General features: G+C 41.2%; 3 protein-coding genes and 1 long non-coding RNA gene across 4 annotated transcripts in view; all 4 read right to left on the reverse strand.

Annotated features, from left to right (window-relative positions):
- Positions 1-25,258: 25,258 nt before the first annotated feature.
- LOC133569832 (uncharacterized) lies at positions 25,259-65,043 on the reverse strand. The gene is made up of 3 exons (XR_009809930.1): positions 64,908-65,043; positions 50,407-50,597; positions 25,259-25,382 (listed from the first exon to the last, which is right to left on the reverse strand). It is a non-coding gene; the product is annotated as an uncharacterized LOC133569832 (long non-coding RNA).
- A 2,810-nt stretch (positions 65,044-67,853) lies between these two features.
- adgrg2a (adhesion G protein-coupled receptor G2a) lies at positions 67,854-96,034 on the reverse strand. Its single transcript, XM_061922450.1, has 20 exons — positions 95,974-96,034; positions 94,037-94,073; positions 93,933-93,967; positions 93,677-93,804; positions 91,663-91,780; positions 87,988-88,550; positions 85,279-85,388; positions 85,066-85,202; positions 80,352-80,508; positions 80,130-80,285; positions 78,545-78,667; positions 78,426-78,471; positions 78,238-78,341; positions 72,059-72,183; positions 71,721-71,989; positions 71,559-71,658; positions 68,652-68,938; positions 68,484-68,585; positions 68,303-68,419; positions 67,854-68,226 (listed from the first exon to the last, which is right to left on the reverse strand). Exons 1-20 carry the CDS (start codon positions 95,979-95,981, stop codon positions 68,138-68,140), a joined length of 2,811 nt encoding a protein of 936 aa, XP_061778434.1. The 5' UTR covers positions 95,982-96,034; the 3' UTR covers positions 67,854-68,137.
- Positions 96,035-97,758: 1,724 nt separating this feature from the next.
- On the reverse strand, positions 97,759-107,193 carry LOC133569907 (mucin-2). Its single transcript, XM_061922496.1, has 6 exons — positions 107,081-107,193; positions 106,539-106,600; positions 100,360-100,679; positions 100,015-100,273; positions 98,917-98,958; positions 97,759-98,831 (listed from the first exon to the last, which is right to left on the reverse strand). The coding sequence occupies exons 2-6, from the start codon at positions 106,594-106,596 to the stop codon at positions 97,759-97,761; spliced, it is 1,752 nt and encodes a 583-aa protein (XP_061778480.1). The 5' UTR covers positions 106,597-106,600; positions 107,081-107,193.
- Positions 107,194-134,740: 27,547 nt separating this feature from the next.
- The window catches only part of ptchd1 (patched domain containing 1), a 33,241-nt gene continuing 26,994 nt past the window's right edge, over positions 134,741-140,987 (reverse strand). The window contains exon 5 of the mRNA XM_061921542.1: positions 134,741-136,222. Within this exon, the coding sequence (XP_061777526.1) occupies positions 135,116-136,222 (1,107 nt within the window). The 3' untranslated portion in view covers positions 134,741-135,115. The remainder of the gene's footprint in view (positions 136,223-140,987) is intronic.

Below are 140,987 nucleotides of genomic sequence, written 5' to 3' on the forward strand. Positions count from 1 at the left end.
GTAAGGACACACAAATCTTGGCGTCAACTTCATGGAAACACCATCTAAGTGTAGGTCCCGTGAGGACAGCCATACTGCCCGAGCGGGGGAATAGTCCTGGGTAGGAATCCTGTGGTGGTCTGCCAACAAGCGGTTACCTTCAGCCGTCCGATACAAAGCTGCACGGGTTTCACACCAAACCCAATGCGACCGCCACAGGTGGATTGATGGAACGGACACATCTGCTTCCTGGGAAGGGAACAGAGGAGGTTGGAAACCATATGCAACCTTGAAAGGAGACATACCTGAGCCTGAGCTGACGGGGGTGTTGAGAGCGTACTCAATCCAGGGAAGACTAGAGGCCATTGAAGAAGGGTGTTGATGGCAGACGCAGTGTAGCACAGCCTCCAAGTCCTGGTTGACTTGCTCCGTCTGGCCAGTCTGAGCGATGCGCCGAGCACCTTGCAGACTCCGGAGACAAACTGCGGGCCTCTGTCTGACACCAAGTCCAAGGGTACACAGTGAATACGAAACACGTATCTGACTAACAGTTGGGCTGTCTCGAGGGATTTTTGGAAGTATTGGCAGAGCAATAACATCGGCAATCGTAGAAAACCTGTCCACAACTGTTAGGACCACTGTATTGCTCCGGTACGGATGAAGACATGAAGACCTTTGATGAAGTCAAGAGCAATATGAGACCATGGCTGAGGTGAGATGGGCAACAGTAGTAGCAGAAGACCAATGAGATTATTTTCTGTGGGCACGGAAGGCGCAAGCAGTGACAAACTTCCTGAAATCAGCAATCATAGCGGGCCACCAGAACCTTTAGACAATGACAAATTGGATGCGGCTGATTTCAGGCTGGCAAGCCACCTTGGGCTTGTCACCCCACTGCAACACCTCGGGAACAAATAGCTTGCCGGCAGAGAACCCCTTCTGTTCTTGTATACCCTCTGCAGAGTCCAACAACCTTCTCTCCACCTCGCACTTGGAGAACCCCAACGGACCCCAAGTATGATGTATTCTGAAGTAGAGTCATCAAAGAGAGGACTGTGGAATCTACAATGTGTTGGGCTTGACATTCCTGGACCCAGGTCTGTAAGACGTCAGGCGTAGAACGGGAACGCTGGTTTGGACAATTAGGACACTTGGAGATGTGATGGCGGGGATTGCTGTAGGAGAGGCGGAGCTTTTTATGCTGAAGATATCCTGATGAGAGACAAGGTCCCCAAAGCGGCATAGGAACCTCCTGCATCTTCAATGGTGGAGGCATCAGTGTAAAATTCCGACTGGCGTTGGAGGTAACATAACCAGGTGGCGTGCCCCTATCCTCTTCCAAATCGTAGAGTTGTTTCTTTATGCCAACAGCGAGTGCGATGACTTCATCCAAATTGTTGGGTGACTAATGGATCATGTGACTCTTAATGTCTTTATCAAGACCCCAAAAGAAAGCATCCAAGATTGCTGCAGCATTCCATGCAGTCACTTTCATCAGCCAAAATACGGAACTCAATGGCATAGTCCAAAACCCTATGACCCCTCTGGTGTAACCCGGGCAGGGTTATTTTTGCCGAAATATATTTTTCATGGCCTAAGAAAACTTGGTGTCTGAGGAGCAGAGGGTGGAACGGCGAGTCCACTCAGCTGAGGACCAAGGTGCTGCCTCTCCAGTAATATGCGATATAAGAAATGCAAATGGGCTCGTTCAAAGTGAAATGCTCCGGCTTGGAGTTCAAAATGTAATTCACATTTAGTTCAGGAGCCGGCTGCAACCGAGTCCTCGGCGATCCGCTCAGGCCTTGAGAACTCTGAGCAGAGGGCTGCAATGTTGACGTCATGAGTCACAGGAGGAATGAGGTTGGGTGAAATCTCGGCGATCAGCCTTGCATGTATGAAGGACAAGGCGCCATCTTGTAGTGAGGAAAGAAGACTGTGGAGTTTTGATCAGTTCTTGATGCTCGCTGCCTCCTCTAAACTGGAGTTGAAAGAGTCAATTCGTACTTCCTGCCTGGCCAGAAGTTTAACATGGGCATGAAGAGCTAGCTCTTTGGATAGGGTCAGTCTCTGGATGGTTCATTTTGCCTAGAATATTCTGTTCTGGCTGGCGGTAAGCCAGAAGTCAGACCCTAAAGCAGAGACAGTAGACAGGAGGAATAAAGAATAATTCATTTAATCAATAACAAAAAAACACGCAGGACAATCAGTGGTAAAAAGTACAACTGAAAGTTACCAGTAACAAAAGGCCAGAGGGAAGCTAACAAAGTAGCAAAGAAAACTAAATGCAAAAAAAAAAAAGCTAGACTTATTGGTAAAAGTAAAACAAGAAGTAAAATAGGCAGCAAACGCTCAAATGTGAAGGCAGCAGGGACTAGAAGACATCCACGATGCAGGGGAAGTCAAGGAGAATCCAATCCAATCCACTTTATTTATATAGCACATTTAAACAAAAATAAAGTTTCCAAAGTGCTGCACAGTCATGTCAAAAACAAAATTATGCTCCACCAATGACTGAATAAAAACAAAGAATAAATATAAAACCAATATAAAAAAAAACAATATAAAAACAAATATGATTAAAAACTATTTTAAAGGGTAAAATCAATTAAAACAGTAAAATAGAAATCAAAGTGTATAAAAAACACAGAGGACCACACAACTCACGTAGTGTTAAAAGCCAAAGAATAAAAGTGAGTCTTAAGACGAGACTTAAAACACTCCACTGTGGAAGCAGTTTGAACATGGAGCGGCAGAGTGTTCCAGAGCTTAGGGCCGACCACAGAGTAGGCCATGTCTCCCCTGGTCTTTAGTCTGGTCTTGGGCATTTCGAGCTGGAACTGGCTCTCGGACCTCAGAGCGCACGCAGGAATGTAAATTTGGATGAGGTCCGAGATATATTGAGGTGCCAGTCCATGTAAAGATTTAAAAACAAACAGTAATGTTTTAAAATCAATTCTAAAATGAACAGGGAGCCAGTGCAAACTCTGAAGAATTGGGGTTATATGCTGGCGTTTCCTGGCCCCTGTTAAAAGTCGTGCTGCCGCGTTCTGGACTAACTGCAACCGGGAGAGAGCTTTTTGGCTAATGCCAGCATAAAGTGCATTGCAGTAGTCCAGGCGACTTGAAATAAAAGCATGCACGACTTGTTCAAAAAGGTTAAAAGATAAAAACGGTTTAACCTTTACTAAAAGACGAAGGTGATAAAAACACGATTTTAAAACGGCATTGACTTGTTTGAGAATCATCTAGCATCTCTCAACCCGGAGCTTTAAAGGCCTACTGAAACCCACTACTACCCACCACGCAGTCTGATAGTTTATATATCAATGATGAAATATTAACATTGCAACACATGCCAATACGGCCTTTTTAGTTCACTAAATTGCAATTTTAAATTTCCCGGGAGTTTCTTCTTGAAAACGTCGCATAATGATGACGTGTACGCGTGACGTCAAGGACTGTTAGGAAATATGAGCGCTGCACACACACACAGCTAAAAGTTGTCTGCTTTAACCGCATAATTACACAGTATTTTGGAGATCTGTGTTACTGAATCTTTTGCAATTTGTTCAATTAATAATGGCGACGTCAACGTAGAAAGATGGAGTTGGGAAGCTTTAGCCTTTAGCCACACAAACACACGGTGATTCCTTGTTTAAAATTCCCAGAGGTGAAACTTTACTATGGATCACAGCGGTCAAGCGAACATGGATCCCGACAGAATATCAACCAGCAGGTTTCGTTTGGAAAATTGTGGTAAAAAGTCGCTTCTTACCGGAGATCAGCTGAGCTTGCGCCGTCCATAAAGCTGCCGTCGACTTCCCAGAGACACTGGCGTCAATACACCCGTGGACACACCCCTCCGACTATCAGGTACTGGTAATCTCACTAAAACACTAGCAACACAATAGAAAGATAAGGGATTTCCCAGAAATATCTTAGTAAATGTGTCTAAAAACATCTGAATCCGTCCCAATGCAATCGCGTTTTTTTTTGTTTTTTTTTCTAGTCCGTCGCTATCAATGTCCTCAAACACTAATCTTTCATCCTCGCTCAAAAAAATGGGGAAATTGTTGTTTTCTCGGTCCGAATAGCTCTTTTTGGTGGAGGCTCCCATTAAAAACAATGTGAGAATGTGAGGAGCCATCAACAGGTGACGTCATCTGCTACTTCCGGTAAAGGCAAGGCTTTTCTATTAGCGACCAAAAGTTGCAAAATTTATCGTGGATGTTCTCTACTAAATCCTTTCAGCAAAAATATGGCAATATCGCGAAATGATCAATCATGACACATAGAATGGACCTGCTATCCCCATTTAAATAAGAAAATCTAATTTCAGTAGGCCTTTAAGACCTGGCCTAGGTGAAATTGACCACAGGTGTGCCCAGGAACTCCACATAAGAGCAACTGCAAACAAAAGCCAGAACCAGCAACAGAGTGGCCACATGACACCAAGCACCCGGCGACCATAGGAGACCAGGTGTTGATTAAATAAAAACTTTTTTGGGACCATTTATTACCAACCCCGTTTCCATATGAGTTGGGAAATTGTGTGAGATGTAAACATAAACGGTATACAATTATTTGTAAATCATTTTCAACCCATATTCAGTTGAATATGCTACAAAGACAACATATTTGATGTTCAAACTGATAAACTTTTTTTTTTTGCAAATAATCATTAACTTTAGAATTTGATGCCAGTAATACGTGACAAAGAAGTTGGGAAAGGTGGCAATAAAAAATGATAAAGTTGAGGAATGCTCATCAGACACTTATTTGGAACATTCCACAGGTGGGTGCCATGATTGGGTATAAAAACAGCTTCCCAAAAAACGCTCAGTCTTTCACAAGAAAGGATGGGGCGACGTACACCCCTTTGTCCACAACTGCGTGAGCAAATAGTCAAACAGTTTAAGAACAACGTTTCCCAAAGTGGAATTGCAAGAAATTTAGGGATTTCAACATCTACGGTCCATAATACATATATATATATATTAGGGGTGTAACACTACGTGTATTTGTATTGAACCGTTTCGGTACGGGGGTTTCTTACTGTACCAAAAATGAACCGAACCGTGACCTCTAAACCGAGGTACGTACCGAACCGAAATTTTTGTGTACCGTTACACCCCTAATATATATATATACACACACACAGGTTTTGGAACAACATATGCTGCCATCTAAGCGCCGTCTTTTTCATGGACGACCCTGCTTATTTCAGCAAGACAATGCCAAGCCACATTCAGCACGTGTTACAACAGCGTGGCTTCGTAAAAAAAAGAGTGCGGGTACTTTCCTGGCCCGCCTGCAGTCCAGACCTTTCTCCCATCGAAAATGTGTGGCGCCTTATGAAGCGTAAAATACGACAGCGGAGACCCCGGACTGTTGAACGACTGAAGCTCTACATAAAACAAGAATGGGAAAGAATTCCACTTTCAAGGCTTCAACAATTAGTTTCCTCAGTTCCCAAACGTTTATTGAGTGTTGTTAAAAGAAAAAGTGATGTAACAGGGGTGAACATGCCCTTTCCCAACTACTTTGGCACGTGTTGCAGCCATGAAATTCTGAGTTAATTATTATTTGCAACAAAAAAAAAAAGTTTATGACTTTGAACATCAAATATCTTGTCTTTGTAGTGCATTCAATTTCCAAACTCATATGGAAACAGGGTCTGTAATTAAAGGAATATTAAAATGACGACCTAAAAGGCCTTTGTGCGTAAGGTGGCATTTGGATGCAATAACCCTCCACAACAGCAGGTGGCTATAGTCTAAATTTATTAATACAACACAGGAATACATGCAAAATCCATTTACATCCAGGCATGAATCTGTTCCACCACCCCGCCCAATCCCTGACAACAATATGCCGACTGTCATAATTAGCTTTTCTACTCAGCAACACAATTTTTATCGGCGCCATCAATATGCAAGCGAGACGGGGTTATTACCGCAGATCAGTCATCCGACTCATGACCACGACGTCGAGGCCTTATTGGAGATAAGCACCTTCACACTCGAGTCGCTAACGTGGAGGAAGCGCTTCAGGATGGATGGCCTGTCATCATAATAGCCCCCTCACTGGCCAATTCATTAGGTACACCTCATTTGCTAGCATATGGGACTAATGCATAAATGGGAACATGTTTAACACGGATATGCTTCTTCTTACTTCTGTCAAATTGTTTAATAAGGTAAGGACAATATTAGACACCGCTTTAGTATAGTTTGGACATTCTGCAGCCCGTCGAGACTTCTGTTTTAGGGTGCATTATGAATGCGTTATGCCGTCGTCATGGCAACAGTAATGACAGGGTGGTATGGAGGAGAAAGACTTCATTTGAACCACACTTTAGCTGCTGCAAAAATACGCTAAAAGTCCTATTCCTTTTTTTTTTTTTTAGAAGCTGTAGAATTATGAAAAAAATAAACACATGAAATATAGGCTTGTCAGGCTGACATTTCCTGTTCCAGATGGTCTTCTCCGTGACACTTTTTTAAAATATTATTCCCGCAAACGAGCAGCAGTGGAAAAAATAGAAAAAAACAAAAACTTGAGAGGAATCAAACCTTCCTGGTTTGATTGGCATTTTTGCAGCCTGTCATGCTTCCTGCAGCTCAACAGAAAGTGCACGGAGACATGTGTCCAGAAAGACAAACATGTCACTCTCATACAAATGCTACAAGCCCGACTTGTTTGTGTGTCAGGGGGGAGAAGTGGATCATGCACGTAGTAGGCGAGAGAAAAGCTTGTAGGCTTCCACTCTGGTGGCAAACAATGGCATCAAGCAGAATGCAATTAAAGCTAAACAATAAGGAGGGCAATAAATGTGCAATGTACTTTTCTTCCTTGGAGGTCTGCTCTGAGAAAGTGGTATTCTTAGTCAGTGCCACTTATGTATATACATATGTGTATATACTGTGCGTATATATATATATATATATATATATATATATATACACACACACACACATATATGTGTATATACTGTATGTAGATATATATATATATATATATATATATATATATATATATATATAGGGACGGCGTGGCGCAGTGGGAGAGTAGCCGTGCGCAACCCGAGGGTCCCTGGTTCAATCCCCACCTAGTACCAATCTCGTCATGTCCGTTGTGTCCTGAGCAAGACACTTCACCCTTGCTCCTGATGGGTGCTGGTTAGCGCCTTGCATAGCAGCTCCCTCCATCAGTGTGTGAATGTGTGTGTGAATGTGGAAGTAGTGTCAAAGCGCTTTGAGTACCTTGAAGGTAGAAAAGCGCTATACAAGTACAACCCATTTATCATTTATATATATATATATATATACAAACTTCGTTTCCATATGAGTTGGGAAATTGTGTTAGATGTAAATATAAACGGAATACAATGATTTGCAAATAATTTTCAACCCATATTCAGTTGAATATGCTACAAAGACAACATAATTGATGTTCAAACTGATAAAAAAAATGTTTTGGCAAATAATCATAACCTTAGAATTTGATGCCAGCAACACGTGACAAAGAAGTTGGGAAAGGTGGCAATAAATACTGATAAAAATTAAAAAAGTCTCATCAATTCCTAATGGGGAAGGGCGCTTTTAGCAACATGGCCGAATGTTGTTTTTTCTTTTGATACAATTATGGATTTATTTTAGGAATTAGGATAAGGGGTTACGGTTTGAAAGTGTCCTGACTACGACTTGGGCGTGGATTTTTTTCCCGAGGTGCAAAGCGAAAGTTGGAGCGGGCAAGGCATGAAGGTAAAGACATCTTTTATTTTAACACTATATTTACAAAAAAGGCAAACAAAAGGCGCGCACAATGGCGGAGAACAAACTTGACTAATGAAAACAAAAACTAGCACAAAGGCAGAAAAACATTTTTTTGCAAATAATCATAACTTTGGAATTTGATGCCAGCAACACGTGACAAAGAAGTTGGGAAAGGTGGCAATAAATACTGATAAAAATGAAAAAAGTCTCATCAAACACTTATTTGGAACATCGCACAGGTGTGCAGGCTAATTGGGAACAGGTGGGTGCCATGATTGGGTATAAAAGCACCTTCCATGAAATGCTAAGTAATTCACAAACAAGAATGGGACGAGGGTCACCGATTTGTAAGCAAATTGTCGAACAGTTTTAGAACAACATTTGTCAACGAGCTATTGCAAGGAATTTAGGGATTTCACCATCTACGGTCCGTAAAATTATCAGAAGGTTCAGAGAATCTGGAGAAATCACTGTACATAAGCGATGATATTACAGAATTGATCCCTCAGGCGGTACTGCATCAAAAACAGACATCAGTGTGTAAAGGATATCACCACATGGGCTCAGGAACACTTCATAAAACCACTGTCAGTAACTACAGTTGGTCGCTACATCTGTAAGTGCAAGTTAAAACTGTGTTATGCAAAGCAAAACCCATTTATCAACAACAGCAAGGAACGCCGCTGGCTTCGCTGGGCCCGAGCTCATCTAAGATGGACTGATGCAAAGTGTAAAAGTATTCTGTCGTCTGACAAGTCCACATTTGAAATTATATTTGGAAACTGTGGACATGGTGTCCTCTGGAACAAAGAGGAAAATAACCATCTGGATTTTAACAGGCGCAAAGTTCAAAAGCCAGTGATGGTATGGGGGTGTATTAGTGGCCAATTTTTTTTGATTGAATGATACTTTTATTAGTAGATTGCACAGTACAGTACATATTCCGTACAATTGACCACTAAATGGTAACACCCCAATAAGTTTTTTCAACTTGTTTAAGTCGGGGTCCACGTTAATCAATTCATGGTAACTTGGCATGGGTAACTTACAGGCCTACTGAAATGAGATTTTCTTATTTAAACGAGGATAGCAGGTCCATTCTATGTGTCATACTTGATCATTTTGCGATATTGCCATATTTTTGCTGAAAGGATTTAGTAGAGAACATCCACGATAAAGTTCGCAACTTTCGGTGGTAAGAGAAATGCCCTGCCTCTACCGGAAGTCGCAGACGATGACGTCACACGTGTGAGGGCTCCTCACATATTCACATTATTTTTAATGGGAGCCTCCAACAAAAAGTGCTATTCGGACCGAGAAAACGACAATTTCCCCATTAATTTGAGCGAGGATGAAAGATTTGTGTTTGAGGATATTGATAGCGACGGACTAGAAAAAAAAAAAAAAAAAAAGTTAAAAAAAAAAAACGCGATTGCATTGGGGCGGATTCCGATGTTTTAGAAACATTTACTAGGATAATTCTGGGAAATCCCTTATCTTTCTATCGTGTTGCTAGTGTTTTAGTGAGTTAAATAGTACCTGATAGTCGGAAGGGTGTCTCCACGGGTGTCTTGACGTGCAGTGTCTCAGGGGAGTCGACGGCATCAATGGACGGCACAAGCTAAGCTTTTCTCCGGTAAGAACGGACTTTTTAACCACAATTTTCTCACCGAAACCTGCCGGTTGACAAGTGGTAGGGATGCATGTTGGCTTGACTGCGCTCTGATCCATAGGAAAGTTTCACCTCCAGGAATTTTAAACAAGGAATCACCGTGTGTTTGTGTGGCTAAAGGCTAAAGCTTCCCAACAACATCTTTCTACTGGATTTTTTTTTTATGAGCGCTTTATGGGCGGGATAGTAAATCGCCATTCCTTGCATCGTTAGCCGCCTCGTGCTAGCAGTTTTTTACTATCTAGAACACACAGTTAAGAAAAAGTGTGTTTTTGTCAAACATAAGGAGTGTGTAATGATGAAAAGTTTTTAAACAGTAAAGGCTTCTTTTGAAAAGGAGAAATTGAGCTTCACCGACCCTCATTCAATCAATCAATCAATGTTTACTTATATAGCCCTAAATCACTAGTGTCTCAAAGGGCTGCACAAACCACCACGACATCCTCGGTAGGCCCACATAAGGGCAAGGAAAACTCACACCCAGTGGGACATCGGTGACAATAATGACCCAGTGGGACGTCGGTGACAATGATGACTATGAGAACCTTGGAGAGGAGGAAAGCAATGGATGTCGAGCGGGTCTAACATGATACTGTGAAAGTTCAATCCACAATGGATCCAACACAGTCGCGAGACTCCAGTCCAAAGCGGATCCAACACAGCAGCGAGAGTCCCGTTCACAGCGGAGCCAGCAGGAAACCATCCCAAGCGGAGGCGGATCAGCAGCGCAGAGATGTCCCCAGCCGATACACAGGCAAGCAGTACATGGCCACCGGATCGGACCGGACCCCCTCCACAAGGGAGAGTGGGACATAGAAGAAAAAGAAAAGAAACGGCAGATCAACTGGTCTAAAAAGGGAGTCTATTTAAAGGCTAGAGTAAACAAAAGGTATTGACATCATTGACATCCCACTGGGTTGGGAGTTTTTCCTTGCCCTTATGTGGGATCTGAACCGAGGATGTCATTGTGGCTTGTGCAACCCTTTGAGACACTTGTGATTTAGGGTTATATAAATAAACATTGATTGATTGATTGATTGATTGGGTAAACCGTATTTTTTTCTCAAAACTATTGCCACAAAGACTCTTTTCAGGTGTGAAGTGTTGACTAAAAGATGTGTTTTTTTTGAAAATACAGCATTCTAGAGTGCAGTATGTCTGGCAGCTTTCTTACACCCAATATTTATCAGTTTGCCATTGCAGAGTTTCAACTTCTCCCCGTGGAGGCTGTGATGAGACAAGTTTGTCGGCAACACAAAGAGCATGCGATTAAAAAATATGTATCCGACATTTTCTTTATGGCTCAACCTGACCTTCTGCACATTTCCACAATGTATTCTCTATCATAGCAGCCTTTTTTTTTTATGTTACATCTCCAAACCCGCGTTGGCGGCGCTGCTATCGCCTTACGTTGCGTTTTAACAGCTCGGTGGTTCCCGTGTAAGATAGCGATGAGGAATCACAGCCCGGGGTGTCATATTCTCTATAACAGTGATGGATGGTGCTTGCAACCAGGGGTTGAATTAACAGGGCTCAGATGGTGGTTACCAGGGCGACCCCGTTAGTGAGAATTCTAATGACAAGTAGTGAATATGCAAATGGTGAAAGACCGGAGAGTGCAGCGCTCTACAATTTCCCTTTAATTGAACACAATTACTGTATTTACGTCACAGTTAAGTCTTACACATTGGTTTCTTGCTCAAGGGCATATCCGAAAAATGAATTCATGGGGAACAAACATGAAGAGAAGCCAATATTCCTAATGGGGAAGGACGCTTTTAGCAACATGGCCGAATGTTGTAGTTTAAGTTCTTTCTTTTGATACAATTATGGATTCATTTCAGGAATTAGGATAAGGGGTTACGGTTTGGAAGTGGCATGACTACGACTTGGGCGTGGATTGTTTTCCCGAGGTGCAAAGCGAAAGTTGGAGCGGGCAAGGTGTGAAGGTAAAGACATCTTTTATTTTAACACTATTACTACAAAAAAGGCAAACAAAAGGCGCGCACAATGGCGGAGAACAAACTTGACTAATGAAAACAAAAACTAGCACAAAGGCAGAAAAAGGACAAAAAAAAAAAACCTCAATAACTGCGACGTAAATAAACCAAAAACTCACGTGGCATGGGCAGGAGGGAAACTATGGACAGTATGATTAACAGGCATGGCATGGCATGAAGGGAGTAGAGGTATCGAGAGTGATGGATGGTGATGTAGCCAGGACGAACAACAGAAACAGACCGGCTTAAATAGCAGTGACATGATCAGTGAAAACAGGTGCGAGACTCAACACGTTAAACTAATGGGTTGCTATGGTGACAAAAGTGCACAAAGACTCCAAAAACAAAACCGAACATGACTAAAACAAAACATGATCACACAGACATGACAGGAAGAGAATTCAAGTTAGGAATAGGAAAGAAAAAGGATAACGTTTATACAACAATTACAAACCCCAAAACCAGTGAAGTTGGCATCGTAAATAAAAACAGAATACAATGATTACATTGAATAAACTACAAAGACAAGATACTTAACGTTCAAACTGGAAAACTTTATTTTTTGCAAATATTAGCTCATTTGGAATTTGATGCCTGCAACATGTTTCAAAAAAGTTGGCACAAGTGGCAAAAAGTTGAGAAAGCTGAGGAATGCTCATCAAACACTTATTTGTAACCTTGCACAGGTGAACAGGCTAACTAGGAACAGGTGGGTGCCATGATTGGGTATAAAAGCAGCTTCCATGAAATGCTGAGTCATTCACAAACAAGAATGGGGCGAGGGTCACCACTTTGTGAACAAATGCGTGAGCAAATGGTCCGACAGTTTAACAACAATATTTCTCAACGAGCTATTGCAAGGAATTTAGGGATTTCACCATCTAAGGTCTGTAATATCATCAAAGGATTCAGAGAATCTGGGGAAATCACCGCACGTAACATTGACTGCCCGTGACCTTGGATCCCTCAGGCGGTACCGCATCAAAAACCGACATCGGCGTGTAAAGGATATCACCACATGGGCTCAGGAACACTTCAGAAGACCACTTGTCAGTAACTACAGTTCATCGCTACATCTGTAAGGGCAATTTAAAACTCAACTATGCAAAGCGAAAGCTATTTGTCAACAACACCCAGAAACCCGAGCTTATCTAAAATGGACTGATGCAAAGTGTAAAAGTGTTGTGTGGCCTGACAAGTCCACATTTCAAATTGTTTTTGGAAACTGTGGGCGTTGTGGCCTCCGGAACAAAAGTGCAAAAATTACATTTGAATGATGTCACTACGGCTTGTTTATGTGCAAAAAAAAAGTACTAAGTAAATTGGTAGTGTTGAGGACCGGTATCGATTCCCAGGTAAATAAAAAATTGTAAAGGTATCCATCCCCTACTCCTTTAGCTATGCTAGTGTTGCGAACGTGAGTCTCCTCTTGCCACACTCCTTAAAGTGGACCTATAATGCAAAACCAACTTTTTTTACCATTGATACCTGTCGTGGTGTATTTGGGATCTGCATAAGTCCTAAACAGTTGAAATAAAACCATGGATGGATGGCGAAGATATTTATAAAAAAAATCTTGCCTTCCTTCATACTTCTGCCAAACGAGCAGTTTAGAATTTAGTTTGATGTTTTTCCAAAGTGTGACATCAGTGGATTATACAGATCCGGGAGAGATTTACCCAAAGTGATTTGCGCGTGTCCGCCATTGTAGTCCGATGACGTAGTCAATAAATTCCTCCTTTTTTCCAATTTTCTTAAAAGGGAACTGCACTTTTTTGCAATAATGCCAGCCCGTTTCTTTGTGAGAATTATGAGACATATTTCACCTTAATGGGAATATATGGACATCCCAGCAGTGGGCATTCTAATGAGAGCAGACATCGTACAGTTAGTGATGTTTTATTATGTGTCTGCAGTAAATAATATTCAGTGATGAAGGAAAAAAAGCAAATGTTGTGATACATTTTTTTTAATTAAATGTATGCTAACAATTATTTAAAAACAATGAAATATTAAATGTTATTACAATTGTGCCCGTTTTCTACATTACATATATACTTACATAATTTATATAAAACCTTAACGGAGGTGTTTGGATGTTTTTTTAAGAATTGTATAGGCGGAATTGTGCTGCTCACATAGGCAGAAAGCAGACATTTGTGTAATATTGAGAATGCAAAACAATAATAATAACATCCATTGGCACCCATCCCATCCCATCCATTGGCATGTCTCTCATAATGATTGTGAACAATAGGCAAAACTCCAAAACAAGCACAGTGTTAGGAACCCCAAGATGCAGGAACCAGGAGAGCGAAGAGGACATAAGATGAGTTTTAATCTCATACAACAGAAAATGAAGCAGCCTTGCATACAAACGTTCCAAAGATAGAATGATCTTCGAGCACTGAGGAGTGCTCGAGGGAAAGATAGATAGACGTATGCTGATTGGCCGCAGGTGTGGACCAGGTGCCAATCAACGGCAGGTGAGTGAACAAAGACAGTGCTCAGCGGAACAAGCAGGAAGTGGAAACCAAAATAAGAGCACTGACAAGAAGTTAATACAAAAACAAGGAAACAAACAGAAATGAAGTGACCGATCGTCACACGCAGGCAGACTGGCTCGTACATGCACATGCATTTCGAATACAAAGTTACGAACTTACATCGGTCAGTAGACTTGCTATGGAAGCGCTAAAAACTGTAAACAAAGATGGCGGGGAGAATAGCAGTCAAAGTGGTGGCACGTGAATAGGACCATCCTAAAGAGACAGTCAGAAAAAAAAAAATCGGTGGAACAAAAAATATATAATGTGACCCCTTTAATGTAATGTTGTATATGTTGTAGGGCTTGGCGATATATCGATATACTCAATATATTGCGGGTTTGTCTCTGTGAAGTGAAGAGAAATGAATTATATTTATATAGCGCTTTTCTCTAGTGACTCAAAGCCCTTGACATAGTGAAACCCAACATCCCATCCATCCATCCATTTCCTACCGCTTATTCCCTTTCGGGGTCGCGGGGAGCGCTGGCGCCTATCTCAGCTACAATCGGGCAGAAGGCGGTGTACACCCTGGACAAGTCGCCACCTCATCGCAGGGCCAACACAGATAGACAGACAACATTCACACTCACATTCACACACTAGGGCCAATTTAGTGTAGCCAATCAACTTATCCCCAGGTGCATGTCTTTGGAAGTGGGAGGAAGCCGGAGTACCCGGAGGGAACCCACGCATTCACGGGGAGAACATGCAAACTCCACACAGAAAGATCCCGAGCCTGGATTTGAACCCAGGACTGCAGGACCTTCGTATTGTGAGGCAGACGCACTAACCCCTCTGCCACCGTGAAGCCCGAAACCCAACATCTAAGTTACAATTAAACCAGTGTGGGTGGCACTGGGAGCAGGTGGGTAAAGTGTCTTGCCCAAGGACATAACGGCAGTGACTAGGATGGCAGAAGAGAGAAACATGTTTGCTTGACAGCTCAGTTCCATATTAAAGCTTCACAACAAACAAAGAAACACCGGCTGTGTTTTGGTTGCTAAAGGCAGTTGCAATCCACCGCTTTCCACCAACAGCAATCTTCTTTAAAGTCTCCATTATTAATTGAACAAATTGCAAAAGATTCAGCAACACATATGTCCAAAATACTGTGTAATTATGCGATGAAAAGAGACAAATTTTAGCCTTTAGTGGTGCTGGGCTAATATTTCCCCTCCAACCAATTACCTCACAAGCATGCGTCAACATAAGCGATGTCATTCCGCGACGTTTTCAACAGGATAACTCGCGGGAAATTTAAAATTGCAATTTAGTCAACTAAAAAGGCCGTATTTGCATGTGTTGCAATGTTAATATTTCATCATTGATATATAAACTATCAGACTGCGTGGTGGGTAGTAGTGGGTTTCAGTAGGCCTTCAAACAAGACCTTTAAAGATTGGAGCAAATGACGAGCAAAATTAACAAAAGAGTTTGATTCTTCCGACCCGCTGCAGGAACCCAAGCGATGAAAATTACTCTATTGAGCAACGGAGGGAAATCACATGTAAGGAATTATTCTCTCTGAAAATCGACATTGTGTGTGTGCATGTGCGTGCGTGGGTGTGTGCGTGAAGCTTCTCCACAAGCCCACGTGGGGATTTCTGGTGACCCACTTGGCAACTCATCTCATCTCTTCCAAATGTAGAAATCATGCTCGGGGAAACATTTACAGCAGGACACAAACAATTGTAATAATCCACACATCTTGTTTTATAGCTGGAAAACGTTCTGCTATTCACTTCTTCTGTACAGTGAATGTCATTTCACTTTGCTTCAACCATAATTGACAGCATCCGCGCAAAGTCTGTCCTACTTCTACTTTTCCCACAAAGCTACTTATGTAAAGAGCACTTTGTAGCACAAATGGCCTTTTTTTTTTTATATATATCCAAAACCCGCCTCCCTGTTGCTATTTCGCCAACCAAAAAGACTCTTTTGTGTCCTGCTGGAAAAGGGGACCAGCACAAAAAACCAGCAGGGGGGGATCTGGCAGGCAAAAGAACATGATCAAATAGACTATATTCAGGGGAAATGGATGGCTTCGAACAAAAACATCCATTCGTCACTGTGGTGGGATTACGCCATCATCATCATCATCAACAAGCCACTTCTAATTAGTCCTTGCGTCTAATTAGTCCGCTCTCCTCGCAAAATGAGTCCACCCGGGCTTTGGTTGTCGTCTTTCATCAATAATCACCAAGAAAACACATCTGGATGCCAATTAAAGGCTGTGGAAGGCTATTATTGTGGGAACAAACCAAGGACGCTGCAATTTGCGTATTTGCATTCATCTATTTACCAACTACACGTCGTTAATCAGCACCTTTATCGCGGGATGATTGACCCGAGAATTTGTCTTAAGGGGACAAAATGGAAAACACTTATTTACTGTCAGAAATTGTCTTTCAATAAGACTTCGTGTAGGTTTTGCATGAAGCTTAAAGGCCAAGATGGCGGCGCCTGGACGGGCTGCGCTCTTGAGGAGCTCCTGCTAAAGATGGAACATTTGGCAGAAATACCGGACAATTCCACAAACTTTATGGCTGGCTCACATCGTGGTCACTCCGTGATCACGTACGACCGCCTGACACTTCTGGATGTGGACATATCGGGCCGTTTTGGACTGATAGACGCGGGCGTGCTAAACATGCTAACTAGCATGGGAATACATCGGCGGCTACATCCAGCGGCCTGTGAAGCAGGGGAGTCTAGTAGCAGCGGGGGCCGTCTACGGAGCAGACGCCAGCGGTGTGATCGGAAACGCGGATGCCGAGCGGGGCTAAAAACAAAGCAGAAGGCTAATCCCCACAGAACACCACTTTCCTCCATCCCGAAGACGGATTTAGATGGAAAATGCGAGACTACTGGTCTGGGTAAGGAGTCTGTTAAATTAGAACAAGTTTTTTCTGCTTTGAGTGTTTCAGAGTTGGACATGTGTTTTACTGAGGTGGCTAACTATGATGCGTGCAGTTTATCAAAGCAACAAACAAACAATCGGAAAATCCCCGTTACTGAGGAGGTTAACTATGATGCGTGCAGTTTATCAAAGCAACAAACAAACAATCGGAAAATCCCCGTTACTGAGGTGGCTAACCATGATGCGTGCAGTTTATCAAAGCAACAATCAAACAATCGGAAAATTCCTGTCGTATCAATTCCTAGATATGGTCGTAACTATACTAAATGCACTGGGCATAATAAACACAACATTATTAATATTGCTACTACGGATAATTTGATCAAAAACTCCCTAAAACAGCCCACTACCTATAATATAGGTTTTTTAAACATAAGATCATTGTCTCCTAAAACGTGGTTAGTTAATGATATTATCAGAGACAACAATCTTAACGTCATCGGTCTCAGCGAAACCTGGCTTAAACCAAACGACTTTTTTGCGCTAAATGAGGCATGTCCTCCTAACTTTACACATGCGCATATTGCCCGTCCGCTCAAAAGGGGAGGGGGGGTCGCACTAATATACAACGAAAACTTTAACCTTAGTCCTAACATAAATAATAAATATAAATCGTTTGAGGTGCTTACTATGAGGTCTGTCACACCGCTGCCTCTACACCTGGCTGTTATCTACCGCCCCCCAGGGCCCTATTCGGACTTTATTAATGAATTCTCAGAGTTCGTTGCTGATCTAGTGACACACGCCGATAATATAATCATAATGGGGGACTTTAATATCCATATGAATACCCCATCGGACCCACCGTGCGTAGCGCTCCAGACTGTAATTGATAGCTGTGGTCTCACACAAATAATAAATGAACCCACGCATCGCAACGGTAATACGATAGACCTAGTGCTTGTCAGGGGCATCACCGTTTCAAAAGTTACGATACTCCCGTATACTAAAGTATTGTCCGATCATTACCTTATAAAATTCGAGGTTCAGACGCATGTTCGTCAAACTAATAATAATAATAACTGCTATAGCAGCCGCAACATTAATACAGCCACAACGACAACTCTTGCTGACCTACTGCCCTCGGTAATGGCACCATTCCCAAAGTATGTGGGCTCTATTGATAACCTCACTAACAACTTTAACGACGCCCTGCGCGAAACCATTGATAACATAGCACCGCTAAAGTTAAAAAAGGCTCCAAAAAAGAGCACCCCGTGGTTTACAGAAGAAACTAGAGCTCAGAAATTATTATGTAGAAAGCTGGAACGCAAATGGCGCACGACTAAACTTGAGGTGCACCATCAAGCATGGAGTGATGGTTTAATAACTTATAAACGCATGCTTACCTTAGCTAAAGCTAAATATTACTCAAATCTCATCCACCGTAATAAAAACGATTCTAAATTTTTGTTTAGTACGGTAGCATCGCTAACCCAACAAGGGACTCCTTCCAGTAGCTCAACCCACTCAGCTGATGACTTTATGCAATTCTTTAGTAAGAAAATTGAAGTCATTAGAAAGGAGATTAAAGACAATGCGTCCCAGCTACAACGGGGTTCTATTAACACTGATACGATGGTATATACGGCGGATACTGCCCTCCAAAATAGTTTCTCTCGTTTTGAGGAAATAACATTAGAGGAATTGTTACAACGTGTAAATGGAATAAAACAGACAACATGTTTACTTGACCCTCTTCCTGGGAAACTGATCAAGGAGCTCTTTGTATTATTAGGTCCATCAGTGCTAAATATTATAAACTTATCACTCTCCTCGGGCAGTGTTCCCCTAGCATTCAAAAAAGCGGTTATTCATCCTCTTCTTAAAAGACCTAACCTCGATCCTGACCTCATGGTAAATTACCGACCGGTGTCTCACCTTCCCTTTATTTAAAAAATCCTTGAAAAAATTGTTGCGGAGCAGTTAAATGAACACTTAGCGTCTAACAATCTATGTGAAACCTTTCAATCCGGTTTCAGGGCAAATCACTCCACGGAGACAGCCCTCGCAAAAATGACTAATGATCTATTGCTAACGATGGATTCTGATGCGTCATCTATGTTGCTGCTCCTCGATCTTAGCGCTGCTTTCGATACCGTCGATCATAATATTTTATTAGAGCGTATCAAAACACGAATTGGTATGTCAGACTTAGCCCTGTCTTGGTTTAACTCTTATCTTACTGATAGGATGCAGTGTGTCTCCCATAACAATGTGACCTCGGACTACGTTAAGGTAACGTGTGGAGTTCCCCAGGGTTCGGTCCTGGGCCCTGCACTCTTCAGCATCTACATGCTGCCGCTAGGTGACATCATACGCAAATACGGTATTAGCTTTCACTGTTATGCTGATGACACCCAACTCTACATGCCCCTAAAGCTGACCAACACGCCGGATTGTAGTCAGCTGGAGGCGTGTCTTAATGAAATTAAACAATGGATGTCCGCTAACTTTTTGCAACTCAACGCCAAAAAACGGAAATGCTGATTATCGGTCCTGCTAGACACCGAACTCTATTTAATAATACAACTCTAACATTTGACAACCAAACAATTAAACAAGGCGACACGGTAAAGAATTTGGGTATTATCTTCGACCCAACTCTCTCCTTTGAGGCACACATTAAAAGCGTTACTAAAACGGCCTTCTTTCATCTCCGTAACATCGCTAAAATTCGCTCCATTCTGTCCACTAAAGACGCTGAGATCATTATCCATGCGTTTGTTACGTCTCGCCTCGACTACTGTAACGTATTATTTTCGGGTCTCCCCATGTCTAGCATTAAAAGATTACAGTTGGTACAAAATGCGGCTGCTAGACTTTTGACAAGAACAAGAAAGTTTGATCACATTACGCCTGTACTGGCTCACCTGCACTGGCTTCCTGTGCACTTAAGATGTGACTTTAAGGTTTTACTACTTACGTATAAAATACTACACGGTCTAGCTCCATCTTATCTTGCCGATTGTATTGTACCATATGTCCCGGCAAGAAATCTGCGTTCAAAGGACTCCGGCTTATTAGTGATTCCCAAAGCCCAAAAAAAGTCTGCGGGCTATAGAGCATTTTCCGTTCGGGCTCCAGTACTCTGGAATACCCTCCCGGTAACAGTTCGCGATGCCACCTCAGTAGAAGCATTTAAGTCTCACCTTAAAACTCATTTGTATACTCTAGCCTTTAAATAGACTCCCTTTTTAGACCAGTTGATCTGCCGTTTCTTTTCTTTTTCTTCTATGTCCCACTCTCCCGTGTGGAGGGGGTCCGGTCCGATCCGGTGGCCATGTACTGCTCGCCTGTGTATCGGCTGGGGACATCTCTGCGCTGCTGGTCCGCCTACGCTTGGGATGGTTTCCTGCTGGCTCCGCTGTGAACGGGACTCTCGCTGCTGTGTCTTAGATCCTCTTTGGACTGGACTATCGCGACTGTGTTGTATCCATTGTGGATTGAACTTTCACAGTATCCTGTTAGATCCGCTCGACATCCATTGCTTTCCTCCTCTCTAAGGTTCTCATAGTCATCATTGTCACCGACGTCCCACTGGGTCATTATTGTCACCAATGTCCCACTGGGTGTGAGTTTTCCTTGCCCTTATGTGGGCCTACCGAGGATGTCGTGGTGGTTTGTGCAGCCCTTTGAGACACTAGTGATTTAGGGCTATATAAGTAAACATTGATTGATTGATTGATATTATTATTATAATTATTATCCTACATCAGGGGTCACCAACCAGATGAGTCGAATGCTGGCCTGTTCTAAAAATAGCCAAAATAGCAGCACTTAACAGTGAGCTGCCTCTATTTTTAAAAATGTATTTATTTACTAGCAAGCTGGTCTCGCTTTGTTCGACATTTTTAATTCTAAGAGAGACAAAACTCAAATAGAATTTGAAAATCCAAGAAAATATTTCAAAGACTTGGCCTTCACTTGTTTAAATAAATTCATTTATTTTTTTACTTTGCTTCTTATAACTTTCAGAAAGACAATTTTTGAGAAAAAAATACAACCTCAAAAATGATTTTAGGATTTTTAAACACATATACCTTTTTACCTTTTAAATTCCTTCCACTTGTTTCCTGACAATTTAAATCAATGTTCAAGTAAATTTATTTTTTTATTGTAAAGAATAATAAATACATTTTAATTTACTTCTTCATTTTAGCTTCTGTTTTTTTGACGAAGAATATTTGTGAAATATTTCTTCTAACTTTTGATGATTAAAATTCAAAAAAAATATTCTGGCAAATCCAGATAATCTGTAGAATCAAATTTAAATCTTATTTCAAAGTATTTTTGATTTCTTTAAAAAAAAAATTCTGGAAAATCTAGAAGAAAAAATGATTTGTCTTTGTTAGTAATAAAGCTTGGTCCAATTTGTTATATATTCTAACAAAGTGCAGATTGATTTTAACCTATTTAAAACAAAACAAAAATATATATTTTTGGTGAGAAATCATTAAGATGATCAGTGTTCCCATAAAGACAAATATCATTAATTAATAATAATAACAGAGTTAAAGGTAAATTGAGCAAATTGGCTATTTCTGGCAATTTATTTACGTGTGTATCAAACTGGTAGCCATTAGCATTAATCAGTACCCAAAAAGTATAGCTCTTGGTGTCAAAAAGGTTGATGACCCCTGTCCTACATTATGTTATGGTTAACTGAGGAAGGTGACGACAACAGACACTAAAGTGAATTTAGCTCTATAAATTTATTATATATAGTAACCATATATATAATAATCAAACAATATCAATATAAACTAAGGTAATTGAGTGTAAAATTGGTCCAAGAGTGTGTGTAAGACTATGTGTAGTATTTAACTGGAGGGTTTTACTGTAAATGTTGGTGAGAGGGAAAGAACACGGAAGTCCGTGGGGGAGGCAGATGATCCGGGGCGAGCGAGAGGCGTCAAGAAGAACGTGTCCAAGCGGGTGATCAAGATCCAAGTGGGCAATCCGGGAAGCAGTTGAACGACGACGAGTAATGACGCACACACAGTAACGTCAAACACGGGAACGGAGGTTGTACGTGACAGAAGACTATACTCTGGCGAGCGATGGCAGGTTGTCCAGGCTTAAGAAGGCAGCTCCTTCATTACATGCAGGTGTGCTGTTTGCCGGTGAATGATTACAGCTGGTGGATGCTGCAGGGCGGAGACGCGCACGGCGCATCCCTGGATGTGCGCGCCCGCGGGCGTGTCCTGAGGTGCGCTCACTGGAGCGCACGGACGGATGAGCGCTGTTGGCAGGGGTCTGAGCCGTAACACATTAAAAAACAAAACATAGAAAGCGCGACCCCTTAAAGGGACAAGCGGTAGAAAATGCATGGATGGATAAAAAGGAGGAATAGGGTCACATTGAAAACGAAATATAAACAAAGGTTTTGGGGGAATTATATGTGAATGTTGTCTGTCTATCTGTGTTGGCCTTGTGATAAGGAGGCGACTTGTCCAGGGTTTACCCCGCCTTCCGCCCGATTGTAGCTGAGATAGGCCGCAGCGCCCCCCCGCAACCCCGAAGGGAATAAGCGGTAGAAAATGGATGGATAATCAACTATTGGCTTCACAAGTTACAGTAACTAGCCGCGCAAGTTAACTACTATACATCAATAGACAGATAGCTATGCTAACCAGCTCAACAAGCTGGATGGATGGATGGATGGATGGATGGATGGATGGATGGATAGGTAGGTAGGTAGATAGATAGATAGATAGATAGATAGATAGATAGATAGATAGATAGATAGATAGATAGATAGATAGATAGATAGATAGATAGATAGATAGATAGATAGATAGATAGATAGATAGATAGATAGATAGATAGATAGATAGATAGATAGATAATTACAAGCCCTGTTTCCATATAAGTTGGGAAATTTTGTTAGATGTAAATATGAATGGAATACAATGATTTGCAAATCATTTTCAACCCATGTTCAGTTGAATATGCAACAAAAACAACATATTTGATGTTCTAACTAATAAACTTTTTTTTTTTTTGCAAAAAATCATTAACTTTGGAATTCGATGCCAGCAGCACATGACAAAGAAGTTGGGAAAGGTGGCAATAAATATTGTTAAAGTTGAGGAATGCTCACCAAATCGCTCCACGTAAGCGGCATGGCCGAAAACCAACATTGAATGACCGTGACCTTCGATCCCTCAGACGGCACTGTATCAAAAACCGACATCAGTCTCCAAAGGATATCACCACATGGGCTCAGGAACACTTCAGAAAACCACTGTCACTCAATACAATTTGTCGCTACATCTGTAAGTGCAAGTTAAAGCTCTACTAAGCAAAGCGAAAGCCCTTTATCAACAACATCCAGAAACGTCGCCGGCTTCTCTGGGCCCGAGATCTTCTAAGATGGACTGATGCAAAGTGGAAAAGTGTTCTGTGGTCTAACGAGTCCACATTTCGAATTGTTTTTAGAAATATTCGACATTGTGTCATCCGGACCAAAGGGGAAGAGAACCATCCAGACTGTTATTGATGCAAAGTTCAAAAGCCAGCATCTGTGATGGTATGGTACAATTTCACAACACTTATGGAAACGGGGTTTGTAAATAGATAGCAGTGATGAGCAGTAACAAGCTACATGTAGCTACGATATGTGGCTTAACTATATTTTCCAGTAGCTTGGCGGTGGCTTAGCTACTTTTTTAACGAGTTTAAAATATTTTCCAGTAGCTTAGCCACTTTTAGATCTACGTAGCTAGGTAGCTTCCATCAAAGCTACAAGCTACAAAGAGAGAACATGGACTACGAATCCAGGCCAAAGAAGAATACAAAGAAAATCCAATGACCTGGATGAATGAGAACATCCATACATATGGAGAAAATGTTGGTGTTCATATGATAAGTCACAATTGGCTATGGTTAGGGCGAATCATTACGGACTGGTCAAACAGAGGCAAGATAAGGCGGGTCATCAAAACTAGTAAGCAAAATCAAAACAGTCATTCACTCATGTCACATGACGACGAGGGATTCAGAGATAGAAGGACGCTTCAAGCTGAGCACATAAAAAAAAAAAAAAGAAACATACTTGAAAATGTCAGAGGGATTCTCTCCTGCAGATTATATTTTTCCTTGCGTCTGCCTCACAATACGAAGGTCCTGCAGTCTTGGGTTCAATCCCAGGCTCAGGATCTTTCTATGTGGAGTTTGCATGTTCTCCCCGTGAATGCGTGGGTTCCCTCCGGGTACTCCGGCTTCCTCCCACTTCCAAAAACATGCACCTGGGGATAGGTTGATTGGCAACACAAAATTGGCCCTAGTGTGTGAATGTGAGTGTGAATGTTGTCTGTTTATCTGTGTTGGCCCTGCGATGAGGTGGCGACTTGTCCAGGGTGTACCCCGCCTTACGCCCGATTGTAGCTGAGATAGGCGCCAGCCCGTGACCCCAAAAAGGAATAAGCGGTAGAAAATGGATGGATGATGATAATGTGCAGGAAACCCACAATAATGCGTGTTCTTAGCCATATTTAGAAAAATGTATGCGTTTTGGGCCAAAGATAGTTTTAGGGTGTCCTCAGCTAAATGAAAGATAGTTAATAGTAATGGACCCTTATTGGGTCCTTTTGAACATTCTCAGTTACATTAACATTGATATGGGGCAGGGCGATATATCGAATATACTCGATATATCGCGGGTTTGTCTCTGTGCGATATAGAAAATGACTATATCGTGATATTCCGAGTATACGTTCTCACGCAGTTGCTTTTAGCTGCGGGCAATACAGTACAGGCTCTGGTTGCAGAAAGAGTCCATATTTTCCCATATTTTTTTTATATTCAGGCAAAGCAAGCTCAAAAATAGCTTTTGGACAAAGTGGCCATCTTGATTTACGACCTCATAATTGGAATGCTCACATCTCGGCTCTGACGTCCTTCCCAGTTCCGACTTTCAACTTCCAAGGTAAATTTTGTTAACTATCTTTACAAGCTAACTAGCCACATACAGTAAACTAACCACCACTGAACGTTAGACAGAGTGTTTGCTACCTAGCTTCACAAGCAAATTAGCCACGCAAGCTTTCTAAAGCAAATCAATAGACAGACAGTTTTGCTAACTAGCTTCATTACCCAATTAGCTGCCTATGCTATCTAGCTATGCCGGATAGAGCTCAAGTTGGCAAAAAATGTTTTCCAAAAGATAAAAAAATCATGATTCATAGCCTGACTACCTCCTTATTTATTGTCCTTGTCAAGGAAAAATCTTTGATGCTTTGCATTTGAAGCGGGTGTGCTGAATAAAATGCACAACGGGAAACTGGGAGTTGGGGAGATTAAAAAACAGCCTACTCAAAGATGAGACGTGCAAGCGTGCGGGCTAATATTTATTCGTACCTCCCAGCTCATTCATTGTCACGCTGCGGGCCTCGTCAAATTATTCCCATTACGTCCTGAACTTTTGACGCCGAAGATTGACGTCCGTCTCTGCCTGTCACAGATCCAAAGATGCTGAACCTGCAGGGAAATGACATCAGTGTCATCTGGTTTGATTTTTTACTAATTAAAGTTGTGCTTCAACCAGGCAGCAAAGTACAAACCCCAAAACCAGTGAAGTTGGCAAAATGTAAAAATCGTAAATAAAAACATAATACAATGACTTGCAAATCCTTTTCAACCTATATTCATTTGAATAGACTGCAAATACAAGATATTTGACGTTAGAAACTGGAAACATTAGCTCATTTGGAATTAGATGCCTGTAACATGTTTCAAAAAAGCTAACAGAAGTGGCATAAAAGTTTAGGAAAGCCCATCAAACGCACATTTTGGAACATCCCACAGGTGAACAAGTTAATTGGGAACAGGTGGGTGCCATGAAATGCTCAGTCGTTCACAAACAAGGATGGGGCGAGGGTCACCACTTTGTGAACAAATGCGTGAGCAAATTGTCCAACAGTTTAAGAACAACATTTCTCAACGAGCAATTGCAAGAAATTTAGGGATTTTACCATCTAAGTGAATGCACGTAACATTGAAAGCCCGTGACCTTGAATCCCTCAGGCGGTACTGCATCAAAAACAGACAGTGTGTAAAGGATATCACCACATGGGCTCAGGAACACTTCAGAAAACCACAGTCAGTAACTACAGGTTTGCCGTTACATCTGTAAATTCAAGTTAAGACTACTGTGCAAAGCAAAAGCCATTTATCAACAACACCCAGAAATGTTACCGGCTTCACTTACAGCTTCCACTTTGCATCAGTCTATCTAAAATGAACTGATGCAAAGTGGAAAAGTGTCCTGTGGTCTGACAAGTCCACAAAGAGGAAAAGAACCATCCGGATTGTTATAGGTGCAAAATTGAAAAGCCAGCATCTGTGATAGTATGGGGGTGTATTAGTGCCCAAGGCATGGGTAACTTACACATCTGTGAAGGCACCATTTATGCTGAAAGGTACATAGAGCTTTTGGAGCAACATACGTTGCCATCCAAGCAACGTTATCATGGACGCCCCTGCTTATTTCCGCAAGACAATATCATAGTAAAAAAGTGTGGGGACTAGATAGGCCTCCCTGTAGTCCAGACCTGTCTCCCATTGAAAATGTGTGGCGCATTATGAAGCCTAAAATACCACCGGACTGTTGAACAAATTAAGCTGTACATCAAGCAAGAATGGGAAAAAATTCCACCTGAAAAGCTTCAAAAATTGGTCTCCTCAGTTCCAAAAACGTTTGCTGAGTGTTGTTAAAAGGAAAGGCCATGTAACACAGTGGTAAAAATGCCCCTATGCCAACTTTTTTGCAATGTGTTGCTGCCATTAAATTCTAAGATAATGATTACTTTTAAGTTTCTCAGTTCAAATATTAAATATCTTGTTTTTACAGTCTATTCAATAAGTTAAAAATGATTTGCAAATCATTGTATTCTGTTTTTATTCACAAATTACATAACGTGCCCACTTCACTGGTTTTAGGTTCTGTAGAACAACATAAAACTTGTGATTATTGTTTCGTGGTCACATCCCCAGCTTGAAATCAGTAAGTTCATGCAGAAGGCCAAAAAGAGTGTCATATATTTTAAAGTAATTGTATCACAGTGGTATATTAAATATAAAAAACCCTTGGAATAAAGCAAAAAGCTGCTGCAAGGTAGCTGCCATTGAAGTGCAAATATCGCAACATCCGGCAGGTCAAAGACTGAAGCGGAGATATTTTTAATAACATCTTTTTATCCAACTTTTATGCACCTCGCTCTTTGCATCTCCTCAGGAAGCAGCTGCAGCAGCTGTGAGTAATTGTTGCTACTTCTGAAGGCATTTTGAAGCTATATTAAGAGCAGCGTTGTCGGGTCTGGAAAGTACAGACGGAGGCTTTCAAGAAGATGTGCGTAACACGGCTCAAACTCCTCGAAACCAAATTTGTCGGAAAAATTCAAACTACACTGTAAAAAAAGGATCATTAAAACATTGGCAAGCAACTGTAAAATAGCAACAGTAAAACACCATAAATAGTAACAAATGCGGAAGATTCCTTCAAACCAAGAAACAGTAGATAACCTAAATGACTTTAGTTATATTACATAGAAAATGTCATGTCTTGGTGATCATGTTTAGTTTGGCTAGGTTCTGTTTGGTTTTTGCATTCTGTCGGTTCCTGTTTTGTCACTCCCTGTTTTGTTTCCATGACAACCCATTAGTTTTCACCTGTCCTCATGTCACGCACCTGATTTACTTGGACTCATGCACCTGTTGTCAATAACCACATCATTATTTAAGCCTGCAGTTGCCAGGCAGTCAGCCTGGCGACATCACTCTCTACACACCCTTGTTATTCATGCTGATGATCCATGCTGCTCTTTTCATGCTCGTTTCTTGTCACGGTAAGTGTTTTAGTTTTTTGTCCATAGTTCTGCCTTTGTGCTAGTGTTTGTTTTCATAGCCAAGTTCTGTACCTCCGCTGTGACCGCCTTTTGTTTATACCTTTTGTTTTTGTAGTGCTTTTGAGTTAATGTTAAAAGATGTCATTACCTTCACATCGTTTCCGACCCAGTCGCTTTGCACCACGGGAAAAAAAACAAGACACTAAACTCCTCGTCCTGACAGAAAACACATGACTTTACTGCGAAAATGTAAAAAAATTAAAAAAAATAATACTACAATGCATTTGCACATACTGTAATATCACACGCATGCAAATAACACGTTTGTCATTATTCTGTCTGAATTAAGGATGCTGCAGATTGTACATTTTAATTTAAAGCATATTTTAATTGTTTTAGTGGTCCAAAAGAGACATGCGGTAGAAAAATGGATGGATGGATGGTGTTAAAAAAATAGCCTAGTTAACATTTGGCTGACAACATCCATCCATCCATTTTCTGCCCCTTCTTCCGTTTAGGGTCACGGGGGGCACTGGTGCCTATCTCAGCTACAATCGGGCAGAAGGCGGGGTACACCCTGGACAAGTCGCCACCTCATCGCAGGGCCAACACAGATAGACAGACAACATTCACACACTAGGGCCCATTTAGTGTTGCCAATCAACCTATCCCCAGGTGCATGTCTTTGGAGGTGGGAAGAAGCCGGAGTACCCGGAGGGAACCCACGCATTCACGGGGAGAACATGCAAACTCCACACAGAAAGATCCCGAGCCCGGGATTGAACCCAGGACTACTCAGGACCTTCGTATTGTGAGGCAGACGCACTAACCCCTCCACCGTGACGCATGGCTAACAACATATTTTCTTGTCTTTTTGTGACAAGGCGAATGTTGTCCATCTACCGCCTGAATGAAGCTAGGATAGGCTCAAGCAACACCCGCGACCCTGCATGGGACAAGCAGTAAAAAATGGATGGACGGATGGGTTTGAGACATTGAGGGGTAATGTCTATGTGCTTCATTGCAAACTGCACCGGAATGAACCAAGCTCTGTGTTCAAGTGTGCTGGAACTGGTGGCAAGCAGCTATTTAAGAGTTACGGAGCATTTAAGGCTCATTTTTAATAGCTCTCTTGGAGGAACATGTTGCGAGTTGTCCAGTGAAAGGTTGTACACATTTTAAAATCATGTACTGTTCACATGTGTTGGAAACGCAAGCATTTTGCAGATATTGGTTACAGGTTAGCACGGTGGTACTGTTGTTAGCATTTGTACCTCATAGTGAGAAAGTCTTGGGTTCGGTTCCCGGGCTAAGGGTCTTTGTGTGTGGAGTTTGCATGTTCTCCCCGTGATTGCGTGGGTCCTCTCCAGCTTCCATCCATCCATTTTCTACCGCTTATTCCCTTTCGGGGTCGCGGGGGGCACTGGCGCCTATCTCAGCTACAATCGGGCAGAAGGCGGGGTACACCCTGGACAAGTCGCCACCTCATCGTAGGGCCAACACAGATAGACAGACAACATTCACACTCACATTCACACACTAGGGCCAATTTAGTGTTGCCAATCAACCTATCCCCAGGTGCATGTCTTTGGAGGTGGGAGGAAGCCGGAGTACCCGGAGGGAACCCACGCATTCACGGGGAGAACATGCAAACTCCACACAGAAAGATCCCGAGCCTGGTTCCTTGACATACACCCTGATTGGCAAAAATAAACATTCCCTAATTTGTTTTACGGTGAAATCCTGGCAACCACAACTGCCGGTATTATGCCGTAAAGCAGGGGTCTCAAACTCACTTTACCTTGGGGCCACTGGATGCAGAGTCTAAGTGAGGCTGGGCCGCAAGAAAAGATTTCCTAAAACAATTTTTGCATACTCCTCAGCATGTCTAGTTGTATAATGACGTTTCAAATTGTATCCCTTGTGCACCGCAACTTTCTCTGTGCAAATAAGACACGTCGGGGTGCCGCTGTGCGCAACATAGAGAAATATTGCATCTCCCACTTTTCCTGGAATTGTCTTTGCTCATCACTAACCTTTCTCTTCATTCCAGGCTATGAAAAAGACATGTTTGGGGTTGTGGAATATATCAATCAATCAATTTGTATTTATATAGCCCTAAATCACACATTTCTCAAAGGACTGTACAAACCATTACGACTACGACATTCTCGGAAGAACCCACATAAGGGCAAGGAAAACTCACACCCAGTGGGCAAGGAGAATTCACACCCAGTGGGACGCCAGTGACAATGATGACTATGAGAACCTTGGAGAGGACCTCAAATGTGGGCAACCCCCCCCTCTAGGGGACCGAAAGCAATGGATGTCGAGCGGGTCTAACATGATACTGTGAAAGTTCAATCCAACACAACCGCGAGAGTTCAGTTCAAAGCGGATCCAAGACAGCAGCGAGAGTCCCGTCCACAGGAGACCATCCCAAGCGGAGGCGGATCAGCATCGTAGAGATGTCCCCAACCGATACACAGACGAGCGGTCCATCCTGTGTCTCGAAGAGTGGTAAATCCTGGGTCCCGACTCTGGACAGCCAGTACTTCATCCATGGTCATCGGACCGGACCCCCTCCACATGGGAGGGGGGGACAGAGGAGAAAAAGAAAAGAAGCGGCAGATCAACTGGTCTAATTAAGGAGGTCTATTTAAAGGCTAGAGTATACAAATGAGTTTTAAGGTGAGACTTAAATGCTTCTACTGAGGTAGCATCTCAAACTGTTACCGGGAGGGCATTCCAGAGTACTGGAGCCCGAACGGAAAACGCTCTATAGCCCGCAGACTTTTTTGGGCTTTAGGAATCACTAAAAAGCCGTAGTCTTTTGAACGCAGATTTCTTGCCGGGACATATGGTACAATACAATCGGCAAGATGGGCTGGAGCTAGACCGTGTAGTATTTTATACGTAAGTAGTAAAACCTTAAAGTCACATCTTAAGTGTTATTTCCGCAATGTGTCGTTACGCTCTTCCTCCCTACAGCAACATGGCGGTCGGCGGATAATAGCCCGGAAAGTACCGGGATAGCGAGGGCAAAAAAGTGACGGCTTCCGTAGTGTTATCCGGCGTCATATAGAAATATATGTAGGGTTCATCAAGTGAGGCAACGCAAATTTAACAATAAAAAAAACATTAACAATTTGAATTGGTCCAGTTTATCGGGGACAGTTATTACTGACGGACAGGTGTCGCAGTGTGACTGCAGCAGGGCACGTAAGAAAACCCTTATCTCCATGGCAACGTCTCTGTCGCTTTCACTCACTTGCCGCTTTTCCACCAATGCAGGGGTAGGCAACCCAGAACGTTGAAAGAGCCATTTTGGACCCAAATAACACAACGCTGTCAAGCGCCATTCATATAAAACATTAAACTTTCATATTAAGGTGGGGGCCGCAAAATAACCGCCGCGTGTCTGAGACCCCTGCCATAAAGGCCAAAAAAAATGTTCCTAAACACGTTAACGATACGTCAGTTTTTCATAGTAATTTATCCTAAGCCAAAACAGCTATCACTGTAAAATCAAGGCATTTAACACCCTCATACTGTAATGTTCCATACATCCTGATTGTATTTCTTACAGTGAATTCCTGGCAACCACAGCTGCCAGTATTTGACCGTAAAGGCTATAGTTTTTTTGTAAACAGGTTGACAATATGTCAGTTTTTTATGGTAATTTTTCACAGCTCTCACTGTAAAATTAAGGGATTCAACACCAACATAAAGTAATGTCTTATACATCATGATTGTATGTTTACATTGCACAAGCACTTAAATGGGCAAAAGTCCCACTCAAGAAACCATCAAACATATTTAAAGTTATAAAATTGCCATGACCAAGTTCTCTTATAGCTTGATGCTGTTAGCCGCTCTGAAGGCTATTGTCCCTAAATTGCACATGAAGACAAAATCGGCAAAAATGGTTGTTTATGATTTAGACTCTGACCTTATTTTAGCTGTTTTTTGGTCATAGATGTGTTTAATGTTAGTCCGTTGATTGTTGTCACACTGAAATGATTTCAACCAGAAACAATGACACTTTCCCTATTAACGCGCCACATATAAGTGAAGTGAGTGTGAAGTAAATTATATTTATATAGAGCTTTTTCTCTAGTGACTCAAAGCGCTTTACATAGTGACACCCAATATCTAAGTTACATTTAAACCAGTGTGTGTGGCACTGGGAGCAGGTGGGTAAAGTGTCTTGCCCACAGACACAACGGCAGTGACTAGGATGGCAGAAGCGGGGATCGAACCTGGAACCCTCAAGTTGCTGACACGGCCACTCTACCAACCGAGCTATACTGAGCTATGTAGAAACTTCCCGTGAAGACACAGTCATGTGAATTTTTCAACATGAATTTTGGATAAACCTATTAACCCGGTGGTAAAAAAATATATATAAATGACTGCCATTTGATGGAGGAAAGAAGGGCAGCAGCCTGGAACAAGAGATAGACTTTAAGGTAAAGCACAAAAAAACTAACCCCAAAAATTCTTATATGCTTGTGACCAAAAACCAGCAAGGAACCTGAACCCGCCGAGAAAATGATTGACAGCCGGAGCTACAGTTGAAGCTCACAGTCGGAGGAGCTCTCGCAGGTTTTCTTTGGAGCCTTTTTGTGCAGAATAACACAATAACGACGGCCTGAAGGGAAAAAAAATGTGACCCACTTTGAAGAAGTGGCCATGGCCCGCCATCCATTAGGCATCAAACCATGAGCACATTTTATTGGATAATCATGGATTCTGGATTGTATTCCAGCTGCAGGGAAGTGGTTTCCCTTTTTATCCTAAGCTAGAAATCTATCCATCCATCCATCCATTTTCTACCGCTTATTCCCTTTTGGGGTCGCGAGGGGCGCTGGCGCCTATCTCAGCTACAATCGGGCGGAAGGCGGGGTACACCCTGGACAAGTCGCCACCTCATCACAGGGCCAACACAGATAGACAGACAACATTCACACTCACATTCACACACTAGGGCCAATTTAGTGTTGCCAATCAACCTATCCCCAGGTGCATGTCTTTGGAAGTGGGAGGAAGCCGGAGTACCCGGAGGGAACCCACGCATTCACGGGGAGAACATGCAAACTCCACACAGAAAGATCCCGAGCCTGGATTTGAACCCAGGACTGCAGGACCTTCGTATTGTGAGGCAGACGAACTAACCCCTCTGCCACCGTGAAGCCCGCTAGAAATCTAACTACTGCTATTATTATTATTGTTTTTTTTATCATGTGTCTGATAACAACAAATACTCAATATATTGCTCACAACGGGTGCCCCTGATGGTATGTGAGGATTGATGTGATGTCTTGAACTACATTTAATCCAATTTTCTTTAAAAATACTGTTGATAAAATAAATTTAAACAAACATATTTCTTTTATTTAGTTCATTGTATTCAAAAACCCCATTAAAGCAATGCTAGCAAAGTGTTTTAGAGCCATATTAATGTTTCATGTGGCGTGCGTTAGTCAGCAGGCTACTTTCTGGTTAATGGATGCTTAAAAGACACAAAAAGACAAAACAAAGTAAATTCCTCTATCCTATTCTCTATTTCTCTAAGGCCCGAGCGACAAAATGCTGCAAAGGCCCTTTTAACATGCTTTGTTTATTATTATTCTCCCACTTTGATCGCTTTGTAACCAGCACGAAAACTCACCAATGTTTGCAAATGTGTCAAGTTTGGCAAAATGTTCATATTTTTGGGGTCCCAAACATGAAATTTCAAAATTAATTACCTGGCGCCCCTTTGAAAATTACAAATCCCGTTTCCATATGAGTTGGGAAATTGTGTTGACATCAATCTCTAAAGGATATCACCACATGGGCTCAGGAACACTTCAGAAAACCACTGTTACTAAATACAGTCCGTCTCAGGTACTTTCCTGGCTCACCTGCAGTCCAGACCTGTCTCCCATCGAAAATGTGTGGCGCATTATGAAACGTAATATACGACAGTGGAGACCCCGGACTGTTTAACGACTGATGCTCTACATAAAACAAGAATGGGAAATTATTCCACTTTCAAAGCTTCAACAATTAGTTTCCTCAGTTCCCAAATGTTTATTGAGTGTTGTTAAAATAAAGGTGATAAAACATAGTAGTGAACATGCCCTTTCCCAACTACTTTGGCACGTGTGGCCGCCATGAAATTCTAAGTCAATTATTATTTGCAAAAGAAAAAATACAGTTTATGAGTTTGAACATCAAATATCTTGTCTTTGTAGTGTATTCAATTTAATATGGGTTAAAAAGGATTTGCAAATAATTTTGTATTTACCTTTCAGCATTAATGGTGCCTTCACAGATGTGTAAGTTACCCATGCCTTGGGCACCAATGCACCCCCATACCATCACAGATGCTGGCTTTTCAACTTTGGGTCGATAACAGTCTGGATGAGTTCGCTTTCCCTTTGGTCAGATGACACGATGTCGAATAATTCCAAAAACAATTTGAAAAGTGGAGTCGTCAGACCACAGAACACTTTTCCACTTTGCATCAGTCCATCTTAGATGATCTCGGGCCCAGAGATGCCGGCGGCGTTTCTGGATGTTGTTGATAAATGGTTCGCTTTGCATAGTAGAGCTTTAACTTGCACTTACAGAAGTAGCGACGCAATGTATTTAGTGACTGTGGTTTTCTGAAGTGTTCCTGAGCCCATGTGGTGATATCCTTTAGAGATTGATGTCGGTTTTTAATACAGTGCCGTCTGAGGGATCGAAGGTCACGGTCATTCAATGTTGGTTTCCGGCCATGCCGCTTACGTGGCGTGATTTCTCCAGATTCTCTAAACCTTTTGATGATATTATGGACCGTAGATGTTGACATCCCTAAATTTCTTGCAATTGCACTTTGAGAAACGTTAATCTTAAACTGTTTGACTATTTGCTCACGCAGTTGTTGACAAAGACGGATTTAGATGGAAAATGCGAGACTACTGGTCTGGGTAAGGAGTCAGTTAAATTAGAACAAGTTTTTTCTGCTTTGAGTGTTTCAGAGTTGGACATGTGTTTTACTGAGGTGGCTAACTATGATGCGTGCAGTTTATCAAAGCAACAAACAAACAATCGGAAAATTCCCGTTACTGAGGTGGCTAACCATGATGCGTGCAGTTTATCAAAGCAACAAACAAACAATCGGAATATCCCCGTCACTGAGGAGGCTAACCATGATGCGTGCAGTTTATCAAAGCAACAATCAAACAATCGGAAAATTCCTGTCGTATCAATTCCTAGATATGGTCGTAACTATACTAAATGCACTGGGCATAATAAACACAACATTATTAATATTGCTACTACGGATAATTTGATCAAAAATTCCCTGAAACAGCCCACTACCTATAATATAGGTTTTTTAAACATAAGATCATTGTCTCCCAAAACGTTGTTAGTTAATGATATTATCAGAGACAACAATCTTAACGTCATCGGTCTCAGCGAAACCTGGCTTAAACCAAACGACTTTTTTGCGCTAAATGAGGCATGTCCTCCTAACTTTACACATGCGCATATTGCCCGTCCGCTCAAAAGGGGTGGGGGGGTCGCACTAATATACAACGAAAACTTTAACCTTAGTCCTAACATAAATAATAAATATAAATCGTTTGAGGTGCTTACTATGAGGTCTGTCACACCGCTGCCTCTACACCTGGCTGTTATCTACCGCCCCCCAGGGCCCTATTCTGACTTTATTAATGAATTCTCAGAGTTCGTTGCTGATCTAGTGACACACGCCGATAATATAATCATAATGGGGGACTTTAATATCCATATGAATACCCCATCGGACCCACCGTGCGTAGCGCTCCAGACTGTAATTGATAGCTGTGGTCTCACACAAATAATAAATGAACCCACGCATCGCAACGGTAATACGATAGACCTAGTGCTTGTCAGGGGCATCACCGTTTCAAAAGTTACGATACTCCCGTGTACTAAAGTATTGTCCGATCATTACCTTATAAAATTCGAGGTTCAGACGCATGTTCGTCAAACTAATAATAATAATGATACCTGCTATAGCAGCCGCAACATTAATACAGCCACAACGACAACTCTTGCTGACCTACTGCCCTCGGTAATGGCACCATTCCCAAAGTATGTGGGCTCTATTGATAACCTCACTAACAACTTTAACGACGCCCTGCGCGAAACCATTGATAACATAGCACCGCTAAAGTTAAAAAAGGCTCCAAAAAAGCGCACCCCGTGGTTTACAGAAGAAACTAGAGCTCAGAAATTATTATGTAGAAAGCTGGAACGCAAATGGCGCACGACTAAACTTGAGGTGCACCATCAAGCATGGAGTGATGGTTTAATAACTTATAAACGCATGCTTACCTTAGCTAAAGCTAAATATTACTCAAATCTCATCCACCGTAATAAAAACGATCCTAAATTTTTGTTTAGTACGGTAGCATCGCTAACCCAACAAGGGATTCCTTCCAGTAGCTCAACCCATTCAGCTGATGACTTTATGCAATTCTTTAGTAAGAAAATTGAAGTCATTAGAAAGGAGATTATAGACAATGCGTCCCAGCTACAACGGGGTTCTATTAACACTGACACGATTGTATATACGGCGGATACTGCCCTCCAAAATAGTTTCTCTCGTTTTGAGGAAATAACATTAGAGGAATTGTTACAACGTGTAAATGGAATAAAACAGACAACATGTTTACTTGACCCTCTTCCTGGGAAACTGATCAAGGAGCTCTTTGAATTATTAGGTCCATCAGTGCTAAATATTATAAACTTATCACTCTCCTCGGGCAGTGTTCCCCTAGCATTCAAAAAAGCGGTTATTCATCCTCTTCTTAAAAGACCTAACCTCGATCCTGACCTCATGGTAAATTACCGACCGGTGTCTCACCTTCCCTTTATTTCAAAAACCCTTGAAAAAATTGTTGCGGAGCAGTTAAATGAACACTTAGCGTCTAACAATCTATGTGAAACCTTTCAATCCGGTTTCAGGGCAAATCACTCCACGGAGACAGCCCTCGCAAAAATGACTAATGATCTATTGCTAACGATGGATTCTGATGCCTCATCTATGTTGCTGCTCCTCGATCTTAGCGCTGCTTTCGATACCGTCGATCATAATATTTTATTAGAACGTATCAAAACACGAATTGGTATGTCAGACTTAGCCCTGTCTTGGTTTAACTCTTATTTTACTGATAGGATGCAGTGTGTCTCCCATAACAATGTGACCTTGGACTACGTTAAGGTAACGTGTGGAGTTCCCCAGGGTTCGGTCCTTGGCCCTGCACTCTTCAGCATCTACAGGCTGCCGCTAGGTGACATCATACGCAAATACGGTATTAGCTTTCACTGTTATGCTGATGACACCCAACTCTACATGCCCCTAAAGCTGACCAACACGCCGGATTGTAGTCAGCTGGAGGCGTGTCTTAATGAAATTAAACAATGGATGTCCGCTAACTTTTTGCAACTCAACGCCAAAAAAACGGAAATGCTGATTATCGGTCCTGCTAGACACCGAACTCTAATTAATAATACAACTCTAACATTTGACAACCAAACAATTAAACAAGGCGACACGGTAAAGAATCTGGGTATTATCTTCGACCCAACTCTCTCCTTTGAGGCACACATTAAAAGCGTTACTAAAACGGCCTTCTTTCATCTCCGTAACATCGCTAAAATTCGCTCCATTCTGTCCACTAAAGACGCTGAGATCATTATCCATGCGTTTGTTACGTCTCGCCTCGACTACTGTAACGTATTATTTTCGGGTCTCCCCATGTCTAGCATTAAAAGATTACAGTTGGTACAAAATGCGGCTGCTAGACTTTTGACAAGAACAAGAAAGTTTGATCACATTACGCCTGTACTGGCTCACCTGCACTGGCTTCCTGTGCACTTAAGATGTGACTTTAAGGTTTTACTACTTACGTATAAAATACTACACGGTCTGGCTCCATCTTATCTTGCCGATTGTATTGTACCATATGTCCCGGCAAGAAATCTGCGTTCAAAGGACTCCGGCTTATTAGTGATTCCCAAAGCCCAAAAAAAGTCTGCGGGCTATAGAGCATTTTCCGTTCGGGCTCCAGTACTCTGGAATACCCTCCCGGTAACAGTTCGCGATGCCACCTCAGTAGAAGCATTTAAGTCTCACCTTAAAACTCATTTGTATACTCTAGCCTTTAAATAGACTCCCTTTTTAGACCAGTTGATCTGCCGTTTCTTTTCTTTTTCTTCTATGTCCCACTCTCCCGTGTGGAGGGGGTCCGGTCCGATCCGGTGGCCATGTACTGCTCGCCTGTGTATCGGCTGGGGACATCTCTGCGCTGCTGGTCCGCCTACGCTTGGGATGGTTTCCTGCTGGCTCCGCTGTGAACGGGACTCTCGCTGCTGTGTTGTATCCATTGTGGATTGAACTTTCACAGTATCCTGTTAGATCCGCTCGCCATCCATTGCTTTCCTCCTCTCTAAGGTTCTCATAATCATCATTGTCACCGACGTCCCACTGGGTCATTATTGTCACCAATGTCCCACTGGGTGTGAGTTTTCCTTGCCCTTATGTGGGCCTACCGAGGATGTCGTGGTGGTTTGTGCAGCCCTTTGAGACACTAGTGATTTAGGGCTATATAAGTAAACATTGATTGATTGATTGAAAGGGGTGTACCTCGCCCCATCCTTTCTTGTGAAAGACTGAGCATTTTTTGGGAAGCTGTTTTTATACCCAATCATGGCACCCAACTGTTCCCAATTAGCCTGCACACCTGTGGGATGTTCCAAATAAGTGTTTTATGAGCATTTCTCAACTTTATCAGTATTTATTGCCACCTTTCCCCACTTTTTTGTCAAAGTGCTGCTGGCATCAAATTCTAAAGTTAATGATTATTTGCAACAACAACAAAAATGCTTATCAGTTTAAACATCAAATATGTTGTCTTTGTAGCATATTCAACTGAATATGGGTTGAAAATGATTTGCAAATCATTGTATTCCGTTTATATTTACATCTAACACAATTTCCCAACTCATATGGAAACGGGGTTTGTAGTTTAGTCGCGAGTAAAATCTATTCAGAGCAAACCGGCAGCATTTGTGTTTCGTTTTGCGTGTGTTAGCTAGCAGGCTACTTCCTGGTTAATGGAAGCTAAGGCGAGTTGTTGTATTCATAATACTGCGAGCAAAGAAGATAGCAAAGAAACCAAAACAAGCAATTAGAGTACACTTGTAAGCAGAGCAACCTTACAAAAAAATTAATGTGTCTCTTCTGGCAACATTTATAGCATTTAATCATTCTCTTCCCATTAAAAAAAGGCTTAAATATGAAACTGCACACACATAATGTGATTTTAAACTTTCCAAAGTGATATTATCTAATGCTAAGGCGGAGAAATCCTCATTTTATCGCTTCCTTGAGTAATTTCACAGCTCTTAGAGTCAAATTACCAAATCTCAGTTTAATCTGCAAGACACAAGCAGTATGTGACTCACCACTAAAAAAAAACCATGATCCAATCTCCCCGCAGGGCTTTTATTTAAAACAAAAATCAAAGAAAAAAGCCACTGGAACCAAAAATAATCGTTGTTGTAGAGATGGAACAAGCCGAGTATCAATTGGTTGCCTTATTTAGTATTTACAACTCTGTAGAATTTGCACCTGGCTCGCTGACAATAAGATATCTATACACTTAGGTAAAACGGAATCCATCCTATTTGGGTCCCACATAAACCTTAGGAAAGTCAGTGACTTCACTATTAAAGTGGGTGACTTTGTTATCACCAGGAAAGATGAATGAAACCTCGGTTCCATTCTAGAGGCTAATCTTTCCTGTGATGAAATGGCAACCAAGGTAATCAAAAAGGTCAACCAACGAACGAGATTTCTCTACAGCAGGGGTGTCAAACTGAAATACAGAGTGGGCCAAAATTTTAAACGGAACAAAGCCGCGGGCCAAGGTTGAACAAATTAACCTTTTAATAGGGACCAAAACAAGTTTTGCATTAAATATTGAACAAGCAAGGCTTATATAACTTTAGTGACATGCAAAATCCAGTTTCAAATAATAATAATAAGAATAAATAAAAGAATATCAATGGCATATCAAATAAAATTTTAATATAAATGTGAAGTCTTTTTTTCTACTTGCAATCTTCTGAGGTAAATATCACATTTTTTCCACAGGCTAATAATACATTTGAAAATAAAATAACAATAATGAATGAACCAAACATTCAAGCCTTGAAGTAGCAAGAGAAAATGCATGAATAAAACGTTAATTATTGGTCAGTTTGCTGGAAGTTTCCCGGAAGAGTTAGTGCTGCAAGGGTTTCTGGGTATTTGTTCTGTTGTGTTTCAGTGCGGATGTTCAACCGAAATTTGTTTGTCATTCTTGTTTGGTGGGGGTTCACAGTGTGGTGCATATTTGTAACAGTGCTAAAGTTGTTTATACAGCCACCCTCAGTGTCCCCTGTATGGCTGTTGACCAAGTATGCCTTGCATTCACTTATGTGTGTGTGTGTGTGTGTGTGTGTGTGTGTGTGTGTGTGTGTGTGTGTGTGTGTGTGTGTGTGTGTGAGTGTGTGTGTGTAAAAGCCACAAATATTATGTGACACGCTGTTAGTATGGAGGAAAAGCGGACGTGACGACAGGTTGTAGAGAACGCTAAAGGCAGTGCCTTAAATGTACGCCCCCAACATAGTTGTCCAGGTGGAAATCGGTAGAAATTCGGGAGAATGGTTGCCCCGGGAGATTTTCGAGAGGAGCACTGAACTTCGGGAGTCTACTAGGAAAATTAGGAGGGTTGGCAAGTATGAGTATTAGCGGTGAATGCAGTGTTACAGCGGCACCGACGCTGTATAACACCGGCGGGCCAGCTCTAAGGCTAAATTGATATTGCCTCAAGGGCCAAATTAAATTAAGTGGCGGGCCAGATCTGGCCCACGGGCCAGACTTTGACACCCATGCTCTACAGAATCTCCTCTCTGGTCAACAAAAGCACTGTGAAGATTCTAGCGGCCACTCTCATTCAACCCTTTTTCGATTACGCTTGCACCTCCTGGTACCCCGGCACCTCCAAAACCCTCAAGTCTAGACCCCAAACATCCCAGAACAAGATAGTCAGTTTACTTCTAGACCTCCACCCCAGATCACACCTCACTCCAACCCATTTCTCCAAAGTGGGCTGGCTCAAAGTGGAGGACAGAGTAAAATAACCTTGACTATAAAATCTGCCACACCTCCCTAATACCGAAGTACATGTCAAACTACTTCCTTAAAGTAAATGACCCCCATAACCACAACACCAGGGGGAGCTCCACAAACCACGTTAAACCCAGATTCCGATCTGACAAAGGTCTTAACTCATTCTTCTTCTATGCCACATCAATATGGAATGCACTCACAACAGGTGTAAAAGTAAGTGCATCTCTATATTCCTTCAAAACCGCTCTAAAACAACACCTCCAGGCAACTTCAACACTTTACTAATACCCTCCTCCATTCACATCCCATCTCCGCGGATTGTAAATAATCAAATGTATATACTTGTTATTATGCTTTCTGATCTCTCTATGTCCACTACTTGCTGTACATATCCTACAAAGTCAGACCTACACTGTTTCAATGTCCATTTCTCAGATGATGCAATTGTTGATGACTGAAGTGCTGATATCAACCAAACCTAACCCCCCTCCACATCCCTCCCCCGATTGTAAATAATGTAAATAATTCAATGGATATATTCTGATGATTAACTTGTGTGATGACTGTATTATGCTGATAGTATTTGTACCATGAATTGATTAACGTGGACTTAAACAAGTTGAAAAACTTATTCGGGTGTTACCATTTAGTGGTCAATTGTACGGAATATGTACTGTACCGGTCCGTTGTGGTGAAGAAGGAGCTGAGCCGGAAGGCAAAGCTCTCAATTTACCGGTCGATCTACGTTCCCATCCTCACCTATGGTCATGAGCTTTGGGTCATGACCGAAAGGATAAGATCACGGGTACAAGCGGCTGAAATGAGTTTCCTCCGCCGTGTGGCGGGGCTCTCCCTTAGAGATAGGGTGAGAAGCTCTGCCATCCGGGAGGAACTCAAAGTAAAGCCGCTGCTCCTTCACATCGAGAGGAGCCAGATGAGGTGGTTCGGGCATCTGGTCAGGATGCCACCCGAACGCCTCCCTAGGGAGGTGTTTAGGGCACGTCCAACCGGTAGGAGGCCACGGGGAAGACCCAGGACACGTTGGGAAGACTATGTCTCCCGGCTGGCCTGGGAACGCCTCGGGATCCCCCGGGAAGAGCTAAACGAAGTGGCTGGGGAGAGGGAAGTCTGGGTTTCCCTGCTTAGGCTGTTGCCCCCGCGACCCGACCTCGGATAAGCGGAAGATGATGGATGGATGGATGTACTGTACTGTGCAATCTACTACTAAAAGTTTCAATCAATCAATCAATCAATCAATGCACACCACAGGAAATGCTATTATTATTTTGTCTGTCAATGCCAAAACTTGTATTTTATTTAATACTATTCAAAATGAAGGTATCATAGTTTGTAATAACGCATTTTCATTGGATATTTGGGCTTCTTTGTTTGCATGTTCTGCGATGAGGTGGCGACTTGTCCAGGGTGTACGCCGCCTTCTGCCCGATTGTAGCTGAGATAGGCACAGCGCCCCCCGTGACCCCAAAGTGAATAAGCGGCAGAAAATGGATGGATGGATGGATGTTTGCATGTTAACTCGCAGGTTACTTCCTAGTTTGTGGACGCAAAAATAATGCTAACATTAGCTCTCTGAAACAGGGTGATTAGTTTAGAACAGGGGTCACCAACCTTTTTAAAAGCAAGAGCTACTTCTTGGGTACTGATGGGCTACCAGTTTGATACACACTTAAATAAATTGCCAGAAATAGCCAAATTGCTCAATTTACCTTTAGCTCTATGTTATTATTAATAATTAATGATATTTATCTTTGTGGAAACACAAATCATCTTAATGATTTCTCACAACAAATATATATTTTTGATGACATGTACTTTGTTGGAATATATAACAAATTGGACCAAGCTATATTTCTAACAAAGACAAATCATGATTTCTTCTTGATTTTCCAGAACAAAAATCTTAAAAGAAATTCAAGACTTTGAAATAAGATTTAAATTTGACTCTACAGATTTTCTAGATTTGCCAGAATATTTTTTTTGAAATTTTAATCATAATAAATCTGAAGAAATATTTCACAAATATTATTTGCAGAAAAAACAGAAGCTAAAATGAAGAATTAAATTAATATGTATTTATTATTCTTTACAATAAAAATAAAAAATACTTAAACATTGATTTAAATTGTCAGGAAAGAAGAGGAAGGGATTTACCATTAAATGATTAACGTGGACCCCGACTTAAACAAATTGAAAAACTTATTTGGGTGTTATCATTTAGTGGTCAATTGTACGGAATATGTACTGTACTGTGCAATCTACTAATAAAAGTATCAATCAATCAATCAAAGGTAAGGTATGTGTGATTAAAAATCCTAAAATCATTTTAAGGTTGTATTTTTTTTCTCTAAAATTGTATTTATGAAAGTTATAGGAAGCAAAGTAAAAAAAAAATGAATTTATTTAAACAAGTGAAAACCAAGTATTTTAAATATTTTCTTGGATTTTCCAATTCTATTCAAGTTTTGTCTCTCTTAGAATTAAAAATGTCGAGCAAAGCGAGACCAGCTTGCTAGTAAATAAATACAATTTAAAAAAAAAGAGGCAGCTCACTGGTAAGTGCTGCTGTTTGAGCTATTTTTAGAACAAGCCAGAGGGCTACTCATCTGGTCCTTACGGGCTACCTGGTCCCCGCGGGCACCGCGTTGGTGACCCCTGGTTTAGAAGAAAGTAAACATACGATCAAAGCAACTCCTGCCGTCCTTACACACAACTAGAATAGCAACAACTCAAAAGCAATGTCAATAGTAACGCATTGACACAGCAAACAGCGTTATATTTGTAATTATTTTTTTCGTACTTTAGCTCACAAAGTACCTCCTGGTTTGTGGAATGTACAAGGACTCAATCATTAGCATTTTGGAGAAGGGCTTGTAGTTCCATTGTGCAACTTAAACATTTACAAATTCCTAAATTCCTCTCCCCACATGAACTGTAGTGTAAACGCGTATGTATTGTCCTGCTAGCTAACAAACATCAGAGCGATTCCTTTTTCATTCTAACACCTAGCTATCCATCCATCCATCCATTTTCTACCGCTTATTCCCTTTTGGGGTTGCGGGGGGCGCTGGCGCCTATGAGGTGACGAATTGTCCAGGGTGTACACCGCCTTCCGCCCGATTGTAGCTGAGAACACATAGCTAGTCAATTTAAATATATTTAGCAATGCAATTGAATACATTTTTATACAACTTCTCTTTCCTTAAATAAATTCTTTTGTAAGGTGAACAAATTCAAAAGTAATGCTAGCTATTTTTTTTTACATCTTTTTTTAAATTAGTAGACATACATCTTGATTCATGCAGCCAAAAATAACAATTCCAATTCTGGACTTAAGAAAGTGATTTCTGCGCAAATGTCACAAAGTATCCCGCTTACATTACGCCAAACAGCACAGAGACAAGCCTCAAAACTTCTGGAACAAAGTAATTTGGAGTGATGGCTTTCTTATGGCGACTCGACCATGCAGCCCATTTTTCTTCAAGTGCATCTTGAAACAGCCACACCACAGTTTTTCAGAGAGTCCTGTTTTTCAGCTGAAGTTATTTGTGGATTTTTCTTTGGATCTTGAACAATTTTCTTGTCAGTTGTGGCTTGAATCTTTGCTGGTCTACCAGAATCCCTCATGTTCCACTTCTTAATCAGCGTTTGAACCCTGCTGATTGGCATTCTCAATTCCTTGAATATCTTGTTAAACCCCTTTCCTGTTTTATGCAGTTCAATTACCTTTTCTCGCAGATCCTTTGACAATTCTTTGGCCTTCCTCATGACTCAGAATCCAGAAACATCCGTGCAGAACTGGATCAAAGATGCAATGGTCTGTCAGAAGCCCAGAAACTTACTGACCTTTTATACACACACATTAACTACAAACAAACATGTCACAGGTGAGGATTGGAACCTTGATTAGCCATTCAAACCTGTTGGTGTCAACTTTTGTGCATGTTATCAGATCAAAGTCACTGGGGTATGTAAACTTTTGATCAGGGTCATTTGGGTACTTTCTTTTGTCATTTTTATTTAAAAAGAGTAAACACAGTTGTTTGCCAATAAATAGCTTCACACAACCATTAAGCATGAGTGGAAGAAATGTTTTTGTGTTATCATTCATATTCTCTGAAGAATGGCCAAGAAATCACAAATTCTCCCAGGGTATGTAGACTTATGAGCACAAATGTATTTATCATTTGTACGCGTACCGTATTTCCTTGAATTGCCGCCGGGCATATAGTATGCGCCTGCCTTGAATTACTGCCGGGTCAAACTCGCTTTGCAGAATAATTAGCGCATGCTTAGTATTACCGCCGGGTCAAACTCGTGACGTCACGAGTGACACTTCCCCTGTCACGATTTCAAAACGGAGGAGGCTGATTTCGATACTGGTAATTTGAAATTGCATAAAGGGAAGAAGATTAAGAGCTATTCAGTAGGATTTAAGGTCCAAGCTATTTAATAAAAAAGAACAGTAAGCAGCTATGTTTTATTAATGGAGCGTGGAGCCAACAGTCTAACAGACAGGCAGGGCATGCTGGAGCCCGGCCCAAGATGGCGGCGAAGAGACGGCGAGCGAGCGGAGAGGAGGAGCGGAAAAGGGGCTTGGACTGAGGTTTTATTGAAAAATAAACAAAGTCAAACTGCTCTATCCATGTCCTTCCTAGGTGGTCCTGGGAACCCGCAATACGACGGCTTGAGACCGTCACAATACCGTAGCTGCATCTGTCAAATATGAGTCATTAAATGACTCCAGCCCCCTGGTGGTAGAGGACGCTAGTGATCCTTCTTGCGACTACTCGGCTGCAGAAGAAGTGACAATGAGTCACGCGATATGTGCTGGGACGGATATGACGGACCTTCTGATAGCAGTTTTCTAAACTGGACTTTCAATCGAAGCAGGAGGTAATAAAGGCAGATCTCCATCGAGACAGAGAGACTTTTAAAACTGAAGAAAGATAAGGAAGACTTCTATAAACAAGTTATCGATGATTTTGATCAGAAGGAGCTGACATGGACTATATTTATAAGTGAAGGTAAGACCATGACAAAGTTTTTTTTTAATTAAATGTGCTTTTCATGATGGTAGCCTTACATCACACTCAAATTTGTACTGCATGCCTTTGGTAAGTGCCGGGGTGAGAAGAGGTTTTAAAATAATTAGCGCATGCTTACTTTTACCGCATGCCTTTGGTAAGCGCTGGAGTGAGAAGAGGTTTTAAATTAATTAGCGCCCTGGTGGCAATTCAAGGAAATACGGTAGTTATAGTTTACTAATTAGCTTGCAAAGAAAAATATTCCCTCTCAGGATAACTCATAGGGGTATCAGCATGTTCATTAAAATTCTCCATTTGAATTAGTATGTTGTGCTTATCAATACATCGATTCTCATACTCACAAAGTAATTAAGTGAACCGGGGGGATGATGAACCCGCTGATGACCCGCCACCATGATGGCACTTTGTCATCTGAGCCTTCACACAATACAATCCATACCAGAATTACAGGGTGCTTAAACGGGCCTGAAGTGGGAGCCATTAAGCAGTTATTGAACATTTTCATGTCTTCTGCAGATTAGACATGTCTGTCTTCAGGGCGCAGGCTAACGATCACATTTTGACGCGGAACGTTCCTTTGCTGATGAGTTTGAAGATGAAGATGAACGGAAGCCATTGTTGTTTGAAGTTGTTCATGACAAACGACAGGAAGCGGGATGTTAAAGACGAGCTATTTTTAGCGTTTTGATAGGGATGCGACATTCTTGAAATCTATTTTTAGCTTCTTTTTTTTTAGGACGTACTCCAGTTTTTTTCGTTAGTTTCCTGTCACTTGAATCAGTGGCGCCCTCTGTGGTGAACACGTTGAATTGTTGGAGCAAAATGAACACGACCCATCCATCCATCCATTTCTACCGCTTAAAATACAAAGGTTAGACACAAGTAGATGTTGTAATATTTAAAAATGAATAGGAACTGTAGTTGAAGATGGATCGGGAAGAGCGCATTGAAATATGTATGTTTGACCTAAGGAAAGGTTATGAATAATAGATTGGACTTCTATAGATTGGTCTCTGGTTGTCAAACATGAAGGTTCCTTCTGATTTTCATAAGATGACCATAAACATGTCCTCCAAAGTGTCCTCATTTAATTACATGTATTTGAACATTTAAAAAAATTATATTAAATTTGAAAATAAGTACAAAAATTTAAACAATAAAACACAAACATTTTAAATTAAATAATATATATTTTAGATATATTTAATTTGATTTATTAATGTATTCATGTAAGGAGATTTAGGTGTTTTAAAAAAAAAAAAAAAAAGGTTATTTCCCATGAATAAAAAAAAAACTTCAAACCTATAAAGACAAAAACAAGTTGAATTAATATTATATTAAAATATGTCAAATAAACAAAATTAGTGGGAAAAACATCATTCACAGTATTTTTAAAACATATACTGTTAGGTGTGTTAAGTATAAATGTCATTTACGCATAAATATGTAGTCAAAGAGTTTAAAAATGAATGATAATGAATGAAAACATATTGAAAATTAAAATGTAATGTTATTTACTTGGGGGCTTCACGGTGGCAGAAGGGTTGGTGCGTCTACCTCACAGTACGAAGTTCCTGCAGTCCTGGGTTCAAATCCAGGCTTGGGATCTTTCTGTGTGGAGTTTGCATGTTCTCCCCGTGAATGCGTGGGTTCCCTCCGGGTACTCCGGCTTCCTCCCACTTCCAAAGACATGCACCTGGGGATAGGTTGATTGGCAACACTAAATTGGCCCTAGTGTGTGAATGTGGGTGTGAATGTTGTCTTTCTATCTGTGTTGGCCCTGCGATGGGGTGGCGACTTGTCCAGGGTGTACCCCGCCTTCCGCCCGATTGTAGCTGAGATAGGCGCCAGCGCCCCCCGCAACCCCAAAAGGGAATAAGCGGTAGGAAATGGATGGATGGATGTTATTTAGTTGGCTTTATGTTTTCAACAAAAGAATGTATCATAACAATAATGAAACATAATCAGAGTAATGTAATATAATTTAGAAAATATATCTTGTTTTTAGAGAGTTAAAAAGTAATGTAATTAATGAAAAAAAAGGAAAAAAGTACCTATTGACCTGTATTTCTATTTTAACATGTCATAACTATAATGAAACCTAACCAGAGTCATTTAACAAGATTTCAAAATATATTTAGCTTTAAAATAGTTAAAAATAAATGTACTGAATGAAAAAAAAACTAAAAATGAAAACATTTATTTGTAGTTGTATTTTAAATATAAATACGTGTTATAACTATAATGTCGCTTAATCAGAGTAGTATAAAATAAGAAACCAAAAAATACATTTTGCTTTAAATTGTTTCATAAGAAAGCAGACTAAACCCAATAAATACTATTATAAGAAATAAGACAAACTAAAATAGAAAACAAATATTGCCTCTTATTACCTTAAACATAATTGGGTGTAAGAATTAAATTGCAGATGTGAAGAAGTAAAAAATACATTTATTTTTAAACATGTTCAGTAGAAAAACAACCCAGTGATAATCCAAATAAACAAACACTGTAAAATACAAAATGGAAATGAAGGTTATTTTCTTACATTATATAACATGTTAAAATATTCAAAATCTACTTTAAATCCATTAAATCAAACCTATTCACAACTACTCTTAGGGATACTGAATGATGTAAACAAATATATAATTGAACTAATGAATAAACAAAACAAACAATAAATAATATATGAATTAATTTATAATAACCAATGTTTCAAATTTTTAAATTCAGTCATTCCCGTCTAAATGCAATAATTACACATATGTATCCCCTGTTCTCTTCGAGAGATGCTGGGGTGTTAAAAAAAAATAAAACATTTCAACACTTGACTGCAGTCACATACTCGCCATCAATCTTCCACCTGACAGCATTTTTTTCCCCTCATTTGCATGTCATTACACTCAAGTGCAATTGAGAGCGGTTACATTTACCAGTGCGGCGGAAGCCAACTCTTAATTGATGAAATTGTACACTACAGTTTTGCAGCAACAAAATGGACGTGCCATGTTTTTGGGATTCACGCAAGAAGAGACAGACGTCGATGTATAGATCATCTGCTTCGGTCGGAGACATCTGATCTATTCTTGCAAAGTTAGAGCGCCATGCTGAAACGTTAAATCTTCTTTGGCTGCTAAAAGGCTTTACAAGGACGTTCGCTATTGAGCAGCAGCGGACAGTAATGGATGGACTCGCCGCGCTAACACGGCGCTCGTTCCGTCTCGCTGACTTCGGCCTTGAAGGGCTTGGGAGCCATGTCCACTCAGGACGTTGCTTTAATGAGGCTCCCTGGGACCACTGGACCCCCGTTTGGCCTGACGCCAAAGCTAAGCTAATGTTGTTGTTTGGCGGCAAAACTACCTTCATCGCTCTCTCGCTCGCTGTAATCCCCACCAAATTATTTTACTATTCCCATTTGGTTTTAATGGTTTTAAAGGCCTACTGAAATGAGATTTTCTTATTTAAACGGGGATAGCAGGTCCATTCTATGTGTCATACTTGATCATTTCGCGATATTGCCATATTTTTGCTGAAAGGATTTAGTAGAGAACATCGACGATAAAGTTCGCAACTTTAGGTCGCTAATAAAAAAAAGCTTTGCCTGTACCGGAAGTAGCAGACGATGTGCCCGTGACGTCACGGGTTGTGGAGCTCCTCACGTCCTCACATTGTTTAAAATCATAGAAAGCAGCAGCTAGAGCTATTCGGACCAAGAAAGCGACAATTTCCCCATTAATTTGAGCGAGGATGAAAGATTTGTGGATGAGGAAATTTAGAGTGAAGGCCTAGAAAAAAAAAAAAAAAGGGGACGGCAATGGGAGCGATTCAGATGTCATTAGACACATTTACTAGGATAATTCTGGAAAATCCCTTATCTGCTTATTGTGTTATTAGTGCCTTAGTGGGATTATAAAGTCATACCTGAAAGTCGGAGGGCTGCGGTGACCGCCAGTGTCTCTGAGGGAAGCCATTGGAGGAGCCGAGAAAGTCACAGCTGCCTTTTTGACAGCTGCTGCAGGAGGACGCAAACTCCGCTCAAGTCTCCGGTAAGAGCCGACTTAATACCACAATTTTCTCATCCAAAAATGTGGTAGAGAAACGTGTTCGCTTGACCGCTCGGTTCTATATTAAAGCTTCACAACAAACAAAGAAACACCGGCTGTGTTTTGGTTGCTAAAAGCAGCTGCAATCCACCGCTTTCTACCAACAGCATTCTTCTTTAAAGTCTCCATCATTAATTAAACAAATTGCAAAAGATTCAGCAACACAGATGTCCAAAATAGTGATAGCGATTCAGATGTTTTTAGACACATTTACTAGGATAATTCTGGGAAATCCCTTATCTGCCTATTGTGTTGCCAGTGTTTTAGTGAGTTAAATAGTACCTTAAAGTTGGAGGGGTGTGGCCACGGGTGTGTTGACGCCAGAGTCTCTGAGAGAAGTCACTGCAGGAGGACGTTGGCTCCGCTGATCTCCGGTAAGAGGCGACTTATTTCCACAATTTTCTCACCGAAAACAGCCGGTTGACATGTACTCAGGATCCATGTTCGCTTGACCGCTCTGATCCATAGTAAAGCTGGAATTTCAAACAAGGAAACACCGTGTGTTTGTGTGGCTAAAGGCTAAAAGCTTCCCACCTCCATCTTTCTACATTGACTTCTCCATTATTAATTGAACAAATTGGAAAAGATTCAGCAACACAGATAACCAAAATACTGTGTAATTGCACGATGAAAAGAGACGACTTTTAGCCGTAAGTGGTGTTGCGCTAATATGTCCCCTCCAACCAATAACGTCACAAACACGCGTCATCATTCCGTGACGTTTTCCACAGGAAACTCCGCGGGAAATTTAAAATTGTAATTAAGTGAACTAAAAAGGCCGTATTGGCATGTGTTGCAATGGTAATATTTCATCATTGTTATATAAACTATCAGACTGCGTGGTCGGTAGTAGTGGGTTTCAGTAGGCCTTTAAAGCTTTTTACCCGCCAAAGCTAACGCTAACTAAAAATGCTACGCCCCAGCAATGTCAAATGTGGCAGACCCAAAAGATTTTCATACATTTTCAGTCCTACTGACGCTAAACTTGGCGTGCAAGCAGCAAACGAACATTTAGGTGGTAAATTTTTAGGTGCAGATTGTCGTTGCTGTTAAAAAAAAAAGTGTATTCAGGTCAAAGTTCGCCTGTTAGGTAAAAAATTAACTTGCAACAAACCACATTGAGTCGTACGTCAAATTAAAGTCCTTCGTATGGGCTTTCTAGATCTGTTGTTATTTGGGGAATATATCAAATCAAATCAACTTTATTTATAAAGCACATTTAAAATTTACCATGGACAGGTTAAAAGATAATACGAGGACCGAGCAAACAACACAACAGAAACAGAACATGATAAAAAATAAATAAATAAAACATAAAAACAGGTTCACAACAGGTGTATAATGGGGTGCCATTGCAGGATGGATATCACTTTGTGTTAAAAGCCAACGAATAAAAGTATGTTTTTAAGAGAGATTTAAAAACAGGAAGAGAGGAGGCTTGTCTAACACTAAGAGGTAGGTCGTTCCAGAGCTTGGGAGCATCAGCAGCGAAAGCTCTGTCACCTCTAAGCTTCAGCCTTGTGTCAGGGACCGTCAGTAGCATATATATATATATATATATATATATATTACAAAACTAGACATATTTTTGGTGAAAACAGGATACGGCAGTGCCTAAACTAGTTCTGGGACGCAGCCCTTAACTCAAAACACTTGTACCTCAAATCGACATCACCCACTGAGATGAATTGAAATCACTTTAGCATCATTTTAACATGTAACGTGCCTTTTAAACGGAAAATAGCATATAAAAACGATACAATAGATCAGACCTGGGCAAATTAACGCCTCAGGGCCACATGCGGCCCGTTGAGCTTTTCAATCTGGCCCGCCGGACATTCCCAAATAATTATTTTAGATCTTTAAGATGTAAACTGTGGCTGCCATTATGATGTGCAGTCATGTTTTCTAATGACCGTAAGTCTTCAACAACACAAAGTATTTCAGTGGTTGGAATCTGCGTTTATGTATGATAAACCATCCATCCATCCATTTTCTACCGCTTATTCCCTTTCGGGGTCGCTGGCGCCTATCTCAGCTACAATCGGGCGGAAGGCGGGGTACACCCTGGACAAGTCGCCACCTCATCGCAGGGCCAACATAGATAGACAGACTACATTCACACTCACACACTAGGGCCAATTTAGTGTTGCCAATCAACCTATCCCCAGGTGCATGTCTTTGGAAGTGGGAGGAAGCCGGAGTACCCGGAGGGAACCCACGCATTCACCGGGAGAACATGCAAACTCCACACAGAAAGATCCCGAGCCTGGATTTGAACCCAGGACTGCAGGACCTTCGTATTGTGAGGCAGACGCACTAACCCCTCTGCCACCGTGAAGCCCTATGATAAACCAGTTACTATGAAAATCGAGCTAGTTACTATGGTAATGTAAGTAGTTACTTTTGTAATCTATGTCACAGCAGCTCAGACGAGGCGGGAAGCGTTTCCACAGACGCGGAAGGAGATTTTCACAACAAAGTTCTAAAACCTAGTGATGTATAGAATAGAATAGAATAGTACTTAATTCGGCATATATCAGATGTATCAGACTGTAGGTGTGTTTATTTTGTACCCTTCGCGTTCATATTTCACTGTTTGTTGCATTTTTTGTGGCGTTTCACTTAATTGTAAAATATGTCGATCAAAAGGGAGTGTGACATTCATGTTTTGTCAATATTTAGTGTTTTATCGTTCATAGACAAATTTCAAATTCCATAAAGTTTTTTAAGGCGGCTTGTCCTAACGTTTTTAGCATTCAATCAGACATTATTGTGAGGTTTTATATAAGTGTTCATAAAAATAGATATACCGGCCCCCGGACACATTTTTTTCTCTAAATGTGGCCCTCGAGTCAAAATAATTGCCCAGGCCTGCAATAGATGAATGTACTGTACAATAGTTTTTTAAGATAATGTAAAAATACTGTACATCATTAGACATCTGTGGTATTTCCTTCAAGCTAACATGCCTTTTCAACAGAAAAACAAACTTTTAGATATTAAATATTGGAAAAAAAACAACACAACATAGAGTACTACAAACCATTACAGTAGTTTTTTGAAGTAAAGTAACAATTATATGCAGCATTTAGCGAAGGGAGTGGATTTCTAAAGTATCTTATTTTCCCATCTTTTACCCGCTACTTTTCCCCTACCCTTTGAACACGGCGGATTTTCAAACGGCGCGGCCAATTAATGGATTTTTCTTCGCTAACGGACATAATGTTTTGTATTCAACAAATATTTTTCATAGACCCCGGACGGACACAATGAAAAGGTGTGATATTGTTTGTGCCGTGGCGCCAACCTTAGGACGAGTTTGCTCACTGCAGGTGCTGCGGGTCGGAAAAGTACTTCCTGCTTCGTTCCTTGAACCAGAGATATTCGTACATGTTTCTGTTCAAAATGATCCTTCGTTTATCACTCCAAGCAACGTCTGCAAGTTTTACAATATAACTAAAACAATTCATACTTACTAAACGGTACCACGTTTGATGTCTGTAGGAGTGTTTTTATGCATATTTGTACATGCTACCGTAATTTAGTCAAGCTAGCGTCGTTAGCATTAGCGTAAACGCTAACACATTTACAAGTGTCTGTGTCAGTATTGTTAACTTACAACGCCATTCTTTTTTGTATTGTTTCAGTTTCTTAAACTCACTATAACGTCACCTTGAAGTTACTGAGTCTGTTAAGCTGATTGGAGAGATAGATTCCGCAGCTGGTGGGTCCATGATGATGACTTCTGTCGTTATATATGCCGTGTGACAGGCTCTGTTTGGAAACAATAAAGTATGTAAATAAACATTTATCTTTCGTACCAGTATATATCTGCGACTTATAGTCTGGTGCGGCTAATACATATAAAATATTTATCTCTTATAAAATTTGGTGGGTGTGGCTTAAATACCAGTGTGCTCTATAGTCAAACACATACCGTATTTCCTTGAATTGCCGCCGGGTATATAGTATGCGCCTGCCTAAAATTACTGCCGGGTCAAACTCGTTTCGCAAAATAATTAGTGCATGCTTAGCATTACCGCCGGCTCAGGATTAACGCCGGGTCAAACTCGTTTCGCAAAATATTGTATTTATTCAAGCATGTCGACAATTTCCGCCGGGTCAAACTCGTCACGTCACGAGTGACACTTCACCTGTCATCATTTTCAAAATGGAGGAGGCTGATTTCAATAATTTGAAATCGGATAAAGGGAAAAAGATTAAGAGCTATTCAGTAGGATTTAAGGTCCAAGCTATTGAATATGCTAAAAAGAACAGTAAGCAGCTATGTTTTATTAGTATACCGTAGCTGCGTGTGTCAAATATGAGTCATTAAATGACTCCTGCCTCCTGGTGGTAGAGGGCGCTAGTGATCCTTCTTGCGACCACTCGGCTGCAGAAGAAATGGCAACAAGCAGCAAGAGTGAGCAGCGTTTATTTATTCTTCTCGCTTGCACTTTTAACATAGAGGATTACATATCTAAAAAAAAACTGTTTTCTAAACTGGACTTTCAATCGAGGCAGGAGGTGATAAAGGAAGATCTCCATCAAGACAGAGAGACTTTTAAAACTGAAGAAAGATAAGGAAGACTTCTATAAACAAGTTATCGATGCCAATGATCGGAATGAGGTGCGCATGGACTTCATTTATAAGTGAAGGTAGGAACATAATAAGGTTTTTTTTTTTTATTAAATGTGCTTTTCTTGATGGTATCCTTACATCACACTCAAATTTATAAGCGCTGGCCTAAATTTACCGCATGCCTTTGGTAAGCGCCAGAGTGGGAAGAGGTTTTAAAATAATTAGCGCATGCTTGCCTTTACCGCATGCCTTTGGTAAACGCCGGAGTGAGAAGAGGTTTTAAATTAATTAGCGCCCCGGCGGCAATTCAACGAAATACGCTAAGCAGCGGGTTCTTCATATTTTCATAGATAAACGTCCACCGTTTGGATATTCTTTAAACATTCTCGGCTGCCGTTATCAATTTGTTCTGCTTCAGTCCAATGCAGACTCGCCGTGATTCACCAAATTAGCTACACGCTCTGTCCTGTTTTTGATGATTTCTTTCTTTAAATCAACAACTATTATCCATTTTTTCTTCTCATCACTGTTCTTCACGCTCACTTTCTTCCTTCCTATGGCTTGAAAAACAAAGTCCTATTTATTTCTAGCTAGAAGCTAATTCTAGCGAGTAAGACCAGATGTTTTGGTCGGAGCGTACGGGGTTCACTTTGACTTTTCCTACGCTAACTAATTGTCACTGTAATGCAGGGATGTCAAACTTGTTTTCCTTGAGGGGAACATGGCAGTTATGGCTACCATATGAGGGCCACTTGTAACAGCAAATAATGTACGAATTTGCCTCTGGATTTCATTATTAATCAGCAACCCCCGCCCCGATGTGACCCCGAAAGGGACAAGCGGTAGAAAATTGATGGATTTTAAATATATATGTATATATATATATATATATATATATATATATATATATATATATATATATATATATATATATATATATATATATATTTAAGTAGACTGTTGATTAAACAGTAAAAGCTTAACATTGACAAAATGTTACTGTAAAATATAGTACTTTGGCTTTTTTTTTTTTTTTTTACAACATTTTACAGTAAATGGAAAAACAGTACCACTGTTTGTTTTTGTTTTTTTAGGTGGGTAGGGGGTTACGGGTAAAGCTGGCAGCTTAGTTGTGTTAAATTAAAAAAAAAATGTCAACATTATATTGTTAATGGAAAAACAAGGTAAGTTCTTTTTTTATTCTGGCAACTTAGCTGCCAGTTTTACTACCGTAAAAACAAACCATTTACAGTAATACACAGTTAAAAACAACAACCGGAGATTTTACAGTCAAAAACTGGCAGCTCAGTCAACAGAATTTTGACGCAAAAAAACAATACTAGTTTTTTTTTTCCAATTCACAGTATTATGCTGTAAAGAACAACGTAAAATGTATTATCATTTTTATTAATTTGATGGGTAGTTTGCTGTAAAGTTAAGTAGAAAAAAACATGTTTATAAAGTATGATACTATACTGTAATAATTGTTGCAATATTGGATACTATTAAAGTTTAAATGATATGCAATTTCAAGCAGTACATATATTTTTTTTCGGTCAAAATTAAAAACAAAATCAATTAAAGCTGCAAGCAGCGTTGGACAGGACCTAAGCCCGGATAAATGGTAGAAGGTGGATGGATGGATTATTACACAGAGAAAAAGTTGTATACACATGTGTTATACATCAGTCTCATAGTAATAACAGTTGTAAAGTGGCTTGGGCATTTTATAAGGACGACTTTTCAGACTGTAATGCATTGGGAATGTAATGCAGTTGTTGTATTGAAGTGGGAATAGCAAACTGTTGATTTTAGTTGGGGGCGGTCAGTGTATGAAATATAGGTCTCAGTGAGACCTATATTGAGGTTTTTGTTTCATTCCTACAGGGAGTTAGAAGCAGTTTTGTCTGAGCAGGAAGCCGCCATTTTGTGCCAGCAGTACACACAACAGCACCAGCGTACCGGTTCTTTGTGAGATCATAAAATCCAAACCAGGGTAGTAATTAAAACTCTTTCATCAACTTTTAATCAGAAGGGTTCAATCTCTCTTCTGTGTTTATTTGAAGTCGAAACGACATACGGCCTCAGAGGAGATAATGTTTGAAAAAAAGCGACATTGAGGGGGGTGTCAGTGGATGAAATATAGGTCTAACTGAGACCTACATAGTGGTTTTTGTTTCATGTTTCTCTGACATTCATACTGGAAGTTACAGACAGTTGTGTCTGTGTTTTCTTCCTAGGGGCACTCGAGCGCAATTTTGAGTTTTGGGGTTTGGTTTTTTGATTAGATCGCAAATTTCGCCAGTCCTGATGTGTGTGTCAAATTTGGTAAGTTTTGAAGCATGTTAAGGAGGTCATAATACAGCTCAAAGAGGCGGCGGTATAATAATAATAATAAAGAATAATAATAAAACCTTAGAAATTCAATAGGGTCCTCTGTCCCAAAGGGACATCGGCCCCTAATTACATTTAGTGAGAAAATATGAAGTACTTTATTGACACATATCATTTCCAGGTGTTTGCAGGCCAAATAGAATGATGTCGCGGGACAGATATGATTTGAGTTTGACACCTGTGCTCTAATGCAGTGGTCCCCAACCTTTTTGTATCCGCAGACCGGTCAACGCTTAATAATTTGTCCCGCGGCCCGGGGGTTCCTTTGTTTTTTTTTTTGTTTTTTTTTTTCTTTCTTCTTTGTCATGAAAAAGGGACATTTTGTCATGAAAAAGGGAGGTTTTTGTGGTTGGTGCACTAATTGTAAGTGTATATTGTGTTTTTTATGTTGATTTAATAAAAAAATAAAAAAATATATATATATATATTTTTTTTTTTCTTCTTTGTCATGAAAAAGGGACATTTTGTCATGAAAAAGGGAGGTTTTTGTGGTTGGTGCACTAATTGTAAGTGTATATTGTGTTTTTTATGTTGATTAAAAAAAACAACTATGTATATATATATATATATATATATATATATATATATATATATATATATATATATATATATATATATAATTTTATTATTATTATTTTTTTATAAAAAAAAAATTTCTGCGGCCCGGTACCAATCGGGCCCTGTGGTTGGGGACCACTGCTCTAATGTAAAGCATAATAATTGGAGAAGTAGCTCCCTCAAAAGGACGGGAGTAGAACATGTGGGGATTTATGTAGTTGGGCTTCCAGTGTTGTGGTGTTGAAGTACATGTAGAATTTTTAACATTCCGTGTACCTAATCTTGTGACCCTCAGCTACATTATACTGTATATACAGATATATTCTATATATTTTTCATAACACGGTCACGACTGCCTAGTTTCTTTTGTTATATTCTTATTTTACTGTTATATTTTTATTCCCATTGTTGCTTTTTATGTTTATTGTAATATTTTTCTATTTTGTTTCCATTAATACCCCCATTATTTACTTTTTACTTTTTTAATTGATCTCAACTCTGTACACTGCTGCTGTCTATCTGTCTATCTATCTATCTATCTAACTTCTTGGAAAACAACAAAAAAACACGAGTATCTTTGTCATTCTCTCGTGTTTTTTCCCCCTGCCAAACGTAAGTTGGTTCCACATTTCAGGCAGCATCCCTAAGCGCGACCCCGGTGCCGTGCAATGCTCCCACGCGGCTAAAGAGAAAGCAACGCGCTTCGCGGTCAAGTCTGCAGACTATTCATGCGCCTCGAGCGTGTTGTGATCCAGTTGGGTGGCGTTTAACAAGACTCTGTGTGTGTGCTGTTTCCACAGCCTCACATGGCATTGGCAGGCACTATTGATGCCTTTTTAATTTGTGCATTTCAATCGTGGCTTTATCTGCCTGACTCCACACATGCTCAGAAAAACAACCAAAAAAAGGCAAAAAACATTTTTGCTGGAAGAGTACTAAGCGAATCTGTTGGAGCACACAAGCTTTGGCTTCTCTTGCATTTATTTACGACATTTCTAAAAGGTAAACATGGTAGGCGATAGGCTACTAGCAGCTACACAACAGCTAAGCATACAATGGCACACAAGTTAAAAATTCGTAATAATAGTTGAACCAATATTGTCTAAAACAGCACATTTGTCAATAGAAACAAGTATCATATCATTACTTAAATCAGGGATGTCCAAACTTTTTCCACTGAGGGCCACACGCAGAAAAATTTAAACATGCGAGGCCATTTTGATATTTTCCATTTTTTAAAAACAATACAATGTTTATTGTAACCCTCAGGGCTTCACTCAAGTTGGGTTAATATTAAAGGTTCAAGGGACCCGAAAGGGTCTCAATTATTAAAGTGTAAAAAAATAAGTCATGCTGTTTGATAATATTTTGTTTGCCTTTCAACGCTTGAATATCTATAGATTAACTTCAGATCTATTTCTTGTCATAAAGGTTTAATGATTTTTATGTTTTATGCCCTTTTCATCCAAAACCTCTTTAATTGGAAAAACACAAATCATGCAATGTTTCGCCCCAAAAAATGGTTACAGTGCAACATGTGATGTGAAGTAATTGGAGCCGTGAATAAAATAAATAATTATAATAAATCATAACATTTTATAAAAGTGCTAAACGTAAGTCATATATCAATATCTATTATTTTTACTTTCAACGCTTAACTACAAACCCCGTTTCCATATGAGTTGGGGAATCGTGTTAGATGTAAATATAAACGGAATACATCCATCCATCCATTTTCTACAGCTTATTCCCTTCTGGGGTCGCGGGGGGCGCTGGCGCCTATCTCAGCTACAATCGGGCAGAAGGCGGTGTACACCCTGGACAAGACGCCACCTCATCGCAGGGCCAACACAGATAGACAGACAACATTCACACTTACATTCACACACTAGGGCCAATTTAGTGTTGCCAATCAACCTATCCCCAGGTGCATGTCTTTGGAGGTGGGAGGAAGCCGGAGTACCCGGAGGGAAAACAATGATTTGCAAATCCTTTTCAACCCATATTCAATTCAATGCACTACAAAGACAAGGTATTTGATGTTCAAACTCATAAACTTTATTTTTTTTGCAAATAATAATTAACTTAGAATTTCATGGCTGCAACACGTGCCAAAGTAGTTAGGAAAGGGCATGTTCACCACTGTTACATCACTTTTTCTTTTAAACACACTCAAATGTTTGGGAACTGACGAAACTAATTGTTGAAGCTTTGAAAGTGGAATTCTTTCCAGTTCTTGCTTGATGTACAGCTTAAGTTGTTCAACAGTCCGGGGTCTTGTTGTCGTATTTTACGCTTCATAATGCGCCACACATTTTCCATGGGAGACATGTCTGGACTGCAGGCGGGCCAGGAAAGTACCCGCACTCTTTTACCACAAAGCCACGCTGTTGTAGCACGTGGCTTGGCATTGTTTTGCTGAAATAAGCAGGGGCGTCCATGATAAAGTTGCTTGGATGACAACATATGTTGCTCCAAAACCTGTATGGACCATTCAGCATTAATGGTGCCATCACAGATGTGTAAGTTACCGATGCCCTGGGCACTAATACACCCCCATACCATCACAGATGCTGGCTTTTGAACTTTGCGCCTATAACAATCTAGATGGTTATTTTCCTCTTTGTTCCGAGGACACCACGTCCACAGTTTCCAAATATAATTTGAAATGTGGACTCGTCAGACCACAGAACACTTTTCCACTACGCATCAGTCCATCTTAGATGAGCTTGGGCCCAGAGAAGCCGGCGGCGTTCCTGGGTGTTGTTGATAAATGGCTTTCGCTTTGCATAGTACAGTTTTAACTTGCACTTACAGATGTAACGACCAACTGTAATTACTGACAGTGCTTTTATAAAGTGTTCCTGAGCCCATGTGGTTATATCCTTTACACACTGATGTCGGTTTTTGATGCAGTACCGCCTGAGGGATCAAAGATCCGTAATATCATCGCTTACATGCAGTGATTGCTCCAGATTTTCTGAACCTTATGATGATTTTACGGACCGTAGATGGTAAAATCCCTAAATTCCTTGCAATAGCTTATTGAGAAATGTTGTTCTAAAACTGTTCGACAATTTGCTTACAAAGTGGTGACCCTCACCCCATCCTTGTTTGTGAATTACTTAGCATTTCATGGAAGCTGCTTTTATACCCAATCATGGCACCCACCTGTTCCCAATTAGCCTGCACACCTGTGGGATGTTCCAAATAAGTGTTTGATGAGCATTCCTTGTCTTTATCAGTATTTATTGCCACCTTTCCCAACTTCTTTGTCACGTGTTGCTGGCATCAAATTCTAAAGTTAATGATTATTTGCAAACCAAAAAATGTTTATCAGTTTGAACATCAAATATGTTGTCTTTGTAGCATATTCAACTGTATATGGGTTGAAAATGATTTGCAAATCATTGTATTCCGTTTATATTTACATCTAACACAATTTCCCAACTCAAATGAAAACGGGGTTTGTAGATTAACTTCAGATCTATATGTCGATTATAACTTTTTATTAGTTTTGGAGCAATAACAGTTTTAAAATAAAAACTGCTTGCATGGCAGCTTTGTCTAAGTGTCACTACTGCATACGTTTTCCTGTTGGAAATTACACCTATTTACTCTTTTATTCCACTTTTTATTGTTTAGTTTATTGTAATAATATTTATAAAATTTGTAGCGGGCCGTTAAAAAATTAGCTGCGGGCCACAAATGGCCCCCCGGCTGCATTTTTGGATACCTTTTACTTAAACATACAGTCTCCAAGGCATATTAAAAAGTATCCAGTAACAAACGTGTCCGCATCCTCCAACTTACTGCATCATGAGCTTAACTTTATGAATTATAAAATACAATTACCACTCCACTTTTATTTAAATAGGTTAGTGTTTTTAATACCAACCATTGTCCTTTTTTCAATTGAGCAAACTTTTTTTTAACATTCCACAAAAAGAAATAATAAAAGTCCGTACTATGATTTGTCCTGATATCATATCGGGTTGGACAATACTCAAGGCTCTATTGTCGGTATCGTATCGGAAGTGAAAATCTTGTTAAGCACCCCTAGTTAATAGCGCTGATGTATGAGATTTACGCAGATGTTTCAGTAGCAACATTTTGCAGCCATTTTGTGTATATATATATATATATATATATATATATATATTAGGGCTGGGCGATATGGCTTTTTTTAAATATCTCCATATTTTTAGGCCTTATCGCGATACACGATATATATCTCGATATTTTGCCTTAGCCTTTAATGAACACTTGATACATATAATCACAGCAGTATGATGATTCTATGTGTCTACATTAAAACATTCTTCTTCATACTGCATTAATATATGCTCATTTTAAACTTTCATGCAGAGAGGGAACTCACAACTAAGTCAAATTACCAAAACGGTATTTATTAAACAGTTATTAAGCAGTGGCACAAACATTCATGTCATTTCCAAACAGAAAGTGCAAGATTTTCAGAGACATTTTAAAACAAGCTATGAGTGCACTTTTGTGCATGATGTCACTAAGATGACATTGCAAAACAACACTAAATTAAAGTGCCCTTTTTGTACGAAACGCCACTACAATAGCCCAAAAGGGACAAGCAGTAGAAAATGTATGGATGGATGGATTATTATGGCGTTATTGTGCATTATTTTGTTGGATTGATTAAAATATTTCTTATTTTTTTAAATTACAAATATCGTGTTACTTGATGAAAGATACCTTAGCGTGTTAGTATGCTAACTTTATTTTTCTTTTTTTTTAGCTAATTTTATCGGTCTACACCAAGGGTGTCAAACTAATTTTAGATGGGGGGGCCACATGGGGAAAAATCTACTGCCAAGTGGGCTGGACTGGTAAAGTCATGGCACGATAACTAAAAAATAAAGACAACTTCAGATTGTTTTCTTTGTTTAAAAATAGAATAAGCACATTCTGATATTGCACAAATCATAATGTTGTTGGGGTTTTTTTAAACACATGTTGCGGTTAATAGTATTCGATCTTTTTTTTGTCGTTATTCATAAATTATGTGATGTTTACCAGTCAACTCATTGGAGTAAATTTTCAATCTATCAAGATAACAAACGTATATCAAATTGAAATAACAGTATTTTATTTATGTAGTTTGATCATTTTCCTTGATACCTTTATTTTCACAATTACCTGTTGCTGTTAATTGTATATACTTTATTTGTCATTATTTATATTTTCTGAATAGATTATGTGATAATTAGGGCTGCGAATCTGTCCCACGATTTGATTCAATATCGATTCTTGGGGGTCGCGATTTGATTTTATATCGATTTTTTCGATTCAACGTGATTCTCGATTAAAAAACGATATTTTTCCGTTTCAAAACGATTCTGTATTCATTCAATACATAGGATTTCAACAGGATCTACCTCAGTCTGCTGACATGCTAGCAGAGTAGTAGATTTAAAGAAAAAAAAAGCTTTTATAATTGTAAAGGACAATGTTTTATTAACTGATTGCAATAATGTAAATTTGTTTTAACTATCAAACGGACCAAAAATATGACTTATTTTATCTTTGTGAAAACATTGGACACAGTGTGTTGTCAAGCTTATAAGATTCCACAAAAATGTCTAATGATAATGCCAATGAGGAATTTTTAATCACTGCTATGCTGAAATTATAACTAAAATTGATACTGTTGTTGATAATATTCATTTTTGTTTCACTACTTTTGGTTTGTTCTGTGTCGTGTTTGTGTCTCCTCTCAATTGCTCTGTTTATTGCAGTTCTGAGTGTTGCTGGGTCAGGTTCGGTTTTGGAATTGGATTGCATTGTTATGGTATTACTGCTTATTGGTTTATTGGATTGATAAAAAAAAAAAATAATAATAATAAAAAAATTTAAAAAAAAGAGAATCAATTCTGAATCGCAAAACGTGAGAATCGCGATTCGTATTCGAATCGATTTTTTCCCACACCCCTAGTGATAATGTTCATGAGTCAACTCATTGGTGTTAATTTTCAATATATCAAGATCAAAAAAACATATCAAAATCAAATTACAGGATGTTATTTATGTAGTTTGATCATTTTTACTCGACTGATGTACTAACATCATTTGGTTGATTTTGTACAAAAGTAGCATCATCTACAGCTGTGGTGTCAAACTCAAGTACAGAGTGGGCCAAAATTTAAAACTGAACAAAGCTGCGGGCCGAGGTTGAACAAATTAACCCTTTAATAGGGACCCAAACAAGTTTTGCATTGAATATTGACCAAGCAAGACTTATATAACTTTCTAGTGACATGCAAAATCCAGTTTCAAATAATAATAATAAAAAAATATCAATGGCATATCAAATAAAATAAAAACACAAATTTAATACCTTTTTTCGGCGGCGGGTTCGAGTTGGGGCGGGGTTTGGTGGTAGCGGGGGTGTATATTGTAGCGCCCCGGAAGAGTTAGTGATGCAAGGGATTCTGGGTATTTGTCCGGTTGTGTTACGGTGCGGATGTTCTCCCGAAACAAGTTTCGCATTCTTGTTTGCTGTGGGTTCACAGTGTGGCGCATATTTGTAACAGTGTTAACCTTGTTTATACGGCCACCCTCAGTGTGACCTGTATGGTTGTTGACTAGGTATGCGTGGCATACACTTGTGTGTGTGTATGAGCCGCATATATTATGTGAGCGGGCCGGCACACTGTTTTTATGGAAGAAAAGCGGACGTGGCGACATGTTGAGAACGCCAAAAGCAGCGCTTTTACGGCCCGCCCCCAATATTATTGTCCAGGTGGAAATCGAGAGGGGCACTGAACTTCGGGAGTCTCCCGAGAAAATTGGGAAGGTTTACAAGTATGAGTATTAGCGGTGAATGCGGTGTTACAGCGGCGGGCCAACTCTAATGTTTAATTTGATATTGCCTCAAGGGCCAAATGAAATTACACGGCGGGCCAAATTTGGCCCGCGGGCCAGAGTTTGACACCCATGATCTACAGAGATACAAAGAATTGCTATTGCGACATCTAGTGGTCACATATAAAACAGCAGTTTCTTTCATTCAAAAATTTCAGGTATATTTTTTTTACTTAGTAAACTCATCCCGTGGGCCGGATAAAACCTGTTTGCGGACCTGATCCGGCCCTCGGGCCGTACGTTTGACACCCCTGGTCTACAACCAAGTCATATTTTGCTACTTTATGCATGATCCATGCCCACATAAAAAAAAAAAATAATAATAGGGAACAAAAATAAATAATCATACCTTAATGGCCTCATAAACTCCAATGGAATAAAGTTTACTTTCAATCCGAGACTCCATTTACATCTTCCACATCACACACGTGTTGTCTCATGCCGCTTCCCTAATTCCGTCACATAATAATTGTCCCCCGCCCAACAACGTGACCAAACCGGAACAAAAAAATATGTTCCCTTTTCAATTTACATGGGTTTGTAACAAAAAATAAAGTTAACATAAACAAGCATGAATTAACCCAAATAAATAAATGTTTAATCACAGTATGTGTACAATATGAACTTATATTGTATTTATTTATTTTCACCAATTATGAACGTCGGGGACTTAATTCAACAAGTTATCAACGTTGTGTTGATGCTTGTGCCTGCTGGGCGGGATCATTATAATAATAATAATTGGATTTTCCCACGTTGCGTGGGTCTTCCCGCTGACTCGGTGAATCCCTTCAATCAATTTAGCGTCTGATTGAGCACTTTGCGTCATCGATCCGATCGCGGAGGCTTCAATTTGTTTTCTTCATTGCTGCTGCGGAGACAGCAACATCCGATAATAAGACTCTTGTTGGCGCTTGGGAGCTCTGTGCCGACAGCAGGACCCTCCAGAGGGCCGCTGAGGAGCCCACGAAGGCGAAAGGGACAAAAGGGCCGTGGCTTACAAGTCAAGTTCGCCACATGATTTATGGGTGTTGTTATTGTTGCCATGACGACCACCGCTCTCTTGATTAAACTTTTTTTATTCTTATTTCTCCAGCCTTCAGAAAAGCACGCCGACTATTAGCTTTCTCCCAAGGCCATAAAGGTCCTTTCAGTTTGACCCGGATTAAATGCTGATGGCCGCCATAAGGACGCAATTATAATTCAGGCCTTTATTGAACTTTAGCGGGGAATTATGGCGGGAAAACCTTCTCCGATAAATCAAATGTATATTAACCTTTTTTTTTTAATGCGCGGCTGTCTTTTGAGGCTGCGTTGCTGCAGTAATCTTCACTTCTAAATGAAATAAATAAATACTGATGAGAGATTAATTTCTGATGGAATAATGGCTTCAAAATGTCGGGATAGAACGAGGTCTTACACTGACATCTAGTGGAGAATGTCGGAACTGCAAACGAAAACATAACTCGTCCACATGTGAAAAATAGTATATAAATAGTATTTTCTGTCTTATTATTAAAGTTAAATACATCAAATAACTAAGAAATGTTTATCAAAATCATAAAAGACAATAAATTACATTTTAACGTTCAACCCAAGCAAAAAACAAATGACAAAAATAGGAAAATAATTAAATATAAATATACTTTTTAAAAAAGAAAATACTTTGAAATAAACAATTGGCCTAGAATTAAAATACTAAAAAAATACGTAAAACAGCTTTAAATAAAGATGATTAAAAAAATATTTAGAAAATAAAACTATGTTAAAAGTAGCAAGTATATTCTAAAAAAAAATAAAAATTACAAGATAATGCGGGGTTTTTTTGGTCAAATGAATTATTAAAAAACAAATATAAAAAATATTCAAATATAACAACGAAATAAGTAATTAAAACGATTTCAAAATAAATTACATTTTAACGTTCAACCCAAACCCAAGCAAAAAACAATAGACGAAAATAGGAAAATAATTCAATATTTAAATATACTTTTTAAAAAAGAAAATACTTTGAAATAAACAATTGGCCTAAAACTAAAATACTAATAAAAAATACCAATTATGTTTTTCCCAAAAATACTTCAAACTAGAAAATCTAGAAAATAAAAGTATATTAAAGTAGCAGGTATATTAAAAAATAATATTTAAATTACAAGATAATGCGGGGTTTTTTGGTCAAATGAATTATTAAAAAACAAATTTAGAAATAGTTAAAATATAAAAACAAAATAAAGTAATTAAAACGATTTCAAAATAAATTACACGATACAATAATGTAAAATTCAAAAACGTAATTACAAATCAAATAATTTAGGGGGGAAAAAATTATTTAAAAAATGCATTTGGTCTTTAATTAATGAACAGTTTAAGAAATTTAAATGACAAAAACAAATTCAGAAATAACTAAAATTTTTTTTACAAAAAGTGAGTAACTAAAACGACTTCAAAATGAAAAAAATGAACAAAAAAAAACAAATTAATCTAACTAAAAATAACAAAGTTTTTTTTTTATAAATTAACAATAAAAAATAAAAAATTAAAAGATAAAACAAAAGAAAATAATATTTTAAAACAAAATACAAGTCATTAGCAATCAAACGCAATTAAAAATAACGTTATCTTTTAAAATAAAACAAAATGAGCAGTAAAAAACATCTACCAATTCTAAAACACAACAGACACTGAATAAAAACCCACCCATCCTTCCATTTCTACCACTTATCCCATATCCATCCATCCATCATCTTCCGCTTATCCGAGGTCGGGTCGCGGGGGCAACAGCCTAAGCAGGGAAACCCAGACTTCCCTCTCCCCAGCCACTTCGTCTAGCTCTTCCCGGGGGATCCCGAGGCGTTCCCAGGCCAGCCGGGAGACATAGTCTTCCCAACGTGTCCTGGGTCTTCCCCGTGGCCTCCTACCGGTTGGACGTGCCCTAAACACCTCCCTAGGGAGACGTTCGGGTGGCATCCTGACCAGATGCCCGAACCACCTCATCTGGCTCCTCTCGATGTGGAGGAGCAGCGGCTTTACTTTGAGTTCCTCCCAGATGACAGAGCTTCTCACCCTATCTGTAAGGGAGAGCCCGGCCACACGGCGGAGGAAACTCATTTCGGCCGCTTGTACTCGTGATCTTATCCTTTCGGTCATGACCCAAAGCTCATGACCATAGGTGAGGATGGGAACGTAGATCGACCGGTAAATTGAGAGCTTTGCCTTCCGGCTCAGCTCCTTCTTCACCACAACGGATCGGTACAACGTCCGCATTACTGAAGACGCCGCACCGATCCGCCTGTCGATCTCACGATCCACTCTTCCCTCACTCGTGAACAAGACTCCTAGGTACTTGAACTCCTCCACTTGGGGCAGGGTCTCATATATTTATTCCAAACATTTTTTTTAGATACGTTGTACTCTTGTGTTGCAGAAAAAACTGTTCTTTATAAACCAAGTAAAACAAACCACGTGGTTTTCAAAATAGAAAAGCTCCCCTGTAAAAATACTGAGATCCAAATGTATTATAGAAACACAACATCGTTAGTAGCAAAGCAGCAATAACAGTCATGAAAGGTGGGCGTGGCCTTAAAGCGACGCCGTCTGTCTGTGAAGCTCATTGAGGATGACGTCACTGCTGGAACCATCGGACAGGCCGCTGTCCACAAACACAGAACCTGTGAGGACGACAAGGAGCGTTCCAAGTCCAAAATATTGACTTTGTGGATACGATAAAAAAAAAAACAATCCTACTGCTGCTGGTGATGTTGCTGGCGACAGACGAGCTTCGTGAGGAAAGCTGGCGAGGGGCCAACGCAGATGAGGTCGTCGCCGAAAAGTTTCTGTTCCGCGTGGCCGTCCGACTCCATTCTGCGCCACACCACACTTCCAATTTTTCTGCTGTATACTTTCTGAACCTGATGCGTGAAATTACCTGAATTTTTGGCCAATCGCAGGCGGCCACAGCACAGGTAGGTTCTCCATTGCCTCCGCACGTTCTCCTTGCAGGCGCAATGGAACACGAAGACCAAGAAGCCTGCCAAAAAATTCAAAGTATGTTGATGAAGTCGCCAAACTCGCAGAGGTGTGTTTGTGGCGCCACCTTGCAGGGAGTTGGAGATGGTGAAGAGGTAAACAAAGGGCAGGTGGAGCGGCCCCCAGGCCAACAGCGCGAACCCCCAAGCCAGGCCCAGCAGAACCACCAGGCCGACCACGCTGCGCAGGTCGGTGACCAGGCCTCTGTGAGGGGACTGGTTGTGCGGGTTCTGTCTCTTGATGCGGGACAGCTGGACCATGACCACGGCGAAGACCAGCAGGCACGATGTGAAGATGAGCAGGAAGTAGGTCACCACGCCCACGTAGAAGGCCGTGTCGCTGCGCAGCCAACAGCTGGAGACACACAAACATCAACATCTCATTTTTCAAATACAAAACCCAAAACCAGTGAAATTGGCACGTTGTGTAAATGGTAAATAAAACAGAATACAATTATTTGCAAATCCTCTTCTACCTATATTGAACTGCAAAGGCAAGATATTTAACGTTCGAACTTGAAAACATTGTTATTTTTTGCGTCTTCTCCTCGTCATCTTTTTTGTAGCGGTGTAGCGTGCAAGGATGGAAGTGGAAGAAGTGTCAAAAGATGGAGCTAACTGTTACAATGACATTCTGACTTTACTTAAATCAATGGACTTCCACAATATCTGCTATCAATCACCAGCATAGTGGGCTTTAAGAATAGACTAAAAGGAGAAGTATTGCGTAAAGAGATTATTCTAGATTGTACCTAAAGTCATGACTGTTTTTATTGACTATTGAGTATTTTATTGATTATGGGATAAGCAGCAGAAAATGGATGGATTATACTTTTTCGTCACTTATTGTTTGTCTCTGGTACACTGTGTATATTTTAGGCCATTGGTTCTTTGTTTTATTTTTGCAAAAATGTATACAGTATATCTATTTTTATATTGCTATTTTTATCTTTGGTATGAACATTATTATGTAACAAAAGTTATTAGTATTTTTTGGTTCTCTGTTGTTGCTATTTTTGTATTATGACAATTTATTATTGGATCATGTTGTACTGCATTTTAATCTTTTGTTTTGTGGTTGTGTGATGTTTTTTGCCTGGACCCCAGGAAGAATAGTCTCCACTGCGGTGTAGACTAATGGGGATCCTTAATAAACTAAGATAAAATAACAGAGCATCTCCTCATCCGGAAACAACAACAACAACGTTCCCCGTGAAAAATGTCCGATAACGTCTAATAACAAAAGTTCCTTGGGTGAATAATGTAAACTCACTACACCGGTATGTTTTAGCTCTTTTATGGCGAGTTTACTGACAGATATATGCAAGAACTTTACACAACTTTATATTAGAAATGGCAACAGTGGAGGATGAATGTCATAGAGAAAAAGAAGAAGCTTATCGACTAGGGTGTCGGAATCGACCACAAAGGCGGAGGCGCGCAATTTTTCAGGATTTATGCAGATCCCAAATACAGATCAGCACGTACCAGAATGTAAGAAAAGTTGATTTTACATAATATTGCGAAACAAAACGCCAGATAATATGTCTTACCTCATACACACACCAAAATAATACTCCAGTGTTAAAGCACAGCACAATCCATCATAGGTTACCAAAGTTGTACTAAAACATTTTGATAGCTTTTTGAGCGCCGTGTGTAATGTTCTCATCATCGGCGGTCACTCGAGCGAGTATGACGATCCTCCTGGTAGGGGTGTATCCCTTAATGGAGGATGCCTGTGCGTGACTTAGTTTAACGTGGGGAGACTGGTGCACAGACGGTCACCACACGATCCTTGACAGAATCGGGTCAGGGTCCAGTGGCATGAGGTCCAAGACGACTGGGGACCCTTTTCTGCTGCAGCCTTCTTCCGCCATCGCACCTGTTGTGGTAGTTCTTAAATCTACCATCTTCCGCCTAACATCATGTGGTTTATTTTGTGCATATATATATATTCATTTTATTATATATATATATATAATAAATTAACACTGAAATTCAAGTATTTCTTTTGTTTATATATCCATATCCATATCCATATCTATCTATCTATCTATATATATTTATATATATATATATAGATATATATATAGATAGATAGATAGATAGATAGATAGATGGATAGATAGATGGATAGATATAGATATATAAATAAAACAAATACTTGAATTTCAGTGTTCATTTATTTACACATTTACACACGCATAACACTCATCTACTCATTGTTGAGTTGAGGGTTGAATATTCCATCTTTGTTTTTCTAACCATATGCATGTACACTAGATGGCAGTATTGTCCTCTTTAAGAGTGTCACAACACATTGCTGTTTGGCAGACGAAATGCTTTAAGTAGATAAATTCCGACTTCTGATGTTGTGGGTTGTTTTACCGCGCTGGGAAGACGATAATGAAATTGCCTAACAATAAACCCACATAAGAAACCAAGAACTTGCCCTCGATCATTCCACAGTTATGACGTCATTGGGCAGACACGCTCTTTGTACACGTCACTGAGGTCCGCATTGAGCTGGAGGAGGCGTGGCCTCCAGCTTCGCCTGAATTTCGGGAGATTTTCGGGAGAAAATTTGTCCCGGGAGGTTTTCGGGAGAGGCGCTGAATTTCGGGAGTCTCCCGTAAAATCCGGGAGGGTTGGCAAGTATGCACGTATCTCTTATGTTTGACTGCCATCTACTGGTCAGACTTATCATTACACTAGGTACCAAATAAAGTTGCTTCGAGGTCGGTAAGCACAACCAAAATTACTCCGTACATTTTGCGGATTTTTAGGCACCCTGTCGAGTTTTGAGGGGAAAAAAGTGCGCCTTATAGTCCGAAATACGGTACACACAAAACGGCCTCGAGACTAGATTTTGGGCAACACACTTCCAATATTCTATTGTGAGATATATTTCAAATGGTTCCAAGTAATATTATATCGGATTTTTAAGAGGATACACAAGAAATGTTACTTACAAGTCATCTGAGGTGCCGTCTGTGTACCTTCCATACGTCACCAGACCATAGTTGTCTTTGTCCACCGAGATCACCACCGTCACCACGACAACCGGAGCGCCTGAACACATCAGGTTGTTACTTTTTGGTCCGAAGAGGAAACACGTTAAGTAGTGCGCATACCCCAGCCTACGAGGGAGAACTTGAGCATGTATCGGCTGAGGTAGGGCGTGAACACCTGAACGATACTCAGGTACATGTGCAGCGCCTCCAGCCCCGCCCAGGTGAAGGAGGTGAGCAGGAAGTAGTGCAGGAAGAAGGCGGTGCTGATGCAAAGGCCGCCGGCCGGGTAGAGCGCCAGCCAGCCGTCCAGCAGGTAGACCAGGTTGAGGAAGAGGAGGGAGAAGCAGAGCTGGACCAGAATCTTGGCTGGAATGTCTCGCAACAATTTCCTGCAGAGGAACGTCGGCGTTGGAATAGAAGCGGGAATGAATAACGGGGTGTTTATGAAAGTGTCTCACTCGAACGAAAGGTAAGTCAACAAGGTGGCGGCGAGAAAAACAGCTGAAAGTCCGCAGCCAATATACGTGATGAAGGTGAGAATTTGTGCCTGCCGGGGATCGCTTACGCCCTCTCTGGAGAGATCCTGGGTCAGGACAAAAAGATGGTAACGTTCACTGATAATTGAAGAAAACAATATCAGAAAATATATATTAATGCTAAAAATCCAGATCTTAATAAATGCCATAACCTTATTTAATTTAGATGGATTTGTTTTAACTTACACACTCCAAACCACAGGGGGAGATATATATTGCCAAAAAGTTGCAAATCCATACCTTGACAAAGCCTAACCAAATAAAATGTTACTTTACTTTACAGTAAATAAATTTGTTTCAATTTAATTAAATTAATAACATTTCACGTTCTGAGCTGCCACCTTATCGTGGTAGAGGAGTTTGCGTGTCCCAGTGATCCTAGGAGCTATGTTGTCCGGGGGCTTTATGCCCCCTGGTAGGGTCTCCCAAGGCAAACCGGTTCTAGGTGAGGGATCAGACAAAGAGCAGCTCGAAGACCTCTATGAAGAAGACAAAACATGGACCCAGATTTCCCTCGCCCGGACGCGGGTCACCGGGGCCCCCCTCTGGAGTCAGGCCCGGAAGTGGGGCACGATGGCGAGCGCCTGGTGGCCGGGCCTGTTCCCATGGGGCCCGGCCGGGCACAGCCCGAAGAGGCAACGTGGGTCACCCCTCGAATGGGCTCACCGCCCATAGCAGGGGCCATAGAGGTCGGGTGCAATGTGAGCTGGGCGGAAGCCGAAGGCAGGGCACTTGGCGGTCCGATCCTTGGCTACAGAAGCTAGCTCTTGGGACGTGGAACGTCACCTCACTGGGGGGGAAAAAAGAGCCTGAGCTAGTGCGCGAAGTGGAGAAGTTCCGGCTGGATATAGTCGGACTCACTTCGACGCACAGCAAGGGCTCTGGAACCACTTCTCTCGAGAGGGATTGGACCCTCTTCCACTCTGGCTTTGCCGGCAGTGAGAGGCGACGGGCTGGGGTGGCAATTCTGGTTTCCCCCTGGCTTAAGCCTGCACGTTGGAGTTCAACCCAGTGGACGAAAGGGTAGCCTCCCTCCGCCTTCGGGTGGGGGCACGGGTCCTGACTGTTGTTTGTGCTTACGCACCAAACAGCAGTTCAGAGTACCCACCCTTTTTGGGTACACTCGAGGGACTACTGGAAAGTGCTCCCCCGGGTGATTCCCTTGTCCTACTGGGGGACTTCAACGCTCATGTTGGCAACAACAGTGAAACCTGGAGAGGCGTGATTGGGAAGAATGGCCGCCCGGATCTGAACCCGAGTGGTGTTTTGTTATTGGACTTTTGTGCTCGTCACGGATTGTCCATAACAAACACCATGTTCAAACATAAGGGTGTCCATATGTGCACTTGGCACCAGGACACCCTAGGCCACAGTTCCATGATCGACTTTGTAGTTGTGTCATCGGATTTGCGGCCTTATGTTTTGGACACTCGGGTGAAGAGAGGGGCGGCGCTTTCTACCGATCACCACCTGGTGGTGAGTTGGCTGCGATGGTGGGGGAGGATGCCGGACCAACCTGGCAGGCCCAAACGCATTGTGAGGGTCTGCTGGGAACGTCTGGCAGAGTCTCCTGTCAGAGAAAGTTTCAATTCCCACCTCCGGAAGAAGTTTGAACATGTCACGAGGGAGGTGCTGGACTTTGAGTCCGAGTGGAGCATGTTCCGCACCTCTATTGTCGAGGCGGCTGATCGGAGCTGTGGCCGCAAGGTAGTTGGTGCCTGTCGGGGCGGCAATCCTAAAACTCCTTGGTGGACACCAGCGGTGAGGGATGCAGTCAAGCTGAAGAAGGAGTCCTATTGGGTCTTTTTGGCTCATAGGACTCCGGAGGCAGTGGACAGGTACCGACAGGCCAAGCGGTGTGCGGCTTCAGTGGTCGCTGAGGCAAATACTCGGACATGGGAGGAGTTCGGGGAAGCCATGGAAAACGACTTCCGGACGGCTTCAAAGCGATTCTGGATCACCGTCCACCGCCTCAGGAAGGGGAAGCAGTGGGCCATCAACACCGTGTATGGTGCGGATGGTGTTCTGCTGACCTCAACTGCGGATGTTGTGGATCGGTGGAAGGAATACTTCGAAGACCTCCTCAATCCCACCAACACGTCTTCCTATGAGGAAGCAGTGCCTGGGGAATCTGTGGTGGACTCTCCTATTTCTGGGGCTGAGGTCGCTGAGGTAGTAAAAAAGCTCCTCGGTGGCAAGGCCCCGGGGGTGGACGAGACCCGCCCGGAGTTCCTTAAGGCTCTGGATGCCGTGGGGCTGTCTTGGTTGACAAGAGTCTGCAGCATCGCATGGACATTGGGGGCGGTACCTCTGGATTGGCAGACCGGGGTGGTGGTTCCTCTCTTTAAGAAGGGGGGCCGGAGGGTGTGTTCCAACTATCGTGGGATCACACTCCTCAGCCTTCCCGGTAAGGTTTATTCAGGTGTACTGGAGAGGAGGCTACGCCGGATAGTCAGACCTCGGATTCAGGAGGAACATTGTGGTTTTCGTCCTGGTCGTGGAACTGTGGACCAGCTTTATACTCTCGGCAGGGTTCTTGAGGGTGCATGGGAGTTTGCCCAACCAGTCTACATGTGCTTTGTGGACTTGGAGAAGGCATTCGACCGTGTCCCTCGGGAAGTCCTGTGGGGAGTGCTCAGAGTATGGGGTATCGTACTGTCTTATTGTGGCGGTCTGCTCCCTGTACGATCAGTGCCGGAGCTTGGTCCGCATTGCCGGCAGTAAGTCGAACCCATTTCCAGTGAGGGTTGGACTCCGCCAAGGCTGTCCTTTGTCACCGATTCTGTTCATAACTTTTATGGACAGAATTTCTAGGCGCAGTCAAGGCGTTGAGGGGTTCCGGTTTGGTGACCGCAGGAATAGGTCTCTGCTTTTTGCAGATGACGTGGTCCTGATGGCTTCATCTGACCGGGATCTTCAGCTCTCACTGGATCGGTTTGCAGCCGAGTGTGAAGCGACCGGAATGAGAATCAGCACCTCCAAGTCCGAGCCCATGGTTCTCGCCCGGAAAAGGGTGGAATGCCATCTCCGGGTTGGGGAGGAGACCCTTCCCCAAGAGGAGGAGTTCAAGTACCTAGGAGTCTTGTTCACGAGTGAGGGAAGAGTGGATCGTGAGATCGACAGGCGGATCGGTGCAGCTTCTTCAGTAATGCGGACGTTGTACCGATCCGTTGTGGTGAAGAAGGAGCTGAGCCGGAAGGCAAAGCTCTCAATTTACCGGTCGATCTACGTTCCCATCCTCACCTATGGTCATGAGCTTTGGGTCATGACCGAAAGGATAAGATCATGGGTACAAGCGGCCGAAATGAGTTTCCTCCGCCGTGTGGCGGGGCTCTCTCTTAGAGATAGGGTGAGAAGCTCTGCCATCCGGGAGGAACTCAAAGTAAAGCCGCTGCTCCTCCACATCGAGAGGAGCCAGATAATACAAGTTCCCCCGTGCGACCGCCCTGCACACGAGTTTCCCTGTGAGCCCGCCCCCGCGGGCTCACCTTCAACAGCTTGTGTCTGGGCCGCCCCGAGTGACTTGCCCTGGCCACCCGGTTCCAGATAGAGCCAAGGGAATTGGATACCGTCAGGATGCCACCCGAACGCCTCCCTAGGCGTTCGGGTGGCATCCTGACGGTATCCAATTCCCTTGGCTCTATCTGGAACCGGGTGGCCAGGGCAAGTCACTCGGGGCGGCCCAGACACATACAAGTTCCCCCGTGCGACCGCCCTGCACACGAGTTTCCCTGTGAGCCCGCCCCCGCGGGCTCACCTTCAACAGCTTGTGTCTGGGCCGCCCCGAGTGACTTGCCCTGGCCACCCGGTTCCAGATAGAGCCAAGGGAATTGGATACCGTCAGGATGCCACCCGAACGCCTCCCTAGGGAGGTGTTTAGGGCACGTCCAACCGGTAGGAGGCCACGGGGAAGACCCAGGACACATTGGGAAGACTATGTCTCCCGGCTGGCCTGGGAACGCCTCGGGATCCCCCGGGAAGAGCTAGACGAAGTGGCTGGAGAAAGGGAAGTCTGGGTTTCCCTGCTTAGGCTGTTGCCCCCGCGACCCGACCTCGGATAAGCGGAAGAAGATGGATGGAATAACATTTCACACGATTTACTTTAAATTAATTACATTTGATCTCCATGAAATTACTTGTATTTAATTTACTTTAAAAAGTAAATCAATTACATTTAATTTACTTTGAATTTACTTAAAGTATATTAATTATAATAATACATTGTTAAAGTAAATTAATTCAAATACATCTACTTCACTTTAATAAATGTACTAATTTAATTTACTTTAGAGTAAATTAATTCAATTTCATTTACTTTACATTATTAAGTATATTAATTAAATTTATTTTTGAACTACAGTACTACATGTTCAAATTCACTTAAAAATGAATGTATTTTGAAGTAAAATTATTTAATTTAATTTAATTTACTTTAAATTGACTTTACTTTGAGGTAAGTATATTCAATTTAATGTTCCTTACTTTAAAATAAATTAATTTACTTTGATTTAAAGTACATTATCTTAACTTAATCTACTTGAATTTAATATCCTTGAATTTAAAATATATTACTTTAACTTAATTTGATTTACTTAAGTTCACTTCACATTAAAGTTATTTGTATTTACTTTATCTTAAATTACTTTACATATAATATACTTTAAACTAAATTAATTAAATCAAATGTATTTTAATTTAAATACATTTATTTTAATTGTGTTTACTTTAAAGTTACTTAAAGTATATTAATATATATATATACATATGTATATATATATATATATGTATATATGTAATTTATTTTACTTTACAGTACTCTATGTTCAAATTAACTTTAAAATTAATTCACTTTAAGGTAAATTAATTGAATTAAATTTACTTTAAATTTACTTTACTTTAGGTGGATTAATAAAATTGTCTTTAAAGTAAATTTATTTGATTTAATTTAATTTAACTTTAATACAAATTTAATTTGCTTGAATTCAAAATATATTACTTTAACTTAATTTGATTTACTTTGGTTCACTTTACATTAAAATGATTTATATTTACTTTATTTTAAATTACTTTACATATAATATACTTTAAACTAAATTAATTAAATCAAATTTATTTTAAATACATTTATTTTAATTGTGTTTACTTTAAAGTTACTTAAAGTATATACATGTATATATATATATATATAGTATATTTATACATATATATGTAATTTATTTAACTTTACAGTACTCTATGTTCAAATTAACTTTAAAATTAATTTACTTTAAGCTAAAGTCATTAAAAAAATTTACTTTAAATGTATTTTATTTTAGGTAGAATAATAAAATTGTCTTTAAAGTAAATGTATTTGATTTAATTTAATTTAACTTTACTTTAAATTTACTTGACTTTAAGGTAAGTTAGACAACATACACACCCTAGGGCCAATTTAGTGTTAATTTACAGTACATTAGTACATTACTTTAACTTAATTTACTTGAATTTAATTTACTTGAATTTACTATCCTTGAATTTAAAATACATTACTTCCTCACCTCCCAGCAGGTGGAACAAGGGGATGGGTCAAATGCAGAGGGTAATTTCACCACACCTAGTGTGTGTGTGTGTGTGTGTGTGTGTGTGTGTGTGTGTGTGTGTGTGTGTGTGTGTGTGTGTGACTATCAGTGGTACTTTTACTTTACCTTAACTGAATTGAATTTAACAGTAATTGCGGTAGAAAATGGAATGATGAATGGCACTTTACATTAAAGTTATGTTTTTATTTACTTTATTTAAAAACACTTTACATTCAATATTCTTTAAACTAAATTAATCAAATGTAATTTTAATTTAATTCAAAGTAAATTAATTACATTACATTTATTTTAATTTAATTTACTTTAAAGTAAATTAATTAAATTCACGTCACGTCTACTCAATTCAACTATAATACATATTTAATACAATTTCCATTGCATTATTCATTCCTATTGGGTCCACACCACTACTCAAATTGTATGCAGGAAAAAAACCTGTAACTTCATAATTACTCTGCCAGCCATTTTAACCATGTAAATATGACATTATTTTGACTTAATGATGATATAAGATTGGCTGACCAGCAGCACGGCGAAGGAGGTGAGATGGTTGCATGTGCAGGTTGTCCCCCAGGAAGTGGAGTTCACCACAAAGCAGCCTGCCGAGCTCCAACCTCCTGCACCGCCTACATTTTAAAAATATACCATATATATCAATATTAACCCCTTAAAACCACCTTAAATGTACAACATGTGGGTGTTTACTGTACCGTTCCCGGTGAAGTCCCAAAACGCACAAGTTACCTCATAGTTGGCCTGACACCAGCAAAAGAGGAAAAGAGAATGTCGAGTTTCGGTGTCAGGATAAAAGACTTTGATGCACGCTTACGTGGACAGGATGAAGGTTCTGGATGGTGAAGCTCACGTTTTCAGTCAGGTTGCTTACGGACAAATTGGCGACACTGGACGCCAGAACCGGGCTGACCACAGTCTGTTTGTTCAACGTGTTGTCCTGTAACAAACCAAGTCTGTTAGCCTAGTCCGGGGGTTAGCCTAGTCCGGGGGTCAGCAACCCTCTTGAAAAAGGATTGAAAATGGAAAAAGATGGGGGGAAAATAAAAACAAACGCAACAGTGTGTTTACATGTAAAATCTTCATCTCCTTCTTTGTCTCAATTTTGAACACCAAACGTTTTATGCTGTGCGTGAATACACATATGTGAGCTTTGTTGATGTTACTGACTTGTGTGGAGTCCTAATCAGCATACTTGCCAACCCTCCCGATTTTCCCGGGAGACTCCCGAAATTCAGTGCCCCTCCCGAAAATCTCCCGGGGCAACCATTCTCCCGAATTTCCCCCGATTTCCACCCGGACATTATTGGGGGTGTGCCTTAAAGGCACTGTCTTTAGCGTCCTCTACAACCTGTTGTGACGTCCGCTTTTCCTCCATCCAAACAGCGTGCCGGCCCAGTCACATAGTGTATGCGGCTTACATATACACATTTGTGTATGCGAGGCATACTTATTCAACAGCCATACAGCTTACACTGAGGGTGGCCGTATAAACAACTTTTAAAACTGTTACAAATATGCGCCACACTGTGAACCCACACCAAACAAAAATGGCAAACACATTTCGGGAGAACATCCAAACTGTAACACAACATAAACACAACAGAACAAATACCCAGAACCCCTTGCAGCACTAACTCTTCCGGGATGCTACAATACCAAACCCTGCCTCCCCCCAACTCCCGAATTCCGAGGTCTCAAGGTTGGCAAGTATGCTAATCAGGCATATTTGGTCAGTGCATGACTGCAAGCGAATTGATGCCAACATGCTATTTAGACTAGCTGTAAGTACATATTGCATCATTATTCCTTGTTTGTAGCTATATTTGAGCTCATTTAATTTCCTTTAATTTTATCCTCTTTGTATATAATTTAGTTTTGCGTGTCTCATGACACATCATCTGTATGTAATATTGGATGCATTTCTGATAGTTGTTTGTGCGCCATGTTGTTCCAGACCACAGCAAACATTACCTAGCTTGCGAAAGGTTGTAATAAATGCATTAAAAGTTTCCTTTAACTTGGAGACACACATCTATACATTTAGCCATTGAAAGCCAGTCATTTCCTTGAGTTATCTCACTTTCTGAGTAGCATCTGCTTTACTAATAGTTTCTAATGTTGTAAGAAAGTGTAGAATAAATATTAAATTTCACCATTTCTGTCAATGAAGATTTGCTTCAGCCTGTGACACAGTCATTTTGATAGTAGGCTTTAATAGCTAATATGGACACTTACATCATGTGTTGCCTTCATAAAAGACTTATATACTGCCTTTCAGTTTTTGAGGTTCCAGACAGATTTGTTTTTTGTATTTTTGGTCCAATATGGATCTTTCAACGTTTTGGGTTGCCGACCCCTGTCCTAGTCTGGGATTTTAGATCTACATTCGGATGAAGCACCTGGAACAAGATGGGTTTGGTGTAGAAGGTGAACTGGACCCTCTGGACCTGCATTTTCTCAGCAGAATTCAAGGCCCCAGCGAGGGAAGACGGTAAGTACACGGACCCCAAGATGGAGTCCCTTCTCCTGGATTTAGACCTGCTGGTAACGCTGAGCTGCAAACACCAAAGGATGAACGCACAGGAAGTGGTTTTGGTGGTTGTGTTTGGTGTCTGAATTACCTCAACATCCTTAGTGTTGTAGATGTGGACAAACATTTCTGGAAAGTTGCTGCCGTCCACTTTCTGCACCGCCAGAACAAGTGAACCAGAGGAGAGGACCACGGACACGTCGCTTACGACCAGCTTCAGACCCAAGTCCTCCACTAGGCGAATGATCCTGCAGAGAACACATGGAGGAATCCATACCAGATAACGGGGACATGTGAAATTCACAAAAATGTGGCCAATTCCGTCTTTCTTTGGGGAATCTGAATTTGGATTTGTTCCTCGCGTCCAAAAAAGTCATATTGTAATGTTTGACCAGGCGTTTTTCTTATCATTAACTAATACAGTCCGTCCTAACCATTGTTGGGCCACCAAAAAATATATTGTTTTGTCCTGAAGTCAAGTGTTAATATTCTATACTAGAGGTAGGCGGATAGGCAATTATATCATCCGCAACTGCATCATCAAAGTCGTCATCCACCCGCCCTCCACCCGAACCAACATTTTATCAGAACCGCAATCGCCCGCCCGTTGAAATACATCAGAGATTGGCCACCTTTACTACTCAAAGAGCTATTAAAACCCGTTTCACAGAGTAAAGGAGACTTTGGGAGCCGCTAACGTCCTCGCGGATATCCAATAGTGTTCATCCTGATGACAAGAATAAGGGCGTGCTGTGAAGCCATTGCCTTTGACACCTTCAACAACATGTGCGAACCGATTGTTAGTCCATCAGCATGCTGTATGCAGCTTCCTCAATCACACGTACAAGATTGAAAGGCATACTGGGTGATACAGAGTACACTGATGGTTGTGGTATAAACAATTTTAACACTCTTAGTAATGTGCGCCACACTGTGAAGCCACACCAAACAAGAATGACAAACACATTTCGGGAGAACATCCTCACAGTAACACAACATAAACACAACACAACAAATACCCAGGAATCCTTTGCATCCGGGGTTTGCTGCTAGCGGGGTGTATAAAATAGTCAGGATTTGTCATGGATGCAAAGGATTCTGGGTATTTGCTGTGTTGCGTTTATGTTGTGTTACTGTGAGGATGTTCTCCCGAAATGTGTTTGTCATTCTTGTTTGGCGTGGCTTCACAGCGTGGCGCATATTACTAAGAGTGTTAAAATTGTTTATATCACAACCATTAATGTACTCTGTGTCCCCCAGTATGCCTTGCAGTCGTGTGCGTGTGTCTGCAGAAGCCACACACAACATGTTGCTGGACTGACAAGCAGATCATACATGCTGTAGAAGGCGACAATGCCAATGGTTTCATAGCACGCCCTAATACTTATGACTGGGTGACTGCCGGCAGTCATTCTAGAGAATGTTTGCGTCTTCTTCACTTTGTGACACGGGTCATAAATGGCTCTTTGAATGGTAAAGGATACCTATCCCAGAACCATGTATATCAAATATTTCCGAATGGTTCAACCGCCACCCGCCCGAATCTAATTAAAATCTATTTTTTCGTCATGTCAACCGCCCGACCCGCGGTTTATCCGCGGACTCCGCGGATGAGACCGCAAACAGCGCATCTCTAGTCTATACATAATTATTTGATAATATTTTATTATTAGTGACTGCAATGCTTTAATTTGGAGCTAAAGTTGTTTATATTTAGTGTATGCTGTATCGTAAAGAGCAGTCAGATAATGTCATTTCCGCTAAGTTACTTCTTGTCGGTTGACTTCCGGTATTCGTTCGAAAGCAAGTCATACATGTTACGGTCTTCTGTAGTAATTTCTGTTGCCATCCTACACAAAGCGGCGAAGAAGCAATGCCGTAAGTTGTCTTTAATAAGTTAACAACATGTCAGACACGTTAAAAAAGTGTAATAGTGCCGATATGTTGAATATAATTGTGGAATTGGATACAATGTGTTGAAGTCATTCAGGCAGACGGGAGTCTCCCTCTGCTGGACATTTTTGGACATCACCGTTACATTTTATATGTCATCTAGGACCAGGGGTCGGCAACCCGCGGCTTTGGAGCCGCATGCAGCTCTTTAGCGCCGCCCTAGTGGCTCTCTGGAGCTTTTTCAAAAATATATGAAAAATGGAAATGATGAGGGGAAAAAAACATATTTTTTGTTTTATTTTCGTTTCTGTAGGAGGACAAACATGACACAAACCTCCCTAATTGCTATAAAGCACACTGTTTGTATTAAACATGCTTCACTGATTCGAGTATTTGGCGAGCGCCGTTTTGGCCTACTAATTTTGGCGGTTCTTGAACTCACCGTAGTTTGTTTACATGTATGACTTTCTCCGACTTTCCAAGACTTGTTATATGCCACTTATTTTTCTGTCTCATTTTGTCCACCAAACTTTTAACGTTGTGCTTGAATGCACACAGGTGAGTTTTGTTGATATTATTGACTTATGTGGAGTGCTGATCAGACATATTTGGTCACTGCATGATTGTAAGCTAATCGATGCTAACATGCTATTTAGGCTAGCTATATGTACATATTGCATTACTATGCCTCTTTTGTAGTTATATTTGAGCTCATTTAGTTTCCTTTAAGTCCTCTTAATTCAATTTATATCTCATGACACTATCTGTATGTAATATGGCTTTTAATTTTTTGCGGCTCCAGACAGATTTGTTTTTGTATTTTTGGTCCAATACAGCTCTTTCAACATTTTGGGTCTTGGACAAATATGTACAGAGGCAATAAGTGTGTTTGTGTCTCTTTGTTCTTTTCAGTTTATCACCATATTGTGTATGAAGTAAAAGGTCAAGCTTACAACGACGCTCTCTTCATTGACTCCGGTTTGGCTTGGTGTTGAGTTGAGTGTTGAGTCTTAAGAGAACACTAAAAATATGTTTCTCTGTGGTCCGTAAATACTTGCCAACCTTAAGACCTCCGAATTCGGGAGATGGGGTGTTGGGGGCTTGGTTGGTGGGGTGTAGTTGGGAGGGCGAGATTTGGGGGGGCGGGCAGTATACCCCTTCCCATTGGAGCTGTCTTGGATGAAATTAAATTATTTTTTTCCAATCATTTTGGAACTTGCAAGCGTATTTCTCCTTCTTACTCTTCGTTGCCATGTCTCTTCTTTGTTCTTCTGCTTCGTCTCCTTCTTGTTGTGTGTGCAGTTGTGCACTGAGCTCCAAAAGCCGTAGATGTTATTGTAGCATCCCGGAAGAGTTAGTGCTGCAAGGGATTCGGGGTATTGTAGGTGTGGATGTTCTCCCGGAATGTGTTTGTCATTCTTGTTCGGTGTGGGTTCACAGTGTGGCGCATATTTGTAACGGTGTTAAAGTTGTTTATATGGCCACCCTCAGTGTGACCTGCATGGCTGTTGACCAAGTATGCATTGCTTTAACCCGTGTGTGTGTTTGTGTGTCCATGTGTGTGTGTGTGTGTGAGTGATTGAAATTACCGTTATCATTAAACCAGTTAAAAAAATCATACAACGTGTCAGCATTTCTTGACATCTTCGAGTAAAGACTATAGTTAAACACGTCCAACGCTACATTACTACGTGACTGGGCCGGCACGTTGTTCATATGGAGGTAAAGCGGACGCCTGGACAGCATGCGGCTGTTAAGGGGTAAAGGTTTCAGGCGAGAGAGGACGCTCCCAACAATATCCACCCGGACAGCAATATTCAACGGACCAACGGAACTACATATGTGCAGCCCTTTGAGACACTAGTGATTTAGGGCTATATAAGTAAACATTGATTGATTGATATATATATATATATATATATATATATATATATATATATATATATATATATATATATATATATATACATATATATATACATACATATACATATATATACACACATATTTACACATATATATATATATGTGTGTATATATATATATGTGTGTATATATATACATATATATACACACACATATATACACATATATATATATGTGTATATATATACAGATATATACACATATATATGTATATATACATATACATATATATATATATATATACACATACGTATATACATATATATGTATATATACATATACATATATATATATACGTATATACCAGGGGACATTGATATATATATATATATACATATATATATATATACATTGATATATATATATATATATATACATATATATATATATATATATATATATATATATATATATATATATATGTATATATATATATATATCAATGTCCCCTGGTCTAAGTAATATGCAACGATAATTATTTGACAGTCCCTATTTATTTACAAATATGATGTTTTAGACTTCAATATTAAAAACTTTGAGACACTTCCTATGTTAACTAGCATGTGTGCTATTGTGTGCTTAGCCGTTGTGTAACTGCAAGCTCCTAGTAGCATATCACCTATCATGTTTGCCTCTTAATGACTTGACTAAAGCAAGTATTTATCGATTTCAAACTTATTAAATAACAATAATAATAATGATGATTGTGTATATATATATATACATATATATATATATATATATATATATATATATATATAAATAATAGTAATTTATATGTACATATACATATATAATACAATATGAATAATACAATGAAAGAGCAACCATGTGTCTATATTGGAGGACATTTAAATGTCAACACGCTGCTTGTATCGGAGATTTTAGACACAAGCCGATAGTTTTGCTGATATCAGACCGCTATTTATATCAGATGGGGACACCCCTAGTTGAAAGGGTGGCAACCCCCACATTAGAATGAGTACCTGTTGGAAGACGCTGACAGGACTCGTGGGTCAACTTCCATCAGCTGGCTCACGATGCTGATGGCTTTCCTCCCCACCGCCTGGGAGACGGTTGCAGCATCCAGAAGTTTCTCCAGCTGCTCGACCACGTCCGCGACCTGCCGCGCCAAACACATAAATATGTAACCTCCCCTGCTTCAGTACCTGTAAAGAAGTGGTCCAGGCAGTCGCTACCTGCGAGGAATTAAGCTGAGATCCGTCCTGAGTTCTTTCCAGAAGTTTGTCCATTTGCTCCTCAGGGGGGAGTTTTGTCCCAGGAGATGCAGAAGAAGTCACTATGGTGCCTTAGTGTGGAGCAAAGTGATAGAAGTTTAACTTTACCACAAATGCCATTTGTGTCAGAGGTCTCAAACTCAATTCTGGGTCTGGGTGAGGCTTCACTTCAGAACCAGGTTTTAACCATGTGACTACACTTGTGACTAAACTACTTCTGTAACCAGTTATTTACATATCATAAATGCAGAATTCGAGTTTAAAAAAAAATGTATACCGTATTTTTCCGACTATAAGGCGCACTTAAAAATCCTTTCATTTTCTCAAAACTCGACAGTGCCCCTTATAAACCGATGCGCCTAATGTACGGAATAATTCTGGTTTTGCTGACCAACCTTGAAGCTATTTTATTTGGTACATGCTGAACAGATAATTGTGACCAGTAGATGGCAGCCACACAGAAGAGATACATATAGACTGCAATATGACATACTTGCCAACCTTGAAACCTCCGAATTCGGGAAATGGATGGGATTTGGTGGTAACGGGGGTGTACATTGTAGTGTACCAGAAGAGTTAGTGCTGCAAGGGGTTCTGGGTATTTGTTCTGTTGTGTTTATGTTGTGTTACGGTGCGGATGTTCTCCTGACATGTGTTTGTCATTCTTGTTTGGTGTGAGTTCACAGTGTGGCGCATATTTGTAACAGTGTTAAAGTTGTTCATACGTCCACCCTCAGTGTGACCTGTATAGCTGTTGACCAAGTACGACCTGCATTCACTTGTGTGTGTGAAAAGCTGTTGATATTATGTGATTTGGCTGGTGCGCAAAGGCAGTGCCTTGAAGGTTTATTGGTTTATGTACCACTCCGTACTGTGGCGTTTTTAAAAGTCATACATTTTACTTATTGAAACCGCTATTACATTTTAAAGCATTCATCGGCATCTCCACTTGTGCCTGTAAATCGCCCAAAAATTTGGTACACATTTTAAGGTGACGGAGGAGTATACGCGTGCAAAATTTGAGCAGGATTGGTTCGAAAAAGATACCTGCCATCAAGCAAGACGTTACTGAGTGAACGTCTAATGATGAGTACACATCTGTGTTCCCACATCTGTGTTCCCACAGACTGTGGCAATTTTTTGAACTAAATCGCAAGATGGATCACATCATGGAGAAGTTTACTGAAAAGGAAGATTGAATTGAATTTGAGAGAGCCGGCATGGACTCAGAACAGACAAGTCATTGTTTTGTCTGTTTGCGAAAAACAAACATCCTAATCTACGATTTGACTCCCTCGAATGGCCTTGACGCTAGGACCAGGCTGTTCTGAAACACACCCCGAGGACACCTCAATGATGGACGCTTTTGACCTCCCTCCCTTCTGAACAACACCTGGAGTCGAACTTTTTCAGATCGGCCTCAGTCGACAAAAATATTACACCATCACACCCAAGACAATTGGGCACACACGCACACACCTCCCCTCCAACACCACACGCCTTCACCACCGCTTGTTTTTCCCCTCGGAGCCTTCCAGGGCTCCAACCCCCCCTCTGTGCGAGTTGTCGTGATTAAATGTAACGTGTTTATGTGTGCATTGCAAATGAGTTTTTTTCCCTTGGACTCAGCCTGGACCCCATCCGTGGGTCCAGCCTTTGACTAATACTTTTATAGGGACGGCGTGGCGCAGTGGGAGAATGGCCGTGCGCAAAAGTAATCAGAGCAAAGGGTGGCTAATTTGAAGAAACTAGAATATAAAACACGTTTTCAGTTTTTCCACCCTTTTTTGTGAAGTACATAACTCCACATGTGTTCTTTCAGAGTTTCGATGCCTTCAGTGACAATCTACAATGCAAATAGGCATTAAAATAAAGAACATGCATTGAATAAGGAGGTGTGTCCAAACTTTTGGCCGGTATTGTATATCGAATGTTTTATCGAACGCAATTTATATTGATATCGATTATGTGTCGATTGCGATATATATTGATATTGTTTAATTGGCCCAGCCCTACGACAAAACAAAAAATATGCAACAATTTGATGTTTTTTTAATAAATATACATGAAGAAGTCAAAATGTATGTATATTTATTAAAAACCATGAAATTGTTGCATATATATATATACGGGGACGGTGTGGCGCAGTGGAAGAGTGGCCGTGCGGAACCCGAGGGTCCCTGGTTCAAATCCCACCTAGTACCAACCTCGTCACGTCCGTTGTGTCCTGAGCAAGACCCTTCACCCTTGCTCCTGATGGGTGCTGGTTGGCGCCTTGCATGGCAGCTCCCTCCATCAGTGTGTGAATGTGTGTGTGAATGGGTAAATGTGGAAGTAGTGTCAAAGCGCTTTGAGTACCTTGAAGGTAGAAAAGCGCTATAAAAGTACAACCCATGTACCATTTATTTATTTACTCTTCCCCCCTTCCCAAATATCCCCTTTTTCCCACCTTTTTAAGGAGCGCCGTAAAAATGGCTGATCCGTTGGCGGTCCCGTCTTGTCTCCCTGTAACGTATGTCTGGACTGTGCCGAAAATGTACTTTTTCAGTTCTTATGTGTCTTGTGCATGTTAAGAATTGACAATAAATAATCTTGACATCTTGAGTAAGTGTAAAACATTTTGAAGAAAAAACATTAGGAGTCATAAAGATGTCCAGAATTGATTCTCACCAGCTGTTGTTATGGTTGTGTTGTCGTTTTTCGCCGGAAACGTCAACAGGATATGTGAAGGATCATCGCTTAAATTGGCGCCGTTGTTGAGGTTAGTCGTCATGTCGGCCATGATGAGCGGGGCTGAAGGAGCCACGTCGTTACTGGACGTGGTCGCCAATGTTTGGCTGTCATCGGGAAGTGTTGAGTTGTCTTGCGGTCCTGGTCGCTTTGACGTGGAAGTGGCGTTTAAGTGTGTCGTGTGTTCATTTCCAGTGCCGTTGGTCACATGGTGCTCTGTTACGGTGGTTCCGTTAGGAAGAGGTGCCGTTGAGTTAAATGTTGCATCATGGGAGGAAAGTGTAGTAACTGTAGTGACCGGCGAGTCGTCAGGAGATGTTTGAGTGGTCACAGCGAGGGGTTGTGTTGGGTTTTGATGCGTCGTGATGTCAGCGAAGGCAGCGCCGGCTGAGATGTCCGGATCGGTGGCGGCAGTGGGCACGGCTTCGTGGACCGCGGGAGGAAGCGTTAGTGATGGGGAGCAGCTGTCAGCCAGGAGCACCGCGCGAGTCTGGTTGGTCTCACTGAAGGAGAAAACACGCACAAGTCGAGTCAAATGATGCATTATGTGCAGCTGAGATAGGCTCCTGCACCCCCCCCCACAACCCCGAAAGGGACAAGCGGTAGAAAATAAATGGATGGATGGAAACACAAAGAGTGTCTCCCGATGTGTGTGTCACTTTAAGAATGTATACATCCACACAAATATATTTTATTTTCAATCTATTTTTGGTTTTGTCATTTGATTGCATGCAAATTATTTGTACCTTTATTGTTAGGGCTTGGAAACAATTACCATACCCAATAATAGTTCTTTTAAAAGTGCCAAACTTGACACCTCCGAATTCGGGAAAAGGGGGGTTGAGGTGGGTGGGGTTTGGTGGTAGTGGGGGTGTATATTGTAGCTTCCCGGAAGAGTTAGTGCTGCAAGGGGTTCTGGGTATTTTTTCCATTGTGTTACGGTGCGGATGTTCTCCCGAAATGTGTTTATCATTCTTGTGTGGTGTGGGTTCACAGTTTGGCACATATTTTTAACAGTGTTGAAGTTGTTAAACGGCCACCCTCAGTGTGACCTGTATGGCTGTTGACCAAGTATGCCTTGCATTCATTTGTGTGTCTGTAATTAATGTGGAGCTGTTGTTTTATTTTGAAGGTGGTATAGATATTTATTTTTGTACTTTTAAAATGTTGACGCCAGGAATGATAGCTGATACTGTTTATGAGCCATCAGAGATCTTAATAAACAAACAAAGAAACTATTAATTGTATTTGCAGATCAAATGTAGTGACTTTTTTAATCCAGCGGATTATGAAGTGTCAGAACAGGTAATGAATGTGCCATACACTCACCGAGCCATGTTTGATGTGTTTTTTGAACATTTTTAGGAGCTAAACCAGTCGCTTTTTTAGTTCATAAAGGAAAAAAACAAACAAAACAAAAAAACGTCTTCCCCAGGCTTCACTACACATGTTAAAATGGCGCCAGGGGCCTTGCCAACTATTCGTCATTTAGCTGTAAGTCTGATCATTTTGTTTTATTTTAGAGAATATGCTAACCAAGCATGATGTGAGTGTAATGTTAGCATTGTGGCTAACATGGCTATATGCTAATGTCGCTGACGTTAGCTTGGAAAAAGTTGGACTAAGACGGGGGTCAGCAACCCGCGGCTCTTTAGTGCCGCCCTAGTGGCTCCTCGGAGCATTTTAAAAAAAGGATTGAAAATGGACAAAGATGGGGGAACATTTATTTTTTATTTTTAGTATGTTTTTTGTTTGAGAACAAACATGACACAAACCTTCCTAATTGTTAGAAAGCCCACTGTTTAATATGTTGGCGAACGTCGTTTTGTCCTACTAATTTCGGCGGTTCTTGAACTGACCATAGAGTGGACTGTGATGCAACAGTTTGTTTACATGTAAAATCTTCCACTCCTTTGTTTCATTTTGTCCACCAAACATTTTATACTGTGCGTAAATGCCCAAATGTGAGCTTTGTTGATGTTACTGACAAATTTGGTCAATCCATGACTGCAAGCTAATCAATGCTAACATGCTATTTAGGCTAGATGTATGTACATAGTGCATAATTATGCCTCATTTGTAGCTATATTTGAGCTCATTTAATATTCTTTACTTTTATCCTCTTTGTATATAATTTAGGTTTGCATCTCTCATGACACATTATCTGTATGTAATATTGGCTGCATTTCAGACAGTTGTGTGTGTGCCATGTTGTTCCAGACCACAGCAAATATGACCTATCTTGCCAAAGATTGTAATACATCCATTAAAAGAAGACAAGCTGGGTTTCCTTTAACTTGGACACACACATCTATACCTTTGGCCATTAAAATTCAGTAATTTCCAGGAGTTATCTCACCTTCTAAGTAGCCTCTGATTTACTAATGGTTTCTAATGTTGTAAAATTGTGTAGAATAAATATTAGATTTCAACATTTCTGTCAACGTAGATTTGCTTCAGCCTGCGACACATAGTCATTTTGATAGTAGGTTAATACAGTGGTTCTCAAGCTTTTTTCAGTGACGTAACCCCCTGTGAATTTTTTTTTAATTCAAGTACCCCCTAATCAGAGAAAAGAGATAAAGATGTAAATGTCATCAGTTTCTGATTTATTAAATTGTATAACAGTGCAAAATATTGCTCAATTGTAGTGGTCTTTCTTGAACTATTTGGAAAAAAAGTTATAAAAACAACTGAAAACTTGTTGAAAGATAAACAAATGATTCAATTATAAATAAAGATTTCTACACATAGAAATAATCATCAACTTAAAGTGTCCTCTTTGGGGATTGTAATAGAGATCCATCTGGATTCATGAACTTAATTCTAAACATTTCTTCACAAAAAAATACATCTTTAACATCAATATTTATGGAACATGTCCACACAAAAAATCTAGCTATCAACACTGAATATTGCATTGTTGCATTTTTTTCACAGTTTATGAACTTAAATTCATATTTTGTATTATATCAAAAAATATATTTATAAAGAATTTTTTAATTGTTGCTATTTTTAGAATATTTAAAAAAATATCTCACTTCATTATAAGACTTATATAAGACTTTTCATTTTTTGCAGCTCCATTAGTTTTTTGTACTTTTGGTTCATTATGGCTCTTTTTAACGTTTTGGGCTGCCGATCCTTGGACTAAGTGCACAAACATGTGGATGAACACAGGAATTAGCCTTAACGCTCCAGACACGCAATAATTAATTAAAAGCATTTTCAAACTGTCCAAATTCCAGCATCAAGGCCAAATATTGGACAAGACACTATTGTGGCACCTCTGAGACTTAAAAAAAAAAAAAATCTCAACCCCACCCTCCTATTGTTTACCTGAATCTCACCTTTTTTGTAAGGGGCGCCGGAAGTTGGCAGACCTGTCAGCGATCCTGTTCTGTCTCCCTGTAATGTCTGTCTGATCTTGAATGGGATTCGGCTGAACATTTTAATTTCCCCTCTGGGATTAATAAAGTGTTTCTGATTCTGATTCTAGATCAAAATTGTTCAAAAATACAATATATTTTTTTTGTATTTTGTGTCCCATTTGTGCATCTAAGTTCAAACTAACATTATTATCTTTTGTTTTAAGGCACACTGTGTTGTAGTCACCATTGGAGTAGAGCCGTGTCATGGCGGCAAATGTCCGACATCAGCAGGGCATGAGCGGACCAGCTCAGGTTGGAGGCCAGCAGGCGATGAAGAGGCACGCCGGGGGAACCACACACCCCTGGACATGTGAAGGCAAGTGAAGTGAATTATATTTATAAAGTGCTTTTTACATAGTGAAACCAAATATCTAAGTTACATTTAAACCAGTGTGGGTGGCACTGTGAGCAGGTGGGTAAAGTGTCTTGCCCAAGGACACAACGGCAGTGACTAGGTTGGCAGAAGCGGGGATCAAACCTGGAACCCTCAAGTTGCTGGCACGGCCACTCTACCAACTGAGCTATACCACCCCATCAGTAAGATATGTAACTGAAAACACGCCATTATGTTCTACATATACATATATATATATATATATATATATATATATATATATATATATATATATATATATATATATATATATATATATATATATATATACATATATATATATACATATATATATATATATATACACACATATATATATATATATGTATATATATATGTATATGTATATATATATACATATATATATATATATATACATACATTTTACTTATGAGGCGCTTTTCTGGGCACTCAAGGACACTGTACAGAATCAAAACCATAAAATCAATTGGATAAAAACAACAACAACAGTGAATAAGCAGTCAGGAATAGGTGTGTTTTGAGTCCTGATTTAAAGAGGGATATTGAGTCTAAGTCAGGGGTCGGCGAGCCGCATGCGGCTCTTTGACCACTCTGGTGTGGCACAGCCGCTCAGCTGTAAACTTGCCCACCTTCCCGAATTCACCAGGAGATTTCTGACCTCAGTGCCTTTCCCTAAAATTGTCTGAGGTTAGCATACTGCGATTTTCACTCGAACAGCAACATTGAGGGGCGGGCCGTGGTGGTGGTGTCCATTACATCTTCTTATACATGTAGTTGTGCCCGCTGTTTTACAACACTATGTGCGTGCCGGTTGGTCACATATTGTGTGAAACCTCAATTACAGTCCTCAAGCGATTGCAAGGCATACTTGTGCAGCAGCCATGCAGGTTACACTAAGGGTTGTGATATAAACAACTTCAACACTCTTACTAATATGCGCCACACTGTGAACCCACACCACACAAGAATGACAATCACAAATTTGGGAAAACATCCACACTGTAACACAACATAACAAACACCCAGAATCCCATGCAACCCTGACTCTTCCAGGCTACATTATACACCCTACCCCCCAACCCCGCCCACCTCAACCAACGCAGGAGGGGCAGGGTTGGTGCTAGCGGGGTGTATAATGTAGCCTGGAAGAGTCAGGGTTGCATGGGATTCTGGGTATTTGTTATGTTGTGTTTATGTTGTGTTACAGTGCGGATGCTTTCCCGAAATGTATTTGTCATTCTTTTTTGATGTGGGTTCACAGTGTGGCGCATATTTGTAACAGTGTTAAAGTTGTTTAAACTGGCACCCTCAGTGTGACCTGTATGGCTGTTGAACAAGTATGCCTTGCAATCGCATATGCGCGTCTGCAGAAGCCACATACAACACGTGACCTGACTGGTAAGCTGTTTGTACAAGTTGTGGAGGGCATTAAAGACAGTGCCATCGTAGCACGCCCTTATATTTGTTGAATGGGTTTTACTCAGCAGACGTCCGATGGAATAGTCGTCCTAAAACCCGTGAGTCTCTTGGAGAAATCGGGAGGGATTGTATGCGTGATGCTAATAAGGGGCATTCATATAAAACCCACTGGCCGCACTAACATCAAATCTTCATATTTAATTGTGGGCCGCGTGTCTGAGACCCCTGGTTTATACATAGCACAAAGCAAAAAAAACCTCTTTATACAGTGTTATTTCATTATAAATTTCAAGAGTCTTGTGGCTGCCATTATTTTGTGAAACGGGTCAAAATGGCTCTTTGATTGGTAAAGGTTGCCGACCCCTGGTCTAAGTTATATATACACACACATATATATATATACCCATGCGTGCCAGCGCCGTCTGACCCGTGACGCCTGCGTAACTTCCAATCAGCTCCTTCAGGAGAGGCCCGAGCGAGCAGCCATCAACCGGTCCGGACACTTCCACGATCACCATGCAGCTGTTCAACCTGCAAGGACAGCCCCTTTTTAATCGTATCACACACACACACACACACACACACACACACACACACACACACACACACACACACACACACACGCACACACGCACACACGCACACACAATGCTCCATACCTCTGATGGGTGCCATCACATTCCAGGTGAACACCCTGCAAAACGAAATTTTACTCAGTTAATTTGGAATTTGATAAAACGTTAGATATTTGTTACAAAACGACCTGGAAGTGCTGTTGTATATCAGGGTAGTCTTTACACCTGCAAAAAACGAATAGTGGGATTGTGTTAGCACTCAAAATCCTTCAAATTGTTACTCATTGATTATACAGAAACTCTGAAAACATACATTTTTTTCCAATTTTATTTATAATAGCATAATTTACATTGGCGTGGCATGTAGTAGGAAGAATAGCTTGTTGTTCCATTGTAATTATGTCAACTGTAATATACAAAACCCCAAAACCAGTGAAGTTGGAATATTATGTAAATGGTAAATAAAAACAGAATACAATTATTTGCAAATCATTTTCAACCTATATTCAATTCAACAGACTGCAAAGACAAGATACTTAACTGGTAAACTTTGTCATTTTTTGCAAATATTAGCTCATTTGGCATTTGATGCCCGTAACATGTTTCAAAAAAGCTGGAACAAGTGGCAAAATAGACTGAGAATGTTGAGGAATGCTCATCAAACACTTATTTGGAACATCGCCACAGGTGAACAGGCTAATTGGGAACAGGTGGGTTCCATGATTGGGTATAAAAGCAGCTTCTATGAAACAAGAGGTTGGGCGAGGGTCACCACTTTGTGAACAAATGCGTTAGCAAATTGTTTCAGAACAATTTTTTCAACCAGCTATTGCAAGGAATTTAGGGATTTCACCATTTACTGTCCATAATATCATCAAAAGTATCAGAGAATCCGGAGAAATCACTGTACGTAAGCGGCAAGGCCGAAAACCAAAATTGAATGCCTGTGACCTTTGATCCCTCAGGCATCATAAAGCGACATCAGTGTGTAAAGCATATCACCACATGGGCTCAGGAACACTTCAGACAACCACTGTCAGTAACTACAGATCGTTGCTATATCTGTAAGTGCAAGTTAAAACTCTACTATGCAAAGCAAAATCCATTTATCAACAACACCCAGAAACACCGCCGGCTTTGCTGGGCCCCAGCTCATCTAAGATGGTCTGATGCAAAGTGTAAAAGTGTTCTGTGGTCTGACGAGTCCACATTTCACATTTTTTTTGTAACTGTGGACGTCGTGTCTTCCGGACCAAAGAGGAACAGAACCATTCGGATTGTTATCAACGCAAAGTTGAAAAGCCAGCATCTGTGATGGTATGGGGGTGTATTAGTGCCCAGGGCATTAGTAACTTACACATCTGTGAAGGCACCATTAATGCTGAAAGGTACATACAGGTTAAGGAGCAACATATGTTGCCATCCAAGCAACGTGATCATGGACGCCCCTGCTTATTTCAGCAAGACAATGCCAAGCCACATTCTGCATGTGTTAAAACACCATGGTTTCATAGTAAAAGAGTGCAGGTACTAGACTGGCCTGCCTGTAGTCCAGCCCATTCTCCCATTGAAAATGTGTGGCGCAATATGAAGCGTAAAATACCACAACGAAGACCCCGGACTGTTGAACAACTTAAGCTATACATCAACCAAGAATGGGAAATAATTCCACCTGAAAAGCTTTACTGAGTGTTGTTAAAAGGAAAGGCCATGTAACACAGTGGTAAAAATGCCCCTGTGCCAACTTTTTTGCAATGTGTTGCTGCCATCAAATTCTAAGTTAATGATTATTTGAAAAAAAAATTGAGTTCCTCAGTTGGAACGTTAAATGTCTTGTCTTTGCAGTCGATTCAATTGAATATAAGTTGAAAGGGATTTGCAAATCACTGTATTCTGTTTTTATTTACACGACATACCAACTTCACTGGTTTTGGGTTTTGTAGAAATATAGGCCATGTTTCACAATTGTCATTGTTTTGTTTTTTTTACTGATTGGCACAAAAAGTGAGTCATCTGTGGACTAACAGCCTCTCAAGGTCACTTAACTTTAATCCATCATCAATAAAAATGCAGGAATCAATATTTTTGTTGTTTGTGTACAATTTGGAAGTTGTGAAAAACTTACCCTGACATGGAGCTACATGGAAGCCTCGACAACTAAAGAAAATATTTGTAAAAACAAAATTAAAAATGTATTATTAGTACATATATTTCAATATATATTTGATTTTTTATCAGCAACAAAAAAAGAAGGTATATTCCGCAACATGCCACACATGTGTGCAATTCCACCCTCAAACCAGCAGATGGTGGTAGAGCTACCTTTAAATACAACAATATAGCCGTTTTTCACCACATTGTGCTTCTAATATTGCGATTTAATCACATCGCAGATTTATGGGGACATTTACTTTTTTTTTTTTACATATTCTACAATTTTTATGTCTTAAATTAAATATTTTTACGCATAAAAATATAAAGCATTGACCACTAACCTATCAGAGCATGCTGTTCAGTATCGTGGCCACTGATTGGCTCAGCCTTAGGAAGCATTACTATATTGCAGGGGTCGGCCAACTAAAATGTTGAAAGAGCCATCCATCCATCCATTTTCTACCGCTTATTCCCTTTTGGGCTCGCGGGGGGCGCTGGCGCCTATCTCAGCTACAATCGGGCGGAAGGCGGGGTACACCGTGGACAAGTCGCCACCATATTGGACCAAAAATACAAAAACAAATATGTCTGGAGCCGCAAAAAAATAAAACCCATATTACATACATATAGTGTGTCATGAGATATACATTGAATTAAAAGGACTTAAAGAAGACCAAATGAGCTCAAATATAGCTACAAATGAGGCATAATGATGCAATATGTACATACAGTTAGCCTAAATAGCATGTTAGCATCGATTAGCTTGCAGTCATGCAGTGACCAAATATGTCTGACTATCACTCAACACAAGTCAATAACATCAACAAAACTCACCTTTGTACATTCACGCACAACGTTAAAAGTTTGGTGGACAAAATGGGACGGAAAAAGAAGTGGCATAAAACACGTCCGAGAAAGTCGAAGAAAGTTATACATGTAAACAAACTACGGTGAGTTCAAGGACCGCCAAAATTAGTAGGACAAAACAGCGCTCGCCAAATACTTGAATCAGTGAAGCATGTTTAATAAAAAGAGTGTGCTTTATACCAATTAGGGAGGTTTGTGTCATGTTTGTCTTCCTACAGAAACCAATTTAAAACAACAAATATATTTTTTTATATGTTTTTTCCCTCATCTTTTTCCATTTTTCATACATTTTTGAAAAAGCACCAGAGAGCCACTAGGGCGGCGCTAAAGAGCCGCATGCTATATTGGATTAAAAGTGTAAAGATGACTAAAGGGTGTTATTTCATGCCTGGATGGCTCTCATAATGTTAAAAAAAAAGTATTTAGAAGGTCGTAAACACCTTTTTCATGACTTGGCTATGAAAATATTAGATTTATGATTAATAAGTCCGAAAGGGACAAGCGGTAGGAAATGGATGGATAGATGAAGTTCTACTTTGCTACTTGCATGTCCGGAACCAATTAACATTAATAACTAACTATCATAAATCATACTTACCAAATGTTGTAGTGCGTCCACATTGACGGCAGCACTGTTGATATTAACGCGCATAGCAAAGAACTGACCTGAAAGGGACAATTAATAATAATAAAACATTTAATTATCTTAAAAGGGAATAAGTGGTAGAAAATGGATGGATGGATGGATGGATGGATGTTTTTTACATTAATGTCAAGAAATTAATCATACATTCTTCTAACTCACTTGTCGTGTTGCAAGAAGCGGTGCAGTCACACAGGTGGGGCCCTAAAAATTGAAAAAAAAATTAGATATATTAATATTTTAGTTCTATTTTTTTATAATAAAGTGACGCCCACCTGACAGGGTTGAAGGAGGAGCCTGGGTGGTGCTTGACACCTGATTGGTCGAGCTGAGGCGAAAAGGCGGGAATAACGTACTAGCCGGAACTTTTTCGTTGGTTGTTGTTAACACAACAAGTGGAAGGGGTTTAAGTGTAGTTTGTGGAGCAGTAGGAGGAGCCTGGGTGCTGCTGGACCCCTGATTGACCAGGCTTGGGCTAGTAGGTGGGACTAAAGTGCTGGTTAGGACGTCTTTATTCGTTGCCGCAATGAGTAAGGTTTGGTCAGCAGGCGCGAAAGACCTTGTAGGAGGAGCCTGGGTGCTGCTGGACTCCTGATTGGCCAGGCTGGGGCTAGTAGGCGGGACTAAAGTGCTGGTTAGGACGTCTGCATTTGTTGCTGCAATGAGTGAGGTTTGGTCAGCAGGCGCGAAAGACTTTGTAGGAGGAGGCTGGGTGCTGCTAGACTCCTGATTGGCCAGGCTGGGACTAGGAGGCGGGACTAAAGTGCTGGTTAGGACGTCTGCATTTGTTGCTGCAATGAGTGAGGTTTGGTCAGCAGGCGCTAAAGACCTTGTAGGAGGAGCCTGGGTGCTGCTGGACTCCTGATTGGCCAGGCTGGGACTAGGAGGCGGGACTAAAGTGCTGGTTAGGATGTCTTCATTCATTGCCGCAATGAGTGAGGTTTGGTCAGCAGGCGCGAAAGACCTTGTAGGAGGAGCCTGGGAGCTGCTGGACTCCTGATTGGTCAGGCTGGGGATAGTAGGCGGGGCTAACAAGCTAATTGGAATTTCTGCACTGGTTGGGTGGGGCCCTGTGGTGGGCGTGGTTTGGTCAGCTAGTGTCAGAGACTCTGTAGTAGGGACCGTGGTGCTGATTAACATCTGATTGGTCAAGCTAGAGCTAGAGGGCGGGGCTAATGGGCTAACTGGGACTGTTGCACTGGTTGTTGTCGTCAGCAGTGTTGTTGTGGGCGGAGTCATAGGTAAGGGTTTATCCACATGGCCACTAGAGGCCGCTATGACTGACAGAGGCTCACTAGTGTCCATTGTGGAGGTCAATACTAAAAAACAACAACAAAAAAACGAATATGAAAATATAATGATCTAGCTGTAGGGAAAAAATGTGTTGTTTATTGGTCCACTTACAAGGTGGAGGGGAAAAGGAGTGTCCAAGTTCAGGCGTTTGAGCTGAAAGGATAAATGTGGTTAAGATTGAATTGTTCTTCCATGTTATTAAAGGCCTACTGAAAGGAAATGTTCTTATTCAAACGGTGATAGCAGGTCCATTCTATGTGTCATCATTTCGCGATATTGCCATATTTTTGCTGAAAGGATTTAGTAGAGAACATCGACGATAAAGTTCGCAACTTTTGGTCGCTAATAAAAAAGCCTTGCCTTTACCGGAAGTAGCAGACGATGTGCGCGTGACGTCACGGATTATAGGGCTCCTCACATCCTCACATTGTTTACAATCATAGCCTCCAGCAGCAAGAGCTATTCGGACCGAGAAAGCAACAATTTCCCCATTAATTTGAGCGAGGATGAAAGATTCGTGGATGAGGAAATTTAGAGTGAAGGACTAGAAAGAGAGAAAAAAAAAAGAAAAGGCGATTGCAGTGGGAGTGGTTCAGATGTTATTAGACACATTTACTAGGATAATTCTTGAAAATCCCTTATCTGCCTATTGTGTTGCTAGTGTTTTAGTGGGAATAAATAGTACCTGAGAGTTGGAGGGGTGTGGCCACGAGTGTGTTGACCGCAAGTGTCTCTGAGGAAAGTCACGCAACTGCAGCAGGACGGAAGCTCCTCTGATGTCTCCGGTAAGAGCCGACTTAATATCACAATTTTCCCATCCAAAAACTTGCTGGTTGACGTAGAGAAACATGTTCAGCATTCTTCTTTATAGTTTCCATTATTAATTGAACAAATTGCAAAAGATTCAGCAACACAGATGTCCAAAATACTGCGTAATTATGCGAAAAGAGACGACTTTTAGCTGTGAGTGGTGCTGGGCTGAAATGTCCGCTCCAACCAATAACGTCACGCGCACACGTCATCATTCCGCGACGTTTTCAACAGGATACCTCGCGGGAAATTTAAAATTGCAACTTAGTAAACTAAACCGGTCCGTATTGGCATGTGTTGCAATGTTAAGATTTCATCATTGATTTATAAACCATCAGACTGCGTGGTCGGTAGTAGTGGGTTTCAGTAGGCCTTTAACAAGCAGTACATAAACGTCACCACAAGGGAGGCCGTCGTCCGTCTGCCGAGCCCGAGGACTGGTCACGCCCCAGTATTGGGCGTCCCAGCCGATCACGGTGCCGTCCTCGCAGGCGACCCGGCGGGCCAGGTCGGCCCACATGCGGAACATGTAGACCTCCAGCCGGCCAAACGCCGCCCCGGGCGCTTGCCGTCGGGGTCGGCAGCCCAGCCACAGGGAGCCCGATTGGGGGATGGCCTGGGCGATGACGGTGCGCTCCGCCACCAGACGTCCATCCAGCTGAGAGACCAGTTTGGACATAAAGCTTTCAAATCCACCAGGCTTCGCTACGTAACTTGAAATAAAGCCACCGTTACATGGTTTACCTCCAGACTAAAGGAGTTCCCGGGGACATCCCTCCTCAAGCACACGCTGTGCCAGCGACCCAGGGCGAGCTTCACCGGGAAGCGATGTCTCACCCCCAGCAGCCACCCGTACAGCGCCCCCGCGTCCCCCTCCAAGCCCAGCTCGGGCCTGGGGACATGGGCCGAGCTGTAGGTGAAGGCCACCCAGGCACCGGGGTCCACCACCCGCACGTCCACGCACACGGTCATGCGGTACAGCAAGGGCATGGCCGTCCTGTCCTGCAGGGTCCAGTGGTCATTGCAGCCGTGCAAAACCGCCTTGGTGTCCCCCAGGAAGTAACCTTTGAGCAAGGAGAGGGGAAAGTTGTTAGAGTTTGATTGACTGATTGATACTTTTATTAGTAGATTGCACAGTTCAGTACATATTCCGTACAATTGACCACTAAATGGTAACACCCCAATAAGTTTTTCAACTTGTTTAAGTCGGGATCCACGTTAATCAATTCATGGTCCTAATAGTTGGGCCTATTAAGTCTCGAACTGGGGTGTGAATGATGGCATAGGTGAGCTCCACCTGGTGGTACACAAAGACATCACAGATTTGGAAATAAAAATGTTTGTATATCATGGGTGTCAAACTTTGGCCCGCCGTGTAATTTCTCTTAGCCCTTGAGGCAATATCACATTAACATTAGAGCTGGCCCGCCGCTGTAACACCGCATTCACCGCTAATACTCTCACTTGCCAACCCTCTCGATTTTCCCAGGAGACTCCCGAAGTTCAGTCCCCCTCCCGAATTTCATCCGGGACAACAATATTTGGGGTGGGCTTTAAAAGCACTGCCTTTGGCGTTCTCTACAACCTGTCTCCACGTCTGCTTTTCCTCCATAGAAACAGCGTGCCGGCCCAGTCACATAATATATGCGGCTTATACACACACACACAAGTAAATGCAAGGCATACTTGGTCAACAGCCATACAGGTCACACTGAGGGTGGCCGTATAAACAACTTTACACTGTTACAAATATGGGCCACACAGTGAACCCACACCAAACAAGAATGACACATTTCGGGAGAACATCCGCACCGTAACACAACATGAACACAACAGAACAAATACCCAGAACGCCTTGCAGCACTAACTCTTCCGGGACTCTACAATATACAACCCCCCGCTACCACTAAACCCCATCCACCTCAACCCCACCGCCGAAAAGAGGCATTCAATTCTTATTTAAATTTTATTTGATATGCCATTGATATTTTTTTATTATTATTATTATTTGAAACTCGATTTTGCATGTCACTATAAAGTTATATAAGCCTTGCTTGTTCAATATTCAAAGCAAAACTTGTTTGGGTCCCTATTAAAAAGGTTAATTTGTTCAACCTCGGCCCGCGGCTTTGTTCGGTTTTAAATTTTGGCCCACTTTGTATTTGAGTTTGACACCACTGTTGTATATGTTGTACATGAAAAATAAAAATGATATTACTTGCAAAGCCATTTTTAGGTGCTACTTGAACCAAGTTTTTTATTTAAATTATACATTATTACATTATTATTTTTTTCAGTATAATAATAAGCTAAAACTTTAATAATAAGTACTAAAGTCCTGATCCGACATTGATAATAGTCTGATATCAGCAAAAAAAAACAAGTCTTGGATGATATCAAAGAGCATTTAAAATATTACCGAGTCCATGAATTGATTAACGTGGACCCCGACTAAGTTGAAAAACTTATTCAGGTGTTACCATTTAATGGTCAATTGTACGGAATATGTACTGTACTGTGCAATCTACTAATAAAAGTTTCAATTAATCAATCAAAAAACATTACCGTATTTTTCGGACTATAAGGTGCACTGAAAATCCTTATTTAAAAAAAACAAAACTCGACAGTGTATCTTATAACCCGGTGCGCCTAATGTACAGAATAATTATTGTTTTGCTTACCAACGTCGAAGCTATTTTATTTGGTACATGCTGTTATGATAAGTGTGACCAGCAGATGGCAGTCACACATACGAGATACGTAAAAACTGCAATATAATGGCAGTCACTCAGAAGGGATATGTGTAGACTGCAATATGACTCAAGTAAACAACACCATTATTTTATATGTTCCATTGAAAATATAGAACATTACACACGGCGCTCAAAAATCTTTCGACATTTTTTAGTACGACTTTGGTAAGCTATGAAGCCGCATTGCTCGTATTGTACTGTGCTTCAACATAGGAGTATTATTACGGTGTGTATAAGGTAAGACATATTATCCGGCGTTCTGTTTCGCAATATTATGCGAAAGCAATTTTCCTTACCTTATGGTACCTGCTGATCTGTATTTGGGATCTGTATAAGTCCGGAAAAATTGCGTAGGGTCCGCCTTTGTAGTTCGTGGCGACACCGTAGTCGATAAGCTTCTTCTTTTTCTTTTTGTTATGGGATATTCATCCTCCGCTGTTGCCATTTCTAATACAAAGTAGTATAAAGTTCTTACTTATATCTGTCAGTAAACTTGCCATGAAAGCCCTAAAACATACTGGTGTAGTGAGCTTACATTATTCACCTAAGGAACTTTAGGTATTAGAGAGTTTGCCTTATAATCCGGTGCGCCCTATGAAAAATATGGTACTTACACATACAAAGTCTTCAAGGCAGAAGCCTATTAAAAAGCATTCAATAACAAAAGTGTACACATCATTCATGAGCCTTAACTAATTAATTAATTATGGTGAAAAAATACTACTCCACTTTGATTTAAAGACTGCATAAGTATGTCATGAGGTATAGTGTTTTTAATACCGACTATCTTCCTCTGAGAAATGTTACTTGATCAAACCTTTTCGAACATTCCACACTACATAATAAATGTATGTACTTTGTGATGATATTGTATCGGTTTAGTATCGGACTCGGTCAATACTCAAGGACCCACTATTGGGTATTATATTGAAAGTGAAAGCATAACAGCATAATACATTATTATTTATACTGGAAATCTATACGGTACATGAACTATATGAAAAACTACAAAATATTTTAAGGTGTTATTCAAGTTATCATAATATTCTTCTGTTAGGTTTTAGTGATACTACAAATAATATTTATTTTTATATATTATCGAAATTATTGTGTAAATTATGATTTTATAATAAAGTATAATTACTTGTAATTTAATAATAATTAATTATAAACACATTAAATCTCATGAAAATAATAACATAAAACAATTATAGTAAAAAAAAAATTCTAGATAGTAAAAAAATCATTGATAAAATTAGTAATTTATATCCATCGATCCATCCATCCATTTTCTACCGCTTGTCCCTTTTGGGGTCGCTGGACCCTATCTCAGCTGCATTCGGGCGGAATTTATAGTTTCATAAAAATGTTATGTTATAAACATTAGCTAATAATAATAAAACAACAATATAACAAATTCAAATAACTAATATACATTTGTAAAACTTTTTTTTTTTAATATTCATAATTTCCTAAATATTATGACAATAATAAAATTTATAATAATTTAACAATATATTTTATGGTAAAAAGTATTATATCAAAAGTGAAAATGTTGTTTTACAACACCCCTAATAATAGCATAATACATTATTATCCTTCCATCCATTTTCTACCGCTTGTCCCTTTTGGGGTCGCGGGGGATGCTGGAGCCTATCTCAGCATGTTTTTGGCGATGGTCCCTAGTGTGTGAATGTGAGTGTGAATATTGTCTATCTGTGTTGGCCCTGTGATGAGGTGGCGACTTGTCCAGGGTTTACCCTGCCTTCCGCCCGAATGCAGCTGAGATAGGCTCCAGCACCCCCCGCGACCTCAAAAGGGACAAGGGGCAGAAAATGGACGGCTGTTCCTGTCACTTTCACTCATTTGCCGCTTTTCCACTAACGCAGGGGTAGGCAACCCAGAACATTGAAAGAGCCATTTTGGATCCAAATAACACAACGCTGCCAAGCGCCATTCATATAAAACTCGCAGGCCGCACTAACATTAAAGTTGCATATTAAGGTGGGGGCCGCAAAATAAGGTCTCGTGGGCCGCAATTGGCCCGTGGGCCGCGTGTCTGAGACTCTGCTCTAACCCTGACCAAATAACTCTCAATTAAGTCTTTGTTACTTAGAATATGTTCCCCATAGTAAAGTGTTACCGTATAAATATACTAATACTAATAAGAAAACGTATAAGGTTAATGAAAATGTGTAAATCAGGGGTCGTAAATTTTTTGACTTGGGGGCCGCATTGGGTTAGAACAATTTGGCCGGGGGTTGAGCTGCGTGTGTGTGTGTATATATATATATATATATATATATATATATATATATATATATATATATATATATTTATATATATATATATTTATAGTAACATGCATACACTTACACAAGTCTCCAAAACGTTAACCACTGTGTCGCTACAATAAAAAACAAACAAAGGAAAATATAAAAAGTTGTACTGTTTTTATAGTATATATGTATATATATATATATATAGATATAAGGTAACACGCAAGGACATTAGCACATCCGACACGTATGTAGGATTAACCGAAGGAGCGTTTGAAGCCAGATGGAATAATCACAAGGTCTCCTTTAGAAACCAGACCTTGCGGAATGCTACAGAACTCAGCAAGCACATTTGTGAAGTGAAGTGAATTATATTTATATAGCGCTTTTCTCTAGTGACTCAAAGCGCTTTACATAGTGAAACCCAATATCTAAGTTACATTTAAACCAGTGTGGGTAGCACTGGGAGCAGGTGGGTAAAGTGTCTTGCCCAAGGACACAACGGCAGTGACTATGATGGCGGAAGCGGGAATTGAACCTGCAACCCTCAAGTTGCTGGCACGGCCACTCTACCAACCGAGCAAACCTCAAAGACAATAATGTTGAATATTCAAACACAATGTTGAATATTCAAACAAATGGCAACATCTTGCATCCAGCACACCTTACAACAGTGGTAATAAAAGATGCAACCTATGCTTAAAAGAGAAACTGTTTATTATATATCATCCAGACCTGTCATCCCTCAACAAGCGCAGTGAAATCATATCAACATGCCGTCACAGACGGAAACAACTCCTAGGTAACACATGATCCAATCACCATGCCCTACGCCTGCCTGTACCCACCCCCTCTGTTCCCTATATAAACCATCGTATGTGAATGCTACCATTAAAATCTCCTGATGATTTAGGGAACCCCTCATGAAACAGTTCTGTAGAGATGAAGTATACTTGTGATTTTTCCCACACATACATACATATATGTATATATATTTCTCATGCACTAATTGACTGAAAGAGCGCGCACTTGCCGCTAATGATGTCACATTATCGATGATAGAATGCATTTTTGGACAATATGATGTGCCTGACCGGCTAGGAGACCACAAGAGTAACAAGAGTAAAATGGATTAGAAAGGACAGATTAAAAAAACCATAAATAAATAAATAAAATTAAATAACTTTTATCTTTTCTAACTTGGGACTTACCGCGGGCCGGATTTTGGACGCTGGCGGGCCGTATCCGGCCCGTGGGCCGTAGTTTGGGGACCCATGGTTTAAATTATAATTTCATAATGATCAATTATAAATACTTATAATTTCACACGTATTATAATAATAATAATACAACAACGTAGAATGATAAGCAATATACATTTATAAAATATAAATTCATAAATATAACATCCATCCATCCATCCATTTTCTACCGCTTATTCCCTTTTGGGGTCGCGGGGGGCACTGGCGCCTATCTCAGCTACAATCGGGCAGAAGGCGGGGTACACCCTGGACAAGTCGCCACCTCATCGCAAGGCCAACACAGATAGACAGACAACATTCACACTCACACAGGGGCGGCATAGCTCGGTTGGTAGAGTGGCCGCCGTGCCAGCAACTTGAGGGTTGCAGGTTCGATTCCCGCTTCCGCCATCCTAGTCACTGCCGTTATGTCCTTGGGCAAGGCACTTTACCCACCTGCTCCCAGTGCCACCCACACTGGTTTAAATGTAACTTAGATATTGGGTTTCCACTATGTAAAGCGCTTTGAGTCACTAGAGAAAAGTGCTATATAAATATTATTCACATTCAAACACTAGGGCCAATTTGGCATATGATAACAATTCAATAATAATTTACGATAACAAAAACCATACATATGTAAAAAGTACCTGAAACTGGAGAGGCTCCAAATACACAAATCCAGAATACCTGCAGAAAAACGTACATCCTTCTGCAAAGACAAGGACAAACAAGGACAAACGCATCAAAATATAATCGAGCAGGACATTTTCCAGGTCTGTAACGCGGACAAAAGCTGTAACTCCGTCCTGACTGACTTCCCTAAACTCGTTGCAGGAGGACAACACTTGTTTGTTGCAGCTTCCTCCTCATTGTGTGGCGTTCATGATGCCAACACGCATCTTGTGGTCGGGGTCAACAAGCTGGGAGGCCGCGGGGCAGGGTTGTGTCCTCAGAGCACATCCCTACTTCCATTTACTATCTGGAGGTTTTTCTTACCTGCTTCATTGTCTGATCAGCATGGACGCACATATCACATGTCTCCTCTGGCTCATATTTACACTACGTCACCAGACGGTTGCAAAAAAAAAAAAAAAAAAATGTCCGATACATTTTTTTTTTTTTTTGCCTTACTTATTTGGTCAGTCCACATTTACTGTTAAGTTCTGACGACGGACGTTTTTAAAATTACCTGATGCTCTCCTAAGCGGGAGGACTCGTCTCGCTGTGTAAAGTCGCGTCCATTGCTTCCAGTCTTCTTCTGTGGCGTGTCCCTTGTGCGCCAGCCTCTTAAATCAGCTTGTGTGCTCAGGAAATGAAATGAGGGACACGCCCACATACAGTAGAGGAGGGGATGGACCTTGTCCATCCAAAGACCACGCTTCTAGTTTTCAAAAGGGTGAAAATCACTCAAAATATACATCTCCACCGCGTCGTCTGTGCTGTTATTTTTTTAATACGACACATGGTGGCAATGTTGCTCATCCCTACGGCTTGTAATTTCTCACACAGTTCAAAACAACCCGATCATGTGTTCTTAGAAACACATGATTGGGAGAATCAAATTTTTTTGCCATTAAAGGCTGAATAAAAGAGATATTTTACTGTGGGTTTCCTGCACGTCATCTTCATTACTCAAGGAAATATCTAATCCGTGGGAGAAAATCCCTCTCACATTTTTAGGTATGTTTTGTTTTTGTGAGTGGTCAGCTTGAAGCGTCCGTCTGTCTCGTACTCACTCGTCATCATGTCACATCAATCAATCAATGTTTACTTATATAGCCCTAAATCACTAGTGTCTCAAAGGGCTGCACAAACCACTACGACATCCTCGGTAGGCCCACATAAGGGCAAGGAAAACTCACACCCAGTGAGACGTCGGTGACAATGATCACTATGAGAACCTTGGAGAGGAGGAAAGCAATGGATGTCGAGCGGGTCTAACATGATACTGTGAAAGTTCAACATGATACTGTGAAAGTTCAATCCATAATGGATCCAACACAATCGCGAGAGTCCAGTCCAAAGCGGATCCAACACAGCAGCGAGAGTCCCGTTCACAGCGGAGCCAGCAGGAAACCATCCCAAGCGGAGGCGGATCAGCAGCGCAGAGATGTCCCCAGCCGATACACAGGCGAGCAGTACATGGCCACCGGATCGGACCGGACCCCCTTCACAAGGGAGAGTGGGACATAGAAGAAAAAGAAAAGAAACGGCAGATCAACTGGTCTAAAAAGGGAGTCTATTTAAAGGCTAGAGTATACAAATGAGTTTTAAGGTGAGACTTAAATGCTTCTACTGAGGTGGCATCTCGAACTTTTACCGGGAGGGCATTCCAGAGTACTGGAGCCCGAACGGAAAACGCTCTATAGCCCGCAGACTTTTTTTGGGCTTTGGGAATCACTAATAAGCCGGAGTCCTTTGAACGCAGATTTCTTGCCGGGACATATGGTACAATACAATCGGCAAGATAGGATGGAGCTAGACCGTGTAGTATTTTATACGTAAGTAGTAAAACCTTAAAGTCACATCTTAAGTGCACAGGAAGCCAGTGCAGGTGAGCCAGTACAGGCGTAATGTGATCAAACTTTCTTGTTCTTGTCAAAAGTCTAGCAGCCGCATTTTGTACCAACTGTAATCTTTTAATGCTAGACATGGGGAGACCCGAAAATAATACGTTACAGTAGTCGAGGCGAGACGTAACAAACGCATGGATAATGATCTCAGCTAGTTTCGATGACCTGCCTTATCTTGCCTCTGTAATGTTTCGCCCTAACCCTAACCAATTGTGACTTACCATACCAACACCAACCAGTCATCATGGGTTTTCTCCGTATGTATGGATTTTCTCATACATCCCGGTATTTTCTTCCTTTCTTTTTTGTTTTGGATCAGGAATCACAGACCATTTTCTCTTGTAGCTTTGATGTTGTCAAGACGTGGACTGTGGTGTGCATGATTGTTTTCCCGAGGTGCAAAGCGATTGGACCGGACACGACGTGAAAGTAATTTTCATATTTTAATTATACCATAAACAGGAACAAACAAAAGGCGCTCTCAGGGGAGGTTCAAAACTTGACTATGAAAAAAAAACTTGCCCTAAGGCAAAACTATGGACATAAAACAAAAACTTGCACTATGGCATGAATAACGAAAAACTTACTTGGAATGAGAAAGGAACATGGGTCTTTGGCATGGATACATAGGAGGTGAAGAGGGTGATAGAGGGTGATGTCGCCAGGCTGACTACCTGGCAACAGTGGTGATTAAAAACAGGTGCGTGAGTTCAAATGGTTGTCATGGAAACTAAAACAAACCAGGGTGCGCAAACACATGGAAGTAATGGAGTCAAAAACAAAACAGAACATTACTAAACAGAACATGATCACACAGACATGACAGATGTAAGCTACCTGGCTATGTGGGTCTAAAAGTAGCTAAGCTACAGGAAAATCTACTTGTTCAAAAAGTAGCTAAGATGTAATTAAGCTACGTAGTCAGAAAATGTTGAGCAAGATGACTACCATTGAGTAAAATATCTCGGACTATTAACGACACGCGCATTACATGCTAGCATGTCTTCCGAAGTATTTTTCGACCACAACGCATAAGGTTATCCGGCCCGCGTTATGAGTTTGCCGAGTATAAAAATGAGCTAATTTTTTTTTAATGACAGAAACTGCTGTTCTAAATGTATCCACTGGATGTCACAATTGCAATTCCGTTAGGCAAGCAAACGGTTTGGTACCGGGGCCAAGCAAGAGGTACACAGTCAAGGGTGACTGTGGCTCCTCCTCCTCGACCCACATCAAACTTTAAACCTGCCGTTTTATGTCTTCTGCTTCGAACACATGGTCATTCGGCACCCTTACTCCCCCATAATGTCTCTGTCAAACACGAGAAAAGTGAACTTAACACTTTTGAAAAGTTTTGACCTCCATTCCTTATGGTTTGATACATGACAAAGGAGGTATTTGATACCAAAAAGAGTTTACATGTAGGGTTTTTTTGTTCAATCCCAGAAAGACTGTTACTGAAAGGCCTACTGAAACCCACTACTACCGACCACACAGTCTGATAGTTTATATATCGATGATGAAATATTAACATTGCAACACATGCCAATACGGCCTTTTTAGTTTACTAAATTGCAATTTTAAATTTCCAGCGAAGTATCCTGTTGAAAACGTCGCGGAATGATGACGCGTGCGCGTGATGTCACCGGTTGTAGCGGACATGTTCTTCCAGCACCGATCACGGCTAAAAGTTGTCTGTTTTTATCGCATAATTACACAGTATTCTGGACAACTGTGTTGCTGAATCTTTTGCAATTTGTTCAATTAATAATGGAGACTATAAAGAAAAAATATGTTGGTGGAAAGCGGCGTATTGCAGCCGGCTGTAGCAACGCAAACACAACCGGTGTTTCTTTGTTTACATTCCCTAAAGATGACGGTGAAGCTTTAATATGGAACAGAGCGGTCAAGCGAACATGGTTCTCTACCACATGTCAACCAGCAGGTTTCGGTGAGAAAATTGTGGTAATAAGTCGGCTCTTACCATAGACATGAGCGGAGCTTGTGTCGTTCCTCCTGCAGCTGTGAAAGAGGCAGCTGCGACTTTCTTGGCTCCTCCGTGGCTTCCCTCAGAGACACTGGCGGTCATCACACCCCTCCGACTTTCAGGTATGACTATATAATCTCACTAAAACCCTAGTATCACAATAAGCAGATAAGGGATTTTCCAGAATTATCCTAGTAAATGTGTCTAATAACATCTGAATCGCTCCCACTGCCCTTGTCTTTTTTTTTTCTTCTAGTCCTTCACTCTCATTATCCTCATCCACAAATCTTTCATCCTCGCTAAAATAATGGGGAAATTGGCGCTTTCCCGGTCCGAATCCCTCTAGCTGCTGGTGGCCATTATTGTAAACAATTTGCGGTTGTGAGGAGCCCTACAACCCGTGACGTCACGCGCACATCGTCTGCTACTTCCGGTAAAGGCAAGGCTTTTTTATTAGCGACCCAAAGTTGCGAACTTTATCGTCGATGTTCTCTACTAAATCCTTTCAGCAAAAATATGGCAATATCGCGAAACGATCAAGTATAACACATAAAATGGACCTGCTATCCCCGTTTAAATAAGAAAATCTCATTTCAGTAGGCCTTTAAAGTTGAATCCTGGCTTTGTAGATACACTGAGACAAAGTCTAAGCTCTTTATGTTTTTTGAAGCTGCACCAATTTTCTCAGAATTTTTAACAAACTTGAAGTGTTTTGTTTGTCCAGAGGATTATTTGTGATTTGTACATTTTCAGAATGTGCCTTTTCTATTTTTGGACAAGGTAAAACAAACAAAACAACCTGGAGTTGTCTTTATTTTTCAGTTATCATGCCATGATTTTACCATTCCGGCCCACTTGGGAATAGATTTTTCCTCTATGCGGCCCCTAAGCTAAAATGAGTTTGACACCTTTGCTTTAAAGGCCTACTGACACCCACTACTACCGACCACGCAGTCTGATAGTTTGTATATCAATGATGAAATATTAACATTGCAACACATGCCAATACGGCCGGTTTAGTTTACTAAATTGCAATTTTAAATTTCCCGCGAAGTTTCCTGTTTAAAACGTCGCAAAATGATGACGCATTGTGACGTTATTGGTTGGAGCGGACATGTTCTCCCAGCACCACACACGACTAAAAGTCGTCCGATTTAATCGCATAATTACACAGTAATTTGGACATCTGTGTTGCTGAATCTTTTGCAATTTGTTCAATTAATAATGGAGACTATAAAGAAGAATGCTGTTGGTGGAAAGCTGTGGATTGCAGCTGCCTTTAGCAACCAAAACACAGCCGGTGTTTCTTTGTTTGTTGGGAAGCTTTAACACAGAGCAGTCAAGCGAACATGTTTCTCTACCACATGTCGACCGGCAGGTTTCGGTGAGAAAATTGTGGTAATAAGTCGGCTCTTACCGGAGACATCAGTGGGGCTTGTGTCGTTCTTCCTGCAGCAGCTGTCAAATAGGCAGCTGCGACCTTCCTGGCTTCTCCATGGCTTCCATCAGAGACATTGGCGGTCACCAAACCCCTCCGACTTTTTTTAGGCATGACTTTATAATCTCACTGAAACACTAGTAACACAATAATCAGATAGGGGATTTTCCAGAATTATCCTTGTAAATGTGTCTAATAACATCTGAATCGCTCCCACTGCCGTCGCCTATTTTTTTTTCTTTTTAGTGCTTCACTCTAACTTTCCTCATCCACAAATCTTTCATCCTCGCTCAAATCAATGGGGAAATCGTCGCTTTCTCGGTCCGAATCGCTATTGCTGCTGGTGGCTATGATTGTAAACAATGTGAGGATGTGAGGAGCCCTACAACCCATGACGTCAAGCGCACATCGTCTGCTACTTTCGGTACAGGCAAGGCTTTTTTATTAGCGACCAAAAGTAGCGAACTCTACTAAATCCTTTCAGCAAAAATATGGCAATATCGCGAAATGATCAAGTATGACACATAGAATGGACCTGTTATCCCCATTTAAATAAGAAAATCTCATTTCAGCAGGCCTTTAACCACACCACACCACACCACGCAACCACCATCCATGAAATTTCTCAGTATGACTGCAGGGCAACAGCTGCGGAGTTACAGGATGCAGCAGCAGACAGTTCCTGGACAGAGTATTAGCCTTGATTTGAGCCGTGTGTGTGTCTGTGTGTGTGATTGTGTGTGTGTGTGTGTGTGTGAGAAGAAGTGAAATTATGTCCACAAGTGTTTGAAATATGTGCTCGAGTCCTCGGTAAAATCTATTGCAGTCCAAAAACAACAATAATGTGCCGCTATGGGGAATGGTACCTCCTCTTTGCAGTGTCCTGACTCAACACAAGGGGGCAGTGAAGACCACCAAGGCTCAGGTGTCGAGTCTCTTTGTTCATTTCCACTGGGCGGAAAGTAAACAGCTTCTGCCCGGATGCAGCCGAGATAGGCACACCCCGCGACCCCGATAGGTACAAGCGGTAGAAAACGGATGGATGGTGAAGTGAATTAATTAACTCCTATTATGTTTTGCATATGGTGAATGTCTATCTTCATCTTGGAGAAAGCCAACCACCAGGTTTAAGTCTATAGTAGCATTTCAGTTTGGGCACATAATAACATAGGGGCCCTTTAGTATTGACATTTGTGTGTGGGTTGGATTAGTTCTCGCGGAAGAAAAGGCGATTAAATCGGACCTTGGTATGCAAAGGTGACGGCCCTATCCGTGAGAAGAGACTACAGCATCTAAGATACGACCTGCATCGGTTTTCTTTTCAGTCACTTACACACAAACATTACCTTTATGGCCAGGATGTGCTCTCCTGACTTAGCACTGTTAGAATAATTATGAATATATTATCACACAACTCTTATGCTTAAGGGCCATTGCTATAGTTATTATCAATTGTGCTGAAGTTGCACTTTTTCTATCTGTGCAAAGCCATTCGTCTCGTATCAGTGTTTGTTTCCAGAATCGGACTGCTGACTGCCAAGGGCGAACATCGAGTACCGTGACGCAGACAGTGCAGAGAAAGGGCGATATCACGTGTGTCAGTACATTTGCATTTCATTAATAGTCATGTATTGTGTCTAACTGGAGCTGCTAAGATTACCTCCTTCGTTCAACAGCAGCTTCAGTGATGTAACCAGGGACCTCCCACATAAACAGAGGAAGCATATGGGCTGGACTTGAGAGGGTAGTTTGGATCTGTAACTAGAGTACAGCGCAAAACACGTCTCTCCTCATTTGAGCCTTTTTATTGATTGATTGATTGATACTTTTATTAGTAGATTGCACAGTTCAGTACATATTCCGTACAATTGACCACTAAATGGTAACACCCGAATACGTTTTTCAACTTGTTTAAGTCGGGGTACACGTTAATCAATTCATGGTAAATTGATTTGTGTGTGCATAATTCCTTGCTTCTTGTCTGTTTAATATATGTCATCAGTGTTTGAACCTGACAAGCACACACACACACACACACACACACACACACACACACACACACACACACACACACACACACACACACACACTCACACACACACACACACACACACACACACACACACACACACACACACAGGAGGTAAGAATATAAAACTTATAGATTGGCTTCTCCAAGTTAGGAGTCCTTCATTTTTGACCTGACCTCCTCCAGGTACTGCAGTCCTGTATAATGACACTCGCTTGTAACGAAGTAAAGTGTCTCCGACGTCTCTTTTGAGCCGGCCGCAGTGCCGTGTCGCCCTTCTGTCCGAAAGAGGCTGACAAGACCAGAACTACACAACAATGGAAAGTAAACAGGAAGAGGTTATCAACAACATTAATATGATACAACATAATAAAAGTAGGTGAAATATTCAAAAGGGACCGAGGTCACTCAAGTGCATTGGAAAAAAGTACTTTGAGTAAGCATGCCTATTTCTTTGTCTGTAGCTTTAATGCTAATGAGCTGTGTTTGTCAACGCCTCTCTCCAAGTGCATTTTTTTTTTTAAACCGGTGTTACTTTTGTTTAATAAAAATGTTTTAGTTTTTCGTCAACGGCCTATTTTGTCTTGCTGTAAATTTGCTAACTGTAATAAAAGTAGTCTCAAGACAACTATAAAGAGGAACTGCACTTTTTTTGCCTATTGTTCACAATTATTATAAGAGACAAGAACACACATCTTTTTTTTTTTTAAGTAGGATTTTAAAGATGATAAAAACACTTGGAAAAAGTGGCTAATGGGAGTCACCATTGTAGCCTTTAAAGCCCTCTAAAACAACTTTAAAACACTCACTCTAGGGCTGGGCGATATATCGAATATACTCGAAATATCGCGATATACAAAAAGGACTATATCGTGATTAACGTTCCCTCTAAGGTAGTGGTTCTTAACCTGGGTTCGATCGAACTCTAGGGGTTCCGTGAGTTGGTCTCAGGGGTTCGGCGGAGGTCAGGACACACCCGACTCATCGTGTGTATAGAATGTTCTCCCTATCTGCGTATTATGTATACGGAAACCACAGAATTCCCACAAATTTTGTCAGAACGGGGGCTATGGTGTGGTTTGTTTTCCCGGAAAGCAAAGGAAGGTGACTGGACATGGCGTGAAGGTAAAGACATATTGTAATTTATCTATAAAAAAAAAAGTGCAAACTAAAGGCGTGCACTAGGCGGAGAAAAAACTTGGCTAAAAAACAAAAACTACCACAAAGGCAAAACTGTGGATATGAAACAAAAGACTCGCTAAACGTGACATGAATAAACAAAACTTACTTGGAAGGAAATGAGCAGAGCGATACATAACCAGAGTGAACAAAGCATTGGTCAACAACAACTGCCTGGCAACTATAAGCTTAAAAGGGAACATTATCACCAGACCTATGTCAATATATACCTTGATGTTGCAGAAAAAAGACTATATATTTTTTTAACCGATTTCCGAACTCTAAAAGGGTGAATTTGGCGATGCGAACGCCTTTTCAATTGTTCGCAAAACGTGAAGCAATCGCTATTTTCTCACATTACAAGCAGCAAGTCAAATCAGCTCTGTTATGTTCCGTTTTTTCGGCTGTTTTCCGTACCTTGGAGACATCATGCCTCGTCGGTGTGTTGTCGAAGGGTGTAACAACACGATCTGGGACGGATTGAATTTGCGCCAGTGGCCAAAAGATGCGAAAGTGGCAAGAAATTGGACGCACATTTTACCGACGACAGCTATGCTACGACAGAGATGGCAAGAATTTGTGGATATCCTGCGACACTCAAAGCAGATGCATTTCCAACGATAAAGTAAAAAAAATCACAAAGGTGAGTTTTGTTGATGCTATTGACTTACAGTATGTGGAGTGTGCTAATCAGACATATTTGCTCACGGCATGACTGCAAGCTAATTGATGCTAACATGCTATTTCCATGCGGACTGGACACTGGCCGGGCGTGGAGTCGGCTGTCCTGGTTGCTTTGTTGGGTCTGCTCCTGTCTCTGGCCATCCTCCCTCCACCCCAGCGGACGATGGCGTGGAACACCGCAGAGGCCACCACAGTGGATATGTTTCTTTTACTTTTTATTCATAGCTGTATGTGGAAGTGTCTGGTTGTATCTGCTGCTTTAATGTCTTTAATGTCCTATGTGTTCTTTGATGTTTCCCTCTTACACACATGTAAGAGGGGTGTGTACTATGGCTATGAGTTGTTGTTTTTTTCCCTTGGCCTCAGTCTGCACCCCCTCTCCAGGGCCCAGGCTAAGACCGATTTTTTTATTTTATTTTAATCTTCAATTTTTTTCTCCCCCCCCTTGTTTACTTGTATCTCATCTTTTTTGTAAGGGGCGCTGGAAGCCGGCAGACCCGTCAGCGATCCTGTTCTGTCTCCCTGTAATGTTTGTCTGATCATGAATGGGATTGTGCTGAAAATTGTAATTTTCCTGAAGGAACTCTCCTGACGGAATAAATAAAGTACTATCTAATCTAATCTAATGTAATCTATTTAGGCTAGTTGTATGTACATATTGCATCATTATGCCTCATTTGTAGCTATATTTGCATCCAGCCTTTCCCTCCACTCACATTTAATGCCAAACATGTTACACCTGTGTGGCATCGTAGTGCCAATGTTGTCCCCTCGTGGATGCGTTAGCAAAGGTAAGATTTAACAGATTTATTTATGTAACAAAAGGAGCTAGAGAACCAAAATACTGGAGCTAGTAGAAAAGAACAAAGAAAGGACGCTAGCATGAAAGCAAGGATATACAAATAGACAAACTGAACTGGCATGAATGCACACAAAAGGTAAAAACAATTCTTCAGCGTGAGAGCTGGAATAATACAAGGCCATAGCGTGAAAGCTAGCGTGAATAAACATATAGGAATGATCAGAAGAAACTAGTTGCGTGTAAGCAAACCAGAAATGCAGACGTACCGTTGTGTGAAAAAAAACTTGGGTCCCAGGCCGAACAACAAAAGAGGCAGGAATATATAAGACAGGTGATAAGTGAGGACAGGTGTGCAGGACCATGAGTAGCAGGTGAAACTCAATGAGAAACCATGGAAACGGACCAAACAGGAACTAAGCAGGTGGAACAACTGAGTGATACAACAACTGGAACAATACACAAAAATATGTGGAGAACCGAATAGCGGATCTCAACAAAACAAACATTTACCAATCGACAGATTTAAGTTGCACCAGTAGTCAAAAGATGTAATCGTTGGTTAGAAGGCGATCGCCGAATTCGTCCTCGTTGCCGCTTTCTGTCGTGATATGGCTTCAGTTTCTTCTTCAATTTCGGTTTCGCTATCTGCCACCACACTCCAACCATCTGTTTCAATACACGCGTAATCTGTCGAATCGCTTACGGCGCTGAAATCCGAGTCTGGATCCGAGTCTGGATCCGAGCTACTATGCTATACCTTTCTGTGTTATCCGCCATATTTGTTTTTGTTGGCTTCACGAAGTGACGTCACAGGACAATAGACGGGTGGATATAACGACGGATAAAATCAGGCACTTTGAAGTCGTTATTCGGGATATTGCGTGATGGGTAAAATTTTGAGAAAAACTTCTAAAAATAAAATAAGCCACTGGGAACTGATTTTTATTCTGAAATTGTGATAATGTTCCCCTTTAAATAATAGTGACAAGATTAACACAGGTGCGTGAGTCCTAAACAAATGAGTAGAGGTGAACTAATCGGTCGTCATGGTGACAAAAAAATGGAGCGTGAACAGGAACTAAAAAGAGTCTTAAACCAACAGAACATAACTAAACAAAACGTGACCACAGAACATGACCAATTTGCAGGTGTGTAATTTGTTGTGAGTTCATGCACTGTGTTGGTTTTGTTCTTTGAACAAGGTGATGTTCATGCACGCTTCATTTTGTGCACCAGTGAAAAAAATATAACTTTGTCTTGAATTTGAAAAAAAAAAAAAAAAAAGATTTTATTTTTCACTTGAATGCACATTTGAAACTGGTAGGGTTCGGTACCTCCAACAAGGTTAAGAACCACTGCTCTAAGGCAGTGTTTTTCAACCACTGTGCCGCGGCACACTTGTGTGCCGTGAGATACAGTCTGGTGTGCCGTGGGAGATTGTCTAATTTCACCTATTTGGGTTAAAACTATTTTTTGCAAACCAGTAATTATAGTCTGCAAATGATGTGTTGTTGTTGAGTGTCGGTGCTGTCTAGAGCTCTTCCATATCAGTAGGTGGCAGCCGGTAGCTAATTGCTTTGTAGATGTCCGAAACAGCGGGAGGCAGCATGCAGGTAAAAAGGTTTCTAATGTTTAATCCAAAAATAAACAAAAGGTGGGTGCCCCTAAGAAAAGGCATTGAAGCTTATGGAAGGCTATGCAGAACCAAAGTATGACTGAATGGGCTAAAAAAGTAAACAAATACAGAATGCTGGACGACAGCAAAGACTTCCTGTGGAGCAAAGACGGCGTCCACAATGTACAGCCGAACATGAAATGACAATCAACAATGTCCCCACAAAGAAGGATGAAAACAACTGAAATATTCTTGATTGCTAAAACAAAGTAGATACAGGAAATATCGCTTAAAGGAAGACATGAAACTGCTACAGTGAAATACCAACAAAAAAAGAGAAAAAGCCACCAAAATGAGAGTGCAAGACAAGAAGTAAAACACAACACACAGTAAAAAAGCAAAAAAGTGAAAATAAGTCATGATGTGATGTGACAGGTGGTGACAGTACACCTACTTTGAGACAAGAGCTATAGTCATGCGATGCTTGCTTATGTTTTAAAAGGGAACATTATCACAATTTCAGAAGGGTTAAAACCAATAAAAATCAGTTCCCAGTGGCTTATTTTATTTTTCAAAATTTTACCTGTCTCGGAATATCCCTAAAAAAAGCTTTAAAGTGCTTGATTTTCGCTATTGTCGTGGAAATTTCTTAAAGACGATCCTTTAGTGACAAATAGCTTTAAAATTATTTATTAAAGTAACAAACAAATAATAACAAGCTTTGCAAAGCAAGACCAAACCAGAATGACACATCTGTTCTTTCCAGCTTGTTCTAACTCTTTTAGAATATGTAATGACAATTATACATTCTCAGAAGTCCCACCCACCATGCTCATTAACATACAGTACCCCAGTGGAATGAATGCCCAAGGTCCTGTGAAGGGGAGAGGGTGTCGTTTGCCCAGAAGAGGGGGCGGGGGGTCCCTGGGGAAAGGGGAACAATTTAGCTCTGTTGGGGGTCAGGAAGAGAGAACACACATGCCCAGGTCAACTATAGTCCACATGTCACATCAAAGACACAGGAGACAGAGCTTGATCAGATAAGATATCTCTTGCGAAGTGTCACATTCCTGAGCCCAATAAACTACTTTTGGTACCCAGCTCAAAGAACATCATCTATTTAAAAGAGTATAAGTAATTTTGCTATCACACTATTTGCTTAAGCCACTGTCCATTCCCCTGTGACGTCACATAGCGATGCCAATACAAACAATGGCGAATAGCACAGCAATATATAGCGACATTAGCTCGGATTCAGACTCGGATTTCAGCGGCTTAAGCGATTCAACAGATCACGCATGTATTGAAACAGATGGTTGGAGTATGGAGGCAGATAGCGAAAACGAAATTGAAGAAGAAACTGAAGCTATTGAGCGAATAGCTATTAACGCCGAACAAAGTTGTAGCTTCCTTCTTCCCAACAGTATCAGTGATTTCCCTTTCCATCCAGTCCCACCGAAACTGATTTTTGACATGTTTATCAATTTCTTTTACTCGTGAAGCGTCCTTTTTCTCGAGAACCGACATCGTTTACATTTGGAAAATTGCGGTAATAACATCATCATTCATAACAGATGTCCTGATTGGTCACAAGGAACATTTGGACCAATCAACTACGGCGTAATATAATATTACGCCGTAGTTGATTGGTCGATATCGATGTTGGTTCTCGAGAGAAAGGACGCTTCGCAAGTAAAAGAAATGGATAAACTCGTCAAAAATAAGTTTATATTATATAAGCTACGTCTCGAGTACAAAAGACGAATCGGCAAGTAAACGAATCTTGACTTACGGTTGGAAAAAAAAAACGGAAAAACGGAAGATATTTTCCCCCCCAAATCCCCGAGATTAAAAAAAGGCGGAATTCCGACTTTAGACGGAAAAATCACATGCCTGATTATTACTTAAAAATGATCACTTTTAAAATGTTTTACTTGGAAAAAAATATTGCATATGTATTGTGGTTGCCATATAAAAACATCAAAGTTTTGACAAAAGAGCATAAAACAAACAAAATGATAGTTCAAACTTAAAATCGACAGATATATCGGAAGTTGATCTTGAAATTTAAGTGTAAAAAGTAAAAAAAAACTAATAAAAATGCATCACTTTATGAGTGGGGAGCTTTTGGGATCTCAAATATATTTAGTCATCAATCAATCAATCAATGTTTACTTATATAGCCCTAAATCACTAGTGTCTCAAAGGGCTGCACAAACCACTACGACATCCTCGGTAGGCCCACATAAGGGCAAGGAAAACTCACACCCAGTGGGACGTCGGTGACAATAATGACCCAGTGGGACGTCGGTGACAATGATGACTATGAGAACCTTGGAGAGGAGGAAAGCAATGGATGTCGAGCGGGTCTAACATGATACTGTGAAAGTTCAACATCATACTGTGAAAGTTCAATCCATAATGGATCCAACACAGTCGCGAGAGTCCAGTCCAAAGCGGATCCAACACAGCAGCGAGAGTCCCGTTCACAGCGGAGCCAGCAGGAAACCATCCCAAGCGGAGGCGGATCAGCAGCGCAGAGATGTCCCCAGCCGATACACAGGCGAGCAGTACATGGCCACCGGATCGGACAAGACCCCCTCCACAAGGGAGAGTGGGACATAGAAGAAAAAGAAAAGAAACGGCAGATCAACTGGTCTAAAAAGGGAGTCTATTTAAAGGCTAGAGTATACAAATGAGTTTTAAGGTGAGACTTAAATGCTTCTACTGAGGTGGCATCTCGAACTGTTACCGGGAGGGCATTCCAGAGTACTGGAGCCCGAACGGAAAACGCTCTATAGCCCGCAGACTTCGGATTTTATTTAACTTTTCACTGTGATTATTCAAAAATATTAAATAATTAAAATCAATGGTGTCCTGCATTATTGATCTTTGAGGGCTTTAATTGCTAAATAAAGGAACTCTCCTAAAGGAATCAATAAAGTACTATCTATCTATCTAAATACTGCATATTTCAGCTTAACTATAAAAAACAAAGTTGTCTTTGACAGAAAAGGCATAAAACCTCATTTGTTTTACTTTATATCAACCTCAAGTTGATATAGAGATTTACTGTAAGCATTAAATAAAAAATAATAATAATAATTTGACTTATTTTTAACATTTTAGTGACTGAGACCCTCTATGCTCCCCAGGGGCCCGAAGGAAAAAAAATAATCCATATATTTTGTTATGGTTTGAAAATGAAAAATATCAAAATGGCCCCAGTGTGCGGCTCTCTGTGGAAAAAGTTTGGACACCCCTGATAAAGCTGAATGGTACGACCCCAGGAGAGGAGAAAGTCGTGGTCATCAACGACTGAGGAACTATCTGCGGCGAGGTAGGACCCCTGCGTCTACTCATGGACACTTTCTCACACACTCATTGTTTCCCTTTTTTATTCTTTAGTTTCTTTTGTCATGCCTTTGTACTCGTTGGACGTTGTTATACATGTCTACCTGTGCAACTTTTTATGCCGCAAGGCAGGCCTACACTACTGTGTTTCAGGGTCAATTGTACAAACCCTGTTTCCATATGAGTTGGGAAATTGTCCATCCATCCATCCATCATCTTCCGCTTATCCGAGGTCGGGTCACGGGGGCAACAACCTAAGCAGGGAAACCCAGACTTCCCTCTCCCCAGCCACTTCGTCTAGCTCTTCCCAGGGGATCCCGAGGCGTTCCCAGGCCAGCCGGGAGACATAGTCTTCCCGACGTGTCCTGGGTCTTCCCCGTGGCCTCCTACCGGTTGGATGTGCCGTAAACACCTCCCTAGGGAGGCGTTCGGGTGGCATCCTGACCAGATGCCCGAACCACCTCATCTGGCTCCTCTCGATGTGGAGGAGCAGCGGCTTTACTTTGAGTTCCTCCCGGATGGCAGAGCTTCTCACCCTATCTCTAAGGGAGAGACCCGCCACCGGGCGGAGGAAACTCATTTCGGCCGCTTGTACCCGTGATCTTGTCCTTTCGGTCATGACCCAAAGCTCATGACCATAGGTGAGGATGGGAACGTAGATCGACCGGTAAATTGAGAGCTTTGCCTTCCGGCTCAGCTCCTTCTTCACCACAACAAATCGGTACAACGTCCGCATTACTGAAGACGCCGCACCGATCCGTCTGTCGATCTCACGATCCGCTCTTCCCTCACTCGTGAACAAGACTCCTAGGTATTTGAACTCCTCCACTTAAGGCAGGGTCTCCTCCCCAACCCGGAGAGTTGGGAAATTGTGTTTGATGTAAATATAAAAGGAATACAATTATATGCAAATCCTTTTCAACCCATATTCAGTTGAATGCACTACAAAGACAAGATATTTAATGTTCAAACTCAAACTTTATTTTTTTTTCTGCAAATAATAATTAACTTAGAATTTCATGGCTGCAATACGTGCCAAAGTAGTTGGGAACGGGCGTGTTCACCACTGTGTTACATCACCTTTTCTTTTAACAACTCTCAATAAACGTTTGGGAACTGAGGAAACTAATTGTTGAAGCTTTGAAAGTGGAATTCTTTCCCATTCTTGTTTTATGTAGAAGCCGGCGGCTTTTCTGGATGTTGTTGATAAATGGCTTTCGCTTTGCATAGTAGAGCTTTAACTTGCACTTATAGATGTAGTGACGAACTGTATTTAGTGACAGTGGCTTTCTGAAGTGTTTCTGAGCCCATGTGGTGATATCCTTTTGAGATTGATGTTGGTTTTTGATACAGTGCCCTCCGAGGGATCGAAAGTCACGGTCATTCAATGTTGGTTTCCGGCCATGCCGCTTATGTGGAGTGATTTCTCCAGATTCTCTAAAACTTTTGATGATATTATGGACCGTAGATGTTGAAATCCCTAAATGTCTTGCAATTGCACTTTGAGAAATGTTGTTCTTAAATTGTTTGACTATTGGCTCAATCCTTTCTTGTGAAAGACTGAGCATTTTTGGGAAGCTGTTTTTACACGCAATCATGGCACCCACCTGTTCCCAATTAGCCTGCACACCTGTGGGATGTTCCAAATAAGTGTTTGATGAGCATTCCTCGACTTTATCAGTATTTATTTCCACCTTTCCCAACTTCTCTGTCATATGTTGCTGGCATCAAATTCTAATGTTACTGTTTATCAGTTTGAACATCAAATATGTTGTCTTTGTAGCATATTCAACTGAATATGGGTTGAAAAGGATTTGCAAATCATTGTATTCCGTTTATATTTACATCCAACACAATTTCCCAACTCATATGGAAACGGGGTTTGCATGTATGATGATGAAGTCGAATGATGTACACATTATGGCAATATCTGAAACCCATTTTGACTTCTCTTTTGAGAATGTTGGATTAGCTGGAGATGGATACACATTTTTTAGGAAGGATAGAACAAGATATGGTGGGTGTGGAGCTGTGTATGTGCAGAGTCACATTTCTGTGAAAGTAAGACAGAATTTAATGTTGGCTGATATTGAGGCCCTGTGGATCCAGGTTCTCCTGCCCCAGACCAAACCCAGACTGGTTGGGTGCTGCTATAGTAGGCTGACCATATTGTGAAATCCCAAAAAGAGGACACATATATGCGTGCCAAGGCCGGGACTAGGTGAACATTTGCCAATGATACTTGAACTTGCTTTATAAATAATATATTTATTTAAATAAAGCATTTTTTCTCCTTTGTTGACAGCAGTGTTGGCGCTAGGAATTTTCAAAATGGGGTCCCATGGACCCCATCAAGTCATAAAAATGGGGTCCCACAGTAAATTTTGGGGGGTTTTACTTTTTTGTAAGCGTTTTGAAAACATATGCATCGTCCTGTTGTATCTCAGATTCTATGTTGTGTTTTGATAAAAGGTTGACACATACGTTACTTAATTCATTAAAAGAAATAATAATAATAATTAAAAAAAAATGTGTATGCATATGTAAATGTATTCAGTTATAAACATTCATTCATTTTCTTCTTTCCTTCATGGATCTAAACTTTACCACTGCTGGTAGTTTTATCTATGTTTTTATTTAATAAGTTGTAGGTGTATTTATTTCAGTAAAAAAAAAAGTGGAAAAAGGGTTTTGCTTTGGTCATGAATTGATAATAATGGTGTTCCAGGGAATTCATACATTTTATATTTAATGCTTTAATCTCTACATCAACTTCAGATGTATTCCTCAATTCAAAATGTTTTTGTTTTTTTAAGTTGATTTTTTGTGTGTTTATTGTCCGCCTTTTTTTGTCAAACAAAACCGTTTTTTTATGGCAAACACACAAAATATGTAAAATCTTCCACTAAAATTATTTGTCAAAGTGGAATATTTGATGTGACTAATCGGGGTTGAGGTGTGGGGGTGTATATTGTAGTGTCCCGGAAAAGTTAGTGCTGCAATGGATTCTGGGTATTTGTTATTTTATGTTTATGTTGTGTTACGGTGCGGATGTTCTCCCGAAATGTGTTTGTCATTCTTGTTTGGTGTGGGTTCACAGAGTGGCACATATTTGTAACAGTGTTAAAGTTGTTTATACTGCCACCCTCAGTGTGACCTGTATGGCTGTTGGGCAAATATGCCTTGATTAACAACCAATCCACTAACTCGCTCTCCCCTCAAGAATTCTGCTGCGTGCGCACACCTTCACAATTCCTTTTGTTTTTCAACCCCTTCTTAACCCTGCACATACATTGAAAATACACGCAACCCTGACTCAAAACGACGGACATTTGAAGCATTTAAGAAACCCCCCCGGACAGCCTGGACAGGCCCGCAAAAGAGGACATGTCCGGGCAAATGAGGACGTATGGTCAGTCTATGCTATAGACCACCTAGTGCCGATATAAAATACCTGGATTTAATATGCGAGATGTTGGATAAATCTAGTGATGAGAACAGAGAGATATATTTTACTGGGGACACAAACATTGATTGGTCTGCTATGTTCCAGCTGAAAAAGAATTTTATTGCTGTAGCTAATGTAACCTCACACGGACCATTACACTACCAACCAGATGTGGGCTAAAGTCATCCAAATGCATTGGCCACCTATTCACTAATGTTCCTGATAAATGCACTAAAACAGTATCAATAGCTCTTGGCTTTACGGACCACAATTTAATTGCAATAAGGAGGAAGACCACGCTCTCCAAAGCTCCTCGTGTGACTATCCATAAAAGGTCTTATAAATATTTTAAAGAAGTAAAATTTATCGATGATGTGAAACATGTTGACTGGGAAACTGTGTGTCTTGAGGAGGATCCTGAAGCTGCTTTCAGCACATTCATTAAGTCATTTTTGCAGATTGCAGATAAGCATGATCCTGTCAGGAAAACAAACGTTAAGGAAAATGGCGCCCCCTGGTTAGGGAATGAGCTCAAATCACTTATGAAGCAACGTAACTGTTGGGCTTAAGTTCAAGGATGCAGAGAATGGAGGAAAGGTTGAGATAAAAAGATGAAAATATTTAATGAGTTCAAAGATGGTGACTAAAGGTGATGGGGCAAAAGTGCACACCATGAGAAATGTAACAAAAGTAGTCTCTTTCAGAGGTTGGCAGAGCAAAAGCCAGGACGCACGCAAATCAAGGTGGCTAGGAAACAAAAACACAACGAGGTCAAAATTACAGGAATATGCGAAGGCCACATACCAGGGAAGCAGAATCATGGAAGCACATGTCAGAGCGGAGTTCAGGAACAATAACCGGCAGGGACCAGCTGGCGGAGACGCGCTTAAATGCTACCGGGAAGTGATTAGCAACAGGTGTGCCTCGTTGGAGGACAAAGAGACTGGGGAAAGAAACTAACAAACCAATAGAGAAGGCAGGTAGAAGACAACAAACACAACACGTAACCAGGCTAAAAAGTCGGCGGACACTTCTGGTCTACTTTCTGATGAGATGATCAATCATAAATTAAGAAATCGTGTAACTTAAATCAATAGAGGTAATAAAAAGGTATACTATCAGACAAAGACCTATGACTTTAGACATGATGGAAAACAATTGTGGAAAATTTTGAATCAAATAATGGGAAGATCAGTATCATGTAAAACAAATTCGTTGATAGAAGTTGATGGAGCTAACCTGACTAAGCCAATGGAAATTGCCACATATTTTAATAATTATTTCACAAAATCTGAGAGTAAATATGACGTCTTCTGATGGCTCCTCCTCATGCACATTCATTGAAAATTATGACGAATGGTAAAAACTGCAGGTTCGATTTTGTACCATTTAGTAGTTCTGATATTGAAAAATTGTTGTCATGATCACTGCCATCTGGTAAACCTGATGGCAAATCGTTAAGAATTGCGGTGTGCCATGTATCAACTCCGATTTGTCATATATTTAATAAATCATTAAGATATGGAGACTGTCCAGGGGTTTGGAAGGAGGCCAAGGTGATCCCTCTACCCAAGGACAAAAATACAGATTTTACTGGTAAAAACAGGAGACCAACAAGCATACTTCCTGTTCTTAGTAAACTGAAGGAAAAAGTTGTTTTCAAACAAATTCGAGATTACTTTGCCTACAACAAACTGATGTCGTGTTCCCAGCATGCTTACAGGCAAGGTCACTCAACATCTACTGCTCTAGCTCAGCTGACTGACGACTGACTGTCACAAATGGATGTCAAGAAGACGGTTGGTACTGTCCTGATTGACTTTAGTGCGGCATTCGATGTCGTAGATCACAACATAATGATCTCCACACTGAGAAAATATGGTTTTAACAGTATGTCACTTCCTTGGATGTTGGCTGATATCGAAGCCCTGTGGATCCAGGTTCACCTGCCACAGACCAAATCCATTCTGGTTGGGTACTGCTATAGACCACCAAGTGCCGATATAAAATACCTGGATTTAATATGCAAGATGTTGGATAAATCTAGTGATGAGAACAGAGTGATATATTTTACTAGGGACACAAACATTGATTGGTCTGCTATTTGCCCGCGGAAAAAGAATCTTATTGCTGTAGCTAATGCCTGTAACCTCACACAGACCATTACACTACCAACCAGTTCGACTATAAATAGAAATGGGCTAAAGTCATCCAAATGCCTTTCACTTATGTTCCTGATAAATGCACTAAATGATCTATTGGATAGATACAATAAACATCTTCTTAATCTGTGATCAGGAAGATCACAGAGAATGTGTTTTAATGGTAGTCTATCTGAACGCAAGTACAATTACTGCGGCGTGCCTCAATCCAATCCAATCCACTTTATTTATATAGCACATTTAAACAACAATAACGTTTCCAAAGTGCTGCACAGCCATGTTAAAAACAATATTAAAAAAAAAACAAAAAAACAATATTATGCTCCACCAATGACTGGTCGTGGAACTGTGGACCAGCTCTATACTCTCGGCAGGGTTCTTGAGGGTGCATGGGAGTTTGCCCAACCAGTCTACATGTGCTTTGTGGAATTGGAGAAGGCATTCGACCGTGTCCCTCGGGAAGTCCTGTGGGGAGTGCTCAGAGAGTACGGGGTATCGGACTGTCTTATTGTGGCGGTCCGCTCCCTGTACGATCAGTGCCAGAGCTTGGTCCGCATTGCCGGCAGTAAGTCGAACACATTTCCAGTGAGGGTTGGACTCCGCCAAGGCTGTCCTTTGTCACCGATTCTGTTCATAACTTTTATGGACAGAATTTCTAGGCGCAGTCAAGGCGTTGAGGGGTTCCGGTTTGGTGACCGCAGGATTAGGTCTCTGCTTTTTGCAGATGTGGTCCTGATGGCTTCATCTGACCGGGATCTTCAGCGCTCACTGGATCGGTTTGCAGCCGAGTGTGAAGCGACCGGAATGAGAATCAGCACCTCCAAGTCCGAGTCCATGGTTCTCGCCCGGAAAAGGGTGGAATGCCGTCTCCGGGTTGGGGAGGAGACCCTGCCCCAAGTGGAGGAGTTCAAGTACCTAGGAGTCTTGTTCATGAGTGGGGGAAGAGTGGATCGTGAGATCGACAGGCGGATCGGTGCGGCGTCTTCAGTAATGTGGTGAAGAAGGAGCTGACTTGGAAGGCAAAGCTCTCAATTTACCGGTCGATCTACGTTCCCATCCTCACCTATGGTCATGAGCTTTGGGTCATGACCGAAAGGATAAGATCACGGGTACAAGCGGCCGAAATGAGTTTCCTCCGCCGTGTGGCGGGGCTCTCCCTTAGAGATAGGGTGAGAAGCTCTGCCATCCGGGAGGAACTCAAAGTAAAGCCGCTGCTCCTCCACATCGAGAGGAGCCAGATGAGGTGGTTCGGGCATCTGTTCAGGATGCCACCCGAACGCCTCCCCAGGGAGGTGTTTAGGCCACGTCCAACCGGTAGGAGGCCACGGGGAAGACCCAGGACACGTTGGGAAGGCTATGTCTCCCGGCTGGCCTGGGAACGCCTCGGGATCCCCCGGGAAGAGCTAGACGAAGTGGCTGGGGAAAGGGAAGTCTGGGTTTCACTGCTTAGGCTGTTGCCCCCGCGACCCGACCTCAGATAAGCGGAAGAAGATGGATGGATGGGCAATGACTGAATAAAACAAAAAATAAATAAAAATAAAACCAATAAAAACAATATAAAAACAAATATGATTAAAACTATTTTAAAGGGTAAAATCAATTAAAACAGTAAAATAGAAATCAAAGTGTATAAAAAAACACAGAGGACAACAGAGGACAGAAGACCACACAACTCACGTAGTGTTAAAAGCCAAAGAATAAAAGTGGGTCTTAAGACGAGACTTAAAACACTCCACTGTGGAATCAGTTTGAATGTGGAGCGGCAGAGTGTTCCAGAGCTTAGGGCCGACCACAGAGAAGGCCATGTCTCCCCTGGTCTTAAGTCTGGTCTTGGCCACCACGAGCTGGAGCTGGCTCTCGGACCTCAGAGCGCGCGCAGGAATGTAAATTTGGATGAGGTCCGAGATATATTGAGGTGCCAGTCCATGTAAAGATTTAAAAACAAACAGCAATGTTTTAAAATCAATTCTAAAATGAACAGGGAGCCAGTGCAAACTCTGAAGAATTGGGGTTATATGCTGGCGTTTCCTGGCCCCCGTTAAAAGTCGTGCTGCCGCGTTCTGGACTAACTGCAACCGGGAGAGAGCTTTTTGGCTAATGCCAGCATAAAGTGCATTGCAGTAGTCCAGGCGACTTGAAATAAAAGCATGCACGACTTGTTCAAAAAGGTTAAAAGATAAAAACGGTTTAACCTTTACTAAAAGACGAAGGTGATAAAAACACGATTTTAAAACGCCATTGACTTGTTTGTCTAGTTTAAAATCGCTGTCTATAGTGACGCCAAGGCTGGTGACTTTGGGACGCACATAATTTTGCAATGGTCCCAAGTCAGTGAGGGCCGGACCAAATACAAAAATTTCCGTTTTTCCCTCATTCATTATTAAAAATTCTGGGCTAACCAAGCCTTGACGTCGCATAGACAGTTAAGAAGGGGTGTCAGGGGGCCGTGGCTTTTTGAAATCGGCATATAAATTTGGCAGTCATCTGCATAAAAGGAAGCTGCTTAGGTCCTTTACTTTTTATTATTTTTACTAATGATCTTCCCTGTGTAACAACAAACACCAATATGGTTACGTATGCAGATGACACAACTCTGCCTCTACCTTAAATGACCTAGAAAATAACTTCAATCAGGACCTGGAGAGAGTGTCACGCTGGGTAAATAATAGTAAACTTGTTGTAAATATTGACAAAACAAAAAGCATTCTTTTTGGATCCAGGCATATGCTTGTTGATGACCCTCAGCTTCATATTTCAGATATACCTAATGAGCATGTTAAAAAAGCAAAACTATCAATCAGACAGTCAACTGTCATGGTCCGATCATTTAATGAAAATGGTAAGATGTTTAGAAGAGGTGTTCCAACTATCGTGGGATCACACTCCTCAGCCTTCCCGGTAAGGTCTATTCAGGTGTACTGGAGAGGAGGCTGCGCCGGATAGTCAAACCTCGGATTCAGGAGGAACAGTGTGGTTTTCGTCCTGGTCGTGGAACTGTGGACCAGCTCAATACTCTGGGCAGGGTTCTTGAGGGTGCATGGGAGTTTGCCCAACCAGTCTACATGTGCTTTGTGGACTTGGAGATATCATTCGACCGTGTCCCCCAGGAAGTCCTGTGGGGAGTGCTCAGAGAGTATGAGGTATCGGACTGTCTTATTGTGGCGGTCCGTTCCCTGTATGATCAGTGCCAGAGCTTGGTCCGCATTGCTGGCAGTAAGTTGGACACATTTCCAGTGAGGGTTGGACTCCGCCAAGGCTGCCCTCTGTCACCGATTCTGTTCATGACTTTTATGGAAAGAATTTCTAGGCGCAGCCAGGGCGTTGAGGATATCCGGTTTGGTGGCTGCAGGATTAGGTCTCTGCTTTTTGCAGATGATGCGGTACTGATGGCTTCATCTGGCCAGGATCTTCAGCTCTCACTGGATCGGTTCGCAGCCGAGTGTAAAGCGACTGGGATGAGAATCAGCACCTCCAAGTCTATGGTTCTCGCCCGGAAAAGGGCGGAGTGCCATCTGCGGGTTGGGGAAGAGACCGTGCCCCAAGTGGAGTAGTTGAAGTACTTCGGAGTCTTGCTCACGAGTAAGGGAAGAGTGGATCGTGAGATCTACAGGCGGATCGGTGCGGCGTCTTCAGTAATGCGGACGCTGTATCGATCCGTTGTGGTGAAGATGGAACTGAGCCGGAGGGCGAAGCTCTCAATTTACCCGTCGATCTACGTTCCGATCCTCACCTACGGTCATTAACTTTGGGTTATGACCGAAAGGACAAGATAACAAGTACAAGCGGCCGAAATGAGTTTCCTCCGCCGGGTGGCAGGACTCTCCCTTAGAGATAGGGTGAGAAGCTTTGGCATTCGGGGGGATCTCAAGGTAAAGCCGCTGCCTAACGGTCGGACGTGCCGTTCGGGCATCTGGTCAGGATGCAAACTGAACGCCTCACTAGGGAAGTGTTTAGGGCACGTCCGACCGGTAGGAGGCCACGGGTAAGACCCAGGACACGTTGGGAAGCCTATGTCTCCTGGCTGGCCTGGGAACGCCTTAGGATCCCCCGGAAGGAGCTGAACGAAGTGGCTGGGGAGAGGAAATTCTGAGCTTCCCTGCTTAGGCTGCTGCCCCTGCTAACCAACCTCGGATAAGCGAAAGAAGATGGATGGATGGATGGATGGATGGATGGGAAGAGGTTTAGCCATGGTCAGAAAGTGCTACACCTTCTTGACATCCTCAACAATGGGTCAAGCCATACAGTCCTTGGTTTTCTGTCATCTTCATAACTGTCCTATTATATGGTCCGCTTCGACTAAGTCTGACCTGAACAAACTGCAATTTGTTCAGAACAGAGCGGCCAGACTGGTACTTCATTGTTCTTTGCGCACTAATATTTCATTCATGCATTGTGGAACAAAAGCTGCCTTGTAGTCTCCTTATGTTCTTTAGAACTATCATGTTAGATCAGGGGTGCCCACACTTTTTCTGCAGGCGAGCTACTTTTCGATTGACCAACTCGAGGGGATCTACCTCATTTATATATATCATTTATATTTATTTATTTATGAAAGAGACATTTTTGTAAACAAGTTAAATGTGTTTAATGATAATACAAGCATGTGTAACACATATAGATGTCTTTCTTTCACGAAGACAAGAATATAAGTTGGTGTATTACCTGATTCTGATGACTTGCATTGATTGGAATCAGACAGTAATGATGATAACGCCCACATTTTCAAATGGAGGAGAAAAAAAGTTGTCCTTTCTGTACAATACCACATGAAAGTGGTTGGTTTTTGGCATCTAATTCATCCAGCTTCCATACACTTTACAAGAAAAACATTGGCGGAAAATTCCGTAGCTTGCTTGATTGACATTCACGGCACCCGAGGGTTTTGTGAGATGACGCTGGCTGCTGCCAGTTCATTATTATGAAAAAATGACAGAGAGGAAGGCGAGAAACACTTTTTATTTCAACAGACTTTCGCGCCGTCCCTTCCGTCAAAACTCTAAAGGCCGACTGCACATTTCCTATCTTCACAATAAAAGCCCTGCTTCATGGTGCCTGCGCTAACAAAATAAGAGTCTCGGAAAGCTGGCGTGCACAAGTGATGTGCACGCCAGCTTTCTGAGGGATCGCTTGTGCACGCCAGTTTTCCGAGACTCTGTATTTAGTTAGCGCAGGCAGCATGAAGCAGGGCTTTCATTGTGAAGATAGGAAATGTGCAGTCGGCCTTTAGAGTTTTGACGGAAGGTACGGCGCGAGAGTCTGTTGAAATAAAAAGTGTTTCTCGCCTTCCTCTCGGTCATATTTTCATAATAATGATCTTGCAGCAGCCAGCGTCATCTCACAAGACCCTCCGGTACCGTGAATGTCATTTAAGTGACGTCTTGGTGAAGATTGATGATCACTAATTTTTAGGTCTATTTTTTTTAAAAGCCTGGCTCGAGATCGACTGTTTGCTTGCGATCGACGTAATGGGCACCCCTGTGTTAGATCAATCACCAGATTACTTTTACAAAATCAACTAACACACATATTCATGACACTAGGAATGCCAGTAATGGCTATTTGGCACTTCTTGCTCCCAGGACCAATCTCCTCAAACATACAGTCATGTATAGATGTATATCATTCTGGAATCAGTTGCCATCTCACATTAATCTCTCACAAAATAAATTGCCATTCAAGAAAGCTTTAAAGATACAGCGTGAAGTTGCCCACATGACGTGCATTTTTAATACTGGGTTTAAGTAGCATTTTTATCTTATGTTGTATTTTTCCTTTGTATAATGTTTGGTAATGCATGTATTCTTTGTATTTTTATTTTGTATGCTCCTATATGGATCCCAGGAAGACTTGGCGTCAGCTAATGGGGATCCATTCAATAAACAATTAACACTGTTGAAAATAACATTTTTAGTCAACAAAATTAACACAGTTTAAAACACTTTTTTCGCACAGTATGTCTGGGTTAGTTTTAGCCTTATTCCTGTGAGAATCCTGCGTGTAACTAGAGCATTAAGATGTGGGTGTTGGTTAATTCATCCAGGACAAGCTGCAGTGTCCTTAAACAACCACCAGGTAGCATCTGTGAGCAGATAATACTGTATCATGTCTTATCAGGTTGGGATTGCATTCTTTACTCACCTCCAAAGGCCTACTGAAACCCACTACTACCGACCACGCAGTCTGATAGTTTATATATCAATGATGAAATATTAACATTGCAACACATGCCAATACGGCCGGTTTAATTTACTAAATTGCAATTTTAAATTTCCCGCGAAGTTTCCTGTTAAAAACGTCGCGGAAAGATGACGCTTAAGTTGCCGCATGCTTGTGACGTTATTGGTTGGAGCGGACATTTTATAACCGCACCACTCACGGCTAAAAGTCGTCCGATTTAATCGCATAATTACACAGTATTTTGGACATCTATGTTTCTGAATCTTTTGCAATTTTTTCAATTAATAAAGGAGACTATAAAGAAGAATGCTGCTGGTGGAAAGCGGTGGATTGCAGCTGCCTTTAGCAACCAAAACACAGCCGGTGTTTCTTTGTTTGTTGTGAAGATTTAAAATGGAACAGAGTGGTCAAGCGAAAATGTTTCCCAACCACATGTCAACCGGCAGGTTTCGGTGAGAAAATTATTGTAATAAGTCGGCTCTTACCGGAGACATGAGCGGAGCTTACGTCCTCCTGCAGCAGTTGTCAAAAAGGTAACTGTGACTTTCTTGGCTCCTCCATGGCTTCAATCAGAGACACTGGCTGTCAGAACACCCCTCCAACTTTCAGGTATGACTTTATAATCTCACTAAAACACAAATAACACAATAATTAGTTAAGGGATCTTCCAGAATTATCCAGGTAAATGTGTCTAATAACATCTGAATCGCTCTCACTTCCTTCGCCTTTTTCTTTTCTAGTGCTTCACTCTAACTTTCCTTATCCACAAATCTTTCATCCTCGCTCAAATAATGGGGAAATCGTCGCTTTCTCGGTCCGAATCGCTCTTGCTATGATTGTAAACAATGTGCGGATGTGAGGAGCCCTACAACCCGTGACGTCACGAGCACATCGTCTGCTAATTCCGGTACAGGCAAGGCTTTTTTATTAGCGACCAAAAGTTGCGAACTTTATCGTCGATGTTCTCTAATAAATCCTTTCAGCAAAAATATGGCAATATCGCAAAATGATCAAGTATGACACATAGAATGAACCTGCTATCCCCGTTTAAATAAGAAAATCTCATTTCAGTAGGCCTTTAAGGGAGGAATGAGGCAAATTCTAGCCCAAACCTATTGTATGCACTTTAACTCGGCACTTACTCATCATAATAGATGCCGTGTATCACGAACAAAGCTAGCATATGAGGGACAAATGCTAGCATAGCTACGTGCGCTATAGTGCTAACATAACAACCTCATGCTGGGTTTTGCCTGTTTGCTAAAGAACAACAAAACAATCAAACTTACGTCTGTAGCTGACTTGACGGAGCGTTGGCAGTGTCATTTTGAAGATGTGTAGCGTCGTCCTCGTCCGGTCGCGACACAACCACACCACTCGGCGCGCTTGGTTTAATACCGTGACTTTATTGGCCGCAGGGTTCAGGTAGAAATACAGGTGATTGCCTCACGACACGGACACAAGTATCGGGAAGGGCGAAGCATCCGGTGCGCACTTCTTCCAGACCGATTGTTAAAGGGGTGTGTCCCAATACTTTTGCCCACATAGCCAACATTTAGCGCTCCGGTCTCCTTCATCCGAACGCCTGAGCTCAGCAAATCTCTTTGGTTTTTGGACAAAGCCCGTTACCATGGATACGCCACATCCGACTCCTTTCCTCGATAAAAATCGGCCCGACCTTTCGCCTACATTTTTCTTTTCACAGGCGACGCACCACAGCTCGCGCGTCCGAGGTCCGGCACGGCGGTGTCCATGGCAACCGATTTGCCGACGCCATCAGACCGTAGTGATCTGGTCGACCACTCGAGTGCTGTCGTTCATCTCCACGCACTCCACCTCCTGCCTGGGGGTGTCCCCGCAGGCGGCCCGGTGGGCGTGGTTCTTCGAAGGGGGCAGGAAGGTGAGGAGGGCGGGCAGGAAGGCGAGCGTGTGCAGCACCGAGCAGCCCGCCGTCAGGGCCAGGCAGCGGAAGAGCGTGCGGGTCAGGTTGGAGCGCACTGAGCCCACGGGGACCAGGGCGGCGGCATAGCAGATGAAGGCCTGCAGGGAGGGCACGCCGTGTCTCTCCAGGGCCACCCTCACCCAGCGGGTTCTGCTGTCGCCCTTGCCCGCCGCAAAGCTGCAGAGGAGCGGCCCGCTGCAGTCGGCGGCGTGGCCGAGCGCCAGGATCAGACACAGCACGGACATGCAGTCCAGCTCCACGCCCCACAGAGTCATGAATCCCAGCACGCCGAACTGCACCGAGAGCAGGGTGAGGCCCAACCACACCGACACCAGCGGCTCCAGCACGGCGAGGGAGGACAAGCCCAGCAGGAAGAGCACCGCCAGCAGGGAGTGGCGCAAAGGCGAGCTGACCGCTGCTGCGTAGCGGTCCAGGTACACGAAGGAAGGGTTGAAGATGAGGAAGCGGACTCGGGAGGTGAGAGAGAGGCGGCGAAGAGTGTCCAGCAGTACCGACATCTCCTCCCGCTTGTTCTCCGTCGTCTTGGCGACCAGGAAGATGCGGGACACCGCCACGTCCGGCTCCTCCCCTTGGCCCCGCTCGGCGAAGATGATGTCGTCGGCAAAGTGGGAGAAGCGCGGCTCTCGGAGGAAGGCGTGGCGGAGCGTGCGGGTGAAGTTTTCCCGAGGCGGGCTGGTGGACTGGTTCCGCTCGGACAGGAAGTCGAGGTAGGCCTCCAGCCAGCTGATCCTCTGGAAGCCTTTGGCGTACTCCAGAAGGTCGCACTGGACCGTGTCGTTCCAGTAGGGGGCGCTTTCGTAGATGTAGAAGCCGATGACGGGCGAGTAGGAGCTGAAGTAGCGCTGATGGGCGCGCGTGTACGACACGGTGGCCGTATCCATGGCGACCAGGGCGCTGGGGGGGTCCGAGCCCTGGGTCACCTGTCAAAAACATATTTAAGCGATTTAAAAAAATATTTATAACCTGTTCGCGATCAAACAATTTCACAATAAGTATTATACATTTTATTTTGAAAAGTAAACATTTATATGATATTTATAAACAATCTAAATCATTAATGTTAAATACTAAATCATTTTTAATTTAATAAATTAATTTGTGTAAAAAAAAAGTTAAAAGCTTGAAAAAAGTAAATATTTATTTTGAAGATTTTTATAGAATTTCTTTATAATATTTTTATAGTATTTTAATATAATAATGAAAAAAATATTTACAAGTTTTTTATAAATAATAAATCATTAATGTTCACTATTAAATAATTTTAAAGACAATTATATTTATATATTCCTTTGTGTGAAAAATAGTTAAAAGCGTTAAAAAACATTTACACGATTTTTAATTTTTAATAAAAGTATAAATTATTCACTATTAAATTATTTTAAAGAAAACTATAATAAATTAATTTGCAAAAAACTGTTTTAAGAATAATTAGAAATCATGAGTCTTGATTATTAATATGTTTAAGAAAAATATAATAAAAATAAATAATACATTTTCAAAGAGCTACAAAATAAACTTTTTTAAAAATATGGCGGCGCCCGGACGGGCTGCGTCCTCGAGGGGCTCTTGCTAAAGATGGAACATTTGGCAGAAATACCGGACAATTCCACAAACTTTATGGCTGGCTCACATCGTGGTCACTCCGCCAGACACTTCTGGATGTGGACATATTGGGCCGTTTTGGACTGATAGACGCGTGCGTGCTAAACGTGCTAACTAGCATGGGAATACGTCGGCGGCTACATCCAGCGGCCTGTGAAGCAGGGGAGTATAGTAGCAGCGGGGGCCGTCTACGGAGCAGACGCCAGCGGTGTGATCGGAAACGCGGATGCCGAGCGGGGCTAAAAACAAAGCAGAAGGCTAATCCCCACAGAACACCACTTCCCTCCATCCTGAAGACGGATTTAAAAGGAAAATGCGAGACTACTTGTCTGGGTAAGGAGTCAGTTAAATTAGAACAAGTTTTTTCTGCTTTGAGTGTTTCAGAGTTGGACATGTGTTTTACTGAGGTGGCTAACTATGATGCGTGCAGTTTATCAAAGCAACAAACAAACAATCGAAACATCCCCGTTACTGAGGTGGCTAACCATGATGTGTGCAGTTTATCAAAGCAACAAACAAACAATCGGAAAATCCCCTTTACTGAGGTGGCTAACCATGATGCGTGCAGTTTATCAAAGCAACAAACAAACAATCGGAATATCCCCGTCACTGAGGAGGCTAACCATGATGCGTGCAGTTTATCAAAGCAACAATCAAACAATCGGAAAATTACTGTCGTATCAATTCCTAGATATGGTCGTAACTATACTAAATGCACTGGGCATAATAAACACAACATTATTAATATTGCTACTACGGATAATTTGATCAAAAATTCCCTGAAACAGCCCACTACCTATAATATAGTTTTTTTAAACATAAGATCATTGTCTCCCAAAACGTTGTTAGTTAATGATATTATCAGACAACAATCTTAACGTCATCGGTCTCAGCGAAACCTGGCTTAAACCAAACGACTTTTTTGCGTTAAATGAGGCATGTCCTCCTAACTTTACACATGCGCATATTGCCCGTCCGCTTAAAAGGGGTGGGGGGGTCGCACTAATATACAACGAAAACTTTGACCTTAGTCCTAACATAAATAATAAATATAAATCGTTTGAGGTGCTTACTATGAGGTCTGTCACACCACTGCCTCTACACCTGGCTGTTATCTACCGCCCCCCAGGGCCCTATTCGGACTTTATCAATGAATTCTCAGAGTTCGTTGCTGATCTAGTGACACACGCCGATAATATAATCATAATGGGGGACTTTAATATCCATATGAATACCCCATCGGACCCACCGTGCGTAGCGCTCCAGACTGTAATTGATAGCTGTGGTCTCACACAAATAATAAATGAACCCACGCATCGCAACGGTAATACGATAGACCTAGTGCTTGTCAGGGGTATCACCGTTTCCAAAGTTACGATACTCACGTATACTAAGGTATTGTCCGATCATTACCTTATAAAATTCGAGGTTCAGACGCATGTTTGTCAAACTAATAATAATAATAACTGCTATAGCAGCCGCAACATTAATACGGCCACAACGACAACTCTTGCCGACCTACTGCCCTCGGTAATGGCACCATTCCCAAAGTATGTGGGCTCTATTGATAACCTCACTAACAACTTTAACGACGCCCTGCGCGAAACCATTGATAAGATAGCACCGCTAAAGTTAAAAAAGGCTCCAAAAAAGCGCACCCCGTGGTTTACAGAAGAAACTAGAGCTCAGAAATTATTATGTAGAAAGCTGGAACGCAAATGGCGCACGACTAAACTTGAGGTGCACCATCAAGCATGGAGTGATGGTTTAATAACATATAAACGCATGCTTACCTTAGCTAAAGCTAAATATTACTCAAATCTCATCCACCGTAATAAAAACGATCCTAAATTTTTGTTTAGTACGGTAGCATCGCTAACCCAACAAGGGACCCCTTCCAGTAGCTCAACCCACTCAGCTGATGACTTTATGCAATTCTTTAGTAAGAAAATTGAAGTCATTAGAAAGGAGATTAAAGACAATGCGTCCCAGCTACAACGGGGTTCTATTAACACTGACACGATTGTATATACGGCGGATACTGCCCTCCAAAATAGTTTCTCTCGTTTTGAAGAAATAACATTAGAGGAATTGTTACAACGTGTAAATGGAATAAAACAAACAACATGTTTACTTGACCCTCTTCCTGGGAAACTGATCAAGGAGCTCTTTGTATTATTAGGTCCATCAGTACTAAATATTATAAACTTATCACTCTCCTCGGGCACTGTTCCCCTAGCATTCAAAAAAGCGGTTATTCATCCTCTTCTTAAAAGACCTAACCTCGATCCTGACCTCATGGTAAACTACCGACCGGTGTCTCACCTTCCCTTTATTTCAAAAATCCTTGAAAAAATTGTTGCGGAGCAGTTAAATGAACACTTAGCGTCTAACAATCTATGTGAAACATTTCAATCCGGTTTCAGGGCAAATCACTCCACGGAGACAGCCCTCGCAAAAATGACTAATGATCTATTGCTAACGATGGATTCTGATGCGTCATCTATGTTGCTGCTCCTCGATCTTAGCGCTGCTTTCGATACCGTCGATCATAATATTTTATTAGAACGTATCAAAACACTAATTGGTATGTCAGACTTAGCCCTGTCTTGGTTTAACTCTTATCTTACTGATAGGATGCAGTGTGTCTCCCATAACAATGTGACCTCGGACTACGTTAAGGTAACGTGTGGGGTTCCCCAGGGTTCAGTCCTTGGCCCTGCACTCTTCAGCATCTACATGCTGCCGCTAGGTGACATCATACGCAAATACGGTATTAGCTTTCACTGTTATGCTGATGACACCCAACTCTACATGCCCCTAAAGCTGACCAACACACCGGATTGTAGTCAGCTGGAGGCGTGTCTTAATGAAATTAAACAATGGATGTCCGCTAACTTTTTGCAACTCAACGCCAAAAAAACGGAAATGCTGATTATCGGTCCTGCTAGACACCGAACTCTATTTAATAATACAACTCTAACATTTGACAACCAAACAATTAAACAAGGCGACACGGTAAAGAATCTGGGTGTTATCTTTGACCCAACTCTCTCCTTTGAGGCACACATTAAAAGCGTTACTAAAACGGCCTTCTTTCATCTCCATAACATCGCTAAAATTCGCTCCATTCTGTCCACTAAAGACGCTGAGATCATTATCCATGCGTTTGTTACGTCTCGCCTCGACTACTGTAACGTATTATTTTCGGGTCTCCCCATGTCTAGCATTAAAAGATTACAGTTGGTACAAAATGCGGCTGCTAGACTTTTGACAAGAACAAGAAAGTTTGATCACATTACGCCTGTACTGGCTCACCTGCACTGGCTTCCTGTGCACTTAAGATGTGACTTTAAGGTTTTACTACTTACGTATAAAATACTACACGGTCTAGCTCCAGCCTATCTTGCCGATTGTATTGTACCATATGTCCCGGCAAGAAATCTGCGTTCAAAGGACTCCGGCTTATTAGGGGTTACTCAAAGCCCAAAAAAAATCTGCGGGCTATAGAGCGTTTTCCGTTCGGGCTCCAGTACTCTGGAATACCCTCCCGGTAACAGTTTGCGATGCCACCTCAGTAGAAGCATTTAAGTCTCACCTTAAAACTCATTTGTATACTTTAGCCTTTAAATAGACTCCCTTTTTAGACCAGTTGATCTGCGTTTCTTTTCTTTTTCTTCTATGTCCCACTCTCCCTTGTGGAGGGGGTCCGGTCCGATCCGGTGGCCATGTACTGCTCGCCTGTGTATCGGCTGGGGACATCTCTGCGCTGCTGATCCGCCTCCGCTTGGGATGGTTTCCTGCTGGCTCCGCTGTGAACGGGACTCTCGCTGCTGTGTTGGATCCGCTTTGGACTGGACTCTCGCGACTGTGTTGGATACATTGTGGATTGAACTTTCACAGTATCATGTTAGACCCGCTCGACATCCATTGCTTTCCTCCTCTCCAAGGTTCTCATAGTCATCATTGTCACCGACGTCCCACTGGGTCATTATTGTCACCGATGTCCCACTGGGTGTGAGTTTTCCTTGCCCTTATGTGGGCCTACCGAGGATGTCGTGGTGGTGGTCTGTGCAGCCCTTT

This window comes from Nerophis ophidion, linkage group LG15, assembly GCF_033978795.1.
Source record: "Nerophis ophidion isolate RoL-2023_Sa linkage group LG15, RoL_Noph_v1.0, whole genome shotgun sequence".
In the NCBI taxonomy this organism is placed as follows: Eukaryota; Metazoa; Chordata; class Actinopteri; order Syngnathiformes; family Syngnathidae; genus Nerophis; species Nerophis ophidion.

What these genes read in the sequence shown, in the direction of transcription:
- adgrg2a (XM_061922450.1), bottom strand. An exon ending in CATCTCCAACTCCCTGCAAG is followed by an intron (nt 68,586 to 68,651) that starts GTGGCGCCACAA and finishes ATTTTTTGGCAG; the next exon opens with GCTTCTTGGTCTTCGTGTTC. An exon ending in CAGCAACATCACCAGCAGCA is followed by an intron (nt 68,227 to 68,302) that starts GTAGGATTGTTT and finishes TCGTCCTCACAG; the next exon opens with GTTCTGTGTTTGTGGACAGC.
- LOC133569907 (XM_061922496.1), bottom strand. Translation starts at nt 106,596, where the DNA reads ATGTACGTTTTTCTGCAGGTATTCTGGATTTGTGTATTTGGAGCCTCT. An exon ending in TGGAGCCTCTCCAGTTTCAG is followed by an intron (nt 100,680 to 106,538) that starts GTACTTTTTACA and finishes CCTTGCTCAAAG; the next exon opens with GTTACTTCCTGGGGGACACC. An exon ending in CTCCTTTTCCCCTCCACCTT is followed by an intron (nt 98,832 to 98,916) that starts GTAAGTGGACCA and finishes GTTGTTTTTTAG; the next exon opens with TATTGACCTCCACAATGGAC.